This window comes from Macaca mulatta, chromosome 10, assembly GCF_049350105.2.
Source record: "Macaca mulatta isolate MMU2019108-1 chromosome 10, T2T-MMU8v2.0, whole genome shotgun sequence".
Lineage (NCBI taxonomy): Eukaryota > Metazoa > Chordata > Mammalia > Primates > Cercopithecidae > Macaca > Macaca mulatta.
The window spans coordinates 102452803-102584139 of record NC_133415.1 but is presented as its reverse complement, the minus strand read 5'-3'; the positions used below and the strand labels follow the sequence as shown (position 1 = coordinate 102584139).

General features: G+C 44.7%; 1 protein-coding gene across 3 annotated transcripts; it reads left to right on the top strand.

Moving 5' to 3' along the window:
• Positions 1–21289: 21289 nt before the first annotated feature.
• Positions 21290–120844, top strand: B4GALT5 (beta-1,4-galactosyltransferase 5). Of its 3 annotated transcripts, none has more exons than XM_077951982.1 (9): positions 21290–21589; positions 83202–83336; positions 93362–93475; positions 96778–96902; positions 97722–97838; positions 99705–99892; positions 100600–100722; positions 103605–103706; positions 120696–120844. In XM_077951982.1, the coding sequence occupies exons 1-9, from the start codon at positions 21475–21477 to the stop codon at positions 120790–120792; spliced, it is 1116 nt and encodes a 371-aa protein (XP_077808108.1). In that variant the 5' UTR covers positions 21290–21474; the 3' UTR covers positions 120793–120844. The 3 variants fall into 3 exon arrangements, with proteins under 3 accessions (XP_077808108.1, XP_028684335.1, XP_001103384.3); XM_028828502.2 differs by lacking the exon at positions 120696–120844 and adding an exon at positions 111230–111537; XM_001103384.5 differs by lacking the exon at positions 120696–120844 and adding an exon at positions 104873–108377.
• Positions 120845–131337: the final 10493 nt, after the last annotated feature.

The window sequence follows — 131337 nt, the reverse complement described above, 5'->3', positions numbered from 1 at the left end:
ATAAAAACAAGTAAATAAATAAATACAAATTTAAAAGAAGAAGAATATTTTGTGACTCATGAAAATCATGTAAAATTCAAGTTTCAGTATCCAGAAATAAAGTTTTATTGGCACGTGGCCATACTCATTTGTTTTTGTTTTTGTTTTTGTTTTTGCTGTACAACAGCAGAGTTGAATAATTGTGACAGAGACTGTACTGCTGACAAAGCCTAAAATCTATTTATGTGGCTCTTTACTAAAAGGTTTGTCAACCCCTGGCTTATTTGATTCTTATAACCTTTTTATCCCCTTTCTACGAGTCTTATTTTTATCTGCTATCACATATTTATTCCCTTTCTACCAATGAGAAGACTGAGAGAGAGAGGTCTCAGAGAGGTTATGCCATGCCCAGGGTCACACAGCAGAAAAAAGCTAGGATTAGAGCCTAGGATCCTGGCTTCTGAGTTCAGGGCTTAACCCCAGGTTAGTGCCCTCCTAGCTCACAGCCTCTGTGCCTGGGACTCGCCCTGGGAATCCCCCGGCCTTCAGCTCACAGCCTGAGCTGGTGGAGGCCCATCCAGGGTGAGGAACTTCTGTGTCTCCTCAGATAGCCTCACAGGGCACCTTGCCAGGCCCTTTTTTCCTCTGGAGCCCGTCCTGGCTCACACAGGCTGCTCTGTGAGGCTGTGGGCAGGAGGCCTCTCTGGCCAGCAGTGTTCGGTTACTGCAGTGACATTCAATTGTTCCTAAGAGAGGAGGCCTGTTTTTGGCAGCTCCTAGACCTGGATTCCAGGAAGCTCTGCCTGACTCCCTTTCTGTTTGTTTCCCATCAGCGAATCTGCCTGTATCACTTTCCACCAGGTTACGTAAGTCAGCCTGTTGCTCTCACTCTGTCTGTCTTGCTGTTATCTCCTTATCACTCTGAGCACATCACCAGTCAGGGAGGAAGACTCAGGACTTAATATTAGAGGGATGGGACAAGACACAGGGCATGTCTGTAGTTTAGTGCTTCCAAGATGAACCCAAACTTCAACTCTGCCCAGTTCCAAGGCTCCAGGGATGCACGTCTTACCCTAGACCCAGGGGCCCAGGGCCTCAAACCTGGAAAGAGATCTCTGGGGTGGCAGTGCAGCTCTATGGGTGAAGGACCCATGCCTGTGTGCACACTAGCATAGTCCCTCTGTGGGCTAGCTTGGTAAGAGCTAGGAAAACAGAAAATGGATATTCAGACTCAAGAGGTGGATGTTTGGGTTCACATCTCAGCTCTGCCATTTACTGGTTATGTAATTTTGGGCAAATTTCTAAAACTGAGGCTCAGATTCTGCGTCTGTACTATGGAAATAATAATAAAACCTCTCTTATTCAACATAATACCTTTTTTTTTTAAGAGATAAGATCTTGTGGGGCACGGAGGCTCATAGCTAAATACAAAAATTAGCTGGGCATGATGGTGTGCGCCTATGGTCCCCGCTACTTGGAAGGCTGAAGTGGGAGGATCCCTCGAGCCCAGGAGGCAGACGTTGCAGTGAGCCAAGATCGCCCCACTGCACTCCAGTTTGGGTGACAGAGTGAGACCCTGTCTCAAAAAAGAAAAAAAAAGAAAAAAAAAAGAGAAACAAGGTCTTGTTTTGTTGCCCAGGCTAGAGTATGGTGGCATGATCATAGCTTATAGCTCACTGCAGCCTCCTATTTCTGGGCTTAAGCAACCTTCACACCTCAGCCTCCCTAGTAGATGGGACTATAGGCATGAGCCACTGTGCCCAGCTCGTAAAAAGAATTAAATCACTTAATACAAGCAAAGGGCTTAGCGCAATGCTTGGGCTCAGGCAATAAGGGCTCAGTAAATACAAGCAATTCTTATTGTTATTACTAAAATAAGAACTGTTGTTATTGGGCCAGAGCATGGTGGCTCATGCCTGTAATCCCAGTACTTTGGGAGGCCAAGGCGGGCAGATCACTAGAGGTCAGTAATTCAAGACCAGCCTGTTCACAAACATGGTGAAACCCCATCACTACTAAAACTACAAATATTAGCCGAGTGTGGTGGCGCATGCTTGTAATCTCAACTACTTGGGAGCCTGAGGCAGGATAATCGCTTGAACCCAGAAGGAGGGGGTTGCAGTGGGCAGAGATTGCGCCACTGAACTCCCAACTGGGCAACAGAGCAAGATGCTGAAAAAAAAAAGTCAGCCGTGGTGGCTCATGCCTGTAATCCCAGCACTTTGGGAGGCTGAGGCAGGTAGATTACCTGAGGTCAAGAGTTTGAAACCAGCTTGGCCGGCCGGGCGCGGTGGCTCAAGCCTGTAATCCCAGCACTTTGGGAGGCCGAGATGGGCGGATCACGAGGTCAGGAGATCGAGACCATCCTGGCTAACACGGTGAAACCCCATCTCTACTAAGAAATACAAAAAAATAGCCGGGCGAGGTGGCGGGCGCCTGTAGTCCCAGCTACTCGGGAGGCTGAGGCCGGAGAATGGCGTGAACCCGGGAGGCGGAGCTTGCAGTGAGCTGAGATCCGGCCACTGCACTCCAGCCTGGGCGACAGAGCGAGACTCCGTCTCAAAAAAAAAAAAAAAAAAAAGAAACCAGCTTGGCCAACATGGTGAAACCCCGTCTGTACTAATAATACAAAAAATTAGCTGGGTGTGGTGGCAGGCATCTGTAATCCCAGCTACTTGGGAGGCTGAGGCAGAATTGCTCAATCTTGGGAAGCGGAGGTTGTAGTGAGCCGAGATCACGGCATTGCACTCCAGCCTGGGTGTCAGAGTGAAACTCTGTCAAAAAAAGAAAAGAGAGAGAGAGAGAGAGAAAGAGAAAGAGAAAGAAAAAAAGAAAGAATGAACTATTGTTATTAGTATTCATCAGAGAGAAAAGGTCATGCATGTGCCTAAGAAGTTATGAACAGTAACATTTGTTGCAGCTCTATTTTTAATAGAGACAAATTGAAAACCATCTAAATGACCCTTGAGGCCAGGTGTTCACGATGAGCTTGGGCAACATAGTGAGACCCCATCTCTACAAAAAATTTAAAAATCAACCAGCACAGTGGTGTGTACCTGTAGTCCTAGTTACTCAGGAGACTGAGGTGGGAGGATCCCTTGAGCCCAGGAATTCAAGATTACAGTGAGCTATTATCGAGCCACTGTACTCCAGCCTGTGACAGAGTGAGACCTGATCTCTCTTGTTTTTGTTTTTTGTTTTTGAGATGGAGTTTCGCTCTTGTTGCCCAAGCTGGAGTGCAATGGCGTGATCTCAGCTCACTGCAACCTCTGCCTCCAGGGTTCAAGCAATTCTCTTGCTTCAGCCTCCCAAGTAGCTGGAATTACAGGCATGTGCCACCACGCCCAGCTAATTTTTTGTATTTTTAGTAGAAACAGGGTTTCACCATGTTAGCCAGGCTGGTGGAGAACTCCTGACCTCAGGTGATCCGCCCACCTCAGCCTCCGAAAGTGCTGAGATTACAGGCGTGAGCCACCGCGCCCAGCCCTTTTTTTCTTTTTCTGACATGGAGTCTCATTCTGGTGCCCAGACTGGAGTGCAGTGGCACGATCTTAGCTGACTGCAACCTCTGCCTCCCAGATTCAAGTGATTCTCCCTCCTCAGCCTCCCCAGTAGCTGGGATTACAGGCGCCCACCACCACACCCGGCTAATTTTTGTATTTTTAGTGGAGACAGGGTTTTGCCATGTTGGCCAATCTGGTCTGGATCTCCCGACCTCAAGTGATCTGCCCGCCTTGGCCTCCCAAAGTGCTGGGACTACAGGCGTGAGCTACCATGCCAGGCCATGAGACCCTATCTCTAAAAAAAAAATTAGTAATAATAATAATATTGGCCAGGTGTGGTGGCTCACATCTGTAATCCCACCACTTTGGGAGGCCAAAGCAAGAGAATTACTTGAGGCCAAGAGTTCGAGACCAGCCTGGGCAAAAATAGCAAGACCCCCTCCCACCCCAAGAAATCTCTATTATTTAAAAAAAGAGAAAAGTAAGTAAGTAAATAAGTAAATGTCTCCTGATAGGGAATGGCTAAACAAATTATGGCACATCCATACTCTGCACTTCTGTGCAGCAGGTAAAAAGAATGAGACAGATCTATATGGCCCGATATGAAAAGCCTTCCAAAGTGTAGTGTTGCTCAGCACAAAAAAGTAAGTAGCAGAAGGCTACGTGAGGGGTGAAAATGTATGTAAAACAAAAATGCAAAATAGCCCATGATGACATATACATATGGAAATACCCAGAAAAAAATGTCTAGAACAGCCGATATACTTGTCACCAGCCACCTGTGACTGTTTACCTTTAAATGCAAATTAATTACAACTAAATAAAACGTGAAGTTCAGTTCCTCAGGGGTATCAGGCCCATTTCCAGTGTGGCTAGTGGCCGGTGGATTAGACAGTGCAGATACAGGATCTATGCATCACTGCAGAGCCTTCTATTGGATGGTACTAGTCAAGAATAGCAAAGCCAAATTGATAACAGCAATTATGTTGGCATAGGGGAGGAACAAGGATTGCAGGGCTTTATTTATGTATTTATTTTTGTGATAGAGACAGGGTCTTGTTATGTTACCCAGGCTGTTCTCAAACTCTTCAGCTTAAGCAGTCCTCCCACCTCAGCCTCCCAAAGTGCTGGGATTACAGGCATGAGCCACCACGCCTGGCTGCATTATTTAATCTTTTCCACACATATTTATTGAGCATTTACTCTGCCAGGCACTGTCCTTAGCACTGAGACTCTGCATATTTCCATGCCTTCTGGGAGTTCCCATTCCAGTGGCTGATATGTCAAGTGGAAATAAGTGCTTTGGCCAAAAAACAGAGCAGTGGATATGGATAGAGAATGTTGGCAGGTGGCACAGGGTGATGATTAATGACAATTTTTTTCACTTACTTGCATTTTTTTTAAAGAAGAGACCTCTTTACTTTTTTTTTTTTTTTTTTTTTTGAGACGGTGTCTCACTCTGTTGCCCAGGCTGGAGTGCAGTGGCGCAATCTCAGCTCACTGCAAGCTCCACCTCCCGGGTTCACGCCATTCTCCTGCCTCAGCCTCCCGAGTAGCTGGGACTACAGGCGCCCGCCACCACGCCCGGCTAGTTTTTTGTATTTTTAGTAGAGACGGGGTTTCACCGTGTTAGCCAGGATGGTCTCGATCTCCTGACCTTGTGATCCTCCCGTCTTGGCCTCCCAAAGTGCTGGGATTACAGGCGTGAGCCACCGTGCCCAGCCACTTTTTTTTTTTTTTTTTGAAACAGAGTCTTGCTCTGTTACCCAGGCTGGAATGCAGTGGCGTGATCTTGGCTCACTGCAACCTCTGACACCCAGGTTCAAGTGATTCTTCTGCCTCAGCCGCCTGAGTGGCTGGGACTACAGGCATGTACCACCATACCAGGCTAATTTTTTTTTTTGTATTTTTAGTAGAGACGAGGTTTCTCGAACTCCTGATCTCGTGATCTGCCCGCCTTGGCCTCCCAAAGTGCTGGGATTACACTGCGCCCAGCCCTCCTTACCTTACATACTTTTACTCCTTATGCACTTTTAAACTACATTAAAGGAGTGCCAGGTTTGGTGGCTCATGCCTGTAATCCCAGCACTTTGAGAGGCTGAGGCAGAAGGATCACTTGAGGTCAGGAGTTTGAGACCAGCCTGGCCAACATGGCAAAACTCGGTCTCTACTAAAAATACAAAAATTAGCCGGGGTGGTGGTGCATGCCTGTATTCCCAGCTACTGGGGAGGCTGGGGCAGGAGAATCATTTGAACCCAGGAGGTGAAGGTTGCAGTGAGCTGAGATGGAGCCACCTCACTCCAGCCTGGGTGACAGAGTAAGACTGTCTTAAAAAAAAGATAAAAGAGAAAAAAAGTATATAAAAGGAAACAAACATACCCCAGGACTGGAGAGAGGGAACCTGAATTCCTACCCAGTTCTGCTCTTACCTTGTATGCCTGATGCCAAGCAGCTTAACCTTTCTGGGCTGCTGTTTCCTTATCTGCAATATGCATTAGACAAAGACTGCAAGGCCACCAGCCCTGCCCTCCTGTGCCTGGATGCTTCTGTGAGTTTCTCTACCTGTCCAGGAAACCCATGGATCATTTGCATTCTTTGGAAGTGTTAAAGTGGCAAGATTCTGCAGGAAACTGTTGCAAGAATCACAACAATCCAGAGAGAAAGAGAAGGAGGAACAGAGGGAAGAGACCTAGGCAGCCAGCAGAGGCTTCGATCTCCAGCAAACTGCCTGAGGGCTGCTTCCGTGAACCCGGTTTAAAGCAATACAGCATTCCTTAGAAAGTCATGGGGTGCCGTGGCTCACGACTGTAATCCCAGCACTTTGGGAGGCCGAAGTGGGTAGATCACCTGAGGTCAGGAGTTTGAGACCAGCCTGACCAACATGGTGAAACCCCATCTCTACTAAAAATACAAAATTAGCTGGGCGTGGTGGTATATGCCTGTAATCCCACCTACTCAGGAGGCTGAGACAGAAGAATTGCTTGAACCCAGGAGGCAGAGGTTGCAGTGAGCCGAAACTGTGCCATTGCACTCCAGCCTAGGCAACAAGACTGAAACTCCGTCTCAAAAAAAAAGTCATGTTATAGCAGTGCAGACAGACACTTCTCAATAATGGCTAATATTCCTTGAACATTGACAATGCTCTGGGCACCCTTTATGCAGATTAATTCATTTAATCCTTGTGACTACCCTGTGGAGGGAGTTCAGAAAGGCTGGGCTGCATAGCCTTCAGTCTTAACCACTGTGCTTCAGCACCTGCTGCGTACAGGAAACTAAAACATAAGACAGAAGAAACCAAGGGGTTTGCTTGTTTAAAGCAGTATATTCATGTGCCCTGGGTACACAGACTAAGTGGGGATTAATTCTGATTGAGAGTGTTAGGGTCTTCCTACTTCTTGCCAGCTGCTTCTCAGATGCCAGAAGAATTCTGAATCAGACCCAGTTTCTCTGCTGAAAATCCTCCTGTGACTCCCACCTCACTCAGCATGAAAAGCCGAAGTCTCACTGTGATCCACTGACAAGACCTTCCATGATTGCTTGTTCTGCCGTGCCCTCCGATCTCATCCACTGTCTCATCCCACTCCCGCCAAGCTGGCCTCCTCCCTGCTCCTCTGCTCCCTTGCCAGAGCTGCAGCCTCCTCCAGGGAAGTTCCCTGGGGGAGGTGAGGTATGAGCTGAGCCCAGCAGCATGTGTAGGTATAGTTAGTCTAAGGGAGTGGGAGGGTGAGGAGAGGGAAAGATGAAACACACAGCGTTAGCAAGCATGGCTTGTTCAGCGACTCAAAGGAAACCAGTGTGGTGGTGTTCCTAAGAAAGAAACTGAGTGGCCGGGCGCGGTGGCTCAAGCCTGTAATCCCAGCACTTTGGGAGGCCGAGACGGGCGGATCACGAGGTCAGGAGATCAAGACCATCCTGGCTAACACGGTGAAACCCCGTCTCTACTAAAAATACAAAAAAAACTAGCCGGGCGTGGTGGCGGGCGCCTGTAGTCCCAGCTACTCGGAGGCTGAGGCGGGAGAATGGCGTGAACCCGGGAGGCGGAGCTTGCAGTGAGCCGAGATCGCGCCACTGCACTCCAGCCCGGGAGACACAGAGAGACTCCGTCTCAAAAAAAAAAAAAAAAAAAAAAAAAAAAAAAAAAGAAAGAAACTGAGTGGAAAATGGCAGAGGAGGAGTGGGAGAGGTGGGAAGACCCGCTTTATGCAGGGGCTGGGAGGCATGTCAGGCCGTTTGGATTTTTTCCTGAGGGCAATGGGGCGCTATGGAAGAGATTATTTACTTTTCATGTTTTTTAATTTTAATTTTTAAAATTTTTTGTACAGACAGGGTCTTGCTACGTTGCCTATGATAGTCTTGAATTTCTAGCCTCAAGCGATCCTCCGGCCTCGGCCTCTCAAAGTGCTGGGATTATAGGTGGGAGCCACCACATCTGGCTGGAAGGATTTTGAACAAAGAAAGAACATGTTTGGGGCTGGGCGTGGTGGCTCATGCCTGTAATCCCAGCACCTTGGGAGGCCAAGGTAGGCAGATCACTTGAGCCCAGGAGTTTAGGACCAGCCTGGGCAACATAGTGAAACTGTGTTACTACAAAAAATACAAAAATTAGCCAGGCGTGTTGGTGTGCACCCATAGTCCCAGCTACTCAGGAGGCTGAGGTGAGAGGATCATTTGAGTGTGGGAGGCTGAGGTTGCAGTGAGCTGAGATCATGCCACTGCACTCCAGCCTGGGCCATAGAGTGAAACTCTGAAGAGAGAGAGAGAGACAGAGAGAGAGACAGGGAGACAGGGAGAGAGGGAGGGAAGGAAAGAACAAAGGGAGGGAGGGAGGGAGAAAAGAGCTGTAGTGAGAACCCCGATCTTCTCAAAGAAGACCTAAGTGGTCATAAATAGAATGTTGGTGGAAATATGGATAAGAAAGGTCATTTTGATGAGGTCTCAGAGAGAAATGAGGAATATGTTACTGGAAATGGGAGGAAAGGCAATTCTTGTTATAAAGTGGCAAAGAACTTGCCTGAATTGTGCTTATGATCCAAAAAAAAAAAAAAAGACTCTGTGTCTATAATTTTTAAAAATAAATAAATAATAAATTTTAAAAAGATCTAATACAGGGATATAGGTGCTTACAAAATCATCAGGAGGTCTGGAAGAGTAGAAGTCAGGGGCCATTTCAGGCTTTTGATTTCAAGGTTCCTCCAGCAAGTCCTTGCTCCCAAGGTTACCAAACTGCTGCTGTCCCTGCCACCAGCATGGCCTCCATCCTACTGCCTCACACCCTCCTAAGTGGGGACTGCACAGTGGACTCCACTGTACACGCTCCTCCCACCTGCCAGAACTGCTCCCTTAGCTGACACAGCTCCAGGAAGATGACCCCTCCCTCTCTCCCACCCTCCAGATCTCAGGCAAATGAATCTAACTGACAGAACTTAACTTCCCACTGTCCTAGCTGCAAGAGAGCCTGCAGAATGCTGTTTTAAGCTTTTGAGCCTCTTCCAACAGAAGGAGAGTAAATGGAGATTAAGGACATCCATCCAGGCTGGGCATGGTGGCTAAGGCCTTTCTAATCCCAGCACTTTGGGAGGCCAAGGTGGGAGGATCCCCTGAGGTCAGAAGTTTGAGACCAGCCTAGCCAACCTGGCGAAATCCTGTATCTAGTAAAAATGCAAAAAATTAGCTGGACGTGGTGGTGGGCGCCTGTAATCCCAGCTACTCGGGAGGCTGAGGCAGGAGAATCGCTTGACCCCGGGAGGCGGAGCTTGCAGTGAGCCGGTGCCACTGCACTTTAGCCTGGGCAACAGAGCGAGACTCCGTCTTAAAAAAAAAAAAAGAACACCCATCCAGAATCAAGTCCAAAACTTCTGGGAGGTTTCAGGATGGGAAAGGTATTTAAGCTGGGTCTTAGAGGATGAGGAGAAAGAAAACAAGTATTTCCTCATAGCAGAAACAGAGCACCTAAAGGCATGAAGGCATTGAAAAAAACTTGGTGTGGTACATAAATATCTGTTGTTTTTGCCTGCCCAGCAACAATTCCACTTGAATAATTGCACTTTGATTTCCCCTCCGGGAACCACCCCTCCCCACATCAGCCATGTGGTTCACAGGAAGCTGATCTTGCTTCCTGGCTCCAGGGTCCAGACGAGTTGGGGAGTGGACATGTGACCACTTCTGTCCAATCAGCACGCTCCATCCCTTTAGTCACAGGGATCGGTTCAGGGAGGAACATGTGAATGAAGCCAGACCAATGAGACTTTATTATAAAATTTCTTTTTTTGGCTAAGTGACTTGGTTGGGGAATGGACGCCTGGAGCAGCTGGGAATGAGCTGGTCAGGAGGAACACGTGAATCTGATGAAAGCAACTCAGAGGGAAGCAGAACTAAGACATTGAGAGAAACTAAGGCTGCTGATATCATGTGAGCCCCCAGCTATGTCTGACTAATACACTACATCAAGAGAGTATTTCACAAGCCTGAGAGCCACTGTCCCAGGGAACTTATAGCACTTTATTCCTAGTATCCTCTAACTAGAAACTATCCAAATGCCAGATGACGGCAGTTAACTGGAAAGTAAGCTATGGTGTATCACACAGCGGGATACTATTCAGCAATTAAAATGAACGGTTTTACAATCTCACTCATCGGTATTCATGAATCTCACAAACACGGTGAGCAAAAGAAACCAGACATAACAGCACAGATGCTCCTCAACATACAGAGGGGCGACCTCCTGCTAAACCCACTGTGAGCTGAAAATACCGTAAATTGAGAAGGCATTTAATCCATCTAACCTACCAAACATCTTAGTTTAGACTGGTCCACCTTAAATGTGCTCGGAACACTTATATTAGCCTAAAGTTGGGTAAAATTAACAGAATGCCTATTTTATAATGAAGTGTTGAATATCTCATGTCATTTATTGAATACTGTACTGAAACTGAAAAACAGAATGGTTGTATAGGTACTTGAAGTCCAGTTTCTTTTTTCTCCCTTCCTTCCTTCCTTCCTTCCTTCCTTCCTTCCTTCCTTCCTTCCTTCCTTCCTTCCTTCCCTCCCTCCCTTCCTCCCTTCCTCCCTCCCTCCCTCCCTCTCTCTCTTTCCTTCTTTCTCCTTCCTTCCTTCCTTCCTTCCTTCCTTCCTTCCTTCCTTCCTTTCTCTCTTTCTTTCTTTCTTTCTTTCTTTCTTTCTTTCTTTCTTTCTTTCTTTCTTTCTTTCTTTCTTTCTTTCTTTCTTTCTTTCTTTCTTTCTTTCTTTTCTTGGAGTCTTGTTCTGTCACCCAGGCTGGGGTACAGTGCTGCAATCTTGGCTCACAGCTACCTCCGCCTCCTGGGTTCAAGCTATTCTCCTGCCTCAGCCTCCCAAGTAGCTAGGATTACAGGTGCACGCCACCATGCCTAGCACATTTTTTGTATTTTCAGTAGAGATGGGGCTTCACCATGTTGACCAGGCTGGTCTTGAACTCCTGACCTCAAGTGATCCACCTGCCTCGGCCTGCAAAAATACTGAGATTACAGGCATGAGCCACTGTGCCCAGCCTTCTTGAAGTCCAATTTCTACTGAACATGTATCACTTTCTCACCACCATGAAATAAAAAAATCGGTATGTCAAACTATCATAAATTGGAGACCGTGTACATCATACACATACACATATCATATACATATACATACATATACATATATGATGTACATGTATACATCATATAATGTCCTTATTTCTTGATGTGAGTGTTGGTTAAACGGTATATTCCATTTGTAAAAATTTAGCAAACTATACTTTTGTTACAATGTGTATTTTTCTGTATGTGTGCTATGATTCAATTAAAATCAAAACAAAACACACTTCTTTTTTTTTTTTTTTTTTTTTGAGGTGGAGTCTCACTCTGTCACCCAGGCTGGAGTGCAGTGGCCAGATCTCTGCTCACTGCAAGCTCCGCCTCCCAGATTTACGCCATTCTCCTGCCTCAGCCTCCCGAGTAGCTGGGACTACAGGCGCCCGCCACCTCGCCCGGCTAGTTTTTTGTATTTTTTTTTGGTAGAGACGGGGTTTCACTGTGTTAGCCAGGATGGTCTCGATCTCCTGACCTCGTGATCCGCCCGTCTCGGCCTCCCAAAGTGCTGGGATTACAGGCTTGAGCCACCGCGCCCGGCCAACAAAACACACTTCTAAAAACCTCAGAAGATACAAAGCTGGGGAAGGAAAGAAAGGCAGGTCAAGGCTAGGTGAATTCAAGACTCAAACTATATAATTAGTACTCAATTTCTCTTTGCTGTTTGTATCAGAGTCTGTTCATATGCTCATTTCATTCTCAGGTTCCACATGTTGATAAAACAGTTGCCATTGCTGTGGCCTCACAACCTGTCATGTCTATGTCTAGCACAAAAGAGAAAGTTGGCTTCTCCAAAGGCACAAAGAAAGCTGGACATTTAGTATCATTGGCTCTGGCTGGTCTGTTCAGCCCTGAACCAATCATTGTTGCAAAAGGAATATAATATTCTGATCGGCCAGGCTGGTTCATATCATGTCTGGAGATGGAAATGGAGTTAACAACCTCAGAGAACCACAGAGACTGAAAACAAGGAGAGAAAGAAATCTGGCTGTTTCAGAAGTCAGGTGAATGGATGTTGGGTGACTAAAAAGTTCAATAAATACCTGGTCCCTCGATGGCGGTGATATCATCATCATCATCACAATTTTCTCTTAGCATCTAGAAAAATGTCTGGTATCTAGCTCGGTACTTGATAAACATTATTATTATTTTCTTTTTTTGAGACAGAGTTTCACTCTATTGCTCAGGCTGGAGTGCAATGGGGCGATCTCGGCTCAGTGCAACCTCTACCTCCTAGGTTCAAGCGATTTCCGTGCCTCAGCCTCCCGAGTACCTGGAATTACAGGCACCCGCCACTACACCTGGCTAATTTTTTTTTTTTTTTTCAGTAGAGATGAGATTTCACCACGTAGGCCAGGCTGGTCTCAAACTCCTGACCTCAAGTGATCCACCTGCCTTGGCCTCCCGAAGTGCTGGGATTACAGGTGTGAGCCACCATGCCTGGCCTATTTTATTTTAATTTTTAAATTATTTTAGAGGCAGGGCCAGTACTTGATAAATACTAATATCTGTTGAATGAGAGAATGAGTTATATCAGGCAATACTAGGAGTAATCTTGTCATGCCTTAGGCCTTCCTCTCCAGGATGGGAAAGACTGAGGAGAATTTAGAAAAGGGATATGACAGTTTTATTATTATTATTATTATTATTATTATTATTATTAGAGATAGAGTTTCACTCTTGTCGCCCAGGCTAGAGTACAATGGTGTGATCTCGGCTCATTGCAACCTCTGCCTCAGCCTCCCAAGTAGCTGGAATTACAGGCGCCGGCCACCATGCCCGGCTAATTTTTGAATTTTTAATGGAGACAGCGTTTCACCATGTTGGCCAAGCTGGTCTTGAACTCCTGGCCTCAGGTGATCTGCCCGCCTTGGCCTCCCAAAGTGCTGGGATTACAAGTGTGAGCCACCATGCCTGGCCTATTTTATTTTAATGTTTTAATTATTTTAGAGGCAGGGTCTCATATGTTGCCCAGGCTGGAGTGCAGTGGCTATTCACAGGCGCGATCCTACTACTAATCAACACCGGAGTTTTGACCTGCTCCATTTCCAGCCTGGCCTGGTTCATCCCTCCTTAGACAACCTGGTGGTCCCCCAGTCCTGGGAGGTCGCTGTATTGATGCTGAACTTAGTGCAGACACCCAATTGACATAGTGCACTACAACACAGAACTCTTGGACTCAAGCCATCCTCCTGTCTCAGCCTCCCAAGTAGGTGGGACTAGAGGCTCATGCCACCACACCTGGCTATGAGTCAGTTTTTTTTTGACAGCAAAGACATAGTCCTGTACAGAATCAAAGCTCTTGGAGGCCTTTGCTAACTCTTATCTTACTCTGTCTCTTCAGAGGGGATTGGTGGCAGAAGGACCAAACCCTGGAAAATTCTGATCACAGTAACGGTGGGTGAAGCAGGAAATAAAGGAAGCCCTCCTTCACTGCTGCTGGGAGTATAAATTGCTACAACCATTTTGGAGAACAATTTGGAAAATAGTAAAGCAGAAGATCTGCATACCTCACCTGTTCACCAAATCCTCTCTTGAAAACCATGTACCCTGGAGACATTTTTGCCCCATGCACAAATTACATATAGATGCATGTTGCAGCCGATTGTGGTGGCTCACACCTGTAATTCCAGCACTTTGGGAGGCTGAGGCAGAGGGGTGGGGGAATCAGTTGAGGTCAGGAGTTCGAGACCAGCCTGGATGACATGATGAAACCCTGTCTCTACTAAAAATACAAAAATTAGCTGGGCATTGTGGTGTGCACTTGTAATCCCAGCTACTTGGGAGGCTGAGGCAGGAGAATCGCTTGAACTCAAGAGGCAGAGGTTGCAGTGAGCCAAGGTCGCGCCACTGCACTTCAGCCTGGGTAACAAAGAGAGACTCCTTCTCAAAAAAAAAAAAGAGTGTATTGCTCCAGTTACTACTGCTGCTGCATAACAAATCATCCCAAATTTAGTGGTGTAAAACAATAACCATTTTATCATGCTCATCGTTTTGGAAAGGGCACAGTGGGACAGCTTATCTGGGGCTTTAGACAGGAAGATTTAAAGGGTGAGGATGACTTTACAGCTGGGAGTTGGGACAGCTAAAGCCTTGTTCTCTGACATGCTTGGTGGCTGATGCTGGCTGTCATCTGGAAACTCTGCCGTGACCATAGCATCTGTATGTGGCCTCTCCACTTGGCCTGGGCTTCTTCACAGCATGGGGGTTCCAGGCTCCAAAGGTGAGTGTCCCAGTGATCAAGAAAGAAGCTGCATTACCTCATAAATTGTGCAGCATCATTTCCGTCTTTTTTTTTTTTTTTTTTGAGACAGAGTCTCACTCGCTCTGTTGCCCAGGCTGGAGTGCAGTGGGGCAATCTCAGAATCTCGGCTCACTGCAACCTCCACCTGCCAACTTCAAGTTATTATCTCACCTCAGCCTTCCAAGTAGCTGGGATTACAGGCATGCACCACCACGCTTGGGCTAATTTTTGTATTTTTAGTAGAAATGGGGTTTCGCCATGCCAGCCAGGCTGGTCTTGAACTCCTGACTTCAAATGATCCGCCTGCCTCAGCCTCCCAAAGTGCTGGGATTACAGACATGAGCCATCATGTCTGGCCATTTTCATCTTTTTACTGGTTATGGATGATTCACAGTCCCACCTAGATTCACAGGAAGGGGAATTACAGCAAGTTCTAGAAAAGCATGAGGACAGGAAATATTGTTGAGGACATCTTTGGAAAATACATTCTGCCACACACATACATTGCAGTCATGTTTGTGCCAGTCCACCATCCCTTATCCAATGCCCTTGGAGCTAAACGTGTTTTGAATTTTAGAAATTCTCAGAATTTTGAAAGATAGTACGATGCATTCATGAAATCTCCTATCATACCCCTTGAGAGGACTGGTTCATCCTGTAAGCAAAAATCTAAACTTGGTGTGGTGGCCCATGCCTGTAGTCCCAGCTACTCAGGAGGCTGAGGCAGGAGGATCGATTGAGCCCAGGAGGTTGATGCTGCAGTGAGCTGTGATCGCACCACTGCACCCCAGCCTGGGCGACAGAGGGAGACCCTGACTAAAAAAAAAAAAAAAATCTAAATATTTCCTCAGTGGAACATATGAATATTCACATTAAGTGGCATAATGATTATAAATAGCTTTCTGTCTATTCAGGTCAGGTTTTGCCACTAAAGAAGTTCAAATCAGGTCAGATCTTGCAGCTAAATAAATTATAAAAAGCCTTCCATTTTTAGGTTTCCTACAATTTGAATTGTGGCTAAGGATTTATGGACCAGTATGAGGAAAAAATTGGAACAAACTTAAATAGACATCATTAGGAAAAAGGATTTTAAAAGGTGAGGCCAAGTTATATGATGAAATATTACACAGCAGTGAAAATGAATAAACTTGAGCTACATGTATCATTATGGAAATATAAAAATAATGTCAGGAGAAAGCAAGTTGCAGAAGAGTATATTTATGATAAGTAAGGATAGGCCAGGTTTTCTGTATTAAAAATAGCCCCTGGCCTGGTGCGGTGGCTTATGCCTGTAATCCCAGCACTTTGGGTGGCCGAGGCGGGCGGATCACTCGAGGTCAGGAGTTGGAGACCAGCATGGTCAAGATGGTGAAACCCTGTCTCTACTAAAAATACAATAATTAGCTGAGCATGGTGGTACACGCCTGTAGTCCCAGCTACTTGGGAGTCTGAGGCAGGAAAATCACTTGAACCCAGGAGGCAGAGGTTGCGATGAGCCGAGATCATGCCACTGTACTCCAGCCTGGGCAACAGAGCAAGATTTGTCTAAAAAAAAAAAAAAAAAACCCTATATCTCAGAGGCTTTATTTATTGCTCATGCTACATGTCATTATTGGCCAAATGGAGTTGGGAGCATCTCCTCCTCATTCTACAACTCAGTTGGTGGGCAGCTGCTCTGAAGAACATTGATGGTTATTTGATAGAAGGAAAAGTAGGGGGAAGGATACCCTGGCTCTTTTTTATTTTTATTTTTTTTCTCAGGATGGAGTTTTGCTCTTTGTTGTCCATGCTGGAGTGCGGTGGCACGATCTCGGCTCACTGCAACCTCTGCCTCCCAGATTCAAGCAATTCTCTGTCTCAGCCTCCTGAGTAGCTGGAATTACAGGTGCCCGCCACCATGCCTGGCTAATTTTTGTATTTTTAGTAGACATGGGGTTTCACCATGTTGGCCAGGCTGGTCTCGAACTCTTGACTTCAGGTGATCTGCCCATCTTGGCCTTCCAAAGTGCTGGGGTTACAGGCTTGAGCCACTACGCCCTGCCGTATTGTTTTCTTTATGTGTTTGATTTCAGCCAGCCTGCAATTGGGTGCTGACAGGCACAAGAGGCCCCACTTATGCTCTCCTGAGATTTCACCAAGGACCTCCCTTTCTTTAGGCCACTCCCCTGTGCTAAAACATTCAAGGGCTCTGTATGGCTCACAGGAAAAAGTTAAGAACAGTTAAGTGCTCCCATGGATTGAGCACTTCCTACATATCAGGCACTTTATAGAGATACTATTTGTAATCTGTGCACAATCCTAGGGGAAGGAACTGTCTGATCTCCATTTTACAGATGCTGAAATGGAGTCTCCGAGAGGCGAAGTGACTTGCCAAGATGACAGAGTGAGGGCAGGGAGGAAGGAAGACTGGTGGCTAGATCTGTCTGATTTCAGGGCCCATGTTGAGCCACAGGATCAGGCCTCACTCCTCCAGCCTCACCCCTCACCTCTTTCTTTTCCTTGGCAGGACTAACTGCTCCAACCAGGCAGGCCTCTTCTCACTGCCCCTTGAGCAAACCTGTCTCAATGTCCCTTCAAAGACCATCTAGAATCTCACAGGACACCTTTCCCTACTGCCAGCCATGCTGAGTCCTGCCCTTATGACAGTGTCCCCCAGTTAGTCACTTTCCTGTCGGTCATATGTCACTAGGCTGCAAGAATGTCTTAGTCATCTTTGCATCTGCCATGCCCAGCACACACTCATTGCACACCTGTCATCCTTCAACAATTATTCAGCGCCCACTGGCTGCTGAGCCCTGCGCTAGGTGCAAGGATACAGCAGAGAGTGAAACCAGATCTCTGCTCTTGTGAAGTTTATGTTCTGATCTGGGAGATGAAAATGAACAAGTAAATCCGTACATGTATAGTAGAATGGCAGGGGGATAAAAAGTGCTATGGAGAAAAATCAGGCTGAGGAAGGATATGGATAGAGAGTGCTGGGATGGGGAGAGGAAAGCTACTTTAGAGGAAAGGTCTTTTTGAGAAGGTAACATTTGGCCGGGCGCGGTGGCTCAAGCCTGTAATCCCAGCACTTTGGGAGGCCGAGACGGGCGGATCACGAGTTCAGGAGATCGAGACCATCCTGGCTAACACGGTGAAACCCCGTCTCTACTAAAATACAAAAAAAAAAAAATGCGTAAACCCGGGAGGCGGAGCTTGCAGTGAGCTGAGATCCGGCCACTGCACTCCAGCCTGGGCAACAGAGCTAGACTCCGTCTCAAAAAAAAAAAAAAAAAAAAAAAAAAGAGAAGGTAACATTTGAGCAGAGATTAGAATACAGTGAGTTTGTCTGAGGAACTGAATAGTTAAATGAATACATAATGAATGCATGCTTTAGTGAGTTGGAAACCTAACTTGGAGATGAAAAAGGGGTGTGGAGGAAGGAGTTTGAGGTAGGGATGCCTAGATCACCTAACATCTTTCTTTTTCTTCCATCTAAAAACATAAACGGCTGGACTTGGTGGCTCACGCCTGTAATCCCAGCACTTTGGGAGGTCAAGACAGGCGGATCACCTGAGGTTGGGAGTTTGAGACCAGCCTGACCAACATGGTGAAACCCTGTCTCTACTAAAAATGCAAAATTAGCTGGGCGTGGTGGTGCTCGCCTGTAATCCCAGCTACTTGGGAGGCTGAGGCAGGAGAATCGCTTGAACCTGGGAGGTGAAGGTTGCTGTGAGTGAAGATTGTGCCATTACACTCCAGCCTGGGCAACAAGAGCGAAACTCTATCTGAAAAACAAAAACAACAAACAAAAAAACCCATAACCAGTTTGTTTATTTATTTATTTTTGAGATGGAGTCTTACTCTGTTGCCCAGGCTGGAGTGCAGTGGTGTGATCTCAGCTCATTGCAACCTCCACCTCCAGGGTTCAAGCAATTCTTGTGCCTAATTTTTGTGCAAAAGTTTTGTATTTTGCTTTTTTTTTTTTTGAGATGGAGTCTCACTCTGTTGTCCAGGCTGGACAACAGGCTGGTGTGCAATGGCACAATCTCGGCTCACTGCAACCTCTGCCTCTCCCTCCCAGGTTCAAGCAATCCTCCTGCCGCAGCCTCCCGAGTAGCTGGGAATAGAGGCACATACCACCACGCCCAGCTAATTTTTGTATTTTTTAGTAGAGATGGGGTTTCATGATGTTGGCCAGGCTGGTCTCAAACTCCTGACCTCAAGTGATCTGCCTGCCTCAGCCTCTCAAAGTGGTGGGATTACAGGTGTGAGCCACTCACTGTACCTGGCCTAAAACATAACCAATTTATTTTGATGCCTTATTATTTTAGATAGGTCAGAAGTAGAGATTGATCATTGGTACACAGTTTAGATGTAGGAAGGTTTCTCTTTCTCTGTCCAGAATAGACTAGGTATTACAGAATGTTATGGTATAATTGTTAATTCTCTTAATATTACTGTGGTTCTGAAGGATAATGTAATTTTCCTTAGGATTTGCTACTGAAGTATTAAGGCATGAAATATCAGTAAGGCAGCAACTTACTCTGTTTACTGTTTTTTGAGTCAGGGTGTCGCTCTGTCTCCCAGGCTGGAGTGTAGTGGCACTATCTTGGCTCACTGCAACCTCCACCTCCTGGATTTAAGAGATCCTCCCACCTCAGCCTCTCAAGTAGCTGGGACTATAGGCACACGCCATCACGCCCAGCTAATTATTTTGTATTTTTTGTGGAAATGGGGTTTTGCCGTGTTGGCCAGACTGGTCTCAAACTCCTGAGCTCAAGCAATCCGTCTGCCTTTGCCTCCCAAAGTGCTGGGATTACAGGCATAATTGCCCGGTCTACCTTTAATATTTAGCAAAAAATAAAAATTTTCGACATATGAATATAGATACATACATGTGGAAAAATGATAAGAATGATCAAATCCAGGTGGGGAGTGTGTGGATGATGCTTCCACTATTCTTTCAACTTTTCTATATGTTTGAAAATGTTTCATAGATATGAGGGTTGGGAGGGGCCATTGTGTGGGCCAACAAAGTATTTGTAAGTCAGATGATTCTGGCTAGTCTGGGATTTCTGGTCCAGGGCCTTACCTGCACTATTTCATCTAATCCACATCACATCCCTGTGGGGTGGGCAGCACTGGGTCTGGTTCACAGGTGATGAATAGAGAAGCTCAGAGACGTAAGTGACTTTCCAGAGTCACACAGCCAGGAGAGGCCAAGCCGAGATTTGAACTCACATCTGTCTCAGTCAAAATTCTCTGCTTTCCTTTTTTGTTGTTTAAGCCTCTTCTCTTCCACCATACCATTCCCCAGGGGTATTGAATTAGGTGACAGCTAAGCGCATTTACTATGTGCACTTTGCGTGTATCACTTAAATTCTCACAACAACCTGATGAGGTTGCTAATAACCTCCTCCATTTTACCGAGGCACAGAGAGTTTAACTTGTGTTAACTCTAACACAAGTCACACAGCTAACAATGGAAAAGCCGGGAGTCAGAGAACCTGGGCAGTGTGGCTCTAGACGCCCCACTCAAAGGATCAAAGAAACACTGTAAAAAGTAGAAATCACTTTAGGAATATAAATCAGGATTATTTTTGATTCTCACAGAATCTCTGCAAAGTCCTCTCCCCTCCCTACTGCTTCCAGCATTCCAAGATAGTACTCTAGTTTCAGATATGTCTACACCGGGGACACTGGCCTCTCCAGTCCAGCTCCTTGAAGCTACTGCTTCTTGCCATAAATTTCTAGGACTGTTCATTGCCTTCTGAGGTCCTTTGAGCTGATGCTGATCTGAAAGCATTTTTTTGGATATGGTCCCACACCCAGGTGATGGGGATAGGATACCGATTTGTCTGCAGGATAAGAATTAGAGGCCACACAGACTGCTGAGACAGTTACAACCTAGAGGTCAAGGGCCTGACATGGGAGACAGGCTAGTTTTGATTTGAGCCCTTGATGCAAGGCTTGGGTGAATTGCCTTTCCATCCAGAAACCTCAGTTTCCTCACTTGTACAATAGCAATAATAACAACACACATCTCAAGACTAGTGGGGGAATTTCATTGCATTAGTAAAGTCCATGTTTCTCAGCAGAAGTCTAGAGACATCGACAATTGTTATCACTATGCTATTTCTGATACAGTAGGATGTGGACCCCAACTAGAGCTCCAAGTTCATCCCTACTTCCCCCACTACTTCACTGAATTTTATTCATGTTGGCCTTGGATTCAACTCGGGGGCAGATCAGCCCTTTTCCTACCTCAGGGCCTTTGCACCTGCTGTTCCCCCTGGTATGACTGCTTTTTCCCCAGGTTATTCTAAAAAGCTGGCGCTTTCTCACCCTTTTATGTCTCAGCTCATGTCACTACTCAGTGAGGCCTTTCTTGACCACTCCAGCCTGCCTGCAATACATCCTCCTGTTTTATCGTATTCATATGTGTTACCAGTACCTGATATTACTAGTTGATTTGTTTCTTTTACCTCTCACATAATTTAAGTTTCAAGAAGACAGATTTTTATCGTTTTTTCCTCTGTAGCATGCCCAGCGCCAACAACTGTATCTGGCATTCAATAAGTAAATGGTGAATTGAATAAATGAATGAATGAATGAGGGTGTATACCAGGCCGAATCCCCAAGCCTTTCAATCCCCACTCATCTGCTGCAGTGGGCAACGAAACGAGTCAGACTTTGTAGATGGTCCCTTGGCCCCCGAGATGGGGGCGAGCGAGCGCGGAGCACTTGGGAGACGTTCCCCGTAAGCCTGGGCGGTGGCCGCACTGGGAGAGGGGCTGTCGCCATTTGGCGATATTCCATGCAGGCTGCCGTGGGGGCCGGGCGAGGGTCGGCAGCGAGCGCAAGCGCGCGGGTCTTTTGCGACGGTGCCCGGCGGCGCTGGCCCCGCCTCCCGCGCGTGCGCCCCGCCCCGCCCCCGCCGCTGCGCCCGCTCAGGGCCGCTCTGGCCCCCACCCGCTTCATGTGGCCCGGCCCGCGGCGGCCGGCGGCTGGGAGCGGCGAGGCGGCGGCGGCGAGTGGCGGCCCGCGAGGCCCGGGAGGCGGTGGCCGAGGCCCAGGCGGTGGCGGCGGCGGCCCAGGAGGCGGCGGACGGGGAGCGGCGGGAGCAGGCCCAGCCCGGCTCTCGAGCGGCCGCCCGGCTGCAGCATGCGCGCCCGCCGGGGGCTGCTGCGGCTGCCGCGCCGCTCGCTGCTCGCCGCGCTCTTCTTCTTTTCTCTCTCGTCCTCGCTGCTCTACTTCGTCTATGTGGCGCCCGGCATAGGTAGGAAGGGGGTTTGGGACCCCGTCGGCTGCCGCTCTGGCCTTGAGGGACCCGGGGAATCCCCGCCCCTCCTGGGGGCCCCGGCCAGGAGGCGGCCTCCAGCCTGGTCCTCCGGACTCCGGAGTCCTGGCCTGGCTCTCGGGGACCCCAGGACATTCCTGCCCTCCGCACCCCAGCAGGCTCCCGGGACTCCTCTCCCGCGCCAGCCTCCGGCCCACCCCGCCCCTCATAACGCCGCCCTCGCGAACCGGACGGTGCCTTCACGCCCGCCCCTTGCTCCGGGACCCCCTTCCCGCTCTTGCCTCGCTGGAACTCCCACGTCCTGCTCCGCTGCTCGAGAACTCCCGCTTCCCTTTCCCGTCCCCGGGGTCTCCTGGAACCCCCATTCCCGGCATTCCCCGCACCCCAAGCCCCCGCGGCGCGCCCGCTCCTTGCCAAGCCCATGTGCCCGGGTCTCAGGCCGCCCCACCTTCTGGCTCCCATCCGTCCTCCCCCACTCCCCGTGACTCCATCGTTTCCTGCTCCCGTGAGCCCCCTCCCTCCCCTTTTTTCCACCACTTCCCCCATTACATCCACCTCCAGGTCCTCCGTAACTCACGTTCACTTCTTCAGTGGCCTGATCTCTCTGCCTGTCCGGTGGCACCCCCCTTCTCCTTACAGAGGTCCACCCCCATTCAGTCTCCTGCTAACCCCCTGAGCGTCCCATGCCTCTTCCCCGTCTCCTCCTGCGCCCACCTCGCGTATCCACAAGGGCACATCCTTGTAAACTTTGCCCCCAGCCCCTCAGCCTTTCAGCCACAGCTGCTTTCTCAACTGAAGACCTGGGGAAGGGGTGCTGTCTGTGTTCTCCTTTCTTCCACTTCTGCCCTCTCCTAGCCTTGCGGGTAGATAGTGGTTCTTCAGTATTGCATAGTGCCTGCTCTGGGGACAAAGGGAAAGTTTAAATTGGCCCTAGAGAAGGGGATATGGCTGGGGCCTTTGGGAAATGGTACCAGGTGAGAAGGGGGAGCATGGAGGAAAGATGTAATGGGTACTCCTTCTTTTCAAAGTCTTATCCTTTAAAGGAAAGGCAGTCTCTGGAGAAACTGACCCTGCCACCCCTCCCCCGCCCGCCCCAAGCATAGTCTTTTATAAGACCACAGGGCACCATTTAGGACAGGAAGAGATCAGAAGGAAAGACAGCATGATGGTTAAGAGTGGAGGACACAGAGGTCAGACTTGCATTCCAATCTCTGCCCTGTATGACCTTGGGCAGGTTACTAAGCCTTAGCTTTTCTCCTCTGTAAAATGGGAATATGCAGCCCAGTCTCATACGGTGTTAAGGATGGAAGTAGATACATGTTCTTTAAAAGCACTCACCACTGTACCTGATGCTTGAAGAGTTTTAAAAATAAGTAAATGCAGCTATTACATGTAACTTCCAGGAAGAAGGGAGTTAGGTGGAAGGCTTAAGGAATGTGTTTGCCTGACTTGGCATCACTATGAGGAAACCTCAGTTTATGGTGAAAAATGATCAGAAGATGCTGTTGGGGCAGGGGCAGGAAGAGTAAATTCTGCTAGAAACATGTTGGATTATATGGATTTTAGGAAAGGGTTGATGGTTTAGTTTAGGGAAATGCCTTTTAGGATTGTAGCAATAACTAGTGCTATTCTCTGTTGACCTGTCAACACAGAACTAGCTGAATAGAGAAATTTCCACATAGAGCAGGAGATCGTCTCCTGATTATTTTTTAAAGCATATTTTACTTGTGGTTAATGTTGATGTTTTGAACTATCAACTAGATCTGGAAAGATAGAACAGGCAGCATCAGATTGCCCTGTTTACAAAGTGTCATAGGGAAAAGTGTCCCTCTAGGAAGGTATAATATGTGGCCTGATGGATTTGATGAGTAGATTGTAAAAGGGTTGCGATTCTGGCAGAACAGGAGCAGATAACTCATTAGTGGAATTAACTGAGAAAAGAGTTCATTAGCATGTTGGCTATTAGACTTTAATAAAAATGGGTGTGAAAAGATGGGATTTGGACCTAGAGGCAGTCTTAGAGCCGTAAGCCTTTTTTTCTCCTTTTGTGAAAGTGACAGGTACTTCTGGTCTGAGTCCATAAATCAACTATATCTAAATGGAATACTGTATCTACTGGGATGGTAATCACCCTTTTGATAGAAAGATTAGAAGCCAGATTCTCCAACAGAAATGGAACTTATCAGTTTAATTAAGATTCCTCAACAGTAGATTTTTAGGTCAGTGGAACCCCTGTGTAAAGCGATGAGCTACTGCCGTGCCTAGAATCCTGTATCACTGATAGCTGAAAAAGAGGCAGAACAGTTACATTTTCACTAGTGCTGTATCTCTTTGAATGTAAGCCTTCTGAAGGGGAATTCTACTTAGGATGGAAATTTTGTTCGTGGGAAAGGGGAACAGTAAAAAAAAGGATGTGGAGTAGTTACATTTAGCTGTTTGCCCTTCCTACTAATGATTTTTTTTTTTTGGATACAGTGTCTCGCTCTGTTGCCCAGGCTGGAGTGCAGTGATGCTCATAGCTAGCTGCAGCCTTGATCTCCTGGGCACAAGTGATCCTCCTGCCTCAGCCTCCTGAGTAGGTGGGACTACAGGTACATGCCACCCTGCCTGGCTAACTTTTAAAACAGTTTTTTCTGTAGAGACAGGATCTCACTATGATGTACAAGCTCTGTTGAAATTAAATTTTTCGAATGTCTAGCTTTGGACAGTGGGGTGGCACATTTTTTCAAGGTTAAGGCAATCTGGGGAAATAAAAGGTTGGTTTGTGTTCCTTGGGATATGAAGACCTTATTTAAACAGTTATTAAAATGCGCTTAGAAAATAATATTAGGTTGGCTGGGCGCAGTGGCTCACGCCTGTAATCCCAGCACTTTGGGAGGCTGAGGTGGGTGGATCATGAGGTCAGGAGTTCAAGACCAGCCTGTCCAAGATGGTGAAACTCCGTCACTACTAAAAATACAAAAATTAGCTGGGTGTGGTGGCAGGTGCCTGTAATCCCAGCTACTCAGGAGGCTGAGGCAGGAGAATCGCTTGAACCCAGGTGGCAGAGGTTGCTATAAGCTGAGATTGCACCACTGCATTCCTGTCTGGGCAATAGAGTGAGACTCTGTCTCAAAAAATAAAAATAAAAATAACATTAGGTTGAGCCATATGAAATTTCTGTTTTTTGCAGGACAAAAAGAGTTGCCTATCAGCAGTTTCATGTAGTTCACTTTACTAAATTTCCCAATGACAATTCTGCTTTCTGGCACAGTGGAAAGTGTTGGACTTGTATTTCCTTCTAAGTTTAACTTTTTCCAGTGCTTGCTTTTGATTTGCTTTGTATACCCTGTGGCTACGTTGTGCTCAAGGGCTAGAGATATCTTCACTCCAAGAATATATTACAATTATATTCAGAAATAGTAGACTTGAATTTGAAATAAGAAAAATCATGTAGCTATAAATGTTTTGAATTGTCCATATATACTGCAACCCAGCCAAAATTTTAGCCTAACCATTAACTTAGTATTTTTGAGATCTCATGCCACTTAATATGGGTGACCCGTATTCTAAGAGCAAAGGAAACTTTTCTTGGACTTGAGAGTCATCTGTGAAATGGGGTACCATCTCACCTAGAAAACTGGATATGAGGAAAATTACTAAACAAGACTATTTTTTTTTTTTTTTTTTTTTGAGACGGAGTCTGGCTCTGTCGCCCGGGCTAGAGTGCAGTGGCCGGATCTCAGCTCACTGCAAGCTCCGCCCCCCAGGTTTACGCCATTCTCCTGCCTCAGCCTCCCGAGTAGCTAGGACTACAGGCGCCCGCCGCCTCGCCCGGCTAGTTTTTTGTATTTTTTAGTAGAGACGGGGTTTCACCGTGTTCGCCAGGATGGTCTCGATCTCCTGACCTCGTGATCCGCCCGTCTCGGCCTCCCAAAGTGCTGGGATTACAGGCTTGAGCCACCGCGCCTGGCCTAAACAAGACTATTAATAGTGTGTTTGCAAAAAATATAAAGTGCCCTCAGCCATAATAATCCCATTTGATCCATTTAATGTTTTAAAAGTATGGCTTCGTTGGGATTTTTTTTTTTTCTTTTAAGATGGAGTTTCGCTCTTTTGCCCAGGCTGGAGTGAAGTGGCGTGATTTCGGCTCACTGCAATCTCTGCCCTCCAGGTTCAGGCGATTCTCCTGCTTCAGCCTCCCGAGTAGCTGGGATTATAGGCGCTTGCCACCACCGGCCAATATTTGTATTTTTAGTAGAGATGGGGTTTTACCATGTTGGCCAGGCTTGTCTCAAACTCCTGACCTCAGGTGATTCACCCACCCCAGTCTCCTAAAGTGCAAGGATTACGGGCGTGAGCCACCGTGCCTGGCCGGGAGTTGTGTTTGTATTGTTAATTTTGGAAGTAGTGTTTTGTCGGCAATTTAAAAGAAGGTTGGGACGGAAAGTGAGAGAGTGAAAGAGAGAAAGTGGTAGATTTGATAAAGAGCAAGGTAATAATGTTGCAGAAAAATGTGACGTCCCTTCTCTTCAGCCTTCTACCCCGTAGCCTTTATGATTCTCATTTATTTAATCACTTGTTTTATTTGCAATGTTGAAATATCCCTGTTGCCTTCAGAGTTCTGCAGAAAACTTTTGAACTTATTTATGACTCGCTAACTTAAAAAAAATCTGAGAGCTCAGAGTACTTCCATACTCCAGTCCGATCAGGTCTTTCAAAAGATAACAGAAGCGAGCTATTTATAAATATACATATGAAGTGCTGATTTAAAATCTTAATAAGTTTATGGTACCATCATATGGCAAGGTTGTGTAGAGATTACTGACCTTAGCAAATTGTTAAAACAGTTACCAGTTTCAAGAGAGGTGCCTCTGCATGGTTAGGGGTAATTGTTTATGCATTGATGACTTTCTTTTTTTTTAGATGGAGTCTCGCTCTGTTGTCCAGGCTAGAGTGCAGTGGCGCAATCTCAGCTCACTGCAACCTCTACCTCCTGGGTTCAAGCAATTCTCCTACCTCAGCCTCCTGAGTTGCTGGGATTATAGGTGCCCGCCACCACACCTAGCTAATTTTTGTATTTTTAGTAGAGACGGGGTTTCACCATGTTGGTCAGGCTGGACTCGAACTCCTGACCTCGTAATCCGCCCGCCTCGGCCTCCCATAGTGCTCCAATTACAGACGTGAGCCACCGTGCCTGGCCGATGACATTTTATTAATTGAAATTCTGTTCTACATTTAAACTAATTTTTCTCTTTCCTTGATTACTGAAGAAAGAAGATGGGGAATGATTTTGACATTTTTGGCCTACTTAGTTCCAAGAGAAGTTTGATTTGTGGCTGGCTTTTGGAAGGCAGGAGCCAGTAATTCTAACCTTACCTCTTTCGACCAAATGACCGTGAGCAAGTCACTTGATTTCAATGACCTGATACTTTCAAAAAAACCCAAAGCCATTTGAAAAGCTAGAACTGCATCTTAGTCAATCTTTTAGTGAATTTTTAAAAAATCATACCTCAATAAAGCTAGTAAGATGCTTTTATATATAAAAAGTTGATAATTCATTTACATTCTATATAAACATTGGTCCTAAGATTTTAATTTATTTTTATTTTTATTTTTTAATTTTTTGAGACAAAGTCTCGCTCTGTCACCCAGACTGGAGTGCAGTGGCGTGATCTTGGCTAACTGCAACCTCCGCCTCCTGCTTCAAGCGATCCTCCTGCCTCAGCCTCCCAAGTAGATGGGATTATAGGCACCCACCACCATGCCCAGCTAATTTTTTTTGTATTTTTAGTAGAGACGGGGTTTTGCCATGTTGACCAGGCAGACTGGTCTCGAACTCCTGACCTCAGATGATATGCCCACCTCGGCCTCCCAAAGTGCTGGGATTACAATTGTGAGCCACCACGCCCAGCCATTCCTAAGATTTTAGACCAAAAAAAAAGGGCTGGACAAGGTGGCTCATGCTTGTAATCCCAGCACTCTGGGAAGCCAACATGGGTAGATTCCTTGTGTCCCGGACTTTAAGATGATCCTAGGCAACATAGTGAAATCCCGTCTCTACTAAAAATACAAAAAATTAGTTGGATGTGGTACATGCCTGTAATCCCGGCTACTCGGGAGGCTGAGGTGGGAAGATCACCCGAGCCTGGGAGGCCGAGGCTGCGATGAGCCATGATTGCACCACTGCATTCAGTCTGGGTACCCAGAGTGAGAACCTGTCTCCAAACAAACAAAAAGGATTTTAGAGAAGATACATGTTTTATATAATCAAATACAACTTTTCCTAATAACCACAGGAAAATTTCAGATTTCCCCCAGTCAAGTATAGTCTGAAAATAACCTTTATTTTTCCTGACATGAAAAAGCCCTCTGAATCCTTCAGCACACTCAGTTTCTGAGATTTTTAGAACAAAATACATATGGGGAAATGTGGGTTACTTCATTTTAGAAAATTGAAGAGCCTTATCCTGTTAAGGACACCTTTTTTCCCCTCCTAAGCCACATGCACTCTTGTGCACATATTAGAGTATAGTGTTGTCCATTCTTCTTAGGAGAAAGCCATATTTGGAGAACAGCTTGATGTTATAGAATTAAACAGCACCACTTTTGACCAGGACTTTGGTGATGTTTTATGTTCTCTTTGTGGAGTTTTTGCTATATTGGAAGCCAGGTCTTGGGTTTGGAGTTGAAATTTTCTTTAGTAGTAGAAATATGTTGGTTTTGGATAGTCTCAGCCATTCAAACAGTATTAATTACTGTTCCAGGATACCTAGAGCCGGCAGATAATTCTGTTCCAGCATCGACTCCCCCCACCCCAGCTGAATAGGCCGGTGGGAACCCTGCATAATCACCAGGAGAGAGGGGCTCTGTGTTGCCATGCCTCTTTAGAGCTCTCTGAGAGAGTAGAAATTCCAAAGCAGCAGAAGGCCGGAATACAGCTGACTTCTTGCTTCCCTAAATTTTGCTGCTTTTTAGATCTTGGAAGTATGTTGGGCACATCTAATCACATAAGGCAAAGAAAGACCTTAGCACATAAGTGAGCAATGTAATGCTGCTAAGGCCTGTCAAAAAAAGAGAGAAAAAGGGAGGTTACCATTGGCCAAGATAACAGATAATCGTAAGCAAGCAGGTTGGGTGTGGGCTGAAGAGAAGAGGCAGGCCTGTGTGCACTGTCGGGAAAAGGGCAGCTGTTCTTCACTTTCTGGTAGTAGTCAATAAAGGTATGCTTGCCTTTACACACGAGCTATGTTTTGTAGAAAATCGTGAGGAAAAATTAATGGGATTTTAGGATCCACTTAAAATCCTGGAGCTACCCAGGTACCCAGCATTTGAGTGTCATGTTATCGGTTATGGGAGATCTTTGAATTCTAAACTTTTGACTACATCTCTCATTTTATTTATTTTATTTATTTATTTATTTTTGAGATGGAGTTTCGCTCTTGTTGCCCAGACTGGAGTGCAGTGGCGCGATCTCGGCTCACCGCAACCTCCACCTCCCAGGTTCAAGCGATTCTCCTGCCTCAGCCCCCCTAGTAGCTGGGATTACAGGCATGCACCACCACGCCCGGCTAATTTTATATTTTTAGTAGCGACGGGGTTTCTCCATGTTGGTCAGGCTGGTCTTGAACTCCTGATCTTAGGTGATCTGCCCGCCTCAGCCTCCCAAAGTGCTAGGATTACTGGCATGAGCCACTGCGGCTGGCTACATCTCTCATTTTATAGATGATCATATAAGTCAAGTTGAGTCATTAACTCGCCCAAAATTGAGAATTATGAAGATATTCTTGAAGCACATACAATACGGTTGAAAAGAGGTCTAGGTTCAGATCAGCTCGGAGTGGCAGATTCATTTTGTTTTGAAATAGATTCATTTTGTTTTGAAATAGAATACCTTTCTCAGGGTACTTGTGAGAATTAAGTAGAATATGCACGTGAAAGGGCTTAGCACAGAGCTTGACACAAAGGTCCTTATGTTTATGATTTTTTTTTTTCTTTTGAGACGGAGTTTCACTCGCTCTTGTTGCCAAGGCTAGAGAGTGCAGTGGTGCTCTCTTGGCTCACTGCAACCTCCGCCTCCTGGTTTCAAGTGACTCTCCTGCTTCAGCCTCCCAAGTAGCTGGGATTACAGGCGCCTGCCACCATGCCCAGCTAATTTTTTTTTTTTTTTTGTATTTTTAGTAGAGATGGGGTTTCACCATGTTGGCCAGGCTGGTCTCTTAACTCCTGACCTCAGGTGATCCATCTGCCTTGGCCTTCCAAAGTGCTGGGATCACAGGCGTGAGCCACTGTGCCCGGCCATATGATTCTTATTTATAACTGTAGGAGGTACTCTCTTGGTCTCATGCTCATATTAAACTGAGAGTTAGGTTTGGGCTCCTGTCTGACTTTACCAATAACTAGGTATGAATTTTTATTCCTGTTTTCTGTGAACTGAGGAGACTGGACTATTGTGCAGATTCTAGGGTCCCTTTCAGATCTAAAGTTTCATGATTCTGAGCATGTGTGAATTGAACCTTTGAAGTAAAGAAGGAATAATTTTGTCAAGTAAAGACACTGTCTTTTAAAGTTCTGATTTCCCGTTGACTTCATCTCCTCCCCAGAGTGCTGTGGTGAGAATGGTGACATGCTTGTGTGTAATCTTCAGACTTTATAGTTTCAGTCTTTGGGGTGAATGGCAAGGTCCCCGATGTGCAGTGCCATTACTTTTGGACATAAGCCTGGGAACTCCAGACTTGGTGTCTCTACACGGAAATCTATCTTTGAAATCATTGTCACTAAGGAAGAGGGGGGAAATTTGTGCTGTCTTGGTCAGAGGAAAGAAAATCAAAAAGAATTTTTGGAAATACCTTTGGGATGTTAAGACCATTTTTTCCTTTTTTTGTACCATTTTTTGTCCTGTGGGCTAATCCTTTTACATTTTGATCTGCTAAGCCAGTCCTTTCCTCTGGCTTCACACTTCAGCTTTTAAGTGTGACATAGAGCCCCAGACTCATTACCTCAATCCTCTAGGTAGTTAAGTGTTAAATGAAAATGAATATTGCATTTGGATCCCCTAATTCTTTTCTTATGGTGCCTTTTATACTGAGGAGCATTCAGGCCCCTGCTGGTTGCATGAATTCAGTGTTTTCCCAAGCATGGGAATCACGTTAAATAATTTAGAGTGCTGCCCCGTCTCCAATTCCTCCTTTTTTTTCCTCTCCTTTTGTTAGTTTGAGTAAGCAATTATTAGACCCTGGGTATCGTTCCTGTGCGTTTGCAGGTGACGGAGCTATCCAGGTACTTTGCAGCAGCCAGAAGCGAACCTGGTCATTGTTTCTGAGGCACCTTCGTTACTGTCATCAATTATGAACAGTTCTCTTAGGCGGTTAGTGGCCTAATTATGAAGATGAAAAATATTGTGGAGTATTGGATAACGGAAAGAGTAGGTTGTAAGATAGCAGTGTCATGTTTTTACATGTCAGTGGATCCAGGGTATGCTGGTGAGCACAACTGTTTATTATTTTTCTTAAAAAGTTATAGGATATTTAAATATCAGTAGAGAGGTAACTTTTTCCACCCCTTCCCAAGTAGTCCTAAAAGTATGGATAATCGGCATTTAAACCTTCTTCTTAATTCTCCTTGTTGAACAATCATAAGCTTGGAAAGATGGAGAGACAGGGTTATTTTTTCCTCAGAGCTGCTCATTATCCCATTTTAAGTTCTACTTTCAGGAACCAAGCCTAAATTGTATTCATGGTCAGGATGTATATATTTGCTGATTGGTAGACTTGGCTGGTGAAGGTCATAAGATAGTGTTTTCCTGGCCGGGCGCGGTGGCTCAAGCCTGTAATCCCAGCACTTTGGGAGGCCGAGACGGGCGGATCACGAGGTCAGGAGATCGAGACCATCCTGGCTAACACGGTGAAACCCCGTCTCTACTAAAAAATACAAAAAACTAGCCGGGCGAGGTGGCGGGCACCTGTAGTCCCAGCTACTTGGGAGGCTGAGGCAGGAGAATGGCGTGTACCCGGGAGGCGGAGCTTGCAGTGAGCTGAGATCCGGCCACTGCACTCCAGCCTGGGCGACAGAGCATGACTCCGTCTCAAAAAAAAAAAAAAAAAAAAAAGATAGTGTTTTCCTAAATACTGTGTTGTGTCTCGCTTATGTAATTGAAAAAGGAAAAAAATGTTTTATTCCTGTTCAGAAAAATGACAGAATTGCCAACCTAAGGAAGTCAAACCAGATAGACCAAAAATGATAGTAGACTGGCTTTAGGATTCATGATACAGTTATTTTGAATCTGTATTTTTTTTTTTTTTCTGAGATGGAGTCTCACTCAGTCTCCCAGGCTGGAGTGCAGTGGTACAATCAGGGCTCACTGCAACCCCTGCTTCCTGAGTTCATGTGATACTCCTGCCTCAGCCTCCTGAGTAGCTGGGATTACAGGCGAGTACCATGACACCTGGCTATTTTTTTTTTTTTTGGTATTTATTTATTTACTTTAGTAGAGATGGGGCTTTGCCATGTTCCCCAGACTGGTCTCGAACTCCTGACCTCAGGTGATCCACCCACCTCGGCCTCCCAAAGTGCTGAGATTACAGGCATGAGCCACTGCGCCTGGCCAGTAATCACTATTATTTGGTTTTTTTGTTTGTTTGTTTGTTTTGTTTTTCGTTTTCTTGAGATGGACTCTCGCTCTGTTGCCCATGCTGGAGTGCCGTGGCACGATCACAGCTCACTGCAACCTCCACCTCCTGGGTTCAGACGATTCTTGTGCCTCAGCCTCCCAAGTAGGTGGGACTACAGGCACACACCACCACGCCCGGCTAATTTTTGTAGTTTTAGTAGAGACGGGGTTTCACCATGTTGGCCAGAACTGGTCTCAAACTCCGGACCTCAGGTGATCTGCCTGCCTTGGCCTCCCAAAATGCCAGGATTACAGGTGTGAGCCACTGTGCCTGGCTGGGTGTTTAATTTTTAGTTGTTTTTCTTTTTAAAAATGTTATAATGCTTTTTTTTTTCTTCATACTAGAGACAGGGTCTCCCAGTGTTGCCTAGGCTGGTCTCGAACTCCTGAACTCAAGCAATCCTCTTGCCTTGGCCTCCCTCCTTGGCTGGAGTGTAATGGTGTGATCCGGACATCCCAGACTCAAGTGATCCTCCTGCCTCAGCTTCCCAACTAGCTAGGATTACAGGCATGAGACATCATGTCTGGCCTCAGCCTTATTTTTCAACATTTCTTATTTCCAAAATATTTTAGCACCCTAAACAGAAACTGTTCTTGTTAAGCAATAACTCTCACAACATTTGTCATTTTTATGTTTTTTGTTTGTTTGTTTGTTTTCATAGACACTCCGGCAGTTGTGAAATGGTGTTTCATGAATGTGTGTGTGTGGTTTTTTTTCCTTTTTTTTTTTTTTTTTGAGACGGAGTCTTGCTCTGTCACCCAGGCTGGAGTGCAGTGGCCGGATCTCAGCTCACTGCAAGCTCCTCCTCTCGGGTTCACACCATTCTCCTGCCTCAGCCTCCCGAGTAGCTGGGACTACAGGCACCCGCCACTTCGCCCGGCTAGTTTTTTGTATTTTTTAGTAGAGACGGGGTTTCACCGTATTAGCCAGGATGGTCTCGATCTCCTGACCTCATGATCCGCCCGTCTCGGCCTCCCAAAGTGCTGGGATTACAGGCTTGAGCCACCGCGCCCGGCCGGTTTTTTTTCCTTAAATGAGTCATAATGGTTTTGATGTGCATTTCTTTAATGAGGAATGACCATTTGCATATTTCATTTGGAGAAATGGTGATTCAGGTCCTTTGTTCATTCTTAAATTGGGCGTCTTTTTGTTGTTGAGTTGTTAGGAGTTTTGTTTTTGTTTTTGAGACAGGATCTCTCTGTGGCTCGCACTGGAGTGCAGTGGCTCGACCATGGCTCACTGCAGCCTCAACCTCCCAGGCTCAGCCTCCCAAGCAGCTGAGACCACCAGTGCGTGCCAACAAGCCCAGCTGATTTTTAAATTATTTGTAGAGATGGGATCGCCCTATGTTGCCCAGGCCGGTCTCAAACTCCTGGGCTGAAGCCATCCTCCCACCTCAGCCTCACAGAGTGCTGGGATTACAGGCATGAGCTGCCATGCCTGGCCTGTTAGGAGCTCTTTACGGATTCTGAGTAATATTAAACCTTTATCAGATACATGATTTATAAACATTTTCTATTCTGTGCGTTGTCTTTTCACTTTTGATAGTGTCCTTTGATGCACACAAATTTTTAATGAGGCCCAATTTACCTCTATTTTTTCTTTTGTTTATGCTTTTAAAATGCACTACTTTGTAAATATTACCACTTACCTTTTGCTCCCTACAGTGTGCCCATTCTTTTTTCTGCCCATGAAGGTCTTAATAAGCTACTGATGTGATTTTTGAGAAAGCAGGAGTCATGTTTTTTTTTTGTTTCTTTTGCCCTAACATGTTTAAGTTTGAGGCTGTTTTCTTTATTTATTATTATTTTTATTTATATATTTAGATTCAGATTCAGCAGGTGACACAAGATTTATTTTTTGTCATACAGGAATGAAAAGACATGATAATTTCGAAGATAGGGAAAAGTAAATTTTGTTTGGTATTTTCTTTCTCTCGCTCTCTTTTTTTTTTTTTTTTAAGGCAGAATCTTACTGTCACCCAGGCTGTAGTGCAGTGGTGTGATCTCAGCTCACTGTAGCCTCTGCCTCCCAGGTTCAAGTGATTCTCCTGTCTCAGCCTCCTGAATAGCTGGGGTTACAGGTGCATGCAACCACGCCCAGCTAATGTTTTTATTTTTGGTAGAGATAGGGTTTCACCATTTTGGTCAGGCTAGTCTTGAACACCAGATTTCTGGTGATGCACCTGCCTCGGCTTCCCAAAGTGCAGGGATTACAGGCATGAGCCACCACGCCCAGCGTGTTTGGTATTTTCTTAGCCCCAAATTTCCATTAACCAGCATCATTTATGTTTTGGTGTTTAGTATTAAGTAGTTACCATAAAGACCCTGAGGCATAACTTTGAGTTTGGTATTGTGGGTGGTTTTTTTGTTTGTTTGTTTGTGTTTGCCTTCTGATTCTTTGAAAATTAGTAATGCTTTATTCACCAGAACATTCTGTTTCCCCGTGCCTTCCTCGTCCACAACACAGGCACAGGGTAGCAGGTGGTGAAGAGAAACAGGCTGCCAAGATGGTCCCTGGGTGACTAGGAGGGGTGTGATGTGCGCACAGGATTTTTTTTTCTATTATCCTTTATAACATCAGAAAATGATGTCAGATGCTGACAAATGAGGAAATAGAAAAATCTAACATGTAAAAGCTGCTGGACTCCCTCCCACAGCTCTGACTTAGTAAAATTAGGCAATTTGATACATATTTTTTTCTGATATCAGCTGAACTGCAAATGTATTTATCTAAACGTGAGTGATAAAAATGGTGATTAAAGGTGGGGTGGGTACTTAGAAAACTTTTATGTTCTGGTGCCTGTGATAAAAGAGAAAATTTGCCTGATTTTGCTATTGTCTTATAGCTAAATTCATTATTCTCTTTGTAACACCCCTACAGTGTGCTAGACTTGAAGGGTACAGTGATGAACAAAGCAGACAGTGTATCGCTGTTATTTTTTAAGTCTTCTAAGGAGCATGGCTTCACTTTAGTAAATTTTCAGTTTTGGGTAATTTTATATTTCTGGACAGATGTGTTTAATTGAGGGCCAATTCATCTGGTGTTCTCAGTTGGAATTAACATTCCTTAATTGCCAGGAATAATAGTGAATACAGTAGTCACCTCCTTATCCAGAGTTTTGCTTTCTGCGGTTTCACTGAGGTCTGAAAATATTAAATGGAAAATTCCAGAAAGAATTCACAAATTTTAAATTGCGCACCATTCTGAGTGGCGTGATGAAATCTTTCACCATCCTGCTCTGTCCCCCTTTGTCTTGCCTGGGATGTGAGTTATTCCTTTGTCCTGCATATCCATGCTGTATACACATTTAGTAGTTGTCTGGATTATCACATCATCATCATGGTGTCACAGTGCTTGTGTTCAAGTGACCCTTATTTTACTTTTATTACTTGTAATAATTTTAAATTTTAATATTATGGCCAGGTGTAGTGGCTTATGCCTGTAATCCCAGCATTTTTGGAGGCCGAGGCTGGAGGATCACTTAAGTCCAGGAGTTTGAGACCAGCGTAGGCAACCTGGGGGGAAACTTGCTTCTACAAAAATACAAATAACAATTAGCCAGGTGTGGTGGTACATGCCTGTAGCCCCAGCTACTTGGGATCGCATGAGCCTGGGAGTTTGAGGCAGCAGTGAGCTGTGATCACTCCAGCCTGGGCAACAGAGTGAGACTCTCTCAGAAAAATTAATTTTACTTAATTACTTTTATTATTGTTATAATCGTTCCATTTTGTTATTGTTGTTGTAAACCAAATTGTAAAACCATTTTATTATTATATTTGTTGCAAACCAAAAAGTATCTGAGACAGGTCTCAATCTATTTAGAAGTTGATTTTACCAAGGTTAAGGGCACGCACCCAGGCCCAAGGTCTGTGCCTTTCTCCAAAGATGATTTTGAGGGCTTCAGTATTTAAAGGGGAAGAAATTTCTAGAAGGTGTGGGTCGATAAGAGGCAAATGGTTGCATTCTTTTGAGTCTTTGTTAGCTGTTCACATGTGGTGGGTGAGGGTGGGGGGCGGCGGAGGAATAGTCCCTTATGCATTCATCTATAGCTCAGAGAATCTGCATTTTTACGTAAGATAAAATATACTTAACAGAGCAGAGGAAGCAATCAGATTATGCATTTGTCTCAGGTGAGCAGAGGAATGACTTTGAGTTCTGTGCTTTGTCCCGTATCTGTGAAGATAAGCTGTCAATTTACATTGTCAGGGCGAAATTCAGCAAATCGCTGTAGGGTAAGGATCTTGAGGTCCACAAGGAATTACCTGTTGGGCAGATTGTGAGGGAGGTAGGTTTGCGTGATGCCGTTCCTACCTTGACTTTTCTCTTTGACTTAGTGAGTTTGGGTTCCCCAAGTTTATTTTCCTTTTACATTGTTGTTCATCTTTTACTGTGCCTAATTTTTAAGTTAAACTTTACCATAGGTGTGTATGTATAGGAAAACAATGTATTTAGATTTGGTACTACCTGCAATTTCAAGCACCCACTGGGGAATTCCAGAAAGTATCCCTTGAAGATAAGGGAGGACTACTGTATGATTCATAGCACAGTTTCAGATTAATCATGTCCGATGCAGTCAGATGCTTGATGGTTACATGGGGCCTGGTTTGTGGGCAGATGACTAGTGGGAGGTTTTTTTTGCCCATTTAGGATTCAAAATGGGTTTTAATCTTTTAAGTTACAATTAAGCACTTTGTGTCTTATACAGTATGTATACAATAATGCTCTGAAATGGCTAATCATGAATGTATTAATGGTTTGTCTTGTACTGAAACCTGAAATCTAGATGAAAAAGTTGATAAACATAAGAAGGCAATCAGTACTGATTGTCATTGTCATCTACCCCAGTACATTCTAACTGGGGTAGATATAGTAATTCTTATATGTTGCTATTAGCATCATTTCTGATTTTTGATTAGAAAAATATTTAGGTTAATGGCTTTCTTGTTGGTTTCAAATTTATGAGAAAAGCTATACCTTTATGTCTTGAATCTGCTCACCAGTCTTTGCTTTGAGAGGTGGTTTTTGCTTAGGCTACGATAAATTGTTTCATCTTTTCTTTTTTTTTTTTTTTCTTTTTTTTTTTTTTTTTTTTTTGAGGCGGAGTCTCGCTCTGTCGCCCAGGCTGGAGTGCAGTGGCGCGATCTCGGCTCACTGCAAGCTCCGCCTCCCGGGTTCCCGCCATTCTCTTGCCTCAGCCTCCCGAGTAGCTGGGACTACAGGCGCCGCCACCACGCCCGGCTAATTTTTTTGTTTTTTTAGTGGAGACGGGGTTTCATTGTGTTAGCCAGGATGGTCTCGATCTCCTGACCTCGTGATCCGCCCGTCTCGGCCTCCCAAAGTGCTGGGATTACAGGCTTGAGCCACCGCGCCCGGCCTGTTTCATCTTTTCTAAAGAGGGATGAGGAAGTATTTACTTTGTGAAATTGGAAAACCATGTGGTTAGTGTGGAGAGTAAGCGTGTTATTAATAAACAGCTAGTCTTGCGCTCCATACTGTTGGATGGAAGGTGGAAATAACCTTGCCTCTATTGCTGAGATTTAAAAAATAAAAAGCTAGGCTACTACCCCACATCAATTGGTGTCTGGTTGGGGCAACTAGAATCCTTCATTGTGTGGTTCATGCTTGTGTGTGTCTGAATGTGAGAGTGGGAGGAAGTTCAATGTTTTGGCTTTGGTGTGGGATTAATTTTCTCTTCCGTTGTTAATTTGGCATACCTGACCTTTTCATTCTGGTTTAAAGTATTAGAAATCCTAAGATTTGTGTGAATTAGAAGATTGGGCTGGGCGCGGTGGCTCAAGCCTGTAATCCCAGCACTTTGGGAGGCCGAGACGGGCGGATCACAAGGTCAGGAGATCGAGACCATCCTGGCTAACACGGTGAAACCCCGTCTCTACTAAAAAATACAAAAACCTAGCCGGGCGAGGTGGCGGGCGTCTGTAGTCCCAGCTACTCGGGAGGCTGAGGCAGGAGAATGGCGTGAACCCGGGAGGCGGAGCTTGCAGTGAGCTGAGATCCGGCCACTGCACTCCAGTCTGGGCGACAAAGCGAGACTCTGTCTCAACAAAAAAAAAGAAAAAAAAAAAAAAAAAAAAGAAGATTGGGGTTTATTTGCATTTCATTTGGCACTAGGGAAAATTCACTTTAGGTAAGAGCTACTTTTTGGGTTGGCTTGATGTTCAAAACAATTTTTTCCTTAAGAATTGCATTTTATTATGGAAATTTTCTTTTTTTTTCTTTTTTTTTTTGAGATGGAGTTTTGCTTTGTCCCCTAGGCTAGAGTGCAGTGCCATCATCTCAGCTCACTGCAACCTCTACTTCCTGGGTTCAAGCGATTCCCCGCCTCAGCCTCCCGAGTAGCTGGAATTACAGGTGTATGCCACCACGCCTGGCTAATTTTTGTAGTTTTTACTAGAGACAGGGTTTCACCATGTTGGCCAGGCTGGTCTCGAACTCCTGACTTCAGGTGATCTGCCCACCTCAGCCTCCCGAGTAGCTGGTATTATAGGCATGAGCCACCGAGCCCGGCTGGAAAATTTCAAACATATAAAAGTAAACTTAATAGTAAAGTATAATGGGACCCCATGAACAAAAGTGATTTTTTAACCTCAAAAGCAGGGTCAGTTTATTTAATCAGGAAAAAACCGAGCCTTAAAAGTCAGACTTTGCTAAAAGAAAACAGTATTTTTTTCACTGTCCTGAATATAACATTAAGGAAATAGGATTTGGTCAGGTCTAGATAACATTTAATAATTTCAACTGTGTTAAAGACAAAAGTAATTTTTGATATGACCGTGGACTTGTCATGAAAAATATAAAGGTGAAAGGGATTCCATTCCCCTTCCTCTAAACAGAATGGAACATAAGCACAGATTTAGGTTAATTCATAACCTGGATTTTTAAAGCTTTTACATAGTTGGGTTTCATATTTGTTCAGATGTCTTACTAAACCAGTTATCTAAATGAGTGTTTTTCTGTTTAAAAAACAAAACAAAACAAAACACATGTCCCCTTCCTCTTTGCCATCCCTTAATCACGGGGTTCCACTGGAATAGAGATGGGCGGATAAAGAAGGAAACTTAGTGGTAGCGACTCCAGTGAACTGGTACGTGGTAGAGGAGGGTTGAAGCTGTTGATCGCAGTGATGTTCCTAGAGGATTTAAGCTTTCCCATTGTCCCATCCTTCATTTGAACCCTCAGAATGTGGAGCCAGAAGTCCAAGAACAAGCAGCTCTGTGAAGGGTAAACCTTCCAGGCTGTGCTCCCTCGAAGGCCCCACTGTGCTTGAGGAGCAGGTGCTGTGGCTGCTGAAGTCAGGTGCTCTGGGAGCAGACAACGACTGCCTGCCTGGGTGTGTAGCGCCTGTGTTCTTTTGGCTCCTCTGGCCTTGTCTTCTGAGACTGTGTTGCTAATTTCTTTTTTCTTTTTTTCTTTTTTTTTGAGACTGAGTCTGGCTCTGTCGCCCAGGCTGGAGTGCAGTGGCCGGATCTCAGCTCACTGCAAAGCTCCGCCTCCCGGGTTTACGCCATTCTCCTGCCTCAGCCTTTGGAGTAGCTGGGACCGGAGGCGCCCGCCACCTCGCCCGGCTAGTTTTTTGTATTTTTTAGTAGAGATGGGGTTTCACCGTGTTAGCCAGGGCGGTCTCAATCTCCTGACCTCGTGATCCGCCCGTCTCGGCCTCCCAAAGTGCTGGGATTACAGGCTTGAGCCACCGAATTTCTTTAGCTATTTATGTCAGCTTTGACCAAAGCCCATTGCAGAGCTTACAAGGAAAAGGAGGCAACAATATCCCTTTGAAGACTTATTTTGGCACAGATTTTGTGATTTGTGAATAGTAACATTCCTCAGTAGCCACAAATTAAACAACATCGATCTAATTTTGGTATTATTAATTAGTTGGATAATTAAAATAGTAAAACCATCTGCATAGATTGAAGCTATAGTTTCAGGTTGTATTGTATACGTGAAAAACCAACTCTTCATTGTGAATTTTGAGTAGACGTCTCAGTAGATTATTTATGTAAGCTGTGTCATCAGAAACATTCCAGAATGAATCATGTTTAATTAGGATCTAACAAATGTTACCACCTTTGTTCTGTTGAACAATGTTTTTAAACCATTAAATCAACTTGATAAAAGGAAATTACAGTAATTTATTCATAACCCTTTCATCACAAATGTTTTCACTTGCTTCCTCTGATACACGCAGATATTTGAAAATTTTGCACCTCAGGAATTGCTAGGCTGTGACAAAAAGGTTGGCAGCAATTTAATTCTGTGTTTGTGCTAGAATAATCTTTTACAATCTTTTTGCTATAAGATCTTTTCCTGGCTAGTTCTTTTCCCCCCACTATAATGAAACATAGTGTCTTAATATAAGATTATTTCTGGCAAGGGATTCTTGAAAGCTGTAAAGAAAACATACCTGCTGTCTTTACCCAATAATGTGGAAAACTTCGTGGGAAATTCTAGCCCATTTGATGTCAAGTCTATTTTATCTCATTCCTTTACTATTAATAAATTTAAATAGACGAATTTCAAATTTCATTAAATGTTACAACAGTGTATCTAATTGGTTTTTCGCTTTCTTTGATTGGATTACACAAAGTAGAAGTAAAGCTCTTCTCAGCAGAAACCCCTTTGGACTTAGTGATTATTTTTCTCCAGATTGTTATTTTGTCTCTAGTTTGTCAAGAGTGAGTAAACTTTCAATGATTGAGAGTCTGTTATGATATAGGTCAAATCAGTTGAGCAGGACCAAAGAGTTGGACTGCCCTGGTCACATTAACCATATACATTTACTGTGATTATTTCCCTTCTTTCTTCATACACAGCTGTGCGACACAGCTTGCCTTTTACATCTGTAAAGGAGTTAAATCTGTAGTTAATTTGTGTGGCATTTTCTAGGCTGAGTCAGGCTTTCCTAGCCCTTTGGAAGCTCCCACAAGCAAGCATTAGACATAATGAAAACTCAGGGTATTTCTTTGCTTCTGAGTTGTTGGAAATGATTAGATTGAAACTCAATGTGTTGTTTTCTTTTCCCACCCCCACCCTTTAGAAAGGTATCTGTATGTACGGAATGGGAATGTCATTGATGTCATACAGTTTATTCTTTTCTACAAAGGTGATTATATTAAATGGTTCTGCTATAACATGGCATAAGCATTTCTAACAGTTACCACACTGGCCGGGCCCAGTGGCTCACGCCTGTAATCCTAGCATTTTGGGAGGCCAAGGTGGGCGGATCATCTGAGGTCAGAAGTTCAAGACCAGCCTGGCCAACATGATGAAACCCCATCTCTGCTAAAAATACAAAATTAGCCAGGCATGGTGGCGCACACCTGTAATCCCAGCTACTCAGGAGGCTGAGGCAGGAGAACTGCTTGAACCCGGGAGGCATAGGTTGTGGTGAGCCGTGATTGCGCCATTGCACTCCAGCCTGGGCAACATGAGCAAAAGTCTGTCTCCAAAAAACAAGAAAAAAAATTACCACACTATACCAGATTGTTCAATAAAAGCCATAGAGGTTATGAAAAAATTGGAGTTAGGTGTGCAACATTCAAATACTGTATTAGTTACTCATCACCAAAAATAAAAGAACCTAATGAAAACAGCACAGGTGTTCACATATTAAACAGTTAAGGAATACTGTAAATATGGCACTTTGAAAAAGTAAACCTGTGGTTTGCTCACGGAAGTGAGCATCAGCAGGGTTGCAGCTTGAGTTATTGTGAAGAGGTGGAAGGAGGGTTATCTGAAATGGCACTGAGAGTTGTAACATCAGATGTATGTGGCACCCACTTGGTGAACTGAGTGCTGGTAGATGCTTCAGGGGTGTGTGTGTGTGTGTGTGTGTCGGTCTGTCCAGCTGGGTGTAGTTTTCCAGGTTTTCCTTGTGGATGAAATTGTGCATATGCAAAGGCAGAGTTCAGGTTGTGCTCATATTGTTCCCAGGTATATCAGTTGTGTTAGAGCAAACTTGCCTTCCTTTCCCTTTTCCCTTCTCAGCAGGGCCTCGCTGTGTCACGTGTCACTGAGGCTGGAGTGCAGTGGCATGATCACACCTCTTCTCTGCAGGGCCTTATTGTGTCACCCAGGCTGGAGTGCAGTGGTGTGATCACACCTCATTGCAACCTTTACCTCCTGGACCCAAGTGATCCTCCCACCTCACCCTCCCAAGTAGCTAGGACCAGTAGCTACTTTTTAAAATTTTTTTGTAGGCACAAGGTCTCCCTTTGTTGCTTAGTCTGGTCTCAAATTCCTGGGCTCAAGTGACCTTCCCACCTTGCCCTCCTAAAGTGCTGGGGTTACATGTGTGAGCCCCTGTGCCCAGACTTTGATTTGCTTTTGATTTAGGAAGAGGAAGTTACACTTTTCCCAACTATAACTTTTGAAAGTTAGATGCGCAAAGAGATGGTAGGTAAGTGTGAAGCCTAGGTAAACCCATTCTTTTCCCATCTAGACACATTGTCTCTCTATACAGAAAGAGCACTTTGAAGTATGAGGAACATACTTTTTCTAACTTCTTTCTGGAAATGAATGTGAAAATTAGGGTGTTAATAAGTACATATACAGCTGTCTGCTTTTCAAGGAAGAGTGGCTTAGACTTCTGCTAGCTTAGTTGATCAGGTCATCTCGCTTCTGTTATTTTTTGTAAATCTAATGAGGTGGCTAATTATCAAAAGTGAGGTGTCCATGCTGTCACTTTGAGTACTTTTCCAGGTGCAGAGATTTTGTTGTGCCTTTGTTCCTCTCATTAACTGTTTGTGGGTAGTCATTTGTGAGGTCGCTTTCTGGGATTGGGGAACCTCCCCTGAGGCTACCCCTCATGCAAAGAGTTGTTCTTTATGCAAAGCTGCCTACCTGCCCTGGAGTCAAACTGGCACCTTAACCTCATTTGCACTGCTCTCTAAACTTCTGGGGCCCAGCTAATCACCTGAGCATAAGCATGCACTGCTGCCAGCAGGCTTTTGGAAAATGTATTAAATATGTACCCTAGAACTTAAGGTGTAATAATAATAACAAAAAAAAAGAAAAAGAAAAAAAGTAGTGGTGAAAGTAAGCTTGTTTCTTGATGATATGTAACCATGAATAGTGAAGATGTTTATACTCAGAATTCCTAGACTCCTAGAAATCAGATGTAGAGAACTTCTTTAGTCAATTAGCTTAGGGCCTTTAGAAACACTCAGCAAGGTAGAGATACTGTGTTATGTTGTTTAGGACAGAGAATTAGCCTGCACCTTGGAGACAGAAACTGCAGTGAGCTGTGGAGCCTCATAATTCTTAGCTCTTGTCCCCGTGCTGCAACTTACTGGTTTGGTAACTTTGGGCCAGTTACCAGACCATTCTGTTCCAACTTCAGTTTCTTCATGGGAATTGATACTAGTTTCTACCTGATAATGAAGAATTTAGCAAAGTCCCTGCGGTGGCAAGCATATCCAGTCAATGTTACTGCTACTGTGATTGCTGTTCTGCCTATGGGGAGATTATAACCTCAGACGTATTTTCAAGATGAATTCACAAACACGGTCATACGTTGCCTAAGGATGGGTACGTCCTGAGAAATGCGTTGTTAAGCAATTTTGTCATTGTGGGAACATCATGGAGTGAACATACACCAACCTAGATGGTATAGCGTATTACACAACCTGGTGGTCTGGTATAGCCTATTATTTGTAGGCAACAAATCTGTGCAGCATGTTACTGTACTGAGACTGTAGGCAAGTAAGTATTTGTGTAGCTAAATATATCTAAACAAAAGCTATAGTAAAAATACAGTATTATAATCTTAGAGGATCGCTATTGGATATGCAGCTAGGCATTGACTGAAACGTCATTATGCAGCACATGACTGTAAGATATAACAGGATCTGAAGAATCGCAACATTTTGGATAAGTTTTTTTGGTATTGTGTAATTTTTCAAAAACATAATTGAACTAACATATGTACAGTTTTATATACTAACTAAAAATGTTAAATGTAGTCTAAAGGCAAAGTGACAGGTTTCAGTGGAAAGGATATTCAAAATTATTGGGCCTACCTCTGTGTTTTACAGACGGGAGAATAGAATCATGGAAAGATTTAAAGCATATCCTCAGCCTCTTCAGCAATGCCAGCGCTAGAATTGAGTCCCAGTCTAGGTGTCACTCCAAGGATTTTCACCAGTTTACATCAGGAATTCTCATAAAGTTGGCATTGGATGATGATATGGTGATACCAAGATATTTTCTATTGTTTTTGTTTTGTTTTGTTTTCTGAGACAGGGTCTCGCTCTGTCACCCAGGCTGGAATGCAGTGATGCGATCATAGCTCGCTGCAGCCTCGACTTCCTGGGCTCAAGCGATCCTCCCACCCCAGCCTCCCAAGTAGTTGAGACTACAGACGCACGCCACCATGCCTGGCTACTTTTTTTTTTTTTTTTTTTTTTTTGTAGAGACAGGCTCTCACTTTGTTGCCCGGGCTGGGATATTTTCTTTTGGATGGGAGTGAAAGGCTTGTGTATAAATAGAAACAGCACACTCAACATACCTATTCTTTTTTTATAAGGCACACTATAGTGAATACATTAAAAAAAAAAAAGTAAGGGACATAGTTTTTAAATGGTTGAATTACTGTCTGAGGCCTCTTTACAGACAAGGGGTAAGTGGGATGCCAAGGTGTGTTGTTGCCGGGAGAATCAGGTTATATGTACCTTTGGGTGGCAGCGAGGATAAATCAGGTACAAAGGGCATTCATTTATCGTAGCTTCATAATCACAGTGTGATAAAATCAGTCATTTGGGGATCATTACAGGTCAGTCACTGCCTAGGGTTTTGTTTTTTCCCCAGTATCTTTAATTTATTTGGGATTATAAAAATAATACATTCGGTGTATAAAATTTGGGAAATACGGCAAAGCATAAGGAAAATAAAGACAATCTAAAATCTCATAACCCAAAGATAACACACTGTTAACATTTTGGTGCTTCTTCTTCTGGCTCTTATTTTGCGGGAGTATGTGTAATTTTTCAAAAACATAATTGAGCTTACATTATATGTACAGATTTATATACTAACTAAAAATGTTAAAGTGTAGTCTAGAGGCGAAGTGACTGTCAGATTTTCAGTCCTGTAAGAAAATGTGGACTCTACCGTATACTGCAGAAGAGCATGCTTTGGTGTGTGGGGTTTTTTTGTTTATTTGTTTTGTGAGACTCTGTCACTCAGGCTGGAGTGCAGTGTGGCAATCGCGGCTCACTGCAGCCTTGATCTCCCAGGTTCAAGCGATCCTCCCACCTTAACCTCCTGAGTAGCTGAGACTACAGTTACGTAGTGCCACCATGCCTGGCTAATTTAAAAATTTTTTTATAGAGATGGGGCCTCACTATGTTGCCCAGGCTGCTCTCAAATTCCTGGGCTCAAGCAGTCCTTCCATCTCTGCCTCCCAAAGTGTTGGGATTACAGGCGTGAGCCCCTGCTCCTTGCCTGGCATGTACTTGATATCGGAGCAGTGTCTAAAGCTGACTGATTGTCCTGCACTGTCGTTTTTATCAGAATGACTCATTTTTCCCATCTATAGCTAGTCTCAAAAATTAATAATAGATTAACCCTCCAGGAAGTTTCAACAAACACCCGGTTGATCATTTACCACTCTTATCTGCTATCTTCTAAATAATATTCTAGGACCAGAGCACAGACATAATCTGCTAATTTACGTTAAATTATCTGGCTGCCAGTTAGAGCCAGGTAACGACAGTTCGCAGCAGAGGCAGCAATCCATTCTTGCCAAGAAAGGCTTCCCTTTGGTTATATGCAGAAGGGAAAGCCAGGTATTCAAAGAATATAAATTATAGATAAATTGCAATTTGAGGGTCAGAAGTCTTCCCTAGAATATTTTGTGTCTCCATGAATTCATAAAAATAGAATTTTAGGAAACAAGAATACGTATGCTGAACATATCAATCGGTGTGCCTTCTTTGGGACTAAATATTTCATTGAAAATTGGCTATTAGATTGATCATTTAAATGGCTTATATGCATTTAAGGATGTAACATGAAACTTTTTTCGCAACTTTTTATATATAAGTATTAAATTTAGCTTCAGGAATATGGTTTCATTTACTATTTTATAATTATCCCCCCCCCCCTTTTTTTTTTTTTTTTTTTTTGAGACAGAGTCTCGCTCTGTCACCCAGGCTGGAGTGCAGTGGCCGGATCTCAGCTCACTGCAAGCTCCACCTCCTGGGTTTACGCAATTCTCCTGCCTCAGCCTCCCGAGTAGCTGGGACTACAGGCGCCCACCACCTCGCTTGGCTAGTTTTTTTGTATTTTTTAGTAGAGACGGGGTTTCACCGGGTTAGCCAGGATGGTCTCGATCTCCTGACCTCGTGATCTGCCCATCTCAGCCTCCCAAAGTGCTGGGATTACAGGCTTGAGCCACCGTGCCCGGCCCCCCTTTTTATTTTGAGTTGGAGTTTCACTCTTGTCGCCCAGGCTGGAGTGCAATGGTTCTATCTCAGCTTATAGCAACCTCTGCCTCCCAGGTTCAAGTGATTCTCCTGTCTCAGCCTCCCGAGTAGCTGGGATTACAGGCATGTGCCGCCGTGCCTGGCTAATTTTGTATTTATTTAGTAGAGATGGGGTTTCACTACGTTGGTCAGGCTGGTCTCGAACTCCTGACCTCAGGTGGTCTGCCCGCCTGGGCCTCCCAAAGTGCTGGGACTACAGCCATGAGCCACTGTGCCTGGCCATTTGTCCCTTTTAAACATTACTTTTCTAAGACTGACTCTTCACACCGGAGACTTGAAGATTAAAGTGCCGTGGGTTAAAAATAACACTTGTGGCCAGGTGTGGTGTCTCATGCCTGTAATCCCAGCACTTTGGGAGGCGGAGGTGGGTGGATCACTTGAGGTCAGGAGTTCAAGACTAGCCTGACCAACATGGCGAAACGCTGTCTCTACTAAAAATACAAAGCAATTAGCCAGATTTAGTGGTGTGTGCTTGTAATCCCAGCTACTTGGGAGGTTGAGGCAGGAGAATTGCTTGAGCCCAGGAGGCAGAGGTTGCAGAAAGCTAAGATCATGCCACTGCACTCCAGCCTGGGTGACAGAGCGAGAGTCTGTCCCAAAAACAAACAACAACAAAAACACTTGTGCTTTGTATACCTAGAGACCTAGCTCCTCAGAGCATTAGGCCAGGAGTTCCAGGACAGCCTGGGCAACAAAGTGAGACCCCGTCTCTAAACAAACAAACACTTATTCTGAGAGAGGGAAATAAGGGTAGGGATTGACTGGAAAGGGGCTTGGGAAACCTTTCAGGAGTGATTGTAATGTTTCGTATCTTGATAGGGATTTAGATTACACAGGTGTGTGCATTTGTCAAACTCTACAAATGCAAACCTATTCATTGCATGAAATTTTACACCAAGAAGGGAAAAAAAAATCTAATTAATGAGCATGCATGCTGAAGTGTTCAGCGGAAGTATACTGATCTCTGCAGTTTACTTGGAAATGCATCACAAAGTAAGATGGATTAATGAATATATTTGTGATGTGCTAGTTAATAGTGGAATCAAGATTGTGAGTATATGGGAGTTCACCGTGAAGTTCTTTCAACTTTGCTGTATATTTGAAATTTTTCATAATAAAACATTGGTTTAATAATGTTAAAAATTTTCACATTGGTATCAAAAAACATGTTATAAGGCCGGGCGTGGTGGCTCATGCCTGTAATCTCAGCACTTTGGGAGGCCGAGGCAGGCAGATCATGAGGTCAGGAGATCGAGACCATCCTGGCTAACACGGTGAAACCCTGTCCCTACTAATAATACAAAAAAAGCAGCCGGGCGTGGTGGCGGGCGCCTGTAGTCCCGGCTGCTCTGGACGTTGAGTCAGGAGAATGGTGTGAACTCGGGAGGCGGCGGAGCTTGCAGTGAGCCGAGATCATGCCACTGCACTCCAGCCTGGGCGACAGAGTGAGACTCCATATCCAAAAAAAAAAAAAAAAAAGGTTATAAATTTGTGTCTGTGAAGTTGTAGTTACCATAGGGCAGAAATGGATCCGTTGAATCAGATCACTCCCTTGATCATTTTAACTTTGAGATCCATAGAGAATGAGGTAAGAATTACCAGGTTCTTCATCCTCAATAGTTAAGAATCTCTCTTGTCTTTCCCATTGAGTCTAAATATTATTTTTCTGATTATTTTGCTGTCTTTGTTACTTGGAAATCAGGTAACATAAATCCTGTATAATTGTCAAATAGGTGGCATCTGTGTTTGTTTCTGCATATATCATCCAATGGATACCTAAACACTGTTTTGCCAAGACACTTTCTCAGGCTAGCACTCAATACAAATCTGTATTTTTCTATTCTCCTTTCTCCTCCAGACTTCAGTCTAGATGTTTTCTGATGGCATAGCTTTTGGATCAGTCATTCTCTTTTTTTGCTCTGTCTTGCCCAATGTTAAAATATTACACCCTTCTTTTTTTTTTTTTTTTTTTTGAGATGGAGTCTTGCTCTTGCCGCCCAGGCTGGAGTGCAGTGTTGCTATCTTGACTCACTGTAACTTCCGCCTCCCAGGTTCAAGCGATTCTTCTGCTTCAGCCTCTGGAGTAGCTGGGATTACAGGCATGTGCCATTTATACCCAGCTAAGTTTTGTATTTTTAGTAGAGACGGGATTTCACCATGTTGCCTAGGCTGGTCTTGAACTCCTGGCCTCAAGTGATCCACCCGCCCCAGCCTCCCAAAGTGCTGGGATTACAGGTGTGAGCCACTGTGCCTGGCCAAGTTCTTAATTTCAGTTACTATATTTCTCAGTGTTCGAACTTTTGATACTTTTTTAATAGATTGCAATCTTCTGGTGAAATTCTCTATTTTTCTAATTTTTTCCCCTTTATTTTCTCCCTCTACTTTTTTGAACAGTTATTAAAACCCATGAGTTAATGGTTCCCAATATCTGTATTGTCTATGGATCTCTTCCTGATACCTGATTTTTCTTTTGACACTCTTTTTTTTTTTTTTGAGATGGAGTTTCATTCTTGTTGCCCAGGCTGGAGTGGAATGGCGCAATCTTGGCTCACTGCAACCTCTGCCTCCCGGGTTTAAGCGATTCTCCTGCCTCAGCCTCCGAATAGCTGGGATTGCAGGCATGCTCCACCATGCCCGGCGATTTTGTAGTTTTAGTAGAGACAGGGTTTCTCCTTGTTGGTCAGGCTGGTCTCGAACTCCTGACCTCAGGTGATCTGCCTGGCTTGGCCTCCCAAAGTGTTGGGATTACAGGTGTGAGTCGCCGCGCCCAGCCTTGGTGCTCCTTTTGTCCTATCTTTTGGCATGACTGTTAATTTTTATTGAAAAGTGGGCATTGTATATAAAAAAATTGTAGCGACCCTAGATGATTTTATAATATTTAGAGCGCTCACACCATTTGCTAGGCAAATAGAATGGGGGCTGATTCCATGTATCCTGTCTGAGCTTACCATAGCAAGGGTGTGGTTTTGGTCAGGCTCCATCTCTTTTTGGTTTGCTTGTACTCTTTGGAAGTACCCTGCAGGAGTTCTGGCTAAGCACTGGGGCCCTTCCCCCATGGTGTGTCCTGAACTTTAACCTTTTTCTTCCCAGTACATGAGATTGGTGAAAAAACCTGCTGTGCTAGTCAGAGGCTTTCTGCTTGGTTTCAGCCTTCTGACCTGTGCATTTTTGGGATTTTGTAAAATATCTTCAGGGGAAAACACTCAGTTCTTTTCACAGGAATCCTGGGCCCTTGTCTCTATTTTTCTTTCTTCAGTCCTGAGATATTACCACGAGCTCTGCTGGTTTCTCTACCTGTGGATAGTGGCTCTGGTCCTGTTCCAACGCTGCTTGTCCGTTTCCTCAGCCTCCTTCCTGGCACCTAGAATTGGCAAATGTCCTGAGGGGCAAAGCAGTTGTGGTATATTGGCTTGCCCCTACAGGGTTTACCCTTCCGGATTGTGTCTCTTCAAGTCATAGTAGCTTCAACAGCTCTCCAAAGTCTTCAGACTTAAAAAAAATTTTTTTAAAATTTTTATTTTCTCTGACTGTTGGAGCTGTTTCTCTGAGAGATCTCTGGTCTGCCACAAGTTGCTCAGTCATAGCCAGAAGCAGAGGCTACTTTTTTATGCAGATCTTGCACATGTGCATTGTTCCTTGTGTTGCAGAAAGGGTGATGCTAGTCTGTGCTCTGTTTACTAAGGAAGAAATACTCAGTTTATAGGGAGTCGAGAATAAATGATCTGTTTATTTTATTTTTTATTTTTTCCCGAGACAGAGTCTTGCTCTGTCACCCAGGCTGGAGTGCAGTGACTCAGTCTCAGCTCACTGCAACCTGTGCCTCCCAAGTTCAAGCAATTCTCCTGCCTTAGCTTCCTGAATAGCTGGGATTACAGGCACCTGCCACCACACCCAGCTAATTTTTGTATTTTTAGTAGAGACTGGGTTTCACCATGTTGGCCAGACTGGTCTGGAACTCCTGACCTTGTGATCCGCCCACCTCAACCTCCCAAAGTGCTAGGATTACAGGTGTGAGCCACCACGCCCTGCATGATCTGTTTATTAATCCAATAAATGGGAACCAGCAAATATAAACTTAACATTTATGCATTGCTACTGTACTTTCTGTCTAACAATGTCAGTGGTTAAAAGTCAGTAGAAGGTAAGTGATTTGTCTAAGGCAGAGTTTCTCAACCGTGGCGCTGTTGACGTGCTGCTTTTTTGTTGAGGCTGTCCTGTGCCTTGTAGGATGTTTTGCAGCCTCTCTGGCCTTTACCCAGGAGATGCCAGTAGCACCTTTCTCCCCCAGTGGTGACAATGAAAAATGCCCCCAGATACTGCCAAATGTCCCCTGGGAAGCAAAAGCACCCCTAGTTGAGAACTACTGACCTAAAGGAAGGGATTAGTTTTCCTAATTTGATATAATACCAGAAAAGCAGAAATGGATTTTGAGTTACTCAAGTCATTGTCTCTGACCATTAGACTATATGCCAGCTTCATTCTTTTTTTTTTTTTTTTTGGTAGAGATGGGATCTTGCTGTGTCACCCAGGCTGGAGTATAGTGGCATAATCATAGCTGGTTGCAGCCTTGAACTTGTGGGCTGAAGGGATCCTTCCACCTCAGCCTTGTGGGTCTTTGGGACTACAGGCGTGCGCCACCGCACTTGGCTTTTTTTTTTTTTTGGCAGAGACAGGGTCTTGCTATGTTGCTATGTTGCCCAACTTCATTCTTTACTGACAATTTGATGGTAAATTGTAGGGCCCTAAAATGGTTATAAGAGTAAATGTATTTTTTTTTTTTTTAAACCATTGGCTTGCCATCTGTGAATTGGGAACTTAAGTCACTTGGTCGCTTATTCTATGGTTGAGAAGACAGACTCTTGATTTCTAGGCAGTAGTAAATGTTAACATCCTGTGTGTGGTGTCTTTTGGGCTTCTGCAGAACGTTTCTGTTGCAGTCTGTCTTCATTGGATCTAATGCATGTACAGCAGTTCTTTAAAACTGACAGGAGCAAACAGACACAGAGAAATCCACTCAGAATGTAAGTAGTAACCATTTGAAATGTAAGGTAGGAAGAAGGACATAAAGAGATCAGAATTAGGGCTAAAACTAAGGGAGAAAAAGACAGCTTAGAAGAAAAATGACTTAGGGTGGACAATTTTGAATGGCATGACACTGCCAAAAATAATTTAAGCTGTTAGCTCCCCTTTCTTTTATTCTGCGGACATTTTCCGGTTTTCCAAATCATTCGCTTTGATGCCAAATGCCTTGTTAATAATGCATGGCTTTTTTATAGTGCTCCCCTCCCATCATGCCTCTTAGGTGCTGAGTCAGAGGAGACTGTTACAGCAGCAGCTCAGGAGAAAGGAGAAATCCCTCTGCAATGCTCAAATACTACCTTTTTTGCACATTTATCTTATAGCAAGCTTTTCACTTTACTCTAAAGCTTCAATTCAGAGGATGCATTTTTCTTACTGTTAAATAACAAGACTTTAAAAACTATCCAAAAATGTCTAATAACATGAAGTTTTTGAAAGCTCTTAAAAGCAGATCTAAATGTTAGTGTGAATTGTATTTGATTTCCAGGACAATAGCTGTTATTTTTCTACTTTTTAACCTGTTGTCTGGATATGCCTCTTCTGAGTCCCTAATTTCTATTCTGTAAAATTTAAAATAATATTTTCACATTGCCTTTATGATAGACAGCTATAGGAGACAAACAGATAATTGAGGAAATGCAACAAATGATTGTCCAGTGAGCACAGGGATCCAGGCTTGGATCCAGTGTATTTCTCCACTACTGTTTGCCAGCCCATTGCATTCTGGATGGCTACTCAGAGGCTGACCTCTGAGGCTCAGCAGTTGCTACCCCTGCTGCTTTCAAAGGCTGGGCTGTCTGGGTCACAGAGTTTTTCATTTTCTGTTGGTTAGGAAATACTGTGTTGTGAAAGGCCCTGGTAGAGGGAAAGTAATTTTTGAAGCCCCTGGGTTTGTGATATGAGTTGAGAGGAGGCACCCACTGCACCTGCTGAAGTCCCTGTTAGAGACGGTAACATGGAGAAAGTGTTCCTAGGTCTGTGATATACATGTTAGCCTCTTAGTCATGTCTGCCTTTAAACTGTGTAACACATCTTAACAAGCTTGGGAAATCAGTTCACCTGATGCGGACTGTTTAAGTGCATAAATCAGGAGTTTCCTAGAGTGACAGTATTCTTTGTTGTGGATTTTTAAGGTGTAATTTAGAAATTGTTTATGTCTCTTCACAGTCAGAATAACAATATTGGTGAAAATAAAATAACGGCATGGATACTCTGTACTATATTCACAACTTTTCTATAATTCTAAAATTAAACTGAAAGGCTTTACAAATAATAACTGTGACTTACTGAAGGCTGACTCTATTTCAGTCACTCTGGAATCTACATTTGTTATTTCTAACTCTACTAAGACTGTAAGAAGTTCGGTCACGAGCTCAAGATCACACAGCTAAGCCGAGTTGGGACTCAAACCTCTGTCTCAGCTGAGTGAAACTCTAATCCTACCCCATGCCACCTCTGTTCACTGGGGAATTGGAATGAATTATTTGAACAAGGACGCGGCTCTTCAGTGTGTCATTTAAGTCTGCAAGTATGCCTTGATTTAGTTCTGTTGTGGATCAGTAGTACTGTATGGCACTTGCTGATTTTGCATGCTTGTGTCCTTGGTATGTGGCCTCTTTCAGTTCAGGGACCAACTTTATTTTTTACATTAAAGTAAATTCTGAACTAACACATGAGTGCTCACTGTATACGAGACTCTCTTAGAGCTCTGCATGTGTTGCTTCTCTTTCTGACCCAGTGAGATAGGTACTATTACTTTGCTCTTTTTTCTTTTTTTTTCTTCTTTGAGATGGAATCTTGCTCTGTTGCCTGGGCTGGAAAGCAGTGATGTGATCTCAGCTCACTGCCGCCTCCACCTCCTGGGTTCAAGTGATCCTCCCTCCTCAGCCTTCCAAGTAGCTGAGATTACAAGCATGCACCACCACACCTGGTTTTGTATTTTTAGTAGAGACAGGGTTTTGCTATGTTTGCCAGGCTGGTCTCAAACTCCTGACCTCAAGTGATCCACCCACCTCGGCCTCCCAAAGTGCTGGAATTACAGGCATGAGCTACCGTGCCTGGCCACAGTCTTTATTCTTAAGCGCCTGGCCACAGTCTTTATTCTTAAATGTTTTACCAATATTAACTCATTCAGTACAAATGAGATAGGGATATTATTATCCCCGTTTTATGGATGAGGAAACACAGAATGAATCATTTGCCAAAGGTCATTCAGCTGACTAGAATTTAAACCTGCCTAGGCCGGGTGCAGTGGCTCATGCCTGTAATCCCAGCATTTGGGAGGCTGAGGTGGGCAAATCGTCTGAGGTCGGCAGATCATCTGAGGTCAAGAGTTCAAGACCAGGCTGGCCAACATGGTGAAACTGCATTTCTACAAAAATACAAAAATTAGCTGGGCATGATGGTGGGTGCCTGTAATCCCAGCTACTCAAGAGGCTGAGACATGAGAATCGCTTGAACCCGGGAGGCAGAGGTTGCAGTGAGCCAAGATTGCACCATTGCACTCCAGCCTGGGAAACAGAGTCAGACTCCATCTCAAAAAAAAAAAAAAAGAATTTAAACCTGCCTAGCCCTCCTCTAGAATTAATACTTTCAACCATTAAACCATTTACCTGACAATTTATTCAGCTTAAAGATAAAAGGAAAACCAGAAAATACCTGTTAGACTAAACAAAACACATTTATGTGCAGATAGTTTGCGACTTCTAAGGAGAACATTATTTGTGAAATCGAAACAATTTATTTCTAGGATAACTTCTATTATTTAACTTTCAGTTGAGAATTTGTATTTGTTGTGTATAAGCATATGTCGTCCTTCTATGTCACTTTTTTTTTCCCTCCCCAGAAACAGGGTCTCTCACTCCGTCAACCAGGCTGGAGTGCAGTGGTGCAATCACAGTTCACTGCAGCCTTGAACTCCTGGGCTGAAGCAGTCTTCCCACCTCAGCCTCCCAGCTGGCTGGGACTACTGGCACACCACCATGCCTGGCTAATAATATTTTTTTATGTCAGTAGAGAAGGGGCCTTCCTCTGTTGCGCAGGCTGATCTTAAACTCCTGGACTCAAGTGATCCTCCTGCCTTAACCACCCAAAGTGTTAGGATTGCAGACGTGAGCCACTGCGCCTGGCCTAGAATTGGAATCTTGAATTTTTGCCTTAGGCTCACTTCTTTCAACTACATTTAACAAACATTTATTGGGCTGCTGCTATATGGTAGGCACTGGTATACCCGAACAAAACAGATGAAAATCCTACTGGCATGGAGCTTATATTCAACTTTTCAACTGCATTTAACATATATTTATTGGGTTACTGCTAATATGCTAGGCACTGGGATACATGAACAAAACAGATGAAAATTCCTGCTTGCATGTGGTGCTTATATTCTAGTGTGCAGGCATGGTCAGACTAAAAACAAACTTGTGTGTCCTTTTAGGTAATTAGTGCTCTGGAGAAGCAGAGAAAGGGGAAAGTGGATTCTTTGGGGGAATGGAGAGAGGAAATTTTGCAGTTTTAAATATATTGTGATTAGGGAAGGTCTCACTGAAGTCACGTATTCAGGAGGTGTGCGAGCAAGCCATGTGGTTGTCTGGGCAGCCCTGCAAAGAGAACGGCTGGGTCAGTGGCCCGTGGTGAGAGCTTGCATGGGTATCTTCAGGACAGGACAGCGAGAAGGCCTGTGTGGCTGGAACAGAGTGAGTGAGGTGCAGAGCTAGAGAGGTGAGGTCAGAGGCGTAAGGGAAATCATTTAAGAGCTAGTGTAGACAGACTTGCTCTTCGAAGGGCCAGATGTAAACATTTTTGACTCTGCAGTCCATAGCAACAGCTCAACTCTGCCTGCAGTGCCGAAGCAGTAGTAGGCAGTGCACTGAGAGGCACAGGGTGCAGCAGTGCTTTATTCACACTGGCAGGCACTGGGCAGGATTCATCCACCACAGGTTCTGACTCCTGGTTTAGAGCTTCGTAAGCCATTGTCCAGATTTGATGTGTACTCTGAATGAGATGAGAATTCATTGGAGGGCATTTATTTATTTATGTATTTATTTTTAAATTTATTTTTGAGACAGGTTCTGGCTCCTTTGTCCAGGCTGGAGTGCAGTGATGCAATCGCAGCTCACTACAACCTCAACCTCAAAGGCTCAGATGCTCCTCCCACTTTAGCCTTCCAAGTAGCTGGGACTACAGGTGCAAGCCAGCATGCCTGACTAATTTTTGTATTTTTTGTAGAGACAGGGTCTTGCCAGGTTGCCCAAACTGGTCTTAAACTCTTAGCTCAAGCCATCCATCGACCTCAGCCTCCCAAAGTGCTGGGATTACAGGTGTGAGCCACTGCGTCTGACCTTCCTTGGAGGTTTTCAAATAGAGGAATTAGAAAATTTGACTGCCGGCCGGGCGCGGTGGCTCAAGCCTGTAATCCCAGCACTTTGGGAGGCCGAGACGGGTGGATCACGAGGTCAGGAGATCGAGACCATCCTGGTGAACACAGTGAAACCCTGTCTCTACTAAAACTACAAAAAAACTAGCCCGGCGAGGTGGCGGGCGCCTGTAGTCCCAGCTACTCGGGAGGCTGAGGCAGGAGAATGGCGTGAACCTGGGAGGCGGAGCTTGCAGTGAGCTGAGATCCGGCCACTGCACTCCAGCCTGGGCGACAGAGCGAGACTCGTCTCAAAAAAAAAAAAAAAAAAAAAAGAAAATTTGACTGCCATCATAAGGGATGCCACCAGTTGTCTAGTTGAGAATGAACTGACAAGGAATGAGGGTAAAAGGGAAGAGTTACCATTAACCAGGATGGGAAGACTGCAGTAGAACAGGTTTGTGGGTGGGAAGGACAGTGATCTGGTTTTGGACAAATCTGAGGTAACTGTTAGGCTTCTGAGTGAAGATGGCAGGGAGGCTGTTGGTCTACAAACCTGGTGCTCAGTGCAGAAGTCAGGGCTCAATGTAAGAATTTGGGAGTGGCCAGCAAACAGGTGGTATTTGAAATCATGTGACTGGATGAGATCGTCAAGGGAGTGAGTGTAGATCGAGAAGTCCAGGGTCTGAACCTGTAGCATTAAAATGAAAGAAACTAGTTTGGGGCTGTTTTGTTACTTTGGGAGTGTGGATTCTTTGATTCTGATTACAGATGCCTATAGCACTCTGAACTCTTACATGAATTTTAAATATAGAACCTCAGTGTCCTTCTGGCTGGGTTTATTATTTACCACCTATGTTCTTCTTACTTTTTTTTTTTTTTTTTTTTTTTTTTAGAGATGGAGTCTTGCTCTGTTGCCCAGACTGGAGTCCAGCAGTGTGATCATAGCTCACTGTAACCTAAAACACATGGGCTCAGACAAACCTCCAGCCTCAGCCTCCTGAGTAGCTGGGACAACAGGTGCATGTCACCACACCTGGCTAATTGTTTTTGGTAGAAATAAGGTCTAGCTATGTTGCCCAGGCTGGTCTCAAACTCCTGGCCTCAGGCAATTCTCCCACGTCTGACTCCCAAAGTGCTGGAACTTACTAAATTACAATTCTAGTTTTTACATACAGTTTTTTAAAATTATGGTAAAATATACATAACATAAAATAGGCCATTTTAGGCTGTCCTACCTATGGAGTAGCCATTCTTTTATTTCTTTACTTTCTTAATAGATTTGCTTTCACTTTCTGGAAAAAAAAATGTGCGATTTAAATAATTTGAAGTATACAATTCAGTGGCATTAAGTACATTCTCAGTATTGTGCAACCATTACCACTGTTCTTTTCCAGAACTTGGTTTCTTCATTCCAAACAGAAACTCTGCATCTATTAAAAATTAGTCCCCTTCTCCCCAACCTCTATTACCAGTCCACCTATTATTAGTCCCCTTCTCCCCAACTTCTAATAATCACCATTTTACTTTCCGTCTCTGTGAATTTACCTATTCTAGGTACATCAGATAAATGTAATCATATAATATTTGTACTTTTGTGTTCTGGCGTATTTCACTTAGCATGTTTTCAAGGTTCATCTATGTTACAGCATGTTTCAGTGCTTTTTAAATTTTTTAAGTTTTAATTTTGCTAAACATCCTAGGATGCACATCAGTGCTTCTATTATTATTATTTTTTAAAACAACCTCTAATATGGAGTCTTATTTCTGACAGGAATTCTTTGCTCCATAGCTCAGCCTTATGTTCCAAAACACTCATGGTCTCTGTGTCCAGAACAGTCCAAGAGCTTGTTGAAGTGGCTCTTCAGCCCATGCAGCCCTCTTACTTGTGCTGCTAGTAAAATAATGATAATGCTATTGAATAGCTGGATTGTTGACTCTCTGGCTAATATGATTTGATTGATTTTATTATATGGCATTTTAATCAGAGGATAAACTTGTCTCATTTGAAGTAGATAGAAAACCTGAAAAAGTGACATTTTAAAGGTAGCAGTCAAGTCAAGTAGTTTTCTTCTTCTGGAAATGCGATAAATGTATTTAGTGAGAGGTATCTTGGAGAGCGTGATTTTACCACTTGCTCATTTGACAAATTTACTGAGCTTAGGGGCAAAGTCCTGTAATGTTTCTGTGTTGCTTCAAGGCAGGTATACTGAAAAAAATCAGTTATAAAATATTTTCCATATTTACTAAATAACCTATTAATTCTTTGCCTGATAACAGCAGTTTTTATGGCAGCAATATGTGTTAAAGGAAAACTTGGCTCTCCTTTGGGGTTCAGGAGTCAGGTCTACTGAAAGTTCAGCTGACATGTGAAAAAAGGTATATATTTTTTTGAGATGGAGTCTCACTTTGTCGCCCAGGCTGGAGTGCAGTGGTGGGATCTCGGCTCACTGCAACCTCTGCCTCCCGGGTTCAAGTGATTCTCCTGCCTCCTGAGTAGCTGGGACTACAGGCACGTGCCACTATGCCTGGCTAATTTTTTTGTATTTTTTTTTGTAGAGACAGGGTTTTACCATGTTAGCCAGGCTGGTCTCTAACTCCTGACTTCATGATCCGCCTGTCTCGGCCTCCCAAAGTGCTGGGAAATAAGGTATTTGTTTAACCAACTTTTGGTATTGTATGAAAGGCTCATTAATGTTCTTGATTTTGGTGCTAGAAAATGACCAAGGATAAAATGAAAATAAATTTTTAGCTTCATTTTAGGACTGGTGATTGCAAAACAACAATAAAACAGCAAAAAACTCTTTTTAGTAAAAAAATTGGGGGAGAAGAAAATTAGAGGCAAGAGGTTATTTTTAAGATGCGGCCACAGTTCAGTCTAGTTTCCAGTAGACCTTTTAGGCCATTTCCCATCATCTATTGAGTCATCCCAGCAGTTCTGCAAACAGTCAGCTATAATGAAAGTTGAAAAGGAAGATCATAGTATCCATTCTTCTCTCCTTTTGTATTGTGGTTAACTTTGGGTCTTGGCTTTAGGATACCCTTCCCACTCCCAGCCACTTTTAATGTAATCATGCGATGGGCAAGGGATTGCATTAATGTATTTAGGAGATTGGAGGGAACTTTGCTTTGTGCTCCAGGAACCCTGGGGATTCCCCCCAGCCCCCATTACCAGTAACAGCACTAACAATGTTTATGTTGAAGTGGATATGGAAGCCAAGGATCTTCAAGGTCTTAGTAGCAAGCCTAGCGGTGAGCTATTAAGCCAAATCAAAGCAGTGATTGAGTCTCAGCTTATTTTTCTATAAAATGATAGTACTAATACCTACTTCATCCACGTTAAATGAAACCTTTTAACTCTTAATCTTCTTGATTAAGGCTTGTGTTAGGAGGAAGTTTGAGAGAATGTGTCCTTGATACATGTCTGTCCAACTCCCAGAGGCCCAAGAGTACCTGGATGGCTTCCAGGGCTCAGTGATTATGTATCGTATGCATTAGTAGACTTCTTTCAAGATATCTTGGCCAGATAATTATGAGGCGTGTCCTTCAGAGGCAGCATGCACACCACCACGTAGGGACTCATGGCTGGTGCCTGTCTTGCAGCTACAATAGCAAGACATCTTCATTCTTGGAACAGTGAGAGTGAACTCAGGAAAGGGCCTACATTCTTGTCCAGCCAAATTATTGTTCACCTGTCCTGGACTATAAATAATTCCATGACTTGTGTCCAATCCTATGTGAGTTACAGGGTTGGTTTTGCTTTTCTATTTTGATTCCCTTGGACTGTCTCTGCGAAATTAGTAACCAAGTTGACCTTCATCTTTTAGTTTAGCCCAGGACTCTAGGCCCTGTGTGCTTGCCATATCAGGAGGGGTGAGATCAAAGCCCACTTCCAGTGTCATTTGATTCTCTACCCTGCCATTCTCTCTGTTCTGAAGAAATAGTTTGCTGTTTGTCCTAAGGTGGAACATGTTTTTTAGAGCACATGCTAACATGATTTAAAGGATATTTCAAGCTGGGCGCGATGACTCACTCCTATAATTCCAGCACTTGGGGAGACTGAGGCAGGTGGATCACCTGAGATCAGGGGTTCAAGACCAGCCTGACCAACATGGTGAAACCCCCGTCTCTACTAAAAATACAAAAATTAGCTAGGCATGATGGCGCACACCTGTAATCCCAGCTACTCAGGAGGCTGAGGCAGGAGAATAACTTGAACTTCAGAGGCAGAGATTGCAGTGAGCCGAGATTGCGCCATTGCACTCCAGCCTGGGCGACAGAGTGAGACTCTGTCCCAAAAATAAATAGATAGATAGATAGATAGATAGATAGATAGATAGATAGATAGATAATTTCACCTCTCACAGCCAAATACAGATGTAATTTTGGGGGGTATGATCCTTATTTTATATTGTGTTCTGATTATATGTAATTTTTGTTTTATCCTTTCAGCTGCATAGGAAAAATGCAATTTCCACTCTTTATGCAGACAGTTCTTCAGAAATAGATTGCAGAGTTTTCATGTATTCATTTTACCATTTGTTCTTAAGAAGCCTTTCTTTAACATAATTACCAAGAAATGTTTGCACCTAGCATTTCGGCTCAGAGAATGGTGTGAAAGGGGATAAAAATAGTAAGCCTTAGCCACTGCCAAAGTTATCAGTGGATTAAAGAATAGGGCTATCCTGGAAATGCCGCTTTGGGAGAGCCGGAGGCAGGGGGTCATGCTGGGGGTAGTGTGCAGAGGGTGGTTGGTGCAGGTAGAAAGAGGTTCCAAGCACCTTGTTAGGCTTAGTTTCTGTGCTATTATCTTAGGGCTAGACTTTTGGGAGGGGTTGTACTTGTACTTCAGTTTGTATGTGGGTCATGTTTGCACCATAGGAGGTGTGGTTATTGACAACTGTGGTTCCCTGTGGTTCCCTTTCCAGCCCATGCTCACCAGATGCCATTAGCAAGTTGTACCTTTTCTAATACCCTAAGGTTTTTCTGAAAAGGTTGCAGAAATACCCCAGAGAACAAAGAAGTCATCAAAAACAAAACAAAAAACACCACTTAAAGATAAGCACTCAAACATGTACGAATATAAGCACATACATCATAGGTATTGTAATGTCCCAATCCCATAATTTTGGAATGATTACATAGGTGGAATACAGAAGTATCCCTGCTTTTCAGCATGACTGCCCTTCATGACTCACCAAAAAACAGCAGTACCAGTCATCTTAGACACAGAGGATGCGTGCCATTTAGACTTGTTCTTTTAAATAGTGAAAACTATTGCTTTATGGTTTTGTTCTGTGCCCCCCGCCCTCATGCCCCCATGGACCAGAGAGGCAACTCACCAACTTCTCTCCAGTTGTGCCTCCCCTTCCTTACTGTGACTTCAGGGAGTTTGTATGCATCTACACTAGTCCTAGAACCGTGGGGCCTTCATAGCCCCTGCACAGTAGCCAGGAGCAATGGGCCTTCTTAAGGAAGGAGGAGCTCAGTTGGCAAGTATATCCTGAGCTGAGTTGTGAAGGCACACATTCATCCCTCTCTCTATTTTTGATGGGGTTAGCACAGTCTTCAATCAATAGCTTAACTTTATCTCTGCTTTTATTACTGCTCCTAGCATAAATTATTTAGCACAAATGCAGACATAATCTCAGAAAATTACTTAGTATTAGTGTCCTGCTGTGAACATCATTTTCTTGAGTGTGTTGTGTTCTCACCGCAAATTAGCAAAAGACCCTTCAAGAAAGTCTTTCCGTGGATTCATTTAGGGGGAATTTAGAAGGTTGTAGTCAGTGCTGCCTGATCACTTTTCTTTTCAGTGAAGTTTTCTTTTATTCATAGTATAGTTAATAGCTTTCCTATAACTCTCTCTCTCTCTCTCTCTCTATATATATATATACACACACACACACACACACACGTATGTTATGTACATTTTAAAAAGTCACTTTTTACCTGATAATATCTTAATCCCTTAAGGATTTGTCAGTTGCCTGAGTGGACTGAGTGATCAGTGGACTGAGTCACTTTATGTGTAGGGATTCCGAAAATGCCAAGCTTTGGCTGGAGGGATTAGGTTGGGGGAGGATGCAGTAATAAAAACTCTAACCTTGAAGATGCCGGGAGGGCCTACCAGACATGTTGGAATTCAACAATTAGGTATATTTTAGTGTAGCCTCATAGTGCAGCGACCCAACTGTAAAGATGAAGTCACTCATTCCTGTAACCATTTGCTAGCTTGTTGAACTAAAGTCTAGAGTTGAAAATTCTGCTCCTTTTGAACAGTGATCTAATTGTGAAACGCACAGTTGGCTACTGACAATTTTCAAATATTAGCCAGTTGCTGATTTTAAAAATAACTGTGAGAAAGGAAGACCAAGGTGAGAAGAGACTAAAAATCAAATAGTCACATGAGGTTTTGAATCTTCAGACAGCCAAAGAAACCCGACAATCTACAAAGATACCATATTTGCTTGGGTAGTTGTAGTTCAGGTGTTGTTTCCCTGTGCACTGAGCCCCTAGTGCATTGCTCGTAATAGGTTCTGGGGCAGAGGTACCTGCTGATAGCTCCACAGGGTCATAAGCAACTTTGAACACCCCCAGGAGCCTTGTTGTTGGGTGTGGTGGGAAATGTTAATTGGCCTCTGAGTGAACTAGGAGGTACTGTTAGGATTCTTATCCCTTGATAAACTTACTCCCTCTGGCAGTCTTGTTAATATTTAAAAATAAAGTGTAAATCTATTACAGGACACCATAATTTAATTTTTGTTGCATTTCTGAGCTATGTGGTTGCCAGCATAGGGTCAGTATCCTAAGGCCTTTGAGTTTTCTGAGTTTTAACCCTCAGCTTGACTGTGGGGTGTGCGGGCGTGGGAATTGACTTGTTTGAGAGTTAATAGCAATCTTAGGAATTAGTGATTTTTTTTTGGTCCCTGCAAATGTTACTGAACACACGGAACAAGCCAGCCACCGGGCTGCTCATGGAAGGGGAAGTGAGGCACAGCTGGGTTTGGTCCCCATCCCTCCTCTTATCCCATCCCCTCCCTTTTCTTCCTGAGCTCGTGCTTTTGTTGTGATAGATTATTTTTCCCGGGAATTTTTGCTTTTGAAATCTTAGATTTTGTGTCTTTGCACCTAGCCAGTAGGAGCAGCATTGTCTGAGATCTTAGCCGGTTCCAGAGAACGGTCCATTGTGGGTAGAGTTGGGAGTGGCAAGAACTGAAATTCCAGAGGCAGGAGCCAGGTTTTATGGACTTTTCTGAGTCATGCCAAGCATGAGGAATTTGGACCTTGAAAGTGGTGGAAATCCATTGAGAGACAACAGGAGGATATGTTTATCACTTCTTTTAGCTCACCTATGACATTATAGGTAAAGACTAAATGCAATTCTTCTCTCTCTTTTTCTTTTTTTTTAAAATAGGTATGGAGTCTCCCTATGTTGTCCAGGCTGGTCTGTCTAAACTACTGGGCTCAAGTGATCCTCCCACCTTGGTCTCTTGTGCCTCCCTTCCCCTTCCATGAGCAGTCCCGTGGCTGCCTTGTTCAGTAACATTTGCAGACTCACCAAAAAAGTTGCTAATTCCTAGGATTTTGTAATTCCAAAGTGTTGGGATTACAGGCATGAGCCACAACACCCGGCCCTAAGTGCAGTTCTTGATTCCAAAGACTAATAAATAATACTTTATGGGCATAGAAAAACCCTGGAATGCTTTAACTTCTTATGTGAACATTGCCAGGGTCTTTATTCCCTTTGTAGCAATTCGTGGCCCATTTACAGGATTTTTAATATTAGTATACTTTGATTTAGGTTTTGTTGGCAATCTAGATACATCCCAAACCAAACTTTTCCCACATTTTTTTTTGAGATGGAGTCTTGCTCTGTCGCCCAGGCTGGAGTGTAGTGGCGCAGTCTTGGCTCACTGCAAGCTCTGCCTCCCGGGTTCATGCCCTTCCCCTGCCTCAGCCTCCCAAGTAACTAGGACTACAGGCGCCTGAGACCGCGCCTGGAAATTTTGTGTGTGTGTGTGTTTTTAGTAAAGACGGGGTTTCACTGTGTTAGCCAGGATAGTCTTGATCTCCTGACATCATGATCTGCCCTCCTCGGCCTCCCAAAGTGCTGGGATTACAGGCATGAACCACCTCACCCGGCCCCCACAACTTTTTATTATGAAAAAATTCAAACTTACGAAAAAGTTACAAGGATAACACAGTAAAAACATTATCCTCCATCTGGAGTCAACAGTTACTATTTTGCTTTTTTTGTTTGAACTGTGGCTTTGCTTTCTACGCTGAGCCATGTTAAATTGTTTTTTTTTTTTTTTTTTGAGACGGAGTCTCACTCTGTCACCCAGGCTGGAGTGCAGTGGCGTGATCTCGGCTCACTGCAAGCTCCGCCTCCCGGGTTCACGCCATTCTCCTGCCTCAGCCTCCGAGTAGCTGGGACTACAGGCGCCCGCCACCACGCCCGGCTAGTTTTTTTTTTGTATTTTTAGTAGAGACGGGGTTTCACCATGTTAGCCAGGATGGTCTCGATCTCCTGACCTCGTGATCCGCCCGCCTCGGCCTCCCAAAGTGCTGGGATTACAGGTTTGAGCCACCGCGCCCGGCCTTAAATTGTTGATAATTATCCAGGCAGTTAACCTTTAAATACTTCAGCACACATCTCTTTAAAAAATGATAGTCTCCTGTTTAATCAGAGTACTATTATTGCATCTAAGAAAATTAACAGTACTTTCATAATCTTTTCAATACTTGATCTTAGCCAAAAGCCCGATAAGTGATCATAATACTTTCTAATATCCACTCCACATCCAGTGGTCCTCAGAATGTTATTCGTAGCTGTCCCCATCCCCAAATTAACATATTACATTTGGTTGTGTCTCTTAGTCTTTAGTAGCTTTCTCACCCCATCCATTGCTCATTGTAGTAACTCTTTGAAAAAGAGTTCAGGCCAGTTTTATTGCATGTCCCACATTCTGGAATTGCCTAGTGTCACTTTGATGTGTTTCCTAGTTTTCTGATTTTTGTATTTTTTGTTTGCTTTTTTTTTTTTTTTTTTTTTTTTTTTGAGACGGAGTTTCGCTCTGTCGCCCAGGCTGGAGTGTAGTGGCTGGATCTCAGCTCACTGCAAGCTCCGCCTCCCGGGTTCGGGCCATTCTCCTGTCTCAGCCTCCTGAGTAGCTGGGACTACAGGCGCCCGCCACCTCGCCGGCTAGTTTTTTGTATTTTTTAGTAGAGACGGGGTTTCACCGTGTTAGCCAGGATGGTCTCGATCTCCTGACCTAGTGATCCACCCGTCTCGGCCTCCCAAAGTGCTGGGATTACAGGCTTGAGCCACCGCGCCCGGCCACTTTTTTTTTTCTTTGGAGTTGGAGTCTTGCTCTGTCGCCCACACTGGGGTACAGTGGCACAATCTCGGCCCGCTGCAACCTGCGCCTCCCGGGTTCAAGCAATTCTCCTGTCTCAGCCTCCTGAGTAGCTGGGATTACAGGCACCCATTACCACGGCCAGCTAATTTTTGTATTTTTAGTAGAGATGGGGTTTCACCATGTTGGCCAGGCTGGTCTTGAACTCCTGACCTCATGATCTGCCTGCCTCGGCCTCCCAAAGTACTGGGGTCACAGGTGTGAGCCACTGCGCCTGGCCAATCCTCTGTATTTTTACAAACCAGAAGATAAGTCTAAGAGCTTGACTCGATTTAAATTAAAAGTGTTTGGCAAGAATACTCAGAAGCTAATCTTAGTTTGTTCTGGTGTTGGTGATACCCAGTTTGGGCACTTGATTAAGTGGTACCTGTCTGATCTGTCCATTGTGAATGGATGTTTCCCCCTTTGCAGTTATGCGATCTGTGGGAAGAATTTGTTTTTAATTTTCTTTTGAGAGTATAGCCTTGCAAGATTTTGTTGTTTTTTGTTTGTTTTTTTTCTGGTTTGTTTTCTTTTTTAAATCCAAGCCCTTGGGGAGGCCGAGGCCAAGCCACCCACCTTGGCTTCTCAGAGGGCTTGGATTATAGATGTGAGCCACCTTGCCTGACTCCTTAGAGGTTTCCATCAATCATGCTCTTCCAATGTTCCTTTGTAGAGTAGGTTGGCCCTTCTGTTTCTGTGGACTTGGGTCTTGAATTGCTTTAAAATGTGAACATTACTTAGCTAAAGAAAGAAAAGTTTATGTCTGATCAAGTGACAGAGTCTGTCTGTCATAAGAGATGACAGAAAAATAATCCAGCATTCTGCATGGCCCAGAGAACCCGTTTCTAGGACTACAAGTTGATATTTGCAAAAGACAAGCCATCTGGAGGAGAGGAAGAGTTTCATTACCCACAAAGTGTTAAGGAAAGACTTTGTTTTGCTAAGTGTGTGTGCCTTAGAGGCTAGAAATTTTCAAGTGCTTTCTCTGGCATCTTTTGCCTTTTTATGGAAAGCATGGCCCTGATTTCCTGTGTTTGACAGTTTGGGTGTTAATATCAGTTGGAATGGTGCCTTCTTGGAAGCACTTAAATTCCCAATGAGTGGATAACCCCATTAGTCTGTTACAAACTTCCAGGCTAACAATAATGTGATTAAAATACATTATCCCCATAGGACATGAAGAATAATCTTTCCAAAAGAGGATCAGGAGGGAGACCAAAGAACAGTATGTGGAAGAATACATTTGGATGGTAGGCTAGATAGAGGAAACTTGCTTGATGAAGTTAAAGCTAGAAGCACCAAGAGCTTTAGGATCATTATGAATCATTTGGGGTAGGATAATTTGGGGGTAGAATCACAGTTTGAGATTAGGGGAATTATTAGGGCCTGGAGCAATGAGGAGGGGAGGAAACTCTTATTAAGGCAGAAGGTTGTGTTTTTGTGCTCCCCCGCCATACAAAAATGTATTGATTATTGTTTTTAAAAAAATGAAAAAGACCCTGCCCAAAGGCAGCATTCCTAAAGTGTGTTCATAAAGCAGATGCTGTGTGAAAAGGGGGTCTCAGTAACTTTAGAAACTTTGAAATTTTGGGTCAGTTGATTTAAACAGATTTGGTTACTGCGGTTTTTCACTAGAACAGAGAACCTCATTATCTTTTTTTTTTTTTTTTTGAGACGGAGTCTCGCTCTGTCACCCAGGCTGGAGTGCAGTGGCCAGATCTCAGCTCACTGCAAGCTTCGCCTCCCGGGTTCACGCCATTCTCCTGCCTCAGCCTCCCGAGTAGCTGGGACTACAGGCGCCTGCCACCTCGCCCGGCTAAGTTTTTGTATTTTTAGTAGAGACGGGGTTTCACTGTGTTAGCCAGGATGGTCTCGATCTCCTGACCTCGTGATCCGCCCGTCTCGGCCTCCCAAAGTGCTGGGATTACAGGCTTGAGCCACCGCGCCCGGCCAGAACCTCATTATCTTACAGGGTTCTGATGTTCATGGAAATGTTGCATTGTAACAAAGAAAAGACAACGCAGATGGCCTGTAATTCTGCCACACAGAGATAAAACACTGAACATCTTGATAAATAATTTCTAAAACTGTTCTAGGCATATATTTTCCTTTGTGTCTTTAACACAAATGTGATATACTCTATGTAGTATATATAAATGTATATACAGTCTTCAATCAATAGCTTCATCTCTGCTTTTATTACTGCTCCTAGCGTAAATTATTTATAAGCACAAATGCAGACATAATCTCAGAAAAAATTTTTTTTTTTTTTTATACTTTAAGTTCTAGGGTACATGTGGATAACGTGCAGGTTTGTTACATATGTATACCTGTGCCACGTTGGCGTGCTGCACCCATCAACTTGTCAGCACCCATCAACTCGTCATTTACATCAGGTATAACTCCCAAAACAATCCCTCCCCCCTCCCCTCTCCCCGTGATAGGCCCCTGTGTGTGATGTTCCCCTTCCTGAGTCCAAGTGATCTCATTGTTCAGTTCCCACCTATGAGTGAGAACATGCGGTGTTTGGTTTTCTGTTCTTGCGATAGTTTGCTGAGAATGATGGTTTCCAGCTGCATCCATGTCCTCAGAAAATTATTATTATTTTTTGAGACAGAGTCTGTGTCATCTAGGCTGGAGTGCAGTGGCATGATTTCAACTCACCACAACCTCTGCCTCCGAAGTTCAAGTGATCCTCCTGCCTTAGCCTCCCGAGTAGCTGGGGTTACAGGCATACACCACCACACCCGGTTGATTTTTGTGTTTTTTGTAGATTTGTGTTTTTTGTAGAGATGGGGTTTCGCCATGTTGACCAGGCTGGTCTTGAGCTCCTGACCTCAGGTGATCCGCCCACCTTGGCCTCTCAAAGGGCTGGCCTGCACGGTATGATTTTTAAGTAGTGAGTACTTCTAAAACAATAATCATTATTTCAGTGATTGCTTAGTTTGTCCTGGTCTGATTTTGCCATAATTTTTTTTCTAGACCCTTTTGGTGCGTAGATAGGTTGGAGTTTTGCTTTTATAAATAGTACTGAGATAAATAGCCTTGAACACACTTGTTATTTATCCAATTATTTCTTTATACCTGAAAGTAGGAGCTGTTGGGTTAGAGTATGAACATTTCACTTTGATCTGTATTGCCAACCTCTCTAGAGGTTGTATCAATTTGTTTCCATCAACAAGGTATGGGATACCTGTTTTGCCAAAGCCTCTAAATGTTGATGAGGCTTTGGCAGAACAGGTATCAGTCTTTTGATTCATTTAGATGAGCAGTTTGTAGTGTCAACTTAACATTTTATGTTACATGTTTGCAAGGGGTTAGAAGAAACTTAGTCGTAGGCAGATAGCATTTCAGTGTTGAAGAAATTCAACTTTTGCTATAGAATTGAATTCTTTTAAACCCTCATTCAACCAGACACTATGATACATGCTTGTAGTCCCAGCTGCTTGGGAGCTAAGGCATGAAGATCTCTTGAGCTCAGGAATTCGAGACCAGCCTGGGCAACATAGTAAGACCCTGTCTCAAAAAAAAAAAAAAAAAAATACTGTTGTAAAGAACATTGGTAAAACAGAAGGAAAAAAAGTCATCTCACGTCACTGTTAACTCCCTAACAGCGAAGCAGGTTGGTAAATTTGCCTCAAGTCTTTTTTAGCCTGATGCATGTTCTTATTCCTTAGCAAGAGTTGTCATGATATAGCAGAACTTTTTTCATGTTGTTAAAAATGTGATAGTCTATGCTAAATATTATACATAAGGTATATGGTGATAAAGTTGCATAGCTTTCACTTTAAAGATGTGTAAGATTCCATCAAGTTTTGTGTCACAGTTTATGTGCTGTTATTTTAGTAAGTGAAAGCAAGTTTATTAGAGAAGAAAATCAACAGTGGCTACTCCATAGGCCGAGCAGCACTGAGGGCTGCTGGTTGGCTTTTATTGTTGATTTTGAGTTGTTTCCCAAGATTTTGCTTTTAGAAATAATGTAATTAAAAGCTTTGTGCATAGAATAGCCTCATATTTAGGATACTTTTCCTTGAAATTGCTAGCTCAGAAGGTATGAGCATTTTTATGACTACTGTTGAATTTGCAGATAGTTTTCCCAAAGGGTTGTACCAGTCTGCATGAACACCAGCACAGTTGGTGAAGTATCAATTTCACTGTGACCTTTTCTGGCTTATAGACTTTTTCTTTTGTGGTTGCAGAAAAACCAGTATACTTCTACCTTAAAAAAGCAAGGCAACTCCTCCGGCCATCACAGCATCTGTGTGCCAAGCTATAATTCTTTTTTTTTTTTTTTTGAGCTGGAGTTTCGCTCTTGTTGCCCAGGCTGGAGTGCAATGGTGCGATCTCAGCTCACCGCAACCTCCGCTTCCCGAGTTCAAGTGATTCTCCTGCCTCAGCCTCCTGAGTAACTGGGATTACAGGCATGCACCACCATGCTCGACTAATTTTGTATTTTCAGTAGAGACAGGGTTTCTCCATGTTGGTCAGGTTGATTGCGACTCCTGACCTCAGATGATCCGCCTGCCTCGGCCTCCCGAAGTGCTGGGATTACAGGCGTGAGCTACCATGCCCGGCCTATGTAATTCTTTAATAAATAGCTAAATGCCTACTATTCATCAGATGTTGATGAAAAAATGAATAAGACTGTCTGAATTCTTAAGGAGCTTACAACCTGTTGGAAGAGAGAGACATGCTCAAATTTGTAGAGGTCATGAATAGAAGTTGGTATATCAGTTGAGAAAGAACCCAAAGATAGGCGTAGGCAGTTCTAATCTTGGAGGCGGGATGATACCAGGAAAAGCTAGGAAAGGGACGTTAAAGCTTAGTATTGGCTGGGCACGATGGCTCTCACACGTAATCCCGGCAGTTTGGGAGGCTGAGGCAGGAGCATTACTTGAGCCCAGGAGTTTGAGACCAGCTTGGGCAACAAAGTGAGATTCTGCCTCTACAAAAATAAAAAAATTCACCAGGTGTGGTGGTGTGCGCCTGTGGTCCCAGCTACATGGGAGGCTGAGGCAGGAGGATTGCTTGAGCCAAGGAAGTCGAGGCTGCAGTGAGCCGTGTTTGTGCCACTGCAATCCAGCCTGGGTGACAGAACGAGACACTACCTCAAAAAAAAAAAAAAAAAAAGCTTAGTATGAGCAGGCGTCACAAAAGTGCGTTCATACAGAGGAGGTGTCAGTGGGTGCGGGAGGCTGGAACCACAAGGCAAATCAGGGACAGGGATTGGTTGGGGGAGTGGAGGGTGAAGGGCAGAGATTAGGATGAGGGGGTGCGGAGGGAGGGGAGCAGAGCCTTTGTTCTGGTTTCAGTTCCAGAGAGGAGTGCGGCAGTGCTGGTCTTGTGCCTCTAGCACATTCCAATCAGCAACATCCTTCATACCCTGATGCCCCCCCACCCCCACCCATTCCCCTCAGGGATGTTTTAATAAATGTAGGTGTTCAGTGCGAATAGTACCATTTACAGTTTTCTCCCACCCAAGCTTATACTGAGGTTATGTGGCTGTGCGTGTACATATGGGTACTTCTGAGGGTTGGTAGCTGGCCATGCTGTTAAGAATTTTGGGGGAAGCAAAGCTGAAGCTTAGATCAGTAAAGTGCTTACCATAGGCTACCCAGCCGGCTAATATCTGTTTAGACAGCATTTTCGTGTCTAATCTTATGTACAGTTTAAATATTTAACAGATGGTAGACGAATAGGTCAGTGGAAATGTTTATAGGGTACTTCATAGCTGTTAATTTTTACCACTTGGATTTTTTTAATAGCTGGGAATAGTAATTAGGGTGCCAAATGAAACCTATGAATGACTTTGTGATTTTTCCACCTCAAATGAGAAGGATTAGGAAAGCAAAAGATTCCTCAAATCAATTTTTTCTCCCAAAGTAATTTTTGGATTATTTACCTTGTTAATGTGTGTATATGTGTCCCCCCTCACCCCAGTTTTCTTTAAACACTTTTTGTATGAAAATTGTCACACAGTTGCTCCAAAATATTTAAATAGATAAGACAATGGGTATAAATTTTGCTGCCAAAAATTCCTTGTATCTTAAAAAAGCTGTGTTTTCTCTCTTAAATGTATGTTAATGTCTTCCAATGCATAGTATGAGTATCCAGCATTTTAAGCAGATTTAAAATGCAAAAATTCTTGATTCACATTAGAGCTTCAAACTTATAAAATTTGGGGGATGCATTATAGTATGAATATTGGCACCCACTCCTGAGTGGAATATTGGAAGCCTGAAATATAGGACATGTTGACAGTAAAGATCCAGGCAATACTGGCCATGTGGGGTGGCTCACGCCTGTAATCCCAGCACTTTGGGAGGCCAAAGTGTGAGGATTGTTTGAGCCAGGGAGGTTAAGGCTGCAGTGAGCCATGATTGTGCCACTGCACTCCAGCCTGGGTGACAGAGCAAGACCCTGTCAACAACAACAACAACAAAACAAAACAAAACAAAACAAAACAAAACAAAAAACACTTCAAAAAGATCGAAGTAAAAGGAATCAAAGAAAGTGTGGGCAGCATAGCAGCTGTGGATTCAGGGGATTGAGCATCTGAGAGGCAATAGAGCACGTTTGTTAAAAACCTGGACTCTGGAGACAAAGCCTGCTGTGAAATCTTGGCTCCACATAATCAGATTGCATATTCAGACCTGAGTTTTTTCATCTCTAAAATGATGGTAACAACCTGCCTCTCAGTTATTGTGAGGATGAAATGAGATAAAACACAGGCATTTGGAAAGGTACCGGCACATAAGGACTCAATAAATGCATTATTATTTGTATAGGAATCCATCTCTTTATAAGCAGAATAAGCAGATTCTTTCTTTACCTGTTGTGCAGAGCAGTGAACACTGATCATCTGCTTGTCTGGGGGTAGCATTCAATTATTTTTCAGGTTGTGCTTTTTCCACAAAATATTGGTCTAAAAAGATAATGCAGGTTTTGCAGATACTCTAGCATGGCAGAAATTGAACTTCAGCATTCCTTTGACACATTTTGTTTGTTTTTCCTTAATTTTTATTGTGCCTTATCTGTGTATTTTGTATATGGGGGAAGGAGAGAGCACTAGCAAGCGTAAGCATGAGAGGGAGCCTTCTGTTCTATTTATTCATTTTCTGCTTCTCTTCTCTTTAGATTCTCTTCCCTTTTCTCTTCTTTATGTCAAAAGCATGGACATGTTAAAGAGGTAGAACCTCTGATCCATAGATTGGCTCCAGTGTTTTTCTGGGATTTATTTGACTGTGTTATAAATCCCACCTTTGTTAGTCTGTAGGGGGGGATATTGAGAACAAAGATAGGTGATGTGAGTAAATTTAGGGAAAGAAAACCCAGTCTAACAAGACCGCCCTGAGCACCAAGCAGCACCTTTGCTGAGTGTCATTCTTTCTGACTCTGGTCAGTTGTCCCTGGCTTTATGTCTCGACATTTTCCCTCCACTCTACATGCCATGGAGATGTGGTGTTCCTCTGCATTGCTTCGTGTAGAAAGTACAATGTTTGCTAAGATTCGGGCTTCCAACTTTTATTAACCAACGGGGGGATTCTATACACACAGTCTTATGTAGTTCATCCAAGAATTCAGATGTGGATACTAAAAAGTTCAGTCCTTAATCAGGAGCCAGGAATTTTGAGTAGGTTAGATTTACTTGTTCCGATTGATACCTACTCATTGGTCCACTGGAAATCCCGTCCTGGACCATTTCTGCAGTGTCATGGCTTTGAGAATCAAGTTCAGACCCCAAGTATAGTGCATGAAGCCCTTTCGCTCTTGCTCCCCCCATTTTTCTAGCCTCCTCTCTCATGTTCTTGCCATATGTAACCTTCGCTCCAGCCATACGAAACTTCTTTAACTCCTCAGATGTGTTTCCCCCTGGATGGCTGTTTGTTTTCATTTATGCTGCTCCCTCTCCTGCTTCAGTGCCCTTCTTTCAGGACCATATTCTAAAATTACCTCTTCTGAGAGTATTTTCCTGGCCCCTGCTCCCAATATGATCTAGTAGCCACTCTCCTGTACCCCTGAACAAAGGTGACTGTTCCTCCATTGCAAGGTGATGGCAAGGACCGTGTCTTACTTTATCTCTTTATCCTTAAAGTAGAGGGCGGTCCTGGAACATCATATATATATAATGAGTGTTGAATGAATGCATATCTGAATTACAGTTTGTAACATTTATAGAAGAATTCATCATCTCTTTGTGGCTGGTGTTTGATAGAAGTGTAAAAAGTCCTTGGGACATGATGTATCTTCATTATTATTATTACTACTCCCGCCCCCCTGCTTTTTGAGAGACAAGGTCTTGCTCTGTTGCCCAGGCTGGAGTGCAGTGGCATGGTCATAACTCATGGCAGCTCAAACTCCTGAGCTCGAAGGATTCTTCTACCTTAGCCTCCCAAGTAGCTTGGGAATACACCATCATGCCCAGATGATTTTTAAATTTTTTTGTAGAGATGGAGCCTCACTAGGAACAGCCCAGGTTGTTCTCAAACTCCTAGCCTCAAGTGATCCTCCTGCTTAGGCCTACCAAAGTGCTGGGATTACAGGCATGAGCCACTGTGCCCTGCTCTGTTTCTTCATTAAATAAAGTTGGGAACTTGGCCACTCCTGGAGAGTAAGTGGCCACTTTACTTTTCTCCTTTTGGAGAAAGCTTGAAGTCCAGCAGAACAGTAACTCACTTAACCTGACAGTCGCAACACATTAATTAACAACTTTGTTTTTCTTTTGGAAAAAAACTGCAAATCTGTAGACATTGGGAAAATAGTACAATAAATATATGCTCTACACCTGAGTTCACCAGTTTTTAGCATTTTGTCACATTTGCTTTAACTTTTTGTATGCATACCTAAGCTCATACATGCATATGTGCAGATGCACACTTTTTTTTAGAAATATTTGAAAGTTGTAGACATCATGATGCTAAACCTCTAAATACTTTAATATACATCTCCTAAGAATAAGTGCATTCTACATAACCACAACACTATGATTAAACTTAAGCTTAACATTTAGTAATATCTGATATACATTCCATGTTTAATTTTTCTCACTTGTCTCAAAAATATCTATTTTAGCACTCTGATTTTTCTACTCAGAATTTGGTCAAAGTTCATGTATTGCATTTAGTTATGTCTCTAATCTAGAATAGCCCCTGCCTTTTTTTGGTCCAAATCAGTTATTTTGTAGAATGTCCTATATTCTTTCAGCCTGAAGAATCTAGAGAGAGAGAGAGAGAGAGAGAGAGAGAGAGAAAGAGAGAGAGAGAGAGAGAGAGAGAGTGTGTGTGTGTGTGTGTATTTGTATTTGGATACCTCATCTTTAAAAAAATATAAATGTTAGCTGTTTGTAGGGGGGGCACTCGACTGTGGTCCCAGCTTCTCCTGAGGCTGAGTTGGGAGGATCACTTGAGCCCAGGAGTTGGAGGCTTCACTGAGCCATGATCATGCCACTGCACTCCAACCTGGATGACAGAGTGAGATCCCAACTCTTAAGAAAGAAAAAAAGAATATCCCATATTCTAGATTTATCTTCTTGTTTCCTCTTCAGTAGATTAGCAAGAATATTATATAGGAAGTAAATATCTTACATTGCATTAGGAGCCTGGAACTGTAGGCTGTTCTAATATTGGGGTTGCTGAGTTGAGACATTTGGTAAAGGGATGACCTGCTAGATCTTCCTCTTGTGCAGCAAAATTACAAGTGTCAGTTGTGATCAATATGTAATTTGTGGGGTGGTGCATTGAGGATGTGTTTTGACTATCCTCTTCAACAACCCTTTCACCTGAGAGTTGTAGCATCCGTTGATTTCCATGTCATGGTTATGACTCAAATATGACTGTAATCAACAGACCTGCTAAACAGAGATCCAGATTCTTTATGGTTCTTTTTGTCCTTACAGTATATCTCTCAAAGAATGTATCGAAACACTTCTCTGTGGGTTTTGTTTTCAGTATGATATATTATTAGAATTATTTGTTTGTGTTTGTATTTAGTTTAGGGTTTGCCCATTTAAACACACACACACACACACACACACACACACACACACATATATATATATATATATTTTTTTTTTAGATGAATTCTCACTATGTTGCCCTGGCTGGACTTAAACTCCTGGGCTCAAGTCATCCTTCTGCCTCAACCTCCCAAGTAGCTGGGACCATAAGTGTGTGCCACCATGCCCAGCTAGATATTTTTTTTAATATGTAAATGTCCAAAATATAAAAGGTATACTCAGGCCTCAGTCCTACCCCTGTGTTTTTATTAGTTTCTGGTTTACTCTTCCTATGTTTTTTTTGGTAAAAATATGTGAGTGCAAATCAATTTCCCTTTATTAAGTAGCATAATATGTATTGGAAGTCAGTTCATGGGTTTTGCTCACCTTATTTTTGGGGGAGGTAAATTTTGTTGACATATAACATTAAAATGTGTACACGTAAGCAAAAAGCTTGGTGAATGTTTAGAAAATGAATATATCTGAATAACCAGCATCCAGGTTAAGAAATAAGATGACCAGAAGCCACCTTCGACTCTCCTGCACCCAAGGGTAGCCATTCTCCTGACTTTTATATTGTAGATTATTAGCTGGGCGTGTTTTTGTATTTTATCTACATGGAATCATACCACATGTGTTCTTTTGTGTCTGGCTTCTTCGCGTCACATAAAGTGTGGGATTTATTTATGTGAATGCATGCAGTTCTAGTTTATTTATTCCTGTTGCTGTATAGTATTCCAAAATTGGAATAGGCTACAAATAATTTAATTAACTTCTGAGTTCTTTCTAGTTTTGGACTATAACAAATGTTTTCTCATTCTTTTTTATGGTCTCATGATGGGAGTGAGTATAAAAATTTATTCAACCAGTCTCCTTTGGATGGTCATTTAGGCTTTTTTCCCCAGTGTTTTTCTACTACAAATATTATTGCACAAGGTTTTGAATAAATTTGTGCATTATAGTGTGGAACATGTTTTTAAAAGCTTTATGAGGAATGAGAGTAACACCATTTTGGGGGAAAGCTAATCTTTTTGGTAGTGCTGCTCAATTGGTGGAAAGGAATTACTCAGCTTTTCTTAGAAACAGGTTAGTGCAGTGAAACTGGTTAACTTACAGTATTTTGGGTTCCTCTCAGAAAGGAGGAGGGGGCTAATGCAAAATAAAGAGAAGGGCTTGAAATCCATCTCCATGCCTCCTGGAGTTCAGAAAACTCAATTGTATATTGTCTCAACTTACTTTTTAAAAAACATTCAGATATTTATTGTGCATCCTCTGTGTTCCCGACGCATTGTTCTAGCCACCGGGGGTACAGCATTAAAGGAAGTAAGCAACAGCCTTGCCCTAATGGAGCTCACGTTTTCATGGGGGTCGAGATAAATTTTAAAATATGTAGTACGTTAAGTAGAAAACCAAAGCAGAGGAGGGTGATTGGTGTTTGGCTGTGAGTATGTGTGTGTTGTATGTTTGCATGTGTTGGGGAGGAGACACAGATTGTAAAAAGTGTTCCGGAAGAGAATGGTGTCTTTTCTGGTTCTGAACCCTGTTTCAGCTTACCAAGCCAACCACAGCAAACGTTAAGGATACACATTAAGGATCAGTGAGAAAGGAGTAGGTTTTCCTGTTCGAATCAGAAGCAGAGAGGAAGAAAGCCACCATTGTGTGGCCAAGAGATGGCTGAAGGGCAGGAAACCCAGTCCTTAGCCCTGGAAACTCTCCAGTTAAGCCATGGCCCAAGGCTGCTAACACTGGCATCTGGATGGAAATTTCTAATTGTGTAGACCTGAGTGGGGCTTATTTTTCTCAACTGAATTATGGTTATAGGTGAGAGATCCCTCCTCCTAGATACTGAGGCTGGATAATAATCACATTATCTCATGAAAGTGTAAAACAAATTATTAGTAAGTGTGAATTTGTGTTAAATGTTGTCTTCGCATTTACCACACTGCATTGTAATTTGTTGAGTTTTGTCTATACATTACTTATCTATTCAGTGTTGCCTTATGCATGCTTGGCCTCCAGTGCCCTCGTACTGTGCCTAAAAAGCACACAATAAAGGAGGGGCTCAGTAGAGACTGGTTGAAACTGGAGGATTTAACCACTGCACACCAACTTAAATTTTTGTTTGTTTTTGAGACGGAGTCTCTCTGTAGCCCAGGCAGGAGTGCAGTGGCGCGATCTAGGCTCACTGCAAGCTCCGCTTCCTGGGTTCACGCCCTTCTCCTGCCTCAGCCTCCCGAGTTGCTGGGACTACAGGTGCCTGCCACCATGCCCGGCTAATTTTTTGTATTTTTTGTATTTTTAGTAGAGACGGGGTTTCACTGTGTTAGCCAGGATGATCTCGGCCTAAAATTGTTTTTTTAAACTGTGATTCAGCCACTGCTGCTCAGGACTGTGTTATTGGAAAGTACTGCTTTCAGAATTTTCAAAGTTAGCTGGGTGCGGTGGCTCACATCTGTAATCCCAACACTTTGGGGGAGGCCAGGGCAGGCGGATCACCTGAGTTCAGGAGTTCAAGACCAGTCTGGCCAACATGTTGAAACCCTGTCTCTACCAAAATACAAAAATTAGCTGGGCATGATGGCGGGTGCCTGTAATCCCAGCTACTCAGGAGGCTGAGGCAGGAGAATCGCTTCAACCTGGGAAGCGGAGGTTGCAGTGAGCCGAGATGCGCCCCTGCACTCCAGCCTGGGCGACAGAAGGAGACTGCACCTCAAAAAAAAAAAAAAAATTAAAAAAAAAAACAAAGCTCATCAAAATGTATGCAGCACCTCAGTTCACCTCTCTGGTTTTGACTTCACTAACCATATGACCGTGGGCAAATTACCCCTGGAGGACTCGACTTCCTATTCTAAAATTATTAAACACTCCAGATGATATGTACTTCACAGAGATGTGAATTTTGAATGAGATAATTTAGATTGAAAACAATATCTGTATGCATATGTACTTCCTAGTTTAGGCCAGAGCCATGGCCTAAGTTTATTAACAAGACTGCTTTTTTGTTGTTGTTAACCAGACAGCATCTCACTGTCACCCAGGCTGGAGTGCAGTGGCACAATCATGGTTCACTGCAGCCTTGATCTCCTGGGTGAGACGCTGGGACTACAGGTGTACGCTACCACACTTGGCTAGTATTTTTAAACTTTATTTTTGTAGAGACAGGGTTTTGCTGTATTGCCCAGGCTGGTCTTGAACTCCTGGCCTCAAGCGATCCTCCTGCCTCTGCCTCCCAAAGTGCTGGGATTACAGGTGTGAGCCACTGCACCCAGCCAGTAACCAGACTTTTAATAGAGACACCTGAAAGGTCCTACAGTTTGATCTGTATAACCAACTGCATGAGCACTGTACAGGAGAAGGGCAATTTAGCATCTCTAATAAGATTAAGGGGATTTTGCCTCTAGCAAGCTTGATATGAATTAGTAATAGGATGTGACTGCTGTTTACCAACCACATTCAGCAAAGATTGATTGATTGATTACCTAACCATGTAATGGAAGTTTAAAAAGTCTATTCATAGAAATATCTGAAGCTGAATTTTCCAGAGTAAGTTCTGCAGAGACTCACTTGATGTGCTGGTTTGGGAAATGGCAGGCTAGATAACTAAACGTCTCTCTTCTGGGAATTTCTGGGCCTTGAGTTATTGTGCATTGTGAATCTCCAAAAAGGGGCTTGCTTTGACAGATCTGTGATAACAGATGGAACAGGGCTGCTGGTGGTTTGTGTGTTTCTAGGCTCATCCTACTGCATCTGGACCACTCTGTTCGTGTAGTCACCACCCTTTGTGTGTGTAGACAACTGGGCCAGTATTCAGAGAGCTCAACCTAGATGGGGAGTGAAGTTGTGATGATAAGGTTATGATGATGAAGTTGTGAAGTTGTGATATGGGAGGGGCACACACAGAAGGGGCCTGAGCAGGAGAAGGTGGCTGGGGAAGGTTGAGAGAGAACCAATGGGCAAAAGTGACTGGGCCAGTCTGGCCAACAGGCTGAAACCCCGTCTCTATGAAAAATACAAAAATTAGCTGGGCACGGTAGCATGCACCTGTAGTCCCAGCTACTTGGGAGGCTGAGGCACGAGAATCGCTTGAACCCAGGAGGTGGAGGTTGCAGTGAGCCAAGATTCCGCCACTGTACTCCAGCCTGAACAACAGAGTGAGACTCTGTCTCAAAAAAAAAAAAAAAAAAAAAAAAGTGACTGGGAAACATTTTGGACCCAACCAAAGTAGGTTTTCTTTGCTGATGACTGTATTTTCCCTGTTGACTCCGGGTTCTTGGAGGTCATAGTTCCCCAGTAGTGGGAAGCATTAGATGATATTGACGAGTGTTCCTTAAAATCCCATCCAATCCCAAGTTGTGGATTTGTGATCATTTCCTTTTGTTTGGCAATCTTTACTCCCTCAGTTTTTATTTTTTTAGCATTGTGCTAGTTCCTTTGGATAATTAGAAAAAATAATAATATGTGGTTTATGTGAATTTATTAGTTGAATGACGAGACTAACACGAGACAGTTGTTAGCTAACTAAGTCAACATGGAAACAAATCCAAGTTTTGATAGTCTGTAATAGACCAGCACAGAAACTGGAGAACGGGGAAGACTGACACAGTACTGAAAGCTTCCTCAGGAAGTCTGTGCACTGGTGTTTGAAGGATTAATAGGATTTGCACAGCAGGAAGAATAGACCCATTGCTGTAGCAGCAGCTCAAGGATAAAGGCAAGAGACGTAGAAGACTTGAGCAGGAACTGTGTGGATAACTCTGTAATTAAGAGAGATCAAGAAAGATCCATCTGGCAGCTTCATGCAGGAGATGACGATGTGAGAGCTATCTCTTTAAGAGTAATCATTTAAGTCATGCGGGTGCTTGAAATCTTTCAGAGAGAGGTTGTGGCTAGAACATGGATGAGCGAGGTATAAAAGCTTAGTGGTTAAGAGCACAGACACACTGGGTTCAAATCCTAGTGTTCTCAGTTGACCTTTGTGAAGATACTTGGAGAAACTGAAGCCTAGAAGTTGTTTGTAAATTGGATAGTATTACTTGCCTCTTAGGATAATTATGAGGATTAAATGCGATAAGGAATTATGTAATTAAGTGCTCAATAGATGTTGCTTACATTTATTATGTGGCCGGAGTTCCCTCGAGCAGTGGTTATAGAAGTGTGGTCCTTAGTCCAGCACCATTTTGTCACCTGCGAGCTTGTTACAAGTGCAAATTCATGGGCCCCACTCAGACCAGCTGCATCAGTCTGGGTAGTGGGACCTAGGAAACAGGCTTCTTAAAAGCACTCTGGCAGATGGGTGGGAAACATTAGAGAATGACGGCCCTAGAGAAATCCTCTAGTTGGGATTCAAAGCTAAGAAAGGGAGAGTGTTTAAAGGAGGGACTAAGCCACTGTGTCCTTTGCAGTACAGAGGAAAGGAGGTGGTGAATTATTGGTGGCACCTAACTAAAAGCTTTACACAAGATTCTCAATAAATACAATAAATAATAAATGCAATAAAAGCTTTATACAAAAATTTCAATAAGACAGCTGGTTTAGTAATATGTTGGGGATGAAAGGAAGATTTCAGGGCAGTGGGAACCTACTGTACAGCCCAAATGATTAAAAAAATAAAAACCACAGGACTGAATTAGAAATGTGACATTAGATGAAGTTTAAATCTTAGGTTTAACAGGTATTTGCGGCCTGCCCCCCTACTGTGACCGGCAGTGTGCTATCTGCTGGAAATGTAGAATGAGGTGTTATTCCTGCTTTCAGAGATTTCACACAGTTAACACTTTTTTAATAATTGGAAGCTGTCTTTTTTTCCTTAAAATCTTTCCTAGCTACTAGAGAATTAAACACAATATCTGATCTGTTCTCCGATTGTGCCAGAAGTTAAGCGTAGGGCCGTCTCCCAACCAATGCAAGGCTGCATTTGAAAGTGATACCTCATTTCTGAAAGCATTCTGAACACTGGTCCTTTTTGCTTATTATTTTATGGCTTGGAATATACCTTAGAGAAGATTTGAAATCTTTTGAAAGATTTCATGTCCCTATTTAATGTTGGCCACGTGGGGTTTTTCACATTATGCTAACCCACCCCACCTCTGTCATTTCCAGTATAAAGCACCAAAAGCACTAGCTTGAAATACAGTGACTTCTAAACTTCGTCCATTAATTCATTCAGGCATTGTTTGTTGGACATTATATACAGGATACCGCTTTAATAGGGATGAAACATAATGTCAGCCACGTGTCTTGTCAAAGAGCCAGAATCCACATCCCAAGGCCAGATATATTGAGTGTGGAGGAGGCACCGGGACGTGGTCCCAAGGTTAGCCAAGTGGTTAGATGAATCCACCCCCAGACACCCACAGTTTAGGTTTGTAAATGTTCCACCCTTGTAACACATCCCCCTTTCACAATGACAAAGGCAATTTGAGGGAATTAGAGTGACTGGTTAAGAAACTATGTTTTAAAATCTCACTGTTTCTTGAAAATAGATGGCATAGCAGTGGAGTTTGCAAGTAGAATATAGGAATTACATTTTGGTGTGTTTGTGACTTTCTAGTTTTGTATCATAGAGTGACTTCAGGAAAATGCAAGTGGAGATCACTTTCCAAAGAAGACTAGATTGGCTGGTTAATCTGAACACTCATTTGTTAATAGCATGCTTTAATTGACCTTGGACTGTGCTCTTTCCCTATTGCTTTGGACTTTTGGGCTGGCTGGGTGGATAGTGAGGACTGCAAATACTCTTTCGTTACTCCTTTTTCTTTCCAAATCCCCCAAGGGTAAGTGGTTGGAGCCTCAGTCTACCCCTTTGAAAAGGTTGCTAAGACCAGACCATGGCTTCGGTGCTTCTAGCAGGCAGAGAGTCAGTGGTTTCTTTTTTTTTTTTTTTTTGAGACGGAGTCTCGCTGTGTCTCCCAGGCTGGAGTGCAGTGGCGTGATCTCGGCTCACTGCAAGCTCCGCCTCCCGGGTTCACGCCATTCTCCCGCCTCAGCCTCCCAAGTAGCTGAGACTACAGGCGCCCGCCACCACGCCCGGCTTGTTTTTTGTATTTTTAGTAGAGACGGGGTTTCACCGTGTTAGCCAGGATAGTCTCGATCTCCTGACCTCGTGATCCACCCGCCTCGGCCTCCCAAAGTGCTGGGATTACAGGCTTGAGCCACTGCGCCCGGCCAAGTGGTTTCTTCCTCTGTGAAGAACCATGAACTAATTCTGAGAAGGTGAACTTAAAGAGAGCAGAAACCTTTAAAAAAAAAAAAAAAGTTTTAACTAATTCATAAAGGTCTTTGTGATGATCAGAGTGCTAGAATACAGATTGGGTATTTGGAGACCAGATGGAATTTTTTTTTTTTTTTTTTTTTTTAAGTTTATGGTTTTTCTAGAACTGCTGGATATTGACAGAAATTCCTCTAAGCCCTACTAGCTACCCAAAGGATGTTGGTGTCCTGAAAGGTATGGAAAATAGAGCTATGGTCGTGTAGGGTTTTAAAAGAACTAAAAGAGGCTTTAAAGGCCCAAAAAGAAAAAAAATCCATAGCTATGTGGTACGTTTTTTTTTAAATGATTGCTTCTGAATCCACCTCTTTTTCTCCTTTCTTTTTGCTTTATGCAGTGAACACCTACCTCTTCATGATGCAAGCTCAAGGCATTCTGATCCGGGACAACGTGAGAACAATCGGTGCTCAGGTTTATGAGCAGGTGCTTCGGAGTGCTTATGCCAAGAGGAACAGCAGTGTAAATGACTCAGGTATATTTTTAGTAAAGAGGTCGTCTGATTAGAATGTCTCCTCCCAAGAGAGGTAAATTCGGTTGCAATAATTATTTTCAATGGGAAAAGTGCATTATAAAAGAGGGATTTGGCTTTTACTTCACTGCTAAAAAAGCTCTTGCCAAATGAATCCTCGTTCATTTTTATTAACAATGACTCAGTCTGTTTGTGTTGCTATAAAAGAGTACTTGAGACTGGGTAATTTACAAAGAAAAAGGATTTATTTGGCTCACGGTTCTGTAGACTATACAGAAAGTGTAACACCAGCATCTGCTTCTGGTGAGGACCTCAGGCTGCCTCCACTCTTGGTGGACGGGAAGGGGAAACCCGTGTGTGTGGTAAGAGAAAGCAATGTGGCAGTGAGAGGAGGGCAATGCCAGGCTGTTCTTAACAACCAGCTCTTGTGGGAGCTAATAGAGGAGAACTCACTCATTACCACAACAGCAGCAAGCCATTTATGAGGGATCTGCCCCTGTGACCCAGATACCTCCTATAGGCCCCACCTCCATCACTGGGGTCATCGTTTCAGCATGAGGTTTGCGGGGGACAGACATTTAAACTATAGCATAATACGTTAAGAGTGACTGAATGAGGCCAGGCGCGGTGGCTCAAGCCTGTAATCCCAGCACTTTGGGAGGCCGAGACGGGCGGATCACGAGGTCAGGAGATCGAGACCATCCTGGCTAACACGGTGAAACCCCGTCTCTACTAAAAAATACAAAAAAAAACTAGCCGGGCGAAGTGGCGGGCGCCTGTAGTCCCAGCTACTTGGGAGGCTGAGGCAGGAGAATGGCGTGAACCCGGGAGGCGGAGCTTGCAGTGAGCTGAGATCCGGCCACTGCACTCCAGCCTGGGCGACAGAGCATGACTCCGTCTCAAAAAAAAAAAAAAAAAAAAAAAAGAGTGACTGAATGACTACTACTTTTCTCTTTTCTTTTTCTTTTTTTTTTTTTTGATACGGAGTTTTGTTCCTGTCATCCAGGCTGGAGTGCATCAGGTGATTTCGGCTCACTGCAACCTCCACTTCCCCAGTTCGAGCAATTCTTGTACCTCAGCCTCCTGAGTAGCTGGGATTACAGGAGCACGCCACAATGCCTGGCTAATTTTTGTATTTTTAGTAGAGAGGGGGTTTCACCATGTTGGCCAGGTTGGTCTTGAACTTCTAACCTCAAGTGATCTGCCTGCCTCGGCCTCCCAAAGCGCTGGGATTACAGGCGTAAGCCACTGTACCAGGCCTTTCTTTTTAACTCTTTCAAAAACTGAATACAGGAAGGAAGTAATACTTCCACATGATTAAATGGGACTCTCTTGAGGCCTCTGTAGTTCAGCCAGGGATGGTTTTTATTTAAAAAATAGATTCTGGAATTTCATTTTGCTAAGGATTCAGGATTTGACTCTTATTTCTTTAACTGAGGACTGATGTGCTTTCTGGGTTTGTGTGGGTTTTTTTGAGATGGAGTTTTGCTCTTGTCACCCAGGCTGGAGTGCAGTGGTGTTATCTCGGCTCATTGTAACCTCCGCCTCCTGGGTTCAACCAATTCTCCTGCCTCAGCCTCCTGAGTAGCTGGGGTTATAGGTGTGTGCCACCACGCCTGGCTAACTTTTGTATTTTTAGTAGAAATGGGCTTTTGCCATGTTGCCCAGGCTGGTCTCAAACTCCTGACCTCAGGTGATCTGCCTGCCTTGGCCTCCCAAAGTGTTGGGATTAACAGACGTGAACCACTGTGCCGGGCTTTTTTTTTTTTTTTCTTTTTCTTTTCTTGAGACAGCATCTCACTTTGTCTCCTAGGCTGGAGTGCAGTGGCATGATCTTGGCTCACTGCAGCCTTGACCTCCCAGGTCCGAGTGATTTTCCTGCTTTGACCTCCCAAAGTGCTAGGATTAAGTTGTGAGCCACCGTGGCTCATTTTTTGTATTGTTTGTAGACATGGCTAATTTTTGTATTTTTTGTAGACACGGCTTTCACCATGTTGCCCAGGCTGGTCTTGTACTCCTGAGCTCAAGCAATCCACCTGCCTTGGCCTCCCAAAGTGCTATAAGATTACAGGCATGAGCCACCGTACCCAGCCTCCTGTGGTTTCTTTTTTTTTTTTTTTTTTTTTTGAGATGGAGTCTCGCTCTGTCGCCCAGGCTGGAGTGCAGTGGCCGGGTCTCAGCTCACTGCAAGCTCCGCCTCCCGGGTTCACGCCATTCTCCTGCCTCAGCCTCCGGAGTAGCTGGGACTACAGGCGCCCGCCACCTCGCCCGGCTAGTTTTTTGTATTTTTAGTAGAGACGGGGTTTCACCATGTTAGCCAGGATGGTCTCGATCTCCTGACCTTGTGATCCGCCCGACTCGGCCTCCCAAAGTGCTGGGATTACAGGCTTGAGCCACCGCGCCCGGCCCTCCTGTGGTTTCTTAATGATTTCGTCTAAGCCCAATATTTTAAAATATTTAAATTAAAAAAAAATTCTCCCACTAAATCAGTCCTCTCTCCTTCTCTAATAGGTTATAAGATTTTTCGAAGTTCACTGTCGAATGTGAAATTGCTTTGCAAATGTTGCAAATGCGAATTATTCTGTGGTGCATAGGAAATCAAGGGAAAGCATTGCCTCTCTTAAAAGAATTGCCTCTCCTTAAAAGAATTGACCACATCCTAATTTATCAGTTTCCTCTGCTGACCACTTTAGCAACAGAGGACTGTAGTTAGCAAACTGGTAAACTTTTGATACTTCCTTTCTTGTTTGCAAAGAGCAAGTGAATGACATTTCAGAGCCTTTTAGACAAATTGTGGTTGCGCTGGGTCAAGTTGCCTGAGCTCTGAGCCATACCTGGGAGAGGAAACCCCCTGCAGTTTCCGTCTTGCATGTGGTGGTAGGTTTTGCACACAATCCGCACACAGAGTCTCACTTGACTCATGTGTGGCTCTGTCAGTAAAGGCAGGATTTTATGCTGTTTCCATTTTTCATACATGGTACATAAAATCTTGGGGAAGATGGTGCAGCTTGATCATGTGACTCTTTACCTAAACCCTGCCAAAATCCTGCTTCTAGTTAGGTGAAGAAACCAGGGAGTACTGACTGCCCTTCCAGAGCACTCTCCCCTGTATAGTACTGAGTAAGGGAACGTTTGTGTCCTCATGACATTTATCCAGTCCAGATATCATACTTCTGCAGTGTTAGATGAGGCTAGAATGTCTGTCTCTCTGGACATTTGGCAGTACTGGCAATTCTCTCAGAAGTTAGAGGGGCATGCAACAGGACCCCATTTCCACACCACCACTGGTCTGGCAACACAGGATTGCGCTACTTCCGGAGTTGTTGTCTTTGAAAACTGAGTACAGAAGTGAGTTTCACCGTTGGAGGGTGTGTCCAGTGACCCATTATTATTGAACTTGGTGTGCTTTTATTCTCAAATTATCATACGCCCAAATAATTTTTCCTTGCATCTCTCTGGTTAGAACAATTTATTTTTTGTTAAATGTGTTTATTTCTCTAATAGAGTGGAAATCTTTGCCATCAGGGACTCTCTTACTGTTTATTAGATACTTGACTCACATGATTTCATGTAGTCCCTCACAGGAAGCCAGAAGGTAGCTACTTTGTCCCCATTGTAGGGATAAAAGGAACAAGGCACACGGAAGTCATAGAACTTGATGCAGCAGCAGGGTTAGGTAGGGTTTGCTGATTCTCTGACTCCAGGGCCTGTCCCCTGAATCCCAGTAATGGCTTCATTCCTTTTGTCATCTTTGTATTCTTAGTACCTTATACACTGCCTAGCCCATAGGAAGCACTTGGTAAATTATTTTTGTATGCATGCAGGAATAAATTTAACAAGAAAGTGCATTTTAAGTGTTGTAGCATGTTTCTAAGGAAGTCACCATCTTGATGAGCTACTGTGTCACTGGCACATCTTTGGCGAGTAAGTACAGGTTGAGCATCCCCCGTCAGAAAATACCAACTCCAGACTGCTCCAGAATCCACACGTGATAAAACCTTGAGTGCCAACACGACACTTAAAGAAAATATGCAATGGAGCATTCCAGATTTCGGATTTTTAGATTTGGGTTGATCAACTGGTAAGTGTAATGCAAATATTTCAGAATCTGAAAAAATCAGAAATCTGAAACACTTCTGGTCCTAAGCATTTCAGATAAAGGGATACTCAACCTATACTGAAAAGAAAATAGCATTTCAATGAAAGTGTATTGAATGAAAACCCATCATTCTTCTTCCTTTCAAAACAGTGTCTACTTAGCACAGTCAGAGAGGGTATTCTGGGCCCAAGACTGCTGAGACAGTCAGATGACTGACACCTCTGGCTGGATAACTTCTGCCTGGAGCACTGTTGGCTTAATGGTGGTAACCTGGACTATGCACCATCCCCTTCTGAAATAATGCTGAGGCACATACCCACATTCAGCCATCTGCATTAGGCCAAGCATAGCTCAAAAGCCCAGGGTGACATTTAAATAATGCTGATTTTCTTTAAGTTTAAAAGCAACGTGGTGATTATTGAATGAAAACAGACTTTTGGGGATGGGGGCTGTGAATCTGGAAAAAAGCCTGAAGTAGTGACCAGGAGAAGCTTCCTGTTGTCACTGAAAGCCATTGGTTTGTGAGATTGTGAATCTGCAGAGTGAGTAAAGTCATGCTGGTGTCCTTTGTAATCTGTTAGTGGAGTGGGTCATCTTCACCTCTTTCTCCATGGTTTTAGATGTCCAGTCTGTAGTCTTTGATGTGGCTACCCTCCCAGTAGGTAGGTCGTCATTCTTAAATGGACTAACTCTTGAAGAATTAATTCTTTATATTTCACAGATTATTTGTCCCAGTGGCATCTTTCTAGTATCTATAAATTGCCATATTTTTCTCAAGCAGAGAGGCAAGTGTTTGGTCTTTTCTCAGATGGGAGGGGAAAGTGGTGATTCTTGCTGGGGTCCATTGATCAGCACTTCCGGTTCCTTCTCAACTGGATTTGGTAACACAAGGGAGAAGGCAGGTTTTTTACCTCCTCCAGGTATTAGGGTAGCCAATACCAAGCTTAGCTATACATTGGAATTCCCAGGGAGCGTTCCAAAGTACTGATGTATGTCTGTGCCTGACTGCTAGAGATTCTTATTTAATTGGTCTGAGGTGTAGCCTGAGTGTTAGAATTTTGTTTGTATGTTTGTTTTTGTTTTGAGACAGTCTTGCTCTGTCACCCAGGCTGGAGTGCAGTGGCACCATCTCAGCTCACTGCAACTTCCGCCTCCTAGGTTCAAGTGATTCTCCTGCCTCAGCCTCCTGAGTAGCTGGGACACCAGGCGGGTGCCACCATGCCCGGCTAATTTTTGTATTTTTAGTAGAGATGAGGTTTCACCATGTTGCCCAGGCTGGTCTCAGACTCCTGGCTTCAAGTGATCTGCTCACCTCGGCCTTCCAAAGTGCTGGGATTACAGGCATGAGCCACCACATCCAGCCTGGTGTTAGAATTTTTGAAAGCTTCCTAGATGATTCTAATGTGCAGCCAAGGCTGCTGAACCACTGGTGTGAAGCAATGCTGAATAAGCAGCTGCTGCTGGACAGAAATGTTGGTCTGCAAGCCCATGATATCAGCAGCCATTTGAACCTGTAGGTAGGAGTTTGTTGTTTTTTCCCCATTTTCTATCTATTTTTTTTTGAGATCTTTTGACTCACACTTTTTTTTTTTTTTTTTGAGATGGAGTCTCGCTCTGTTGCCCAGGCTGGAGTACAGTGGGGCGATCTTGTCTTGCTGCAACCTCCGCCTCCCAGGTTCAAGCAATTCTCCTACCTCAGCCTTCTGAGTAGCTGGGATTACAGGCACCCACCACCATGCCCAGCTAATTTTTCTATGTTTAGTAGAGATAGGGTTTCACCATGTTGGCCAGGCTGGTCTTGAACTCCTGACCTCAGGTGATCCACCTATCTTGGCCTCTCAAAGTGCTGGGATTACAGGTGTGAGCCACTGTGCCTGGCCTGTTTTCCCATTTTCTTTTTTGAGATGAAGTCTCACTCTATTGCCCAGGCTGGAGTGCAGTGGCGGGATCTCGGCTCACTGCAACCTCCACCTCTTGGATTCAAGCAGTTCTCCTGCCTCGGTCTCCTTTGTAGCTGGGACTACAGGCATGTGCCACCATGCCTGGCTAATTTTTTGTATTTTTAGTAAGAGACAGGGTTTCACCATGTTGGTCAGGCTGGTCTCTCAAACTCCTGACCTCAGGTGACCCACCTTGGCCTTCCAAAATGCTGAGGTTACAGGTGTGAGCCACCATGCCTGGCTTGTTTTCCCATTTTCTAAATGTAAAAGTGGCTGCCTTCGTTGCCCTTCAAGAAGAACACGTCTGGATTTGAAATAGATTAGATTTAAATTAAAAAGCAAAACCGTGGCCGTAGAAATTCAACAGGCTTGTTTTTCTCTCAGCATTTTCCTCATTCAGTAGGTACATGTTTTAGAAGAGTAAGAAGTTGTATTTGGAACTCCAAGGGGTTGAGGTATAACCCCACCCATTGCTGGACAGCTAGCAGGGGAGAAAAACTGGGGCTCCTCACGATAACTGCACATAGTTTTACCAGGTCATGAGCAATTAATTTCCTCTGTCTCTTTCATTTTAAAAGGCCTCTATTGCTGCTGAAAAGCAGACTTTGTTTATTTATTTATGATGGAGTTTTGCTCTTGTTACCCAGGCTGGAGTGCAACAGTGCGATCTTGGCTCACTGCAACCTCTGCCTCCTGGGTTCAAGCGATTCTCCTTCCTCAGCCTCCTGAGTAGCTGGGGTTACAGGCACCTGTCACCACGCCCAGCTAATTTTTGTGTTTTTTGGCACAGATGGGGTTTCACCGTGTTGGCCAGGCTGATCTTGAACTCCTGACCTCAAGTGATCACCCCACCTTGGCCTCCCAAGTAGACTTTATTTTATTTAAATTTTCATTTAAAAATTTTTAAACAAGAAATCAGGAAATTAAGCCACCCCCTCCCAAGATGTAGAGTAAGATTTTTACAATAGAGTTATGCATTTGAGGATTCTTAAAACAGTGACATATTAATTTAGTAATCAGAAGAAAAAATAAATGCTTTTTTTTTTTTGTTTCATGGCAGTTGCTACCAGGTTTATTGTATGATTGTTTGAAGGAAGTAGAAAGGAATTTATCTGTCTTCAAAGAAACTCCAAATAGTGGAATCATTAGAGTTAGAGATATCTTGTCTCTTGCCTCATGTTTTTTAAATTCTAGTTTCCTGATTAGGTTCTAGCTCTAGGGCTTGGGTCAGTCATTGACCAGAATGATTATTATCTTTGTTTTTGTTGATTTATGAAAATATACTTAGTATAATACTTTTGGGAATTTCTAGTGAATGTATTGACTGTGCCACTGTTTCCAGCCGGCGTCTCTTGCCACACGTGATCATATCACAAACACAGGCACGTTTTCTAGTACTTGTGAGGTCTTTTAATTTTTTTCTATAGGAGAATAATTTCATCTATTAGATTCATCCAGAATCTTTCATCTTTAAGGTTCTGTCTTGATTCATGTTTTGTTTGTTTGTTTTTAAGATAGGATCTTGCCCTGTCACCCAGGCTAGAGTACAGTGGTGTGATCATTGCCATTGAATCCTCAACCTCCCAGGCTCAGGTGATTCTCCTGCCTCAGCCTCCCGAGTAGCTGGGACCACAGGCACGCACCACCACACCTGGCTAATTTTTAAGATTATTTGTAGAGACAGGTTCTCAGCATGTTTCCCAGGCTGGTCTTGGCCTCCTGGGATTATAGGCATAAGCCACCATACCCAGCCTGGTTTATGTCTTTATATAAATTAGTCTCTACTATTCTCTATAAATGCAGGCTTCGTGTTTTTCAGGAAAGCTGCTACTAAAAAGGACAGAAAGCATTCTGTTCCTTCACTTGTTAAGACACTGTTAAAATTTTCAAGTTGCCTCTCATTGAATTTTGTCCCCAGAGTCCTTGCAGAGTAGGCAGCGCAGAGTAGGCAGCCGTGTGCATATGTAAAAGGATTCAATGTGTTAGCCATTTGATTCTTGGAAACCTGCTCATAGTGCTTTTTCAAAAATATCTTAGTTGAAGATTCTAGAATTCTAGGGTACAAAGTGAATTTGAACAGGATGTTTTAATTTTCATAGAATCAGCATGAATCCAAAAGGATTTAATATTCTGTGAAAAAAAACAATACAGTATACTGGAAAGATCTCTAATTCAGAGTTTAGTTGGAGCTCTGTCATGCATTAGCCAGGGCCCCCGGTCTGAGTTCTGTGTATGTTGTTCCAGTTATTCATCTGTAGAAAATGAGGTTAGAGGGCCCTCCTCCTACTCTACAACTATAGTACCCTAGGGAAAAGACATGTACCTTCACACTCTTCATATCCACTAACATGACTCTAAAGGGGCATACATACATGAGGGTTTTTAATGATAAACCCCTGAGAATGAGAACAAGAAAGGAGACCACAGCAAAAAATCTTGCTAGGTAGAAGCAGAAGAGCCACTGATAAAAGACTTAACAAACCCAAGAAAACTTGACTGCTCAAAGCAGCAACAGGAAAACCAGCAACCACCTCAGGATCCCCCAGAAACTCAGGAACTAGCAATATTGGAAGTAGGAACAAAGGTGGCAACTAAAATAAAGGGAGATTGAAAGCTGCTAAAAAGCAGTCAGATACCCAGACGCATTTCCTCATCCTGGCAAGAGCTGGAGACTTAATAACCCCAGAGATGGCAAAACAGAGGCTCCTCAACCTGGGGATACCTGACATGACCATAGTATTCGAAAAGATGGGGATTACATATGCCCCAGCCTCTTTCTCTTCTTTCTTAGTTTCAGGATGTTTATAGTCAGGACTCTACCATTCTGGCAGGACATTGGAGTGGATTTCTCTGGAGAATCTGGTCAGACCAGGAGAAAAGACCCAAAGATATGGACCCCAGAGATATCAATAAGAGAAGAGAAAAATGACTGCAAACATGAAACAAGAATATTGTAAGAAATGAACATTCAGGAAACAAGAGCTCTTCAGAGTTAAAAATATCATAGCAGAGATGACGATTAAAGGAAGGTTAGTAAAGTTGAGGAAATCTCTTGGAAAGTAGGGCAGATAAATGGCAAGATGGAAAACTGGATAGAAAAGATGAGACAGTTAGAGGACCAGGAGGTCCCACATCCAACTCCTGTTCTGTATTCTCCAGAAAGGCAGCACAGAGTACAGAAGGGAGGAATCATCACCTAGAGAATACCTCCCTGCGGAAGCACATTTGGCATGGAATACAGCCAGAAGCTGCCACACCTCTTCTGGGAGGATGAAGTTGAGAGAATACCTAATACGTGTCTTAGGAGGAAATGTCTTGTGAAAGGCGTGGTGTTGAATTAGAATCATTGCATATAAAACTGAGCAAACAAAAATTAAGATGCATAACTTCCCACATTTCTCAGCGATGACTGGTACTTAACAGCAGCATCATAATACAAAGACTGAAGATTGTCCTAACCACAGCTATGATATGTGACCGATGGGAGACGGGGGAGAGGAAGGGGATTGTGTGACAGGGGCGGCAGAAGGAAGGGGATAATGTCTTCACCTCCCATAGTGGGAGGTCAGTAGGTAAGACTGAAAACAGAAACATCATGACTAGCCATACAGACTGACAGAGGTGAATACTGAATATAAATGCTGAAATACTTGGCCAAAAGAAGGGCAAGTGGTTCCTTTAGAAAATAGAAATGAGAGGAGGGAGACTGCTGTTTTAAAAATTACATTGAATTACAGTTTACTATAAACTGAGTGCTGCATATAAGCCTATAAAATAATAGGAATAGGAACACTGGTTAAAATATGTCACTTGGGTAACATTTTTATTGATGGGTTCACATTTTTAGCCACATCAAAACGATAGTCTAGAGTCCTGTCTCCTTCCACCAAGTTGATAGCTAAGAAAAAGACTTACTTGGTAGGCGTCTAATAATGGCACGGTTGATTACACATACCAGTCTGATCGGCTGTTTTCCTTTACCTCCCTAGATTACCCTCTTGACTTGAACCACAGTGAAACCTTCCTGCAAACTACAACGTTTCTTCCTGAAGACTTCACCTACTTTGCAAACCATACCTGCCCTGAAAGGCTCCCTTCCATGAGTGAGTAGAGCTCCGGCCTATCTTCCTCTGCTTTTAAAATGGGTAAAGGGGAGGGCACTCTTCATCTTTCTGTCTGCCTAGAGAGAGAATATAAATACCTCCCTGCCATTGGAAACAGGGTTTGTGAAAGTCATTTGTGCTCCTGGCTCCTCTTCAAAGCCTGCTGCAGGGTTGCCTGTGTTCTTGGGTGCCATTTTCTCCCTTTTCTACTTTTTCACTCTTTCCTTTGCACTTGCTTGTCCTTTGTAACTTGGGTTCTGTTTGAACTTCCTAGAGAAAGTATGAATACAGTCATTCATAGCTTAACAATGAGGGTGCTTTCTGAGAAGTACATCATGAGGTGATTTTATTGTTGGGGGAACCTCCTCGAGTAGACTTCCACAAATCTCGATGACGTAGCCTGCTGCACCCCTAGGCTGTGTGGTATGGCCTGTTGCTCCTAGGCTGCAAACCTGTGCAGCATGGTGCTATACAGTAACTGTAGCTCAGTGGTAAGTATTTGTGTATCTAAACATAGAAAAGGTACAGTAAAAAATGACGTATAAAAGATAAAAAATGGTACAGCTGTGTAGGGCGCTTACCATGAATGGAGCCTGCAGGAATGGAAGTTGCTCTGGCGAGTCAGTGAGTGAGTGAATGTGAATGTGAAGGCCTGAGACATGACCGTGCACTACTGCAGGCTTTATGAACACCGAACACTTAGGCTGCACTACATTTATTCAGAAAATAGTCTTCTTTCTTTAATGATAGATTAACCTTACTGTTATACCTTTTTACTTTATAAACTTGTGAACTTTTAAAAAGTTTATAAAAAGTTTTTTAAAAAACTGCAGCCTCAAACTCCTAGGCTCAAGCCATCCTTCCGCCTCAGCCTCCTGAGGAGCTGGGACTACAATGTGTGCCTGTTGTCACACCTGGCTAATTTTAAAATTATTATTATTATTTTTTTAAGAGATGGGGTGTTACTTTGTTGCCCACGCTGGTCTTGAACTCCTGGCCTCAAATAACCCTCCCACTTAGGCCTGGGCCACAGGCTGCAGTGTGCCATGATTGCGCCACTACACTCCAGCCCGGGCAACAAAGCAAGACCCTGTCTCAAAAAAAAGGGTAAAATAACGATTTAAAAATAGAGTATAATAAATATATAAACCAGTAGCATAGTTTATTATCATTATCTGGTATAATGTACTCTACATAATTGTATGTGCTATACTTTTTTTTTTTTTTTTTGAGATGGAGTTTTGCTCTTGTTGCCCAGGTTGGAGTGCAGTGGTGCAGTCTCTGCTCACTGCAACCTCTGCCTCCCAGGTTCAGGTGATTCTCCTGCCTCAGCCTCCCGAGTAACTGGGATTATAGGCACCTGCCACCACGCCTGCCTAATTCTTGTATTTTTAGTAGAGATGGGGGTTTCACCATGTTGGCCAGGCTGGTCTCGAACTCCTGACCTCAGGTGATCCGCCCACCTCAGCCTCTCAAAGTGCTCGGATTACAGGTGTGAGCCACTGCTCCCAGCCTTGTGATACACTTTTATATGACTGGCAGTGCAGTAGATTTGTTTATACCAGCATCACCAGAAACACTTGAGTAACACAACAATGTTATGGCAGCTATGTCATCACTAGGCAGTAGGAATTTTTCAACTCCATTGTGATCTTATGCAGCCACCGTATATGCCATCCATCACTGGTGAAAATGTGAAAACACGTGACTGTCTAGGCAGTCAGCTTTGTCTTTTTTGTATAAATCTCCCACTGATTGTAGTGCTTGGTCTTAGAGGTGGGGGTCTCACTATGTTGCCCAGGCTGGTCTCGAACTTCAGTGCTCAAGCAATCTTCATGCCTCAGCCTCCTGAGTAGCTGGGACTACAGGCATTAGCCACCATGCCTTGCAAGTTATTGTTTTAACAAAGTGCTAGTTAGAACAATTCTTAGATCTTTTTGTTCTTTTTTTTGAATCTCATGTAAGCTAAAACAAGGATAGTAAACTCTTACACCTTTCCTATACTTTTAGGCTTCTTATATGGTTCCCCACTTCTTTAAAAAAATTTTTTTTAAAGAAGTGAGATCAAGAAAAGGAAAACCTTACATTTGCAAAGTTGAGTTTTATTCTCAAACATAGTGAAAATAGAAGAAAATGTTAGAAATAGCCATGCATGGTATTTGAACATATTCTCATCCATATATGAATAATTAATTGTAAGTATGTAAGTTGTGTTGGAAGCCTTACTGTTTCATTTGCATGTCTCACCACTCATATATAGGTTTTCCCTTTAAAATCTGCGTTTGTCTGCATCTAGATGTAAGCTTAGTTTGGGAAGGCTAAGATTTGTGTATCAGAAATAGGCATTGACAGGCCTAAAACTAATGTTATCAGTTCATTGTTTTAATAGCATTTATTGATTGTTACTGTACCACTTCCTGACTTTCAGATGCATTCTGAGTTAGGACATAATCACTCAGGGTCCTGACCCACTGGTGAATGGATTGAGAGAGGTAGTGTGTCTGCACTTGCATCAGGAGCAAACCAACATGACTCTAAGCTCAGCTACTTTTCTCCTTCTACTCAGAAAAGCTCAGCTGCAGCCAGGTGCAGGGGCTCACAGCTATAATCCCAGCACTTTGGGAGGCCAAGGTGGTAGAATCACTGCGGCCCAGTTGAAGACCAACCTGGGCAACACAGTGAGACCCCGTCTCTATTTATTAAAACATACTAATAAACAAAACAAAAGAAAAGAAGGCTGGGCGCAGTGGCTCATGCCTTTAATCCCAACACATTGGGTGGCCCAGGTGGTTGGATCCCTTAAGGTCAGGAGTTCGAGACCAGTCTGGCCAACAAGGCGAAAACCCTCTCTATTAAAAATACAAAATTAGCTGGGTGTGGTGGCGTATTCCTGTAGTCCCAGCTGCTCAGGAGGCTGAGGCAGGAGAATTGCTTGAACCCAGAGGCAGAGGTTGCAGTGAGCTGAGATCACATCACTGCACTCCAGCCTGGGCGACAGAGCAAGACTGTCTCAAAAGAAAGAAAAGAAAAGCTCAGCTGCTGTTTTACTTTAAAGTCTTCATTTCTTACTGGCCCCTGACAGAAGCAGAACTCTAAAGTCTTAATTCCTTGATTTGCCTCTTTACCTTGATAATAGTGAGGAACTGAAATGCAGTGAGATGGAAAGCAGAGGAAGGGACTTCCATCCTTGCTAAAAACAAATCAGCTGAAAAAGCATTGTACTTCTCCAGAGACTAAAACCTCGGGCATAGGGAAACCTATCATTTTCTGATCTCTTAATCCTTTTCCCCCTCTCTATTCAGAGGGCCCAATAGACATAAACATGAGTGAAATCGGAATGGATTACATTCATGAACTCTTCTCCAAAGACCCAACCATCAAGCTCGGAGGTCACTGGAAGCCTTCTGATTGCATGCCTCGGTGGAAGGTAGGGTGTGAAGTCAGAGTCAAAATGCTGAGAAACCCACCTGGGGTTTGCCTTTGGTCCGAATAACCATGGGATTAGCTAACCAATGACATTTTGTCATTTTCATCCTACCACCCCATGCAAATGTAGAAATATTTTGGAGGAATGGGTTTCCACAAGGACTCTTTTGTAGACACAGAAATTTGCATTATTCTGATGACCGAGCAAGACCCTTTGGTCTTCCTGCCAGGAATATTAACAAAGCAAGGGGATGAGGCATTGGTGGTCTCTACTGACCCATTTGCAGAAGTCATCTGCAGAGTCAGTGCTTCATGCCTGTCCTCCATTGGTTACTACAAGATTAGTGGATTAAAAAGCAAAGTTATCTGACTTGACACTGAGATTTAGTGTTTTTCTGCCTGACCATAGTCAGAAGACATCAGTAGTTTTCGTTAAGCTGTGACGCTGGCTTAAGTCCATTCTTTCAACAAGAATCTATTAAAATGCAAGGGGAAATACTGTTTTGTGAAGCTTGTTTTAATTGTAAGTTTATAAATGTATTTTTGTCACAGTGTAGAATGTGTGTTTTCCTATGAGTTATGGCCTAGAATAAATTGTAGGCCTACTATGTACCATAAGGTATGGTATATGTAAGAATAACATTCATCTAGGTCCAAGGACCAGCTTGCCAACATAGATCTTTGTTTAGAGAAAGCTGAGGACAATGTAGCCAGCCTCCCAGAACTCCCATGGGTTGGTCAGCAATTCTGCAGGGGTGTCCTGCTAAGGAGTGAAAGCTGAGAGTCCTAACTGTGCTGCTTTTGCGGTGATCCTCTCCAGGTGGCGATCCTTATCCCCTTCCGGAATCGCCACGAGCACCTCCCTGTCCTGTTCAGACACCTGATTCCCATGCTCCAGCGCCAGCGCCTGCAGTTTGCATTTTATGTGGTTGAACAAGTAAGTGGTCCTTTCTTTTCCTTTCTTCTTTCTCTTCTGAGACGGCAGTTTAGGATGCTGCAAGCTGATCCACTGTTGGTGTGAAGAGCCAATAAAACTGAAATCTTAGGATTGAGTTGCCTGACATTTGAAGGGGAGCAGAGAGCAATTCTGTGCTCCTGGTTCTAGATGTTTGTTGCCCAGTACTGGTCACACTTGAATCCAGGAGAGAGCTTTGCTCATGAACAAAGGCCTCTTGTGTGGTGGTTTTGTTGGTGCCTGCAGGCTCCAGACCCAGGAAGTTTCCCTTAAGGTAAAGAGCTGCAGCAAGGTACAGCACAGAGGATGTGGCCTTGGAGTCAAGAGACCTCAGTGCTTGTCATGTCTGCTTTTAATCAGCCAAGTGGCCTGGGACATTTGCAGACTTCTCTAAGCCTGAGGGTTTGGTTTTGTTTTAATCTTAAAAATATTGGTAGTGAACCAGATATAGAGGTCACAAACTGAAGAAGACCACGTGGCAAATTCAGTCTGTAAATCTTTTTTTGTGTGTGTGTCCTGCATATTTTTTATTTGCCTTTAGATGGAACATGACGGTCCTACTGTGGTTTTCTCTTGCCTGGCCTAGTTTATATGTTTATATTACTGACTTGACCTCTGTAGGCGTTTTGAAGTATGTGATCCTTGAACTAGAAGTGCTGTATCCATAGATAAACAAAAGGTTGACAGATTTCCCTGAATATACTATACTGATCGTCAGCCTGAGGGTCTGTTGCATGCTTACCTCTCCCTATGGGCACAATTTTGAGTCTCATAGTCTGAGTTGCTCTTAAGTGTCACCCTGGAGCTTGCCTTATATTGGAGTGAGAAAGAAGGGCTGAGCACCACTGTTCAGCAAGGCCGGGCATCTGGGAAATGTTAACGGTCTATCTGCCGGTCCTAAGTTGGGTATTTTGATAGTGGCAAGGGGGAGTCAATGTAGCTGTAATACTAATTAGGCTGTCAACTGATTTGAACTGATATCTTCATGAGCCTCTGAATTCTTTGTCCATGGACTTGAGTTCCTGGCATGTTCAGTGGCTATTGTCTTAGTTAGATCTTAAAAATAAAACAAGACAAAACCAAAAACCACTCTTTGTATTAGATTTGGTTTATGAACAGTTAGAGATTGGTTAATATACTGAAGAGAATGATTGACAAGTGGTAAAGAGTAGATATGGTAATGTTGTCTCTTTGTGGAGCGAGGTATTCTTCTAAATGCTGTTATATGGTTGAATTTCTGCCTTCAGTAGCCTTGGGAAAGAGAAGCTTGGGTTTGCTACCACTTACATTTTTAAAGAAACTGGGGCCAGAGGTCCAGTGACTTTTTCTTTTTCTTTTTTCCTTTTTCTTTTTCTTTTTTCCTTTTTCTTTTTCTTTTTTTCCTTTTTCTTTTTTTTTGAAGATGGAGTCTTGCTCTGTCGCCCAGGCTGGAGTACAATGGTGCGATCTTGGCTCACTGCAGCCTCCGCCTCCCGGGTTCAAGCAATTCTCCTGTCTCACCCTCCTAAGTAGCTGGGATTGCAGGCATGCGCCACCACGCCTAGCTAATGTTTTTGTATTTTCAGTAGAGACGGGATTTCACGATGTTGGCCTGGCTGGTCTCGAACTCCTGATCTGCCTGCCTTGGCCTCCCAAAGTGCTGGGATTACAGGTGTGAGCCACTGTGCCTGTGCCAGAGGTCCAGTGACTTCTGGGCCACACTGTGCGTTGATGTGTGGTGCTGGACCTGGTTACACTAGCCCAGTGATCATTTCCAGTTGGTTCTAATAAACTCTTCTTTAGGCACAGCAAAGATAGCAAAGATTTTGCTTCAAGATTCTTTTGAAAATAAAGTTCTGTTTCTTTTAGGTTGGTACCCAACCCTTTAATCGAGCCATGCTTTTCAACGTTGGCTTTCAAGAAGCAATGAAGGACTTGGATTGGGACTGTTTGATTTTTCATGATGTAGATCACATACCAGAAAGTGATCGCAACTATTATGGATGTGGACAGATGCCGAGGCATTTTGCAACCAAATTGGATAAGTATATGTATCTGTGAGTATCATTTCCTCTTAACTAAAGAGGCTAAATCTGAAAGAATGGTGAGCGATGTGAAGAGGAAATCTAATTAGCTGCAACCTAGATGCCCATCAGCTGATGGATGGATAAACAAAATGTGTATATCCATACAGTTGGAGTACTGTTGGGCAATGGAAAGGAATGAAGTACTGATACGTGCCAAAACACGGATGAACTTCGAAAACATTAAGTTAAAGAAGCCAGACACAAATGGTGTATCATATGTATCATATGATTCCAGGTATCTGAAATGTCCAGAATAAGCAAATCTATAGCGACAGAAAGTAGGTAAATGGTTATAAGGGGCTAAGGAGGATAGGGGGAGTAGGGGCGATTGCTTTTGGGTGCAAAGCTTTGCAGGGGACAGTGATGAAACATGCTAATACAGATTGTGGTCATGGTTGCACAATTCAGTGTATAAACTAAAACCATTGAATGATATACTCTAAATGGGCGAATTGTGTGTGGGTATATCAGTTATATCTCACTAAAGCTATTAGAAATCGGTTTGCAAAAATTAATTTTGCTCGTTTGATTGATACATGTCAGCATGAGGAAGCAAGTACATATGGATCGGGTCAGGAGCACAGAGAGCACTGTTTTTAGTTCTCAGATGAGAACCTTTTAGGGAAAACAATTACCCAATAGCACACAGATGATTGATGTCCCACATCTCCTCCTAGGCTTCCTTACACCGAGTTCTTTGGCGGAGTGAGTGGCTTAACAGTGGAACAATTTCGGAAAATCAATGGCTTTCCTAATGCTTTCTGGGGTTGGGGTGGAGAAGATGACGACCTCTGGAACAGGTACCTCTACCCTTCTTTTGTTGTCTTCTAGAAATGCTACCTTAGACTGCAGACCAGTGCTATCCAATAGGAATGTAATGCAAGCCAAGTGTGTAATTTAAAATGTTCTAGTAGCTACAGTTTAAAAGGTTAAGAAAAAAAAAATGAAATTGACCAGGTGTGATGGCTCACACCTGTAATCCCAGCACTTTGGGATCACTTGAGCCCGGGAGTTCGAGGCCACAGAGAGCTGCCACTGCACTCTAGTTTGAGTGACAGAGTGAGACCTGTCTTAAAAAATACACACACATAGGCCGGGCGCAGTGGCTCACGCCTGTAATCCCAGCACTTTGGGAGGCCGAGGCGGGCGGATCACGAGGTCAGGAGATCGAGACCATCCTGGCTAACACAGTGAAACCCTGTCTCTACTAAAAATACAAAAAATTAGCCGGGCCTGGTGGCAGGCGCCTGTAGTCCCAGCTACTCGGGAGACTGAAGCAGGAGAATGGCGTGAACCCAGGAGGCGGAGCTTGCAGTGAGCCAAGATCGCGCCACTGCACTCCAGCCTGGGCGACAGAGCAATACTCCGTCTCAAAACACACACACACACACATACACACACACACACACACACACACACACACACACTCTTACAAGTTTTTAGAAAATATCTTAAATCTTAATTTAAAAATATCTTAATATCTTGGCCGGGCGCGGTGGCTCAAGACTGTAATCCCAGCACTTTGGGAGGCCGAGACGGGCGGATCACGAGGTCAGGAGATCAAGACCATCCTGGCTAACACGGTGAAACCCCCTCTCTACTAAAAAAATAGAAAAAACTAGCCGGGCGAGGTGGCAGGCGCCTGTAGTCCCAGCTACTCGGGAGGCTGAGGCAGGAGAATGGCGTGAACCCGGGAGGCGGAGCTTGCAGTGAGCGGAGATCCGGCCACTGCACTCCAGCCTGGGTGACACAGCGAGACTCCGTCTCAAAAAAAAAATAAATAAAAAAAATAAAAATAAAAATAAATCTTAATATCTTAAAAAATAAACCGTATATCCCAACAAAGCAGCTATTTTCATTTCTCTCCTTTGACATGCAAAAATAAACATAAATTATAATTTAGCAGTTTTTTCTTATAATAAAGAATATGTTCATTGTAAAATACAGATGAGTATAAAAATAAAATAAATTACCCACAAAAAGAAGTAACATGTTACCATTTCATTGAGTTTATTTTGTGTTTAAAAAGTGGCAAGTGAATAGTAATTTAAAATCTCTGTGTATCGGTTTTTAAAATCACAAGTCTCAGGATTGTGAGGATTAAATGATGTAATGTGTATGGAGCTCTGGCGTATCTGATATGTGATAAGCTCTCAATAGATGTTACTGCTTTTATTATATCAACATTAAATACTCTGTAAACAGGATCTTAAGTGGCTCCATTTAATTCCGTTATATAGATGTACTATAATTTATGTAACTGTTTCCTGTTGTATATTTAGAATCTTTTCCATTTTCTACTATTTAGAGTGTGATATAGTAGATAACTCTTTTGCCTGTTATTCCTATTTAGGAAAAATTCCTATAAGTGAATGTAGTCATTTTAAGGCTCTTTTTTTAAAGCTCTGTCCTTTAATGGGTGCAAATAGGGTTCTTAAGGCAAATTATAACTAAGTGCCCCTCCTGCTATAAGTTTCTAACAAAACTTCACTTCACCAGTGTTCTGTGTACTAAATGTCCATTTCATTGGAACCACTCCAAACTGAAGGGTGGAATATTAGTGATACGTCTACACAGATTTAGCTGCGCCATCACATAAGGCTCGTATTGTACAAACTTGGATGAACAATCCTGTATGTGAGTGGAATAAAGTAATATTTTTATGGAGTAAGTAAATAGTAACCTAATAAGGAACAAATGCAAACTACTACCTAGTATCTGTTTACTTCGTAGCTTGGCTTTTAAAAAGTATGTGTTAGTTGTTAATTACAAGTACTATTTTGCTGATAAAATTTCAAATGATAGGCTGAGCACTGTGGCTCACACCTGTAATCCCAGTTCTTTGCAAGGCGGAGGCTTGAGGATCACTTGAGCCCAGGAGTTCAAGACCAGCCTGGGCAACAGTGAGACCTCGTCTCTACAAAAAATAAAAAAAAATTAGCCAATTGTGGTGGCACACACCTGTAGTCCCAGCTACTCAGGAGGCTGAGATGGGAGGACTACTTGAGCTTGGGAGATTGAGGCTGCACTGAACCATGATTGTCTCACTGTACTCCAGCCAGGGAAACACAGTGGACCTTGTCTCTTTAAAAAAATAAATAAATAAAAATTAGGTTATACAAGCATCTAAGTGTTAATCCCCATTTTGATTCTGTTTTATTCCCTGGAAGTAGCCATTTCTTTCCATACTTTTCTTTTTTTTTTTGAGACAGATTTTCTTTTTGTCACCCAGGCTGGTGCGATCCTGGCTCACTGTAACCTTCGCCTCTCAGGTTCAAGTGATTCTCCTGTCTCAGCCTCCTGAGTAGCTGGGATTACAGACCTGTGCCACCACGCCTGGCTAATTTTTTTTTTTTTTAAGTAGAGACGGGATTTCATCATGTTGGCCAGGTTGGTCTCGTCCAACCTCAAGTGATCTGCCCCCCTCAGCCTCCCAAAGTGCTGGGATTACAGGCATGAGCCACCGAGCCCAGCCTGTTTTTTCTATTCACATAAAAACTTTAATTCAGTTAAAATTGAGTTTTAACTCAGTGTTTAAAAAATGACACAGTGAGTCAGTTGAGTGGGAAAGCCTTTGCTGTGTGTGATTTCCAGGGTAAGCTTGTAACACGTCTTGTAGGCTTTGGTCGCTCCTGGGCTGTTACCATTGTATCTAAAAGCCCGTTCTCTTGGTCTTGGACAGAGTGCAGAATGCAGGCTATTCTGTGAGCCGGCCAGAGGGTGACACAGGAAAGTACAAGTCCATTCCTCATCACCATCGAGGAGAAGTCCAGTTTCTTGGAAGGTTGGTGCAATTTATTTCTGTCTCTTAGAAGTATCCCTTATACTGGCCGGGCATGGTGGCTCAGGCCTGTAATCCCAGCACTTTGGGAGGCTGAGGCAAGAGGATCACGAGGTCAGGAGATCGAGACCATCCTGGCTAACACGGTGAAACCCCGTCTCTACTAAAAATACAAAATATTAGCCAGGCGTGGTGGCGGGCACCTGTAGTCCCAGCTACTTGGGAGGCTGAGGCAGGAGAATGGCGTGAACCTGGGAGGTGGCTTGCAGTGAGCCGAGATTGCACCACTGCACTCCAGCCTGGGCGACAGAGCGAGACTCAGTCTCAAAAAAAAGAAGGATCCCCTATACTTTCATGTCCGGATGTCTTAGACCATATTACAACCCCTCCTACTCCCCACCCCAAGGCCCTGTTCTAATGGCTGTTTGATAGCTGCTGCGTGTATTCTAACTGAGGCAGACCAGTGTGGGGATCAGACCATTGGTGAACATTTCAATAGTAAGATTCTTCTAAGGAAATCACTCATCCTATGTCTTTAGCATTGTGGTCTCCCCAGTAGCCTTTGGAGAGTTTGGGGAAAAAACGGCTTGGATGAAGGTCCCTGAGGTGACAGAGCAGTGGCGCCCTTTCTGCAGGCTCCCGTTCCGAATGGTGTCCTGAGCTTCTGTCTGGGTGGCTGCAGTTGCTGTGTTACCTTTTCTTTTTGTGTGTGTGTGTGTGTGTCTTTTCTAAATTGTGTGGAAGACTGTGCTCTAGACAACCAATTCTAATTGCTGAAATTCTGTTTTCATGGGAGTAAAATGGCACTGCACACAGAGTATGAACTTTCTCATCTGTTGTATTTTTAACACTTTACCTCCCACTTCCCCACTCTCTGACCTTGGCTAGTTACCTCACATTACTAAGCCTCGGTTTCCTCATTTGCTAACAGGGGCTGGGGTGAGCATTAAATGAAATAATTAAGTAAAGCATCTGGCATGAAACACAGGAGGTGTTTCTGACAACAGCACTCAGCCTGGCATAGCAGAGTGGCCGTGCATCCGCCTTGTGCTGTGGAAGTGCTGCCATGGGTTGCGTCCTTTGCTGTGGGACGCCCTGCTCCATCCTCTGACCGCAGAGGCATGGGGCCTCACCCAGAGCCACCTCTTCTCTGTTCGCTCCCTAAACAGGTATGCTCTGCTGAGGAAGTCAAAAGAACGGCAAGGGCTGGATGGCCTCAACAACCTGAACTACTTTGCAAACATCACATACGACGCCTTGTATAAAAACATAACTGTCAACCTGACACCCGAGCTGGCTCAGGTGAACGAGTACTGAGAGGAGAGAATTGTACGTTTGCTTTACCCACCGCCACCAAGAAAGCAGTCTGATGAGATTTTTTTGGATGGGGGGAGGGTCTACACAGCAAGAGAACAGAAATACCGTGTCTCATGAAGGATCACAGGGTTCGGGGGGAAAATGTGACAGCACACGCACAAACGCCTTCACTGGATCAGCCGCTGGGACTGAGGGAGTGAGCTTGGGGACTTCCTTCGTCAGCACTGGCTTTCTGTTTTCACAAGACAGACGTCTGTCCCGCTGCTCTCTCCCTGTCTCCTACCCGACATCCTGTCTTAGCCACAGTCTCCAGAACCTGTGATAAACTGTGATCTGCCGTGGTCCTGCCGTGGTCCTGCCGTGGAGCCTGTCCCTACACATGACCTTGGAGCCTCTTGGCCTTGAGAGCAGAGGCAAACCCACCATAGGGCAGCTGCGTTTTAGGAAGAGCAAATGAAACTCCACACCATTCTTCTACATCGTGTTCTCTTTGGTTTCATTTTTTTAAAAAATTACCTTCTTTGGGTGGGGATTGAGGGAGGGGAGGGCGTTTGGGAAAGATAAATAGACATAAATATATAACAATCACTTCTTGAAGAAGTATAATTGTAAATAAGCCATGTAAAATGCCTTTTTAAAATTTAATTTTCTAGCTGGCTCCAATTCAAATCGAGGATTTATATATTAGGCCAGTTATTTGGTTGGCAAGTGCAGGAATTCAGTTAAAATGCGGTTGCAGAATATCATCTCCCGAATTGCTATCACTTTGGGAAGGGAGTGGATATAGGGCATGTCACAAAAGAACAAAATAACCTGACCTTTATTGCTGGGAGCTGGCTTCTGCCCCTTTCTTCCTCCCCCACGAGTCTTGCCCTTGACTTCTGCTCTGGATTCACCCTTTCGTGTTGGCCACGCACGTGCTCATCCCACTCTCCGCTAAGCGGGAGGCTGCTGTTGGAGCAGGCTGCTCCCTGCCCAAAGCAGGCCCTCCGGGGCTCGCTGCACACACACCCCTGGCTCTCCAGGCTTCGTGTTCTGTCCTTTCATCAGCATGGTGGGGCAGGGGGCGGGGGATGGGGGTGTGTATGGGAATCCCTCCCCCCCTTTTTTTTCTCTTGTGGAACTTGGCCACAGTTTCTGAACAATGTGCCTACATTACCAGCTGGCTTCAGTGATTCCTCTGTTTCCCTTTTTGGTTTCTGTAAAGATTCTTTGTCAACATTAGTAACTGATACATAGAACCAAGGAGCACTCGAATAGGGTGCCAGGAGCCAGGGAGCTGGTGACACTTGTGTGCTGTGGGGTAGCTGGATCCAGGTAAGACCGGATTGAAGCTTTGAAATTAGACTAACAAAGCTCCAGACAGCAAGAGCCCAGGTGCACTGCTTACACTCCCACCTGCATTTTGAAGTCATATTCTGTTTTGTTTTGTTTTTTAAGACTGGCTCTGGCTCTGTCGCCTAGGCTGGAGTGCAGTGGCACGATCACCTCTGCAGCCTCCATCTCTCAGGCTCAAGCCATTTTCCCACCTCAGCCTCCCGAGTAGCTGAGACTACAGGTGCACACCACCACACCTGGCTAATTTTTTGTATTTTTAGTAGAGATGGGGTTTTGCCATGTTGCCCAGGCTGGTCTTGAACTCCGGGACTCAAGCAGTTCACCCACCTTGACTTCCCAAAGTGCTGGGATTATGGGCAGGTGTGAGCCATTGCACCCAGCCTTGAAGTCATACTCTAAATTGTATTTGAATTTGTGCCTCTTTGTTTTTCCCCAAACCAAAGCCCTCAAATTGCAGTCTCTGTCGGCTTCTGCAGAATTCTGGAAAATGCCAGTTTTCCTCCCCCCTCTTCTTTTCCATAAAACATATTTATATATTGTGATGAGGAGTACTTTCTAAAGAGTACTTCGTATTTTTTTTTAATTGCCTTGTTTGCCTTCAACTTCCTTGATTTTCATGGTTTACATGGGTGTGTGTAGGGGTGTGTGTGTGTATGTGTGTGGGTTAGGACTTTTTTCGTTGCATGTGATGGTTCTGTGGACATATGATCCCCACAAACTGTGGGAGTGATTGGCCAGGCCTTGTTTTTTTTGTTTGTGTTTTTGTTCTTTTGAAGAATAGAGTGGTATTTAGAAAATAAATTGCATTGCAAAGCTCATATCGGCTCATATGAGAGAGCAGGCTCCTGCCCTTGAAAATGCTGGTAAGCTATAGCATATGTTTTTAAGACTTAAGCATTTCATGCTTTAAAATACCTTCACAAGGGAACATTACACACAGAAGTTCATTTGGTTTTCCTTTGTTTTATGGTGCATATAGCAATAAAGAGCCCCCCCTCCACCCTGCAACTCCCACCCCACACCGGGCCTTTGTCCCTGCCTCGGCTTTTCTCCCCTTCTCATTCTTCTCTCCCCTTTCCTCACTGAAGGCTGTGAGTTGCTTTCAATGTGACAACACTATGATGTCATTTGGACGGATTTGCCAGGACAGACTGATTCTGAGTCATGGGTGCCATGTGTGTATGCGGCAGTGTTGTAAGGTGATCTTGTTTGAAGCTCTGTGTTACCATAATTACCATCAAGTACACACTGTTGGCAAAAGGCTAACACCTGACTTAAGAACATACTGATCTGAGAACAAAAGGAGAGCTCTCTTTTCACTGCTTAAAGTGGGGTCACTTTGATACCCTTGCGGTCATGTCTGTGTCTGATGAGTGTGGAATCTCTGGATGTGTACTGTCAGTCGTGTCCACCAGGCCTCGAATATCATATGGGAAATGTCATAGTTAAAAGTGTACAGCCAGGCCCGTGTTCTGTTAATAGCGTGAAATTGTCATGTTAAAAAAAAAAACAAAAAAAACAGGAACCAAATGTGACCTTGTGTATATGTTGGTAGCTGACAGTCTTCAAGGCTACTGATGGGTGGCCCCTTAAATTAATCTTGTCTTTGATTGCTGTGTGCAGGGAAAGGTGTCCCCGTTCGTTCATGCTGTTTTGGGCGGATGGGGGGTATTTGCAAGAATACTCATTTTGATGTAATAGGTCCTCTTGTCAGAGATGCTCTACCACAGACATTAATAGCTGAGCAGCAGCCACATGGATTGATTGTATCCACTCACCATTGACGATGGCATTGAGCGTAGCTAGCTTATTTCCATCACTACGTGTTTTTGAGCTTGCTCTTACGTTTTAAGAGGTGCCAGGGGTACATTTTTGCACTGAAATCTAAAGATGTTTTAAAAAACACTTTTCACAAAACTAGTCCTTTGTCATTGCATTATTTACTCATGTGTTTGTACATTTTTGTATGTTAATTTATGAATGATTTTTTCAGTAAAAAATACATATTCAAGAACCAAACCTTGGTGGTCGTTTCTCTTTGTCTAGGACAGTTTGGGTCCTTGGGGGTCTTTCCTTTTTCCTTTCCTTTCCTATAGGAGTTCAGCTACAGGCAGCTCAGCCCAGCTCTGGGTCTTGCTGGGGTGAACACTGCCTGACCTGCACTGCGAGTGAATGGGCTGAGTGAAAACTACATAGTGTAACAGCAGCAGTGTGCCCACTGTGCTGCCCAGGCATGCCTACACTTGGGTTTTCTTTCAAGAATCACCCAGGTGGTACCTGGAAAGTTGCATAAGACACTTGGGTGAGGAGACTTGAGGTCAAGGGGGTGGTAAGGGTTGATGGAGTTTGATTCCAGAAGGTTCTCTGGGATCAGTCTAGGGTTTATATGCCCAGTTCTGCTCAGAGATTGTCATCATGGCTTCTATGTGTTGAATGTTTGCCACTCACAGTATTAATAGTGTCAGATGCTGGGGACATAATAGAGAAAATGAGACAGGATCAGGGGCCTCATTAAGCTTACGGTCCACTGGGGGGTATGATTAAAATTGTATCCTTAATACCTGGTCCAAAAGAGCAAGCTGCAGGTGGTGAGTGCATGGTAGGGTGGGCATCCCAAGTGGGAATGTAGGGAAGGTGGAAGCAGGTGAGCTAGGGGGAGACAAGGAGCGGGGGGCACACAGCTGCAGGGTAGGGAGGAACCCAGCGTGGCAGGAGTAGAGGGCGGGGGGAGCACAGGATGAGGAGTTTGCATTTCACCCTTAGAGCAATGGATTCAAGAGTTGTCAGCAGGTAGGGCTGTGTGATGCGATTCAGATTCCATAGCAACTTTGAGCGAGGGCTCTGGCTGCAGGGAGAATGGGCGATGGTACAGAAGCAGAAGAGAAGCGGGGGGCGGGGTGGTGAGATAGGTACAGGGATGATGGAGGAGGGGAGACTGGGAGATGCTGAGGTTGTGCTCTCAGGACCTGCCAGGGGTGATTGGGATGGAGAACTCTACCTAAGCTGCTGGCTTCCCACTTGCACAGGTGACAGGGCCATTCCCTGAGATGGGGGCACTAGAGTCAGACCAGAGTGGTGGGGCAGATACGAGATCAGTTGTGACTGCTGAGTTTAGGGAGTTTTGAGACAACCTGGCAGAGACAGCAGGGTGGGGGCTACAGGTGGACTGGGGAGTCTTTGGGTGGAGGAGGTTAGTGAGGACCCAGCAGTGGGGGAGATTGCTGGGGGACTGAGAACAGGAAGCATAGAGTGAGAGAAGGCAGCGGGCTTGGCCCAGACTCTGAGAACCTGGTTGAGAAAAGGAGGATGAGTGAGCAGGAGGAGGGGTGGGAGGCCGAGCAGGCCAAGAGGAAGAGCGATCAGCAGCACTGAAGGCAGCAGAGAAGCAATACAAGAGGAACAGGGAGAAGCAGTGACTTGGCAGTGGCCAGGTGTTGGAAATGTGGCAGGAGCCGTTTTGCTTACCTGATGAGGTGGAAGGAGATAGCAGCAGAGTGGGCGTCTCTTGGATTTCCTGGGAAGGGGTGGAAAGAGGAGGTCAGGGCCACAGGAAGTGTGGGAAGCTGGGGGTGGGGGATGAGTTGGGGTTGGGTTTTGTTTTTCCTACAAGAGAAGCTTGAGTGTGTTTCTTCTGAACCACACGGAATGTCTGAGAGAGGACAGCTGAATCTGTACAAGAGACCAGGTGATCTGGTGGGAATGTCCCTGAACTGTTGGCAGGAGATGAGATTCAAATCAGAAAAACCAAACAGGAGGAATGAGGATCTCTGTATAGGCCATCCCATTGGCAGACACACACCCCGTGAAGACTGTTGTTGCCGTGGAGGTCAGAGATCCCTTCCAGCCAGCTGCTGGAATTGGGATTCAGCAGAATTGATTCCTGGCACTACTACGTCCTCCACACTCTCAACATTTGTTTTTTTTGTTTGTTTGTTTGTTTTTTTAGTTTTCGGGGAAGTCCAGTAATAAAAATAGTTCCTATTTATTAAGTACTTGCTATGTGCCAGGGCCCATGGTAAGTGCATTGCACACCGTGAGTCCTCAACTCTGAGAGGCGGACACTGCCCCTTGTTCTAGAGCAGGGCTTCTCCACATTGCTGTTGACAAATGGGGGAGCTGTCCTGCTCATTGTCGGGTGTTCAGCAGCACCCTTGGCCTCCTCCCTCTAGGTACAAACCCAAATGGAACAGCTACTCTAGACAAGCTGAAGCCACAGCTTGCCTGAGTTCATAAAAGTAGCAACGGAGCCGGCTGGGGACATTTTTGCCCCAGGGCATATGCTCTTAACCCCTAAGCTGCTTCTGCTGACCCAACTCCTTTGCATATGTGCTCTAAATAGCTTTTGTTCACAGAGTTGAAAAATCTCTTCTAAAAGGAACACGTGAATATGTGCTTGCTGGAAAATAAGTGTTAAATCTCTCCTTTAATGTTAGCAGTATGACTACATTTTTTAGTTTTTTGAGACTCTGTCTCTGTCGCCCAGGCTGGAGTGCAGTGGCACAATTGTAGCTCACCACAGCCTCGACCTCCTGGGCTCGAGTGATCCTCCCGCCTCAGCCTCCTACATAGCTGGGACTAGAAACCCACACCACCACGCTCAGCTAATTTTTATAATTTTTGTAATTCTTGTAGAGATGGGGTTTCACCATGTTGCCCAGACTGGTCTCCAAACTTCTGGGCTCCAGCTGTCCTCTTGCCTTGGCCTCACAAAGTGCTGGGATTCCAGGTGTAAGCCACCATGTCCAGTCATTGGCTGATGTCCAGATCTATACTTGTATACCTATATGCATGCTTAGGAAAACAAAGGCATAGTTTAAAAACCATAAGTTGTCCTATAATTACTTTTTTTTTTTTCCTTAATGTTTCTGGAGACCTCTTTTCTGTGAATGAAGAGCTTCCTCAAATAAAGCCCAGATGTTACCTCCTTGGAGAAGATTTGATGAGCACCCAGTCTAAAATGCCACCTCCCTCTCCCTGTACCCCCTTACCCTGCTTTATTTTGATCACAATATTCTCACTCTGAATCACACTGCATTGTTATTGTTCTTCGTTATTTGGCTGTCAAACCCACTAAAATATAATCCCCATGAAGGCAGAGACTGTTTTGTTCTCTGCTCTATCCCCAGTGCTAAGAACTGGTCTTAGCACATAGTAGTTGCTCTATAAATATTTGTTGCATGAATGACTGAACCTATCTTATCATTTGAATTGTGGCACATGGTAATCTCTTATGTGGATGTATGTAATTTAGCCATTCCCCTCCTAATGGACATGGAGGTAGTTTCCAGTTTTCCACTATCACATTATATGCACCACAGTGAACACAGATGGACATCAATCCATGGCACATATATGTGTAGGCCAACTTGAAAGAGTCCAAGAAATGAAATTGTTGGAGCAAGGGATCTGCACACACACACACACACACACACAAATACATACATATATTTATGATACAAGGTCACTCCATCACCCCAGGCTGGAGTGCAGTGGTGTGATCATGGGTCACTGCAGCCTCGACCTCCCAGACTCAAGCTATCTTCCCACCTCAGCTTCCTGAGTAGCTGAGACTACAGGCTAATTAGTGTATTTTTTGTAGCGACGGGGTCTTACTATGTTACCCAGGCTGGTCTCAGTAGCTGAGACCACACCTGGCTAATTAGTGTATTTTTTGTAGCGACGGGGTCTTACTATGTTACCCAGGCTGGTCTCAAATTCCTGGGCTCAAGTGATCCACTTGCCTGGTCCTCCCAAAGTGTTGGGATTACAGGTGTCAGCCATCGCACCCACCTGCACATTTTAAATGTTGAAGGAGCCTACCAAATTGTCCTACAGAAAGGCAGTATGAATTAATCTTTCTACCATCAATGAATGACCATGCTGTTTATATCTTTAATCCCCTGGAATTAAAGGGGATTTTGTGTATGATATGGTCAGGAGGGGAGGTCTATAATTTATTTTTTCCAGATGGATTGCTAATTGTCTCAACAGTATTTATTGAACAATCTATAATTTCCCCATGTCTTTGTTTTTTTTTTTTTAGTAGAGACAGGGTTTCACCGTGTTAGCCAGGATGGTCTCGATCTCCTGACCTCATGATCCGCCTGTCTCAGCCTCCCAAAGTGCTGGGATTACAGGCTTGAGCCACTGCGCCCAGCAATTTCCCCATGTCTTACACATTAAATTCTGTAGCAAGATTCTTCCATTTCATTGAGCTATTTGTCTTATTATGCCTTACAGTTTTAATTATGATAGCCCTGTAGTATGTTTTTAAAAGACAAATTTATCTCTACTTTCTATATCCTCCCCCAAATTTTGTAAACTTTTATAGAAGTGTAATATACATATAGAAAAGTCCATAAATCCCAAGCAAACAGAACTTTTAATTGTCAGGATGAACATACTTACACAACCCCATGCTCATCAAAATTTTCAGCCAGGCATAGTGGCTTACGGCTGTAATCCCAGTACTTTAGGAGGCTGAGGCAGAAGGGTCACTTGAGGCCAGGAGTTCAAGACCAGCCTGGGCAACATAGTGAAACTTTGTCTCTACAAAAATTTAAGAAAAAATTAGCCAGGTGCAGTGGTGTATGCCTGTAGTCCCAGCTGCTGGGGAGGCTGAGGCTAGAGGATCACTTGAGCCCAGGAGAGTGAGGCTATAGTGAGCCATGATCACACCATTGCACTCCAACCTGGGTGATACAGAATGAGACTCTGACTCAAAAAAAATTGTTTTTCTTGGCTATGTTTATGTATCTTCTCAATCCAGTGAGATTTATTTTGTCAAGTTATATTTAAAAATCTATTTAAGGGTCAGGCATAGTGGCTTATGCCTGTAATCCCAGTACTTTGGAGGCCAAGGTAGGAGGATCACTTGAAGCCAGGAGTTTGAAACCAGCCTAGACAACAAAGTGAGACCCTGTCTCTATATTTTAAAAAATTGTTTTTAAAATCTATTTAGGATCATGACTGACGTTGCACTAAATTAATGATATGGGAAGACAGCATCTTTAGCATCTTTATAGTATTAAACTTTACCTCTAGACCTACCAAATTCTTTTGCTGAGGTCAGGCGCGGTGGCTCACACCTGTAATCCCAGTACTTTGGGCAGATCACCTGAGGTCACGAGTTTGAGATCAGCCTGGCCAACATGGAGAAATCCCATCTCTACTAAAAATACACACACACAAAAAAAATAACTGGGCATGGTGGCAGGTACCTGTAATCCCAGCTACTTGGGAGGCTGAGGCAGGAGAATCACTTGAACCCGGGAGGTGGAGGTTGCAGTGAGCTGAGATAGCGCCATTGCACTCCAGCCTGGGCAACGAGAGCGAGACTCCATCTAAAAAAAAAAAAAAAAAATGCTAGTTCCCTCCTAACCTGGTACCCTCGATGCCACAGTACCTTGCAGGTGGGCTGTTCTTAATAAACACAGTCACTGAGTAACAATTCAGATTTACCATCACATGCAAACTAGCTGCAAGGACAAACGGTTAAGGAGGATTTATGCCACTTGTGAAATGCATCCTGCTAGATGCTGGTAGAAAACTTCCCAGGCAGACTACATGCCGTGAGACTCCTTGAGGAAGCACAGCCCTGAGTCCTTTTCTCACTGCTCCAAGACATACCTTTTCTCTGCCCCCATGCCCGCCCCACTCAGCACCCTGCTACGACTAGATGTGGGACTGACAGATGCCACTGTTTGACTTATTTCCACGACAGTGGTGGGTGGGAGTCATGTAGGAGAGAGGTCTCTGCTGTGTAGGGAGGCTCAGAGGTAAGGAATAGGTGGGAGGAGGGTATACATCTTCCACTCTGAATTCTAGGAAGAGCAGGGCCTGGGAGAGATGCTCTACTGGTTGCAGTTCTACAGCCAACAACCCCATGGCCTGGGGAAGTCACTTCACTTCCCTGCAACTTCATTTCCTTGCAGTCAGATGGAGAGAAATTAGAGAGAACCATGGGTGTTTCCATATTTTTCTAAGAAAGACAAATTGAAAAGCAAAGAAATCTGGGCAGGCGGCTGGGCACGATGGCTCACACCTGTAATCCCAGCACTTCGGAAGGCTGAGGTGGGTGGATTGCTTGAGCTCAGAAATTTGAGACCAGCCTGGGCAACATGGTGAAACCCTGTCTCTACAAAAAAATACAAAAATTAGGCTAGGCCTGGTGGCTCATGCCTGTAATCCCAGCACTTTGGGGAGGCTGAGGTGGGTGGATCATTTGAGGCCAGGAGTTTGAGACCAGCCTGGCCAACATAGTGAAACCCTATCTCTACTAAAAATACAAAAATTTGCTGGGCGTGGTGGCAGGCGCCTGTAGTCCCAGCTACTCGGGAGGCTGAGGTAGGAGAATCGCTTTAACCCAGGAGGTGGAGGTTGCAGTGAGCTGAGATTAAGCCACTGCACTCCAGCCTGGGCAACAGAGCGAGACTCCATCTCAAAAACAAAACCAAACAAACAAAAAATAAAAATTAGCCAGGCATGTTAGCACACTCTGTAGTCCTAGCTACTTGCGACGCTAAGGTAGAAGGATCACTGAGCCCGGGAGGTCGAGGCTGCAGTGAGCCATGATGGCACCATTGCATTCATGGCTGGGTGACAAAGCAAGACCCTGTCTCCAAAAAAGAAAAAATCTTGGTAGGCTCATTTCATCCATCCATCCATCCATCCATCCATCCATCCATCCATCCATCCATCCATCCAACAAATCTTTTAGCACCAACTATTGTGAACCACTGCTCTGGATGGTAGAGAGAACCAAGATTCCTGCTCTTGAGTTTACAGTTGGTGCGTGCGTGTGTGTGTGTGTGTGAGAGAGAGAGAGAGAGAGAGAGACAGAGAGAGAGACAGAGAGATAGAGAGTCTCAATCTGTCACCCAGGCTGTAGTACAGTGGTGCCATGATGGCTCCCTGAAGCCTCAACCTCCTGGGCTCAGGCGATCCTCCCACCTCAGCCTCCTGAGTAGTGGGGACTGCAGGCACTCACCACCATGCCTGGCAAACTTTAAATTTTTTTTCTTTTTTTTTGTAGAGACAGATTCTAGCTGTGTTACTCATGCTGTTCTCAAACTCCTGCACTAAAATGATCCTCCTGCCTTGGCCTCCAAAAGTGCTGAAATTACAGGCATGAGCCACTGCGCTTAGCCGAGTTTACAGTTTTGAGGGAGAAGACAGATACCAAACTAGTGAAAAAATAACTAAATGAGTAGATTCACCTCATGGTAAGTGGTGTGAAGAAAAATCACACAGAAGGCCAAGCGGGGTGGCTCACGCCTATAATCCCAGCACTTTGGGAGGCCGAGGCAGGTGGGTCATAAGGTCAGGAGATTAAGACCATCATAGCCAACATGGCAAAACCCCGTCTCTACTAAAATACAAAAAATTAGCCGGGCGTGGTGGTGTGTGCCTGTAGTCCCAGCTACTTGGGAGGCTGAGACAGGGGAATTACTTGAACCTGGGAGGCAGAGATTGCAGTGAGCTGAGATCACACCACTGCACTCCGGCATGGGTGACAGAGCGAGGCTCTGTCTCAAACAAACAAACAAACAAACAAAACCATAAAACAAAAAACCTCTGAGCGTGGTGGCTCAAGCTTGTAATCCCAGCACTTTGGGAGGCCAAGGCGGGAAGATCGCTTGAGCCCAGAAGTTCCAGACTAGCCTGGGCAACATAGCAAGACTCTGTCTCTACAAAAAAAAAAAAAAGAAGAAGAAGAAAAAGAAAGAAAAATCACACAGAAGAACGACTGGGATGGTGGAGTGTTCAGACTTGGTGTTCAGGGAAGACGTATCTGGAGGAGGTGGCATCTGAGATCAAAGACATGCTCCCAGCAGAGGGAAGAGTGAGGAAAACCCCTGCCCTAGAGCGAATGTCTCCAGCGTCAGCTTTAAACACACTCCAGTTACTGACTCACTACCCTACGTAAGACGTGCCAGGCTCAAATACAAAATCTAACCTCTTGTGAACTGAATTCATTAGGCAAGGGGCCCGCGAACTTTTTCTATTTTTCCAGCAAATCTTTTCCTAATTCATTAGGCAAGGGCCAGATGGGAAATATCGTAGACGTTGGCGGCAGGGGGCTACACGTGTCTGTTCTCATCCGTGGTTCCTGGATCACGACTTGGATAGCCCTTGTCAGTTTTCTGTGATAATATGGGGGTGCGTTAGGCCTTGGAACACAGAATCTCTCTCTCTGATCTTCTCCTTTTACCTGCCCAAGGAAGGACTCTCCTCTTCCCCTGCCTTTCTAATTGTGGGTCTTAAGGACCCTCATTTCAGAAAGGTCCTGCCCAATGCCCTGAAGGAAGGAACACAGCGGAGAGAGGTGGAGAAGACGCTGAACAGACAGCCTCGCAGGGGTTCCCTGCTCAGCCTATTAGTGTTAGACCATCCCCTTTCCATTTGATCACATTTCTACGCCGTCAGTCATGCCCACCCAGTGAAGTCCCCATAAAAGGCTCAAGAGGGCCGGGCGCGGTGGTTCGCACCCGTAATCCCAGCACTTTGGGAGGCCGAAGTGGGTGGATCATTTGAGGTCAGGAGTTCGAGACCAGTCTGACTAACATGGGGAAAGCCCTTCTCTACTAAAAATACAAACATTAGCTGTACATGGTGGCACACGCCTGTAATCTCAGCTCACTCAGGAGGCTGAGGCAGGAGAATCACTTGAACCCTTGAGGCAGAGGTTGCAGTGAGCCGAGATCGCACCACTGCACTCCAGCCTGGGTGACAGAGCAAGATCCTGTCTCAAAAAAAAAAAAAAAAAAAAAAGCCTCAAGAGGACAGAGTCAGAGAGCTTCCAGATAGCTGAACACACGGAGGTTTATAGGAAGGTGAACAATAACTCATCCACGTGCTGGGAGGGTGGTGTGCCCCAAACCTATCGGGATAGGCTCAGGACCCTTCCAGACCTCACTGCGTGTGTCTCATCTAGCTGTTTATCTGCATCCTTTAAAAGAAGCTTTGTCATAAACCGGTAAGACATAAAAGTAAGTTTGCCTGAGTTCTGTGAGCCGCTTTAGCAAATACATTAAACCCAAAGAGCGGGTGCTGGGAACCCCCATTTGGAGATGATCAGTCAGAAGTTCTGGAAGCCTGGATTTGTGACTGGTGGGAAGGAGGCGACGGGCTTGGGGACTGAGCCCTCAACCTGTGTGACCTGAGGCTATCTTCAGGTAGACAGCATTAGAGTAGAATTGGGGGATGGCCCGCTGGTGTCTACTGCTTGGTACTTGGGGAAAAACAGACACACATTTGGTCATAGAGATATTCTGTGGCCAGGTGCATTGGCTGACACCTATAATCCCAGCACTTTGGGAGGCTGAGGTGGGCAGATCACCTGAGATCAGAAGTTCGAGACCAGCCTGGCCAACATGGTGAAAACCTATATTGACTGAAAATATAAAAATTAGCTGGGCCTGGTGGTGGGTGCCTGTAATCCCAACTACTCTGGCGGCTGAGGCGGGAGAATCACTTGGACCCGGGAGGCAGAGGTTGCAGTGAGCTGAGATTGTGCCACCGCACTCCAGCCTGGGTGACAGAGTGAGACTCTGTCTCAAAAACAAACAAAAAAACAAAACAAAACAAAACAAAAACCCACGTCTTTTGTGTTGATCGCTGTAGTGTGAGAGCAGAGGAAAAACAGTTGTTTTTTCCACCCTCACAGGGACCGTATGCAGTCTCTGTCACTCAACTATTCAACTTCTCAATTCTGCCCTCGTAGCTCAAGCAGCCCCAGACAATATATAAACAAACAGGCTTGGCTGCATTCCAATAAAACTTTATTTACAAAAACAGGCGGGTGGCCGTAGTTTGCCAACCCCTGAGTTTGGCTAAAAATCAATAGAAATGTGAACGGTGATGGAGGATTATAGAACAGGGAGGCAAACCAGGGGAAAAATAACAATGTGTTCTGGCTGGTCCATCGCTATGTAAGACATAAGAGCAGTAACATGGAAGGAAATCAAACCGCCTGAGGACACAAGAGTGGCTAAACAAGCCAGGCTCTGTCAACACAGAGGAAAAGGAAGTGCCACAGAGTGACAGATTACACAGGAACAAGAAATGGCAGGACTGTAAGTGAAGAAAGGAAACACCACAAGAAGGATGTGCTCATTACAACAGAACCCTGGGCCGGGCATGGTGGCTCACGCCTGTAATCCCAGCACTTTGAGAGGCCGAGGTGGGAGGATCGCTTGAAGCCAGGAGTTCAGGACCAACCTAGGCAACATGGCGAGGCCCTGTCTCTACAAAATATATTTATATAAAAATTAGCTGGGCATGATGGTGTTACGTTTGTAGTTCCAACTACTCGGGAGGCTGAGGTGGGAGGATCCCTTGAGCCTGGGAGGTTGAGGTTGCTGTGAGCGATGCCGTGAGCTATGATTGTACCACTGCACTCTAGCCTGTGCAACAGAGTGAGACCCTGTCTCAAAAACAAACAAACAAAAAAATACATTTTACATTATTTGGTCCTGGGACAAGGCTAAAGAGTAGTCACTGGAGATTTAGGGCAATAGAGACACTACATTTTTGTGTCTGTCAATCTGCCTGAACAGATGATCAGAAATGGAATAGAGGCTAGGCACAGAGGGTCATGCACGTAATCCCAGCACTTTGGGAGACTGAGGCAGGCGGATCACCTGAGGTTGGGAGTTCGAAATCAGCCTGGCCAACATGGTGAAGCCCCGTCTTTACTAAAAATACAAAAATTAGCCGGGTGTGGTGGCGTGTGCCTCTAATCCCAGCTACTCAGGAGGCTGAGGCAGGAGAATCGCTTGAACCCGGGAGGTGGAGGTTGCAGTGAGCTGAGATGGCAACACTACACTCCAGCCTGAGCAACACAGTGAGACTCTGTCTCAAAAAAAAAGAAAAGAAAGGAAAAGGAAAGAAAAGAAACAGAATAGAAGTAAAACAGTTTAGTACTGAAATGAACTGTTGAGAGTCTTAGCTGTCACTGTCCCTCTCTAACATCATATATACTGTGAAGTGCTGTTTTCATCTGTTTTGTTTGTCTTTTCTTTGGTCTTTCTTTTTTTTTTTTTTTTTTTGAGACGGAGTCTCGCTCTGGCGCCCAGGCTGGAGTGCAGTGGCCGGATCTCAGCTCACTGCAAGCTCCGTCCCCCGGGTTTACGCCATTCTCCTGCCTCAGCCTCCCGAGTAGCTGGGACTACAGGCGCCCGCCACCTCACCCGGCTAGTTTTTTGTATTTTTAGTAGAGACGGGGTTTCACCGTGTTAGCCAGGATGTTCTCGATCTCCTGACCTTGTGATCCGCCCGACTTGGCCTCCCAAAGTGCTGGGATTACAGGCTTGAGCCACCGCGCCCGGCCTTCTTTGGTCTTTCTTCCCACCTGGGACAGGGGGCAAAGGACACTGTTTTGCTCCCTGTTCCATCTCCATCACCTAGTCCAGAGTTGGGCATACTGCAGGACGGAAGGCAAGGGGCAGGTGCTCAAATATTTGCTGAGTAAATGAAAATGAACCTTCTCAATCTGAAGACTCCAGATGTAGGACAAGCCAGACACCCCCAGGCTGAACCCACTCAGGAGCTGGGTGCTCTTGGTAAAGTCACATTTCTCTGATCCTGTTTTCTCATTTGGAGAAGGGAGGTGGTAAGATTTTCCGCGCGAGGTTAATGTGAAGAGGAAATGCAGCAGCATATGTGAGTTACCAAGTGCAATGCTTCACAACAGTAAATAGGTGGTCGGTCAATGGAAGCTTTCATCCCAGCAGCTTCACAGCAAAATATCGTCTATAAATCTAAAGTATTCTTGCTATTAAAGCCTTGTTATCTGTTTTTTTGTTTGTTTTATTTTGTTTTTAATGAGACAAGGTCTTGCTCTGTTGCCCAGGCTGGAGTACAGTGTCACAATCTCAGCTCACTGCAGGCTCGACTTCCTGGTCTCAAGTGATCCTCCTACTTCAGCCTCCTGAGTAGCTGAGACTACAGGCATGCGCTATCACACCTGGCTACTTTTTAAGTTATTTGTAGAGACGAGGTCTTCCTGTGTTGCCCAGGCTGGTCTTGAACTCCTGGCCTCAAGCAATCCCCTTGCCTCAGTCTCCCAAAGTGCTGAGATTATAGGCGTGAGCCACCACATCCAATCCTAAAGCCTTAAAACCTTCTTAATGTTTTTTTTTTTTGAGACAGAGTCTTGCTCTGTCACCAGGACTGGAGTGCAATGGTGCCATCTCGGCTCACAGCAACCTCCACCTTCCAGGTTCAAGCGATTCTCCTGCCTCAGCCTCCTGAGTAGCTGGGATTACAAGCATGCACCACCGTGCCTGGCTAATTTTTGTATTTTTGTATTTTTTTATTTATTTTTATTTTTAGAGACAGGATTTCACCATGTTGGCCAGACTGGTCTCAAATTTCTGACCTTATGATTCACCCGCCTCGGCCTCTCAAAGTGCTGGGATTACAGGCGTGAGCTACTGAGCCCGGCCAAAGCCTTGTTCTTAAGACTGACCTACAAGAGAAGTAACTGGGAGCCAAGATTGCTAACCTTGCTGGTGGCAAGGCCACTAACATTCCTGTTGAAAGAATAATCAGTGGAACCAAATACAAAATCATACCACCAAATATTAAGATTTGTTTGCCTATCATTGAGAGATTTTTCTTTTTTCACACTTTTTGGTTGTAGATCCATTGACTAATAAAAATAAAAATGTAGCTGCAGTGTCATAAGTTCATCACAGCTGGAATGTATGGTCCAAATTTCTGTCAGCAAAAGAATTTTTTTTTTTTGAGACGAAGTCTCGCCCTGTCACTCAGACTGGAGTTCAGTGGCGCGATCTTGGCTCACTGCAACCTCTGCCTTCCAGGTTCAAGCGATTCTCCTGCCTCAGCCTCCCAAATAGCTGGGATTAAAGGTTCACACCACCACACCTGGCTAATTTTTGTACTTTGAGTAGAGATGGGGTTTTGCCATGTTGGCCAGGCGGGTCTTGAACTCCTGACCTCAGGTGATCTGCCTGCCTCGGCCTCCCACCGTGCTGGGGTTACAGGCACGAGCCACGCACCTGCGAAACTAGCATTTGAGTTGGTGTGAGGAGCTCTGTCAGGCCTGGGGTGTTCTAGTGGTCAGTGACAGAGTCAAGGCCACTCCAGATATAAATACAACATAAGTTAGGACAATGGGTTTATTAGGGTAAGGTGGCTTCAAGACAAGCCTCCTAGCCCAGGTGGCCATAGAAACTTTTTTTTTTTTTTTTCTTTTTGAGGTGGAGTCTCACTCTTTCACCCACGCTGGAGTGCAATGATGCTATCTCGCTTCACTGCAACCTCTGCCTCCCAGGTTCAAGTGATTCTCCTGCTTTAGCCTCCGGAGTAGCTGGGATTACAGGTGTGCGCCACCACGCCTGGCTAATTTTTGTATTTTTAGTAGAGATGGGGTTTCACCGTGTTGGCCAGGCTGGTCTCAAAATCCTGCTCTCAATTGATCCACCCGCCTTGGCCTCCCAAAGTGTTGGGAATACAGGCGTGAGCCAATGCGCCTGGCATAAGTCTTCAGCCACTATGTATTGTGCTCGCTTTACAGATGAGGAAACACGCTTAGCAAGTAAACTCTGGTCTACTAAGAGTTTGTAAATGGCAAAGCGAAGTTTCAGGGTAGAGATGTTTCCAAGCCACATTCTCATTTCATAATCCAATACAATTCAGAATAAATTATCAAAAGAAACCTCAAATTTTTAACTTCTTGAAAAATAGCTATTATTTCTAAATGGCCCCTGAATCAGAGGAAAATCAGAACCAAAATGGAAACTTATCTAGTCTTAAAAAGCAGACACTTTTCATACCAAAGAGTATGAGACGTAGCTAATGCTACCCACAGAAGAAAATGTATAGCCTTAAAGAAGTTTATTATTTTTAAAAATCGAAAACAAAATGGATTAAGTATTTAACTTAAGAAAATAGAAAATAGGCCAGACACGGTGGCTCATGCCTGTAATCCCAGCACTTTGGGAGGCTGAGGCAGGTGGATCACAAGGTCAGAAGTTCAAGACCTGCCTCACCAAGATGGTGAAACCCCATCTCTACCAGAAGTACAAAAATTACAGTGTGCCTGTAATCCCAGCTACTCGAGAGGCTGAGCCAGGAGAATCGCTTGAATCTGGGGTGCAGAGGTTGCAGTGAGCCAAGATCGTGCTGCTGCACTCCAGCCTGGGCGACACTTCATCTCAGAAAAAAAAAAAAGAAAGAAAAAGAAAATAGAAAATAGAAGAAGCCAAAAGGGTAGGAATAAGAAATTAAAGGTAAATTATACAATTAATGAAATAGAAAAAAGAAAATAGAAGTGATAAATAAAATGAAAAAGTATTCTTTAAAAAGAAAGCACCAGAAGATAGATAAATCCTGCCAAATCTGATTAAGGCAAACAGTAAAAAGAACAAGATTAGCAATAACTAAGGAGACAGATTCATGAAATCATTATTAAGCCATTCAGCAAATAGATAACACCTACAATGCACTGGTTTCTGGTTTAGATGCTGCATGTAACAGAGGCGAACAGGCAGACGCGATTCCTACCCCCATGGAGTTTATTCTGATGGAAGGAGACAGGAAGTCAACCAGTAAAGTCGTAATATAGTTTCAGACAGTGAGAAGTGGTTTAAAAGACAGGTAACATGCGAGAAATGTGGAACCACTTTAGATCGGACAACCAGGGAATATCCCTCTGAGAAGGTGACGTGTCACATGAGACTTGAAGGACATAGAGTCAGCCATGGGAGGATCTGAGGGAAGAGAGAACGTCAGGCAGCGGGAACAGCAAGAGCAAAGGCCCTGCGGTGGAACAGAGCTGTTGCCTCAAGAAAGAGAGAACACCGAACATCATGATGGATTGTTATAAAAGAGAGAGAGAGAGGGCTGAAGCACAGTGAAGGGAGAGGTCAAAGGCAGAGGCAGGGATCACTCAGGATTTTATTCTGAGTGTGTTTTGTTCTGGGAGGCCATTTGAGGGTTCCAAGCAGTGAAGTGAAGTGATCTGATTTCTGTGCTGGGAGAGCCCCTGTGGCTTTAGGTTCCTGGTGCAGATTGGACTCTGTGTTGGTGAAGGGCCAAGCATGGATGCTGAGCTCCGGGCAGGAGCTTAAGGCTGCATCCAGGTGAGAGGTGATGGGTTGGCTCCAGGCAGTGGAAGTGAAGAGGAGTGGACCTCAGTGGAGACTCTAGTCTGCCACCTGGAGTCCCCTTCAGGACAGAGCCTCCAGGATTCACCTTCAGCCAAGAAGAACCGCCTTGCCTAAGACTGCCTCCTCCACAGGGGCAGCCCACCTCCAATGTCGGGTTGACATGGGGGTCTAAGGACCCCATTTCATGGCCCTGATGTAGGCAACTCGGAAGGGCTGTTCCAGCCTCTGAGCACTGCTGAGGCCTCTGGTGTGCCTGCATTCCAGCCCCACATAATCGCCCCCCACACCGCTCTACCCCCTTCACAGGTGCTGTGCGTGAGAGCGCTCCCCGATAAACCACCTGCGTGCCAGCTCTCTGAGTCTGTTTCCCAAGGAACCCAACCAAAGACGCTGATTGATCAGAAGAGCGGTACAAATAGAACGCGCCACTCAGTGGCAAGCCCTTTCTCCACAGATGATGACTCAGGGAAGGTCGCAGAGCCTCTGGCAGGTCACAGAACCTCTGGCAGAGCTGAGGTGACCCCCAGCTCTCCTCTTCACAGCTCTGCCCCTCTTCCACCTGCAAACCAAAAGAGTCACAATGGAAGGGCCCAAGGTCTGCAAAAACCAGAAGTGTGTCAGCAGGACAGGACACTCAAGAAGTGCCACTCTTAGTGGTGCGAGTCTTTGTGGCTTTGATTGCAATTACATGGGAGTGTGCTTTTTAGTCTGACACTGTGCGGCTCTTATAATTGGAAGATCAGGTCATTGGTATTCAAATCAGTCCCTCCCAAGAGACACTGCCAGTCTAGTTTCTGGTAAGTTTCAATTTCCCTGTCGCTGCAGAGCCCCGGCTTTACATACTTTTGAAACCTTGGCCAGGAGCAGTGACCTGAAACAGTGAAACTACTTTCCTATTCTAAATTTGAACTGCTCAGCCCTCTGGGTCTGAACCTTCCTACTTTTCACTTGCTGGCTTCTTGGGGCAGAGTGGGGCTGCTTTCACTTGCTCACTTGCTCACTCAGTCATGTATTTATTCATCAGGCACCTCTGATCTTGCCCACCCGGGGCTCAATGTCTAGACAGAAAGATGAAGATGACCCGGCCCTCAAATGGCTCATACCCAGATCGAGGAGACAGATGCTTAACTGATCTACTTCCTAATGCTTCAGTATGAATGACTTATCTTCTCACTTATCACTCACTGTACCCCCACTTTGGAACCAGTTCAGAACACTTTGAATGTCCCAGAGGAGAGTTTGCTCTCTATTCCATAGGCAGTGGGCAGTCAAGTTAGGTTCTTGAGGAGAGTGGCATGATTAAAGGTGTACTTTAGGTTTGTTTATCTGGTTGCATATCCATCCATCCATCCATCCATCCATCCATCCATCCATCCATCCCATCCATCCCATCCTCTCATCCGTCCATCCATCCCATCTATTCATTACCCACTCATCCGTCCATCCATCCATCCATCCCATCCACTCATCCATCCATCCATCCTTCCCATCCATCTATCCATCCATCCATTTATCCATCCATCCATCCCATCTATCCATTACCCACCCATCCATCCATCCATTCATCCATCCCATCCATCCCTTTCATTCATCCGTCCATCCATCCATCCCATACATCCCATTCATTCATCCATCCATCCATCCATTCACCCATTATGGAACCAACCATCCATCCATCCATTCACCCTATCCATCCATCCCCCACCCACCTGTTCATCCATCCATCTATTCATTCATCCTATCCATCCCATTCACTCATCCCTCCATTCCATCCATCCATTCATCCCATCCATCCATCCATCCATCTCATCCACCCATCCCTCACCCATCCATCTATCCATCCATCCCATCCACTCATACATCATCCATCTATCCATCTACCCATCCCAGCTATTCATTACCCATCCATCCATTCATCCATCCATCTCATCCATCGGTTCATCTCAACCATCCATTTATCACATCCATCCATTCATGCCATCCATCCATCATCCATCCATCCAATATTTATTGAGCATTTTCTATGTGCCAGGCACTGTGCTATGTGTACCTGGTTTCCATCTAAAGCACTGAACAAGAAAGGTATTAAATCCCTGCCTTCATGGGACCAACATTCTGGCGACAAGAGTTGGATAGACAGTAAACAAGTCAACAAGTAAATGAGCTCCCAACAGTGCTGAGTTATGAAAGGAATAAACAGGGTGATGGGGTTGAGAGTGACCAGGGTGGAAGGTGAGGTCCTTCAATTAGATGATCAGGGAAGTGACCTCTGGAGAGGTGATGGCTGAGCTGGGCTATAAAAGAGAGAAAGAGGCAGTTATAGAAAGAGCAGAAGGAAGAGAGTTACAGACAGAAGAAACAGCAAGTGCAAAGGCCCCTAGGCAGGGAAGAACTTGGCTTGCTGGAGAACGTGAAAGGAAGCCAATGTGGCTGAGGAGGAAGGGAGGAGGGAAGACTGGAGAGGAAGATGGGGTCTTGTAGGCCAATGTGAGGACTTGGGAGTTTTTGGAAAAGCAGCCAAAGGCCACTGGAATGTTTTCAGCAGGCAAGTGACATGTTTTGATTTGTTTCTGAAAGTTCCCCTGGCTGCATGGGAAGCAAAAGTAGCAGCAAAAAAACAACAAGGAGGGAGGCCGAGACGGGTGGATCACGAGGTCAGGAGATCAAGACCATCCTGGCAAACACGGTGAAACCCCGTCTCTACTAAAAAATACAAAAAACTAGCCGGGCGAGGTGGCGGGCGCCTGTAGTCCCAGCTACTCGGGAGGCTGAGGCAGGAGAATGGTGTAAACCCAGGAGGCGGAGCTTGCAGTGAGCTGAGATCCGGCCACTGCACTCCAGCCTGGGCGACAAAGCGAGACTCCGTCTCAAAAAACAAAACAAAACAAAACAAAAAAAAACAAGGAGGTCAAGGGTGAGGACAGTAGCAGCCTGGACCAGGGTGGTGGCCATGGAGTTACAGAGAAATGGACAACTCTGGACAAATTTTGGAGGTGGTGGGAGGGAAACAGAGGATTTGAGAGTGATACCTCACTTTGATGCTTGAGCTACAGGGTGGTGTCTCTGAGGAACAAAGACCGGAGAGTGTGGGGATGATGAAGGAGGAATGAAATAAGTCTTCGTGGGAAACCAAGCTGTGTTTTTAGGATATTTCAAGTAGGTAATTAGACATTCAAGTCCAGAGCCCCGGAGAGAGATCAAGGATGCTGTTGGGAGTCTGAGACGTATCAGAACACACGTTTGTTTAGAGCCATGGAGTGGGGCTGCCAGGGAGGAGGAGAAGAGGCAGGGCCCGTGCAGCATCTAGTGTCAGGAATGAAGGCTGTTTCAAGAAGGATGTTTCGGGAAGGAGAGGGTGGTCAGTAGTGTCGAACATTGCTGAGAAGTGGCTATGAGCATGGGATCCCACGCGGGGACTTGGCAGAAAGGATCACACCACCAAGAGCCATTTGGTGACACAGAGGATGGAAGCTTGCTCAAGGGCAACGAGGAGAGGGTGCGGTGAGGAGAGGGTGATGGTGTGGAGAGGGTGATAGTGAGGAGAGGGTGGTGTGTGGAGAGGGTGCGGTGTGGAGAGTGTGATGATGAGGAGAGGGTGATGGTGTGGAGAGGGTGATGGTGAGGAGAGGGTAGTGGTGAGGAGAGGGTGGTGGTGAGGAGAGGGTGGTGGTGAGGAGAGGGTGATGGTGTGGAGAGGGTGGTGGTGAGGAGAGGGTGATGGTGAGGAGAGGGTGATGGTGTGGAGAGGGTGGTGGTGAGGAGAGGGTGATGGTGAGGAGAGGGTGATGGTGTGGAGAGGGTGATGGTGTGGAGAGGGTGATGGTGAGGAGAGGGTGATGGTGTGGAGAGGGTGATGGTGAGGAGAGGGTGATGGTGAGGAGAGGGTGATGGTGAGGAGAGGGTGATGGTGTGGAGAGGGTGATGGTGAGGAGAGGGTGATGGTGAGGAGAGGGTGATGGTGTGGAGAGGGTGATGGTGAGGAGAGGGTGATGGTGAGGAGAGGGTGATGGTGAGGAGAGGGTGATGGTGTGGAGAGGGTGGTGGTGAGGAGAGGGTGATGGTGTGGAGAGGGTGGTGGTGAGGAGAGGGTGATGGTGTGGAGAGGGTGATGGTGAGGAGAGGGTAGTGGTGAGGAGAGGGTGATGGTGAGGAGAGGGTAGTGGTGAGGAGAGGGTGATGGTGAGGAGAGGGTGGTGGTGAGGAGAGGGTGATGGTGAGGAGAGGGTAGTGGTGAGGAGAGGGTGATGGTGAGGAGAGGGTAGTGGTGAGGAGAGGGTGATGGTGAGGAGAGGGTGGTGGTGAGGAGAGGGTGATGGTGTGGAGAGGGTGATGGTGAGGAGAGGGTAGTGGTGAGGAGAGGGTGATGGTGAGGAGAGGGTAGTGGTGAGGAGAGGGTGATGGTGAGGAGAGGGTGATGGTGAGGAGAGGGTGATGGTGAGGAGAGGGTGATGGTGTGGAGAGGGTGATGGTGAGGAGAGGGTAGTGGTGAGGAGAGGGTGATGGTGAGGAGAGGGTGGTGGTGAGGAGAGGGTGATGGTGAGGAGAGGGTAGTGGTGAGGAGAGGGTGATGGTGAGGAGAGGGTGGTGGTGAGGAGAGGGTGATGGTGAGGAGAGGGTAGTGGTGAGGAGAGGGTGATGGTGAGGAGAGGGTGGTGGTGAGGAGAGGGTGATGGTGAGGAGAGGGTGGTGGTGAGGAGAGGGTGATGGTGAGGAGAGGGTAGTGGTGAGGAGAGGGTGATGGTGAGGAGAGGGTGGTGGTGAGGAGAGGGTGATGGTGTGGAGAGGGTGATGGTGAGGAGAGGGTAGTGGTGAGGAGAGGGTGATGGTGAGGAGAGGGTAGTGGTGAGGAGAGGGTGATGGTGAGGAGAGGGTGATGGTGAGGAGAGGGTGATGGTGAGGAGAGGGTGATGGTGTGGAGAGGGTGATGGTGAGGAGAGGGTGATGGTGTGGAGAGGGTGGTGGTGAGGAGAGGGTGATGGTGTGGAGAGGGTGATGGTGAGGAGAGGGTAGTGGTGAGGAGAGGGTGATGGTGAGGAGAGGGTAGTGGTGAGGAGAGGGTGATGGTGAGGAGAGGGTGATGGTGAGGAGAGGGTGATGGTGTGGAGAGGGTGATGGTGAGGAGAGGGTGATGGTGTGGAGAGGGTGGTGGTGAGGAGAGGGTGATGGTGTGGAGAGGGTGATGGTGAGGAGAGGGTAGTGGTGAGGAGAGGGTGATGGTGAGGAGAGGGTAGTGGTGAGGAGAGGGTGATGGTGAGGAGAGGGTGGTGGTGAGGAGAGGGTGATGGTGAGGAGAGAGTGGTGGTGAGGAGAGGGTGATGGTGTGGAGAGGGTGGTGGTGAGGAGAGGGTGATGGTGAGGAGAGGGTGATGATGTGGAGAGGATGATGGTGTGGAGAGGGTGATGGTGTGGAGAGGGTGGTGGTGAGGAGAGGGTGATGGTGAGGAGAGGGTGATGGTGAGGAGAGGGTGATGGTGAGGAGAGGGTGATGGTGTGGAGAGGGTGGTGGTGAGGAGAGGGTGATGGTGAGGAGAGGGTGGTGTTGAGGAGAGGGTGATGGTGTGGAGAGGGTGATGGTGAGGAGAGGGTGATGGTGAGGAGAGGGTGATGGTGAGGAGAGGGTGATGGTGTGGAGAGGGTGATGGTGAGGAGAGGGTGATGGTGTGGAGAGGGTGGTGGTGAGGAGAGGGTGGTGTTGAGGAGAGGGTGGTGTTGAGGAGAGGGTGATGGTGAGGAGAGGGTGATGGTGAGGAGAGGGTGATGGTGTGGAGAGGGTGGTGTTGAGGAGAGGGTGATGGTGAGGAGAGGGTGATGGTGTGGAGAGGGTGGTGGTGAGGAGAGGGTGATGGTGAGGAGAGGGTGATGGTGTGGAGAGGGTGATGGTGAGGAGAGGGTGATGGTGTGGAGAGGGTGATGGTGAGGAGAGGGTGATGGTGAGGAGAGGGTGATGGTGTGGAGAGGGTGATGGTGAGGAGAGGGTGATGGTGTGGAGAGGGTGATGGTGAGGAGAGGGTGATGGTGAGGAGAGGGTGATGGTGTGGAGAGGGTGGTGTTGAGGAGAGGGTGATGGTGAGGAGAGGGTGATGGTGTGGAGAGGGTGATGGTGAGGAGAGGGTGATGGTGAGGAGAGGGTGATGGTGTGGAGAGGGTGGTGGTGAGGAGAGGGTGATGGTGTGGAGAGGGTGATGGTGTGGAGAGGGTGATGGTGAGGAGAGGGTGATGGTGTGGAGAGGGTGGTGGTGAGGAGAGGGTGATGGTGAGGAGAGGGTGGTGGTGTGGAGAGGGTGGTGGTGAGGAGAGGGTGAAGGTGAGGAGAGGGTGAAGGTGAGGGGAGGGTGATGGTGAGGAGAGGGTGATGGTGTGGAGAGGGTGGTGGTGAGGAGAGGGTGATGGTGAGGAGAGGGTGGTGGTGAGGAGAGGGTGGTGGTGAGGAGAGGGTGATGCTGTGGAGAGAGTGATGGTGTGGAGAGGGTGAAGGTGAGGAGAGGGTGGTGGTGAGGAGAGGGTGGTGGTGAGGAGAGGGTGGTGGTGAGGAGAGGGTGATGGTGAGGAGAGGGTGATGTTGAGGAGAGGGTGGTGGTGAGGAGAGGGTGTTGGTGTGGACAGGGTGAAGGTGAGGGTGAAGAGAGGGCTGGGTGTGGAAGTGGGTCGGAGAGTATGCACAGCTTCCACCAGAAGTTCAGCCATAAGCAGGACGGAGGACTGGGGTGCTTGTTGGAAGATGATGAGGGTCAAGAGAGTACATTGTGTATTTTTTTGTTTTTGTTTTTGTTTGTTCGGTTGGGTTTTTTTTGTTGTTGTTTTGGTTTTTTTTTTGAGATGGAGTCTCACTATGTTGCCCAGGCTGGAGTGCAGTGGCGCAATCTCAGCTCACTGCAACCTCCGCCTCCCAGGTTCAAGTGATTCTCCTACCTCAGCCTCCCCAGTAGCTGGGACTAGAGGCACCCACCACCACACCCAGCTAATTTTTGTATTTTTAGTAGAGCCAGGGTTTCACTATGTTGGCCAGGCTGGTCTTGAACTCCTGACCTCAGGTGATCTGCCCACCATGGCTTCCCTAAGTGCTGGGATTACAGGCATGAGCCACTGCGCCCGGCCACATTGTATTGTTTTTTTTTTTTTTAACACAGGAGATCCTGGGAGGAAAAGAAACTGAGGCTGCACGAAAGAGGCAACCAGGTTCCAGTATCACCAATTGTCTGCTCACTATGTGACCTTGGGCACTTTACAGGGACATTCTGGGCCTCAGGCTTTGTATCCATAAAATGGGCCACCCGGGCCGCAGGTGATTTGTATGTTGAGGTGAGCTCGTCCCGGGTGGGAGAGGTTCCCAGGACAGGGCAGGCTCCAGCACAGAGGCAGCTTCTGTTTGTGATTGTCCCGGGCTGTCCCTAAGGAGGCCATCAGGCTCCACCAGTCTCACTTTACTGCACTGACGATCTTGCCTTGCTCCGAGGTTCACAATCAGGCCTGGCTGGTCCCTTGAGGCTCAGTCCTGAATGCTGCACTTTGCTGGGGGTGCTGGTGAAGGGATTAGAGCTTTAGAATCTGAGGGTCTTCCAGGTCCAGGCGAAGGGGCTCTGGAATGACATGGACTTGGATTTCACTCTGGTTCTGCCACTTCCCGGCTTGGGGATCTCGAGCAAGGACTTTACCTCTTTAGGTCTTGGTTTCCTCATCTGCAAAACAGGAATCACCATGCGTCATGATCATCATCTGCTATTAAGAAGATTAAATAAGAGAACAGCTGTAGAATGCCTAGCACATATTAAGTCCTCAGTAAATGCTAGCTGGCTTGCCCTATCTATCTGTCTTGATTATAGAAGCCGAGTTCTGCTTAGGAG

What these genes read in the sequence shown, in the direction of transcription:
- B4GALT5 (XM_001103384.5), top strand. Translation starts at nt 21,475, where the DNA reads ATGCGCGCCCGCCGGGGGCTGCTGCGGCTGCCGCGCCGCTCGCTGCTC. An exon ending in TGAAAGGCTCCCTTCCATGA is followed by an intron (nt 93,476 to 96,777) that starts GTGAGTAGAGCT and finishes CTCTCTATTCAG; the next exon opens with AGGGCCCAATAGACATAAAC. An exon ending in TTGGATAAGTATATGTATCT is followed by an intron (nt 99,893 to 100,599) that starts GTGAGTATCATT and finishes ATCTCCTCCTAG; the next exon opens with GCTTCCTTACACCGAGTTCT.